We start from the raw sequence: 144,179 nt of genomic DNA on the forward strand, positions 1-144,179 counted from the left end.
ACCTTTGTTTTAAAAGAGTTTACGAAATCCAAAGATGGTCGGTCCCCATGGAGTCTTCTTGCCCACGTGTTTTGAAAAATAGGTGTAGAAAAAGGTAAGTTCGTTTCATCAAAACAAGAAATTTGGGAGTTTTTGTGAATACGTTGATACTTGGAAAAGGGATTTATCAAAGGTCTTAGTGTTCATTTTAAAGGGTTTTGACAAATGGTTCGTTGATGTTGGAAATATTCTTTGGTAAAACGATCTCATAATATCTATAAGATCCTATAGGTAATTGAGAAAGGTTGGTTTGGTTTCAATTAAGAATGGAAGTCTCTAGTATGATGATATAATGTGAGCAAGTTTTAGTGATTAAGTCGAATACGAAGTTCATGGGCAAGAGTTTCATTGGGCCGATTAAATTGATAGGTAGCATTTCGTAAGGTTTTGAAGTTTGCGTAATAAAATGTTTTAAGACATGATTAAGAATCTCGTGTATATGAATTGAGTACGTTTTGACAAATCAATGTATTTTGAAATTGGTATGAGTGGGTATTTTGAATAATGATAAACAATTTGGGTATAAAATATGATCGAGTTTGCATAATAAGATATTTTGAAGAGACGTTTGGTAACGATCACCTAGGTAAGGGAATCACCCCTAACTCGTTGGTGAGGTCGTTTTTAAGAAAAGGGGAGTGGAGTTAATCGTCAAGGTAAGGAAATCACTCCAATCTCGATGATACCTCTCCACTAGTTGTTACAAGGAATATGAATTTAAATTATATGAAAATCATGCATATATAAATGTATCGAAAAGGTTCGATATGTTGTGCGTGTGAAAAGAGAAATCAAAGGTAAACTCGAGGTTGAAAGATTGCATCGTATAAAATGAACAATAGAAACACATGTTTGACCAAAGTTTGGAGTGTTCCAAAACGGAACTTTGACTAACCAAAGTGGTCGAAAAGTCTTTTGAATTTGAGGAGCATGCTTTGGCCTAATAGGTAAAATACTCTCGCCGACAAGTCGGTTAACGGTATTTACCCTTCCGGTTACTACATGTCCCAAATCAATCGAAATTTCGAGACTTGGCGGGATTTATGAAAAAAAAAATGCCAAGGAGTGGAACTAGTCGACAAGGTGCGGGTTTCACCCCTAACTTGACGATTTCGTATCCTAAGTGTGGTTGGTACTCGTCGGGTCAAAATTTAATTTCGACGTGTTGACGAGGGTCCACTAGAATTTGAAATTCGAATTTCTCCATCAAGGTGAGGATTTGACTCCTAACTTGGTGGTGAATTCCGTGTAAAAAGAAAGGTAGAAGGATTGAGAGTCATTCACCAAATTGTGGGTTTCACGCCTATTTTGGTGGACTCGTCTCGTTTATGCAATATGTGTGTTGTCGGATTTAGAATAGTCGAGTAAAACGCATGAGGAAAAGTGTATATTAAAGATTAAACAAACAAGTATAACATGTCAAGAATATCACAATAAAAGTGAAATGATGAAACGAATATTAATGCATAAAAAGTATGTCAAGAACACACATAAAGGATAAGACGATGAAACATGTATTAACACATAATAAAAATAAGTATAGCATGTTAAGTGTTAACGCATAAGTGACACATATGCTTACAAGATCAAGAGAATAAATAAAAGCAAATAAGATAGCATGCAAGTAGTTTTTAGTAAAACGTACGAATAAGGCTCTAGAACTATAGACTAGGTTAAAGCATTCCTACTTTTCCTAATTCCCTATAGTTATGGCTCTGATACCAATCTGTCACACCCCAACCAATGGCGGAAACATCGGGATGAGACGAAGTGTGAAGATTGCTAGAGACATCATAACGCTATTTGTGACAATATTTAATAAACCGATTTCATTTCATAATTCATTTGTCAACGTTACAAAGAAATCAAATAACGTCAAGTTCAAAGGAATTAGAATACAACATAATCAAAATTGATACAACGATTAAACCTAAACGTCTATATGTGTATCTAGGCATCAACGCTACTTCATTTCATAGCATCATCATCCTCAACCTGTAACATGTTTAAAATAAAGTTCAATGCAAAAGCAAAGGCGAGTATACAAGTTTAAGCATAAGTATAAGTATAAGTATAAAAGTTTAAAACGAATCCACATGGCAACTTAGTTTATACGAGATCAACCTATCGTGGCATGCAATATTTCTAGCCAACCTCTGTTTACGCAAGTAAGTTTAATTAATTCAACATAACCCAAGTTTAAGGGGGACGGTGCGTTACTCCTATAGCGCTATACATGTCGAAGGGAGGCTCGTGAGAGCTAATGACTAAAACATATCACATAAGTATGGTCCACGTAAGCATCAAGTATCATAACATAGTATTCATGTATAAGGATTGTTTTGTGCATTGCATAAAGAATAAGTTTAAGTGTAGTTTAATAGTAAAACATGTTACACCCCAAAAAGTGGTAAACATAAAAAAGGGGGTTGCGAGTATACTCACAAATTTGCATATGCTTTCCGATTATCCAATGTGACGAAGTTGATGGGGTTAGAAAGTTGAATGTGTAGGGTTAAAGTTCTAGTATGCTTAGAGTCGAGATTCGGTATTTAAAACAACATAAAAGTAAGATATGAGAATAGCATGTGAAAATAATCATCTTCAACACTTAACCCTTGTATGACACTTGGTAACCACAAGGGTTATGATAATGTTTTCATGAGTTGAACACCCATAAGAATCACAACAAGGTTTAGGTCTTAGGTGATGTTCTACTACTTTAACATATAAACACAAGTTCAACATCAAAGGTTCGAATGAGTGTATATATATACTTAGGTTAGGTACTACATATTATTTAGTCCAATAATTCAAGTAGGAGGTAGAATATTAGGATCTTCATTTAGGCACCTCGTATTATCATAGATGTCATGTATGGGGTAGGAAGGACATGCTTCCATTTAGGAACCCCTTGAATGTTCACCACTTCACTTGGTGTAACAACAACCAAGGAGGGTCACGAACTAGGATTTGCACAATAACATAAACAACCTAACTATAGAGAAATCATCAAATCATGTGAGGATTGTATGTAGGACAACCCAAGTCGTTCCATAATCACTCATGTATCAAAGGCTATGTTTGACATGATTTGTGGGTTGAAACCCTAAACAAAACACCAAGTTTATGAGGTTTAATCCTCTGATTTTAAATGTCTCAACCTTGTTTTTAAGCTTAACCAACCATGGGATAAGTTGTAAGCATTAGGACATAGGTATGAGATGTGTTGAACACAAGTTACATAGGTTTAAACAAGTTTTTGATGAACATAAAAACAAACAGAAAGTTTATGGACGATTTCGGGGCATTTCCAGGTCTGATTTCTCCAAGGAGAAGTCTAGGAATCGAACCCCATGATTATCCAAGTAAGTAGGAAAAAGAATCAAGTGATTTCGTTAAGAAATGAGTGAGTTATGCTCATTTTCGTGAAGGGGTGTCAATCTGCTCTAACCCTTGCTTTCAGCTACGGTTTGGAGGATGTTTTGAGAGTTTTTAGTGTTGCAAAAGTGGTAGGGAGGCTGGTTATAAGTGGTATTTATAGGGGGAAGGATTAGGGTTTCAATGGGTTGGGCTTTGAAAGTGTTTAGAAGGGGTTACACCTTGAAACTAGCCCACAAAGCCCAACTATATGGGGCTGAATTTTGCTGAATTGGGGCTGCCATATTTCTTTATTTTTTTATTCTTTTAAAACATTATAATGAGTAATTTTGTTAATTAAGTTGTGTAATAATATGCAACAATGTTTCCCCTAACTTGTAACAAGGTGAAATATGAAATAAAACATGATTTAACTAGGTAAAAAGTGTAATGTACAAGTATGTAACATGTTTGTAAGTGACAAGTATATGTCACATATTAGATGATTAACCGTTGTATAAATAAGCATATTATTAGGGGTTTTTAGGTAACAATTTGAGGACAAGCATGGACATGCATCGTGAATAAGTATCGTATAAGTATGAATTACAAATAAGGATTCGATGTACAATGAATTCCAACGTATGAACATGTATGAATATGTAGATGGCGAATTTAAAGAAATACGAATTTTATTTATGATCCAAGTCTCGGATTTTACAACGAAAAGACGACTACAATAATACAAGATTTCCAAAAATAGCATTACAAGGCGAGCTTTCTAATTATGGAAAGTATGAAAAAGCAGGGCGTTACATTTACAAAATCATATTCATGTTTCACATAATCAAATTGCAAGCAAACTGATGAAACTAAGTCAGATTTACAAACTCATATTCATGTTCACATAATCAAATTGCAAGCAAACTAATGAAATTAGGTCACATTTCGAACATTCAAATTCACGTAATGGGATCTCAATCAAACAACACTGATGAACACTTCAAATTCATGCTAACATAATCAAAATTCATAGTATATATGTACAGTTAAGAGAAGAAACTAATGTGTATATATAGAAATTGCAGACAAGTTAATGTGTATAGATAAAAATTGCACAAAGTGAGAGAGAGAAAGCTTACTGTGAGTTTTGGAGATAACAAGTTCCTTATTTCCTGCTCATACTAAATATATATGGAATGAGTAAACTTCGGTTTTAGTCCCTCCATTTTGCTCAAAATAGCATTTATATCACAATAGTTTAAACTTAATGGCATGTGAGCCCCATATCCAAAAATCCAGCTTAATACAGGGGACGGAGTTGGTGAAAAACATCTAGCCTGTTGGATCTGTGTTGACGCAATGGTTCGGGTAAGGGAGTGGATATGTAATGGAACGTGTTTGGGCAATGGCGGATCCATGAATCTTTTTCCACCGGGTTCCTTTTGGTAGATTCTCACCAATTCTTTTCAAATCATACAAGTTTTCCACTAATTTTTTCCAAAGCGAAAGGGGTTCTCAGGAACCCCAAATAAACCCCTGGATCTGCCCCTGGCAAATCGGGTATCCTGAAACGCACATGACACCTTCGAAATCGAATGCAAACCAATATATACATTCGAAAACAAAGATGTCGGTTCCTAATCCAAGGCATCTTACGGTAAAAGTTTGAAGATTTTTGTTAGTAACTCTAGTTTAGCACAAGGAGTTAAGATCCCATACAAGCCTTATTTAATCTAAAAACAGTAAGAACAGATCCTGAGCGTTGATAAATTGAATTAAAGGCTAAGATCGATTACAAATCATTATTAATAATAGGGTAAATTACTTTTTGAGTCCCTATGTTTTAGGGGTTTTAACCAATTGAGTCTAAAATCAAAATGTTTAACGTCTTGAGTCCCTATAACCACTTTTCTTAGCCATTTGAGTCCAAATTTTTAACACTGTTAAATGACCAAAATATTATAAAACACAGGGACTCAAAAAGTAATTAATCATTAATAGCGTTAAATATAAAAAACGGTCCAACCCCTTTAAAAACTGGTTCGACCAGCCAGTTTCCCGGTCCAACCGCTGGGTCACCAGTTCAACCTCCGGTTCAATGTTATTCCGGCCTGATACCTTGACCCGGACCGTACAAAGCTCCGGTTCCCGGTCCGACTGGTTGGTTCGATCCTAGTCTGAAAACACTGATAATAACTGATATTTTAGTTAGTTTTCTTACAATACTCATTTCAAAATAATAATTCCGTCTTTGTGTGCAAATGTGTGTCGTATATATAGGACGAAAAACTTAATTTATCCTATTTAATAATAACTAGTATTATGCCCACGCGTGTTCAACACTTCAACCACGTAAGAGATTAACGTTCTCGAAAGTTTATAAAATAAGGCCAGAACCTCATGTCTTGAAGCGCGTCAAGATGAAAAAAAATTGTGAAATATCCAAAATAGTTACGTCTTCAAAACGTTATATATATAAAAAAACCTTTGCGCAAACCTACATGTTGCACCGAAAGCGTTGGTAATACTCAAAACCTTGCATACGTAAACGAAATGGAAAAATGTTAACGTCTAAAACATTTGAAACTTTATCTAAATTAATGAAACCGTAGCATACTTGTTAAAAACGTAAACCATACAATATAGACTATTAACTAAACAATAAATGCATAAAAATTCTAACGAAAAAGGCTATCCGGTGGAGGTGACACACTACGATCACTATCACGGTCGTCCGACCTATAATCTTGAGGTATGTGTCTCCAATCAACATTTGGAGGGGATGGTTCATCCAGCACCACCGCTGATAGGTATTCATCACCCGGGTCAGTTTCGTACCCTTCACTCGAGGCCGGTACGACTTGCGTAGGACAATAGTTTGATTGACTCCCCCAATTCGAAGATGATCAAATTCGATTTGTGCCATGGTGCAGTCGTACACGAAGTTTGCTTGATCATTTATAAGACTCGGAGTTACAAAACTAAGAATATATAAAACTTTTGCATTTATATAAAAGTAACGCAAATAAATGTCCAAGCAAAATTTCGAGTTTGATAAAACTTCTTAAGTATCTAAAACATTTCAACACGTTAACGTTGTTCGGTTTATTAAAACAACTAAACAAAAGCGGAAGCTTGAACTTCGGCTGTGTTTGATTCTTCGTTATGCTTGATCTTCATCCGTAACATCATATGCAACCACCTAAATTACAAAAATTCATCACAAACGTTTGTTATATGATGCTTAAAACTTAAATAAATGGGTCAAGTACCCCAAAACGACAACATAAAAATTTCAAGACCAAACCCGCTGTAGGCTACGGCTGAATGGCCGTAGCTTACGGCCAACAAGCAAAAACGAAATCAGAAGGGGCCTGCCGTAGCCTACGGGTGGCAGCCGTAGGTTACGACACACTGCTGCTGCCCTTTTTCCAGTTTTGCTATTTTTACGAAAACTTCCGTAACTTCTTGTAAACTCATCCGTTTTAGAGAAACTTGTTCCTATTCGATCGTAAAACATTTGCCCACATTCTTAACTTGTAAACCCATAACCCGGATTTATAACTTTATGTTTTACGCTGTCGGTTCTAAGTTTATATATTCAATTATTCGACCCGTTTGCATATTTAAGCAATTGAGCTTATGAAATTTACATCTTTTTCGCAAGAACATTATTTTTACGACTTTACCCTATTACTTGGGTTATTAACTTTGCGTTTCACGTATCCGTTACCCGGATTGCGTTTACGCTTATTCGACCTGTTCAACCTTTTAATGGTCGAACTTAATTAGTCCAAATTCTTTTCAAGAATTCAAAATCTTCTGATTATGACCCATTACCGGGTCCATCGATTTATAGTTTGTGTTTCTGTTACTCGGCTTACGATTGCCTTCGTAATTTAACCCATCACCCGGGTTTATGCCGAAGTCATTACTCACGCACCCATTTTGGTACGCGTTATAACTTTATTTTGACCCGTTTGGTTGTTCGTGTGAAATCCATCACTTGGAACAAACACAACTTATTATTAATTCGTTATTTGACCCGTTTGGTTGTTCATGTGAAATCCATCACTTTGAACTAACGAAACTTTATGAATATTACGCCATTATTAAATCTAAAACGAATAGCACAATATTTAGTGAAATACTACGAAGCATAAAGCCACGTACCTTAGAGCTTTCCTTTAAGCCACGTATCGCTCCCGGCCTTATCACCCACCTCATCACTTGAGTCGCCTATAGAGTACAACCCGACAATTGTTAATTCGTCACCACCATGACTATTTCGTCACACTTTCTAATAATCAATTGGTATGGCTCATATCAAGATTTTCCATACATTAATAGTAAACAAATTTCACTTAGGCATTATATCAAACACCTTGTAGGCATGGATTTTTACACTAAATCTATTAGGTTTCTATTCCATCAATTTGCCATGTTTTATACCCATACAAAGTCAATATGACTAGTATGTTCAAACAACATCTAAAGCTCACTATACTAACATCCCATACTTTAGTTTCACTACCAAAATCCATGTGTTCAACCCATTTGCCAAAACCCACAAACACAACCATAGCTAAATTATCCAAACACTTAAATCATAGTGTTTGATTACAATCTTCACCAAGATTTTGTTCTTAGACCGTGGGGTATGGTGGGGCAGGGGTTTGGGGCATGGGTTGACACGTGGCTTGGGGGGCTTCGCTTGGCTGACCCACATTAAAGACGATATGATGGGGCGGGGGTTTGGGGCGTGGCCAGCCCAAACCACTATTTGAATATTTTTTAAAACAACAAATTTAATTTTTTTAATATTTTTAAATAAAGAAAATTACATAAAAAAAATTCCTAACGCTTATATTTTTTCTTTATCTCTTCTCTTATCTCCAAGATTAGTTCCAACTCCTCACCCTCTAGGTGATCAATGGGCTGGGATAGAAATTTCAAATCATCTCGTTTTTGTTTCAGGGCATCTCTAGCTTCTTTGCTCTTTCGAATTTCGGCCCTTTGTTGTTGGAATACGTTGAATGTATCTAACTTGCATGCAATGTCATCCAACTGATCGCTGTATATTCCCCTACGCGAGCCCGAACTCCCAACTGAAGGCGATGCCGTACCCGATCTTGATTTTTGAGCGCGCCTTTTTGCGGCATCTCTTTCATATTCAGGCCAGTTTGGCGAATCATCGAAAAAGTCCTCAAACTCTTGATCTCGTGCATCAGATTGGGCTTGGGACGAGGCCCTTGACCTTTTGGAAGACGTGTTCGTTTTGCTACCACTGGGATATTCGCCCACTTTGGATGGAACTTACAAATCTCCCAACAATGCATGAAACGGAAGTCGCCCCCCACATTTGTTTTGAATGCAACCAATGCATTTGTCACAATGTCGACTTCGGTTTCACCACTTTTTGGGTTTTGCTTTGCTTTATTTAAAAAAGCACTAAATTTTGTAAGTTGGCCGCTTATCTCGCTCCACTTCGAGGATAAGGTATCGTTTTCACGATAAGCCTCATTTCCCATTTCTTCATGGAATGCTTTACTAATTGCTTCCCATAAATGGCTTTGATGTTGAGAATTTCCTATTTTAATAAAAACAAAATTTAATATATTACAAAGTCATATAAAAAATAACCATAAATATTAAAATAAGGGCTACAAAATTTTTAAAAATACCTAAAGTTGGATGTTGATATTGTTGAAGCCAAGCCCTCGCCAATACAAGTTCTTCATTAACGACCCATCGTTGTTGTTTTCGTTTGGCGGTTTCAAGTGCTTTCTCCGCCTCGGTTTTTTTCTTATGACTTCTCTTTTTTATGGGTTGGGATGCGGAAGGACCATCGTTGGGTGGTTGAGTTTCGGGGATGGTTTCGGTTTGAGAAAGGTTGATGGAGGTTGGTGAAAGGTTGATGGGCGTTTGTGAAAGGTTGATGGGCGTTTGTGAAAGGTTCATCGGGCTAGGTATTGAATCGTCGGTGTGTGGGAAGTTAGTAAACAAACGATTCCCGAGATACGATGCATAACTCGCCATATCGGGCATAGGGGAGTGTATTAAAAATGGACGAGGCATTGGACGATTGGGTGGTGGGCTAGGATTATTTTCTTGGAATGCAAACGGGTTGGTCGGGTCATAACCACGATTATGAGGATGCATTTTTCGTTTTGTAGAATGAGAATAGAGATGATTATAGAAGATGTGGAGTGTATTGTGGTTGAATGTGGTAAAAAATATGAATAAAAGTGTGAGTTTTATAGTGAAAAAATATATATATTTTTTTAACATAGCCGTTGGCTAACGGCTAGTTTGGTTTGGCCATTGAGAGCCCGCCATGTCACCTTGCTAGACCCGTCCCACGCCCGGCTTTAAACTCCCGCCCCTTGGGCCACACCCCAACCCAAACCCACCCGGGTAATGGCTTGAGCGTTTTCAGCCAACCCACGTCTCAACCCAAACCCAATACCCCACAATCTTAAGCATGTACACTACCTTTATTTCACTTTAATTTCTACAATTTATGCAAGAATTGGAATATCAATAACTACACCAATCTTCATAACATCATCAAATATTAAATTTTTACACCTTCAATTTGATGATTAAGGGTTTTGGGTGTTCTTCCGTTCTCTCTGGTGACCGTCGTGGTGACCGTCGTGGTCTTGCTACCGGTGCATGGTAGGTGGAGGGTTCAGGGGTGGAACGGGTGGGTAACTACAGCATGTGCACCAGTTTCAGGGGTAGAGCGTCAATGAGAAATCAAGATCCCCCAAATTCTGAAGTCAAATTCAAATTCAAATTCAAATTCAAACTCATTCATGGTGGTTGCTCCAACATTGTAAGTCATCCAACTGTTTTCATTGGGTATCTGAATATTAACACAAATATGAATGTGATTGTCATATTGATACAGATCAAAATCCACAAACCCTAAAACACAATTTGGAATGAATCAATCAATAGAGCTTCATCCTCCATGGTAACTATTCTCCTTCAATTCAAAGCTTGTATCTTTTTCAGTTTTTTATTTTCTGTTAATTAATATATTGGGACAAAGATGCATAAATTGAATCAAACTGTAGGGGGGGGGGGGGGGGGGGGGGATATTCCACGGTCCTCCCAACCGCCGAGGTGATCCCACCTCGCAGACCGCCACCCAGCAAGCCTGAGTCTGGGGGTAAATCCGCTACCGTAGGGAACGAGCAAGACTCGAACCCGCCACCTCCGGGTTAGAATGCGGGCTGGTGGCCATTGGGCTGACACCCAATGGTTGAATTGAATCAAACTGTATCCATGCTTTAGGACGTAAAATTCATCCCAAGTTTTTTTTTATTTAATCGATATATCAAATGAAGAATACTTGTGACGTTGATCGTTTTACACACGAAAAAATTAGGGCTCAAAGGCAGGAGATGCTGGAGAGCTCCATTTCCTAGTGATCCAAGATAAATATATAAGTAACTTAATTTCAGTTAAATGACTATTAAGGAGAGAGTTTGAGCCAGAAAAAGTGTTCAAATGTGAAATTTATTTATATTTGCCAAATTTTCATACGATAATCATTTACCTTTTACAAAAAAAAATAAATAAATAAATAAAATAAATAACAATCTAGTAAATAATTTATATTTGCCAAAGATAATCATTTAGCTTTTACAAAAAATAAAATAAATAAATAACAATGTAGTAAATATACATGCGAAAAATGTTATTAACTTCTACATAGAGTATCAGTGTACTAATTTTATCAAATAAAACAGTTTATTAAAATTTTACAAGAGTAATAAAATTGATACTACTTGTTCTGTTAGTAACATATGATAACCATGCCAAAAACATTTAGCGAAACATCATATAAACTCGGTTTGTGACAAATGAGAACTCATAATGGTATAAAACAAACGTTTGTTTATCCCCTAGAAACACGACATCATATACACTCGGAATCCCGTTTTTCAAGCGTTGACGAAATGATTCTAATCCCTTTCTTGCTACGTAACTAAACCGATGAATATCCAGGTCAATTTCAAAGTAATTCGATCCCTGCAAACATAAAAAAAAAAACATTATATTTATGGTGGCTGATATCGGTACACATTGATGTGTTAATTGGACAGCAGCCCTCATACAGGTCGTATAACAAGGCGATTTGTGTCATACGGGCCATAGGAGAGTGCTAATCTGGCAAGAAATCTTCATTTAACACTTCATCCTTCTAAAAGTCACACGTAACCTTTAGATCATCTAAAAGTTTGAGTGGATAGCCATTAATACTAAGGAGACATTTGACATATTCGTTATTTATCTCCATGGTTGAGAACTTAAAATTAAAGTCCCTATCAATATATCAGTTAACGTGTTAAAGGTCACACAAAAAAACATGAGACGAAGCGGTTACCTTTTGTACGTACCTAGAAAGCCATAAAGTTCAAATCTTTGTTGCTAGCAAATCCATGAACAATAAGCGGTTACCTTTCATTGGATATAATGAAAATCTTACATCCTTTTTTATTAGAGGAACTCTGTTACTTCCAGAAGAGATAATCGGTTGGCTGGTCCAAGTGCTGGAGAGGGAGAATTGATCGGATTTATGGGATTGAAATCGTAGGGTTTTGGTGTGATATTAGTAATTGAATTGATTTCAATCTTGATTGTATTAGTAATTGCACCGACGTTTGCATCTCCCCTGTTCAGTTGGTTGATTTCTTTGTAGTGATTATACATGTAATTCCTTGGCGAGTGACAATGAATTGGGGGCAAATTTGGGAGAAGGAGATGAAGATTAGGGTAAGACTAATGATCTTTCGTCTGCCGTTTTAAAATTTATGGTGGAAATTACTATTATGTCCAATGAAATGCTTTATATAGATGTATAGATATGTTGCAATGTGTACATATAATGTATATATGTGTGGGCGCTCGGGGGGGCAAAAGTGAAATGGTACAAACTTTAACGTTATTTTACTAATTTCGTGAAAATAACGTTAAGAGCGGCGGATGGTTAATCATGCATCATGTGGTGGTGTTGATAGCTGAGAGACACGTGGGTACATGCACTAATCGGTCTCGATGGTTTGAGTGTTATGTGCCTTAGGTCCAAGGCTTGATACAAAACTACAATCGAGTCGGTGGTCTCACTAGAAGCAACCTCTCTATTCCTATGGGGTAGAGGTAAGGCTGTCTATATCTACCCTCCTCAGACCCTGCCTTAGCTTTGCTATTTGTGGGATTTACTGAGTATGATGATGATGATTATGATCTTTAATCTATAAGGTAAAAATATATGTTATTACTAATAAGAGTGCTTGTGAATCGGGTTGTTGTTCGGGTCAGAATTCGGGGTTTGGATGTAGTGAATGTGTTTTGTGGATTTTCGGGTCACGATATAAAGTTCCATTCCTCTTTAGATTGTCTAAAGAACGCCCAATTTATCAAACCTAGAGTTGCGGTTAGCGGAACGTTTTCTAAGTAGATCGGGTAAGATCAAGAACTTTGATTCGGTGAGCTTTAGCAGAGCATCAAAAAGATTGATTCGCGAATTAGTTTCTTTCCCGGTAAGATCAGTCATCATAGATTTTCAATTCATATCCTATTTGGTAATTGGTTTATGTAAATCTTCCTTGATTGATTATGTTGTATTCCGGTAGCGTATCTATAGTGATTTATTCATGCGTGATTCTATATCTTTTTCACTTGAGTAAGCAACACACACAGAAAATGCAAATTCATTGTCGTATTTGATCGTGCTAGTTGTATACGGTGTTGTTTGTTTTTTAAGAGGTAAAATGTCTGCAATCTGCAGACCACATTTGCAGACATCTGTAGAAGAAGAGGTGCACCAAACCTCTGCAGTCTGCGCAGATCTTTTTTAGAAAAACAAACACCACCTATGGTTCTTGGTAATCTACATTGGTTTGTGAACTTGAAAGTTCGATAAACGAATTTGTGCATTATTTAGGTGAAAACATGATAAAGCATATAGTCAATTGACAATCGTGCCGCTAGTGAATTTGGTGAAGGATTCGAGTGAGCAATTTTAGCATTATCTTCTACTATTGAAGTATTTTAATTCTAGTAACCACGAGAGCCCGTTAGGGAAACCTCACGGGCCCCACCAATACTTTGCTAACCCGCGGGCCCAGCCACGGGGCAGGTGGTATATAACTGCTTATGCATCTTTCTTTATGTACAGGCGATATTCAACCTTTGTAATCATACACCCTTCTGCAAGGTATCTCGATGAGGCGAAATGCGAGAAACGCTTCTTGGGAAAGATTCTTGGAGAGCAAACATGAGATACTTGATCCGCAAGACACGCTCTCCAGATTGCCGGAAAACGTACTTCAACGTATGATGTCGTTTCTTCCACCATTAGATAAAGACAATGTTTGTTTATTATCAAGAAAATGGCGCCGACTAACCGCACAAAACCAAACCGTACTCTGGCTGACTAAGCACAAGTTAAACGAGCTGGAATTTCCGAAGAATTTGAACGACGAGTTCCACTCGGTAGAGTTTCTTTCTCTAACTAAATGCCCGGGGATGAGAAACTTGAAGCTCGTGAATTATAAGTTAGTAATTATTCACTTAAAATACTGCGGAAGCTTAAAGAATTTGTACCTCAACACACCAAACCTTAAAACTTTATACTTCCGTGGACCGCGTGTCAAACCATGCACAATCGAGTTTATTAATTGCAAAAAGTTATCGATTTTGGATTTACTCGGGGCTGCTATGAACACTACGATGTTCATAAACTGCGACCAAAGTTTTCCGCTTCTTCAGACGTTGACACTTACCAGGTGTGATATGAGTGGATGTATTAACATCTCAAGTAAGTCTCTTCATGACTTATCGTTTGTCGGATTCAGTAAGCCCGTGGGTCTCACCGTTGACGCCCCGAACCTATCTTCTTTCATGTACAATGGCACTACAATTGCTCCCTGTCAAAACATTAACTTACCTAGTCTTACTATAGCTTACGTTGAGCTATATCCTAATCTGAACCAAAAGCGCGATCAGATTTGGTTCACGAGATTAACCGAAATGCTGCATTGTCTAAAACATGCTAAACGGTTGGAGTTTTATACTAATTCAGACCAGGTATGTTTTCGAAAACATAACATGCTTTTTTTGTTTATATATTCTTATGTTTTGTGCTACGGATTTACGGTATAATTTGCATGCTGGAATGCAGAATGTTATAATACCAAAATATCTTAGAGAAACACTTATGCCACCGCTTGATGAAATCTCGTGGATAGTAGTAAGGACAACGTCACGATTCACCGATATCGTGAATCTTGCTGATTCCATGCTTTGGGTCTCTCCTCGGGTTAATAATCTTTTTTGCAGCTCGAATTTCTGGGAGTTTATTCTAAAGGTATAAAATATATATATATATTTTTTTTTTATAATTCTACTCTCCTTCGTGGACTTGGTAATAACCGTCATAATCATAATCGTTTCTGGTGGCAGTTGTCCCATGAGGAATCAACGTCTGATAGTTCGTGTCGTTTCTGCGCGTCACATTCTTCAAGATGTTGGCGTCATACAGTGACAGGGTACGTGGTTGATCATACTTATGGTGCGCAAAAGGAGGAAATGAAGTTATATCTTCAGGCAAATCTGAAAAGCGTTGGACGCAGTGGTATTGATTTGAGTAAGGTGGAAAGGATATGATATGATATGAATTTGAAGTTTTAAGAATAATTAAAGATGTTAAGACGGTTTGAATGGTTTTTAGTGGTGTTGTTTTCTTTAATATGGCACATTAAGTTTGGACAAAGGTTGCGAAAAGTTTCTTGTTTTGACCCGATACGTGGCGCGTAGGGGCCTTTTGACTGTCTTTAACCGGACTGAGGTTTAGTGGGAATGTGTTGATAATGCTTATAGTCACCAAATAAAGACCACTAATCACATCATGGTTAACCAAGGGGCCCGGGGGGGGCATAACTTTTCGCTTAGTAGTTTTATGTATGTGCGTTTCGTATAGAATTTTTAGGTATATACGTTTTCGACCCCCCGGTTTTATAAAAGAAATTACTTATATAGAATTTTTAGGTCCGGTGACTTTCGCCCCCCCAGTGGAAATTTTCAAGCTTCGCCACTGACCATGTATGTAGCTAATTAAACCATATGGTATAATGTTATAAAGCATGATGCAGGAAGCAGTTTTTTTTTTTTTTTTTTTTTGTTATCAAAGCAAAACTGAGACTTTGTTATGTTGTACAGGAGTTGTTTTAGGGGATGGTGTTCTATTAAAGGTGTACCTTAGTCTAAAACCGGATCAAACCACACAATATAGTATTAGTTTGGTGTCGGTTTGATACTGGTTTAGCGCTTAGAACCGACTCAAACTTTTAATCGAGTGATTCTTATACTTTAGGTTGACTCAAACAATATGGTTTTATATATCAAAAGAATAAAAATCTAGTTTTGCACTAGACACATATTAAACAAAAATAAAAACCAGGTGATAGCCAAAATCGTCCTTAGATGGTACATAAGCTCTCAAACTGACCTAAATCCGTTATTGTCATTGTGGGGGGTGTTAATATATTGTCATTGTGGAGGGTGTTAATATTCACAACCCCCTCCCCTCTGTCTCTCTCTATATATACATAAATATATAGAGAGATAGAATGAAAAGGGTGTAGGAATAAGATTTAGGGGGTGTGTGAATAAGACGATCATTAGAAAAAAAATGTTTTAAGATTGAAATTTGTGATGTCATAAAATAATATGCAACTTTATGCTTTATCTCTTACACGTTTAACCGAATTTTAACATTATTTACGAGATCATGAAGATGAACGTTATTGAAGATTATAGTTCTCTTTTGTACTATTTTTCTTCTAAATGTATCGTCTATACACACAATACATTCATATGTTCCTTTTGTTCTTATCATGGTAAATTCATCTCACATACATACTCCCTTTTTTTCACTTATAACATGATAGTTGATACTTAATCCGCTTCATGGCTAGCGATATATGAAAAGTTGAAAACAACTCCAACCAGACAGTAAAACTTGAAACCTGAAAAATTCAGACTGATGACGGGACAATATTATAAGATGGGGGTGGGTAAGATTAGTTTTAAAAATTATCGGGTTTGGGTTGACTTGATATTGGGTGATACACGTTAGATTACCCGAACTCGTTTACACACACAAAAAACGACTATAGTATATAAATGATAACCTTAAAAAGTCAATAGATCGTATGTCGAAATTGTTATAGATGTGATAATTTTAATTTTAAAAACTACGCTAAAAGTGTAGTTGAACACTTTATATGTCAAGTCGGTTTTGGAAGTGGGGATACTAATGAGTAATGAGCGATCTTTAACAACATAAAATCATAGACATAGACGGGTATACCCGCGAACTCAATGGGTGATCACTTGATGAGTTATGGCACATGAAAGGTATATGATCGAATACGAGCCACAGTATTACAATCAAATACGAGACTAAGATTACCAAAACCCATCTTATTGTTATCCAAATTTAAGGCGCAAATTCTCTTTTTCGATCTTATATTTTACTTTCACTAAAGTGCTTAAACAATGTAGTAGTTAGCTTGGAAAGTTTAGAAACACCTAGAATTAACCCAAGACATACATATAGCATTATACCATTAATTTTAACATCTCTACTTAATGTTCGTATCAAATCTATAGACTATAGATACATTTGACCCGACAAATATGTTCTAAAATTTAAAGGTTTGGTAATACGTATAGTTTCAATATATAAAACCGTGGCTTAATCTAAACCAAATTTACCTATATATTAAAAAGAGTTAAATGCCATTTTAGTCCCTGTGGTTTGGGCAATTTTGCCAGTTTAGTCCAAATGTTTCATTTTTAACCTGTGGGTCCAAAAAGGTTTCACAGTTGCCCATTTTAGTCCACTGGGTTAACTTCATCCATTTTTTCTGTTAACGAGAAGGCCAATTTGGTCATTTTTCTGTTAACCTGTGGGTCCAAAAAAGTTTCACAATTTCATCAATCTCAAAATCAACAGCAGCCTTATACTCATCCATGTCGACATTATAATCGTCAACTAAGTTATCTTTGTCGACTATGTAGTCTGAATCTTCATCATCATCCTCTTCCTCACCCACATTATCAGCTCTGTCTTCCTGACCAACCTTCTTAGTTCTGTCTTTCCTAGGTGTAGTTTTAATGGCTACTGACTTTACACGTTTCCTAGGGGTAGTATCCACACATTCATCCTTTTCACTTTCACTTTCACTTGTTGTCCCTTCATAAGCCCCTACATAACTACTATCACTTTTATCCTCATCATCAGTTTTATCTTCATCATGCTTACCACTGTCCATGTAACTTTCTTGTTCACTCAAGTCAACATATTCAGGTTCTGTAACATCATTTTCTACATCCTGTTTAGGATTTTTCTTAATATGTTGAATATAAAGATCAAGCACATTGTTTGTTTTAACATATTCAAGCAGTCTATTGAAGTCAGTGTTACTGCCTAAGGGCCTTAAACCTAACATTAAATCTTCTCCTGGAACCCTAAAATGGTATACCACAACATCCTCTTCAGAATAGCCTAACTCTAAAAGCATATCATTCAACATTGTCACAGATAAAAAGTCAGAATCCACCTTGTCAATGTGGTCAACCTGACCCCCACTGTAGTCAAAATCATCCTCATCAGTGAAATTACCTCCATGATGAAATCTCAGCGTGATAAATCCAGGTCGATTAGCTGTATATTCACAAAAAATACTTTTCAGAGATCGATTCAACTGACTTTGCCCTAACAATTTTGAAAGAAAAACCATGAAATACGTACCATATTTTGCTTCAGGATCAAACATTGTGCCTTCTCTTCGAACGCACCAGTTCCAGTCTTCGTCATCCATAGTTAGGGTTTGAGTAGGAGGTTTGAAGCAGGTTGAAGGTTGAGTAAGGAAGAAGATGATTGGGTTTGGTTAGGTTTTGATCGACATACATGGCTTTTAAAGGGGGTTTTTATTTTTTTATTTTCTTTAACATAAATTGTTTACTAAAAATAAAGAATGACAACTTTGCCCTTGGCTGAAATAAGGAAAAAGACAAATTTCAGTAAAAAAATGATAAAATTTGACTTTTTTGAAATTTGGACTAAAATGGCAAAAAAATGCAAACCTCAGGGACCCAGATTTAAAAAATTTGGGATTTGGACTAAAGTGGCAAAAGTGATCAAACCTCAGGGACCATTTTTGGCTATTAACTCTAATTTTTTGTCTTATTTTGCTTTATTTTTTGTTTTATTTTTTGGGATTTGGACTAAAGTGGCAAAAATGATAAACTTATTTTGCTTTATTTTTTGTCTTCTTCTGTAATGAATGCATTGTAACATATAAAATTAACTTGGATATTTAGATTATTGATGAGCAATCGTATCAAATCCTGTAATCAAATCGGTATCGTATCGGTACCAAATTTACTATACCAAATCATTTCTGGTACCAATTAGGTACCCACCTTTTGGCGTTTTCAGAATCATTACTTTCAGTTCGACACCGGTCTAGCACCATACCTGTATTTATTGATTTTTACCTTCAAATACCATACCGTATTGTACCGAGCATTTTCGGTGCCGGTACCTAATTTCGATGATTTTCTGGATCGGTACTTTCGTTGCCGTTATCGGTACCGAGCTCATCCATATTTTAACGTGTTAGCACCGTAATAACTGAACTGAAAACAACCGAATTTCCAACGTGTAGGACGTGTGGGTCCTATTATTATATATTAGGTTATTTAAAATCACTTTTTTTATAACGGAGTGACTATCCTTTTTACGACATTTTTATTTATATTTTGATATTCGGTATCTGCTTGCCGTTACTGACACGCGTTTTACAGTCATTGGGTCCCCGCCGCAACGCGCGGACGGAAAATCAACTAGTATGTTTAAAAAATCGATTGGGAGTTGATTTCTTTAGAGTTATATAGGGTGTTATCGTCATTTTATAACTATTTTATAACTTTGAATGTGATAAAAGCCTTTATTTTTAAAACAAGTTTGAGGGGTTGGGACAATGCATGTCTGCAATAGAATACAGAGTCATTCTCAAATACCGGTTGATGATCCCTATGTACCCCGAAGATGAAACCTGCTTGATATGTCGTAAAGCTTGTATGGATAAATACAGGGAGCATGCAGTCCACTGTAAAGAGCTCCTTGGGTTCAAGTACCGGCATGACTAGGTGCGGGACGTTTTGTGGGGCATCCTGAGAAGAGCTGGGATTTCTGCTAAGAAAGAGACCCCTGTGAATTTCCTCACTTACCCTATGGAAGGGAGATCTACCCTGCGACCAGCGGACCTGCTTGTCTTCGGTTGGGCTAGGGGGAAACATGCTTGTGTGGACCTCACGGGGGTTTCCCCTTTGGTTGGTTTAAGGAAAAACGGGTTTGTAGCTGGACAAACAGTAAGAAAGGCAGAATCAAAGAAAGTGGATAAGCACGCTAAAGCTTGCGTAGAGAACCAGCCATGTCTTTGTCTCTTTTGCCTTTGATACATTTGGTTCCTAGCGTCGGAAGCTATCAACTTTTTGACGAGGGTCCAAAGGGTTATCCACAGTAATTGTTCAGCCCCAAGAGGACAAGGGTTTGTATTTGGAGGGTTTACAATTCAGAAAGGGATAGTGGCACAGCTTGTTGCCCACTTACCTTCTGTTTTGATGTAAAAAAAATAATAAAACTAGTACACAATTAAATTAAAAAAAAAAAAACAAGTTATAAAAACTTTATAATGTTCTAGTATATTTCTTGTTGGAGCCGATACATACAAAGTTAGTTGATACTTAAATTATCATATAACTTAAAGTACAAAGTCGGTTGCTTTTACGCCACCGACACTCTAACTTTCCCATTTTGTTACAATGACCCCCTTTACTTTGAATTTTCTCACCCACACCCTCATCTTTCAACTTTGCCAACATCACCCTTATACTTTGCTTTTCCACCATCACCCTCAGCTTTTATACATTAATGTTACAACCCCTCTACTTTTACATTTCCACCATCACTCTCATCTTTTACACATTTTCGCCACCACCCCTCTACTTTTACACTTTGTCTCTTTTAACTTTGCCTTTTTAGACTTTGCGTTTTTACCCCTTGCATTATTACTCCATTTTTACACGTATACCCACTCAACTTTAAAAATTGCAATTCTAACCCCTAGACTACTACACATACTTTTGCAAATGTCGTTGCATTGTGTTTTACGAAATGTCTTAGACCTTGTGTTTTACACTTTTTTGTAATTGCCTTTTACGCATTGTGTTTTACATTTTTTGTAATTGTCTTTTACACATTGCGTTTTACGAATCATGGGGTTGTCTTACTACACGTTTCCACCTGCCGCGCGCGGCGCAACGCGGCAGGCAAAATACTAGTTGATACTTAAATGACATTTAGGGGCTGTTTGTTTACCTCTTAATGGTTCAGACCTCTTACTGGTTCAGCACTTAATAGTTCAGACTGTTTGTTTCACGAGCAGACGTCTGAATGGTTCAGACATTTGCCTCTGAATGGTTAAGCATTATACAAAGTCAATGGTTAAGACCTCTAATCTGAATTGGTCAGACATTTGCCTCTGAACGGTTAAACATTATACAGGCTCTTAATGGTTCAGACCTCTTACTGATTCAGCACTTAATGATTCAGACTTCTTACTAGTTCAGCACTTAACCATCTAGATATTGTCAAACAGCCCCTAAAAGTCATTTTACTAGTCGGGTAACTTTAGTCAAAACTTTTAAATACGTGACACATTATTATTATTATTATTTTACTAAAATAAAATAAAAAGACTAGTATGTAGCCAAAAAGTTTTCAAAATTCAATTATTGTAACAGCCTAAAAGCCAACTGTACAGCTGGCTGCTATCCATCCACGTCATCTGGCCAGTTGTTCTCGTGGCAAAAAAAGTCAAAAAAACAGCCCAAAAAGAAAAACTTATTTACCGACTACGGCTAACAAAGACAACACCCACCATGCTTTTCTTATAAAAATGGTCGGTTTATTCGGGCCCATTTATCTTCAATTATCTCCGGGATGGGCCCATTAAAAAATCATGATGTAATTATAATGTTTTTCCTCACCTTTTTTTTTAATTTTGATTGACCGTTTTATTGAAAATATGTTGGAGAGTTATATTATAATCTATACTATATAATAAAAAAACATTTTATAATTACAATACAAGCCTTGGATTCATCAGAAACTATGTACTAAAACCATTAAAAATACTCTCTAAATTCACATATTATATTGATGATGACTCACCATCTCATAGGTAATAACGAATACTTTGAATATTATCACTCATCTATACTATATAATAAAAGAAATCAATTTAAGGACACTTGTCATCATATTAGGCCATTTCTTATGGATAATTATAATTTAATTTAAAATCTTCTAATTAATTATAGATAATCCTCCTACTAAATATTATTTAGTTTAATTATTACTTTTATATTTATCTATTTACTTCAAATTCAAACTTAGTTAACTAATTTGATATTAGATTAAATTACAATTTTGGCCCCTGTGGTTATATCACTTTTACCCTTTTAGCCCCAAAAGGAATTTTTTAACATCTGAGCCCCCAACGTCTTTTTTTCTAACCCTTTTGGACACCAACGTCTTTTTTTCTAACCCTTTTGGCCCCTAAAAGTAAATGGATGGGGTTAGTGTTAATTAGGGGCCAAAAGGGTTAGAAAAAAAGACGTTGAGGGCTCAGATGTTAAAAGATTCGTTTTTTAGCTAAAAGGGTAAAAGTGATATCACCACAGGGGCCAAAATCGTAATTTACTCTTGATATTAACTATACATTTGAACGTTTTGTTTAGTTTGGTATCAAATAGATTTTACGAAACTTAAAATAAAATTAACTAATATTATTTATCATTTTACATTTACAAGTTTTAAATAAATGGTTAAATTTATTGAGACTTCGTTACATTTACAAGTTATAAATAAAGGGTCAAATTTATTGAGACTTTGTTAATAAATTTACAAGTTTTAAATAAATGGTTAAATTTATTGAGACTTTGTTACATTTACAAGTTATAAATAAAGGATTAAATTTATTGAGACTTTGTTAACAAATTTTACTACAATATAATAATCTATTTATATCAATATAAATATATATTTACACTATACTATATAATAAAACATTAATGTGTGACACCTGTCATTCAATGTAAGCATTTTTTTTTATGATTTTCTCGCCTCACTTCGAAACTTATCTTATATTAATTAAATAAATAAATGAATAATGAGCTAATATTAAATTTCATCCTACTTTAAATTTTTGAATACCATTCTTCTATTTTAAATTTTGAATACCATCCTACTTTATTATTTAGTATAGGAAATTATATTTATTCAACCTGTGTAATACACATATTTTTTAAGATGTAACTTATTTATTATTTGGTATATAAAATTACATTTATTCAACCCGTGTAATAAATGAGGTTTCTTAAAGATGTATTATTTTTTTATTTGGTAAACAATATTACATTTATTCAACTTGTGTAATATACATGGTTTTAAAAATATAACTTTTTTATTTGGTATATAAAATTATATTTATTCAATTCGTACAATATGGTTCTTATAGATATAATTTTTTTATTATTTAATATATAAAATTATATTTATTCAACCCGTGCAATAAAAGAGGTTTTTAAAGATATATTGTTTTATTGTTTAGTATATAAAATTCATTTATTCAACCCGTGTAATACACGGGGTTATAACCTAGTATACCATATGGTAATCTATGTTCTCAAATATAAGATATATATATTTTTTTTTCTAAAAAAAGGTGTAAACCAATTTTGGACCCTTGGTGATAGATTTGTAATTATTTGGTGTAGTTAGTTTAGGATTGAAAGGGTGACTTTTTTTCATTGTAAACAAGTTCCACCCAAAAAAAAAAAAAAAAAAATTCAAGCACACACGTTATAAAAAAATATATTTTTTAATTATAACACAGTGCGAGTGCGTGTGTGAATAAGTATATCTTATACCATTTTACACAGTGTTGTTTAGTTTCCAGCTTTGGAATGCTTTTTTTGTTACAAAAAGTCATGTGTTATTATCCCATGTTACATGGTGTTATGCTGGCGGATCTAGAAAATCTACATAGGGGTAACGTTTCAATACACAAGGGGTTACGAAATCGAAAAAACGCCAATTTTTTCCCAAAATTTACACTACCGTCGAAGCGTCACCAGAGCGTCAAGGGGCAACGGAGGTTACCCCTTCTATCACTCTAGGTCCGCCCCTGCGTAGAGACATGCTTTTGTAAACGGACACAAATACCCTCGCCCATAAAACCCTCACGCATAAACGTGTTGCCTCCTAATTGCGTCCTGTGCTTTTTTACAATGCGTACAAGAAGGAGACCCATGTATGGGGGGTGATAACACGGTAGATAGACGGGATAAGAGTCAAGGTTGACATACTGAAAGTAATGAACTCAACACAACTCATATATTTATTTATGTTAAAGACGTCAACCTTAGTCAGACATGCCTAAAATTACCTAACAGAACACAATCCATGTAACTTATTTATCTAAACGTGATGACAACCCAATACAACCCAAACCGAACCATTAAGGATTTCTATTGATATGGTAGATGAAGCTCGTGAACTAAGTCAAATAATAAAACAAATGCCAACAAAGCCTGTGATTCTTGGTGATGCAATAATTAAAATTACTATTACTATACATTATTGAGCCGGGGGTCTCACTAGAAGCAACCTCTCTATTCCTACGGTGAAGAGGTAAGGTCAGTGGCGAAGCTTGAAAATTTCCACCGGGGGGTCGGAAGTCACCGGACCTAAAAGTATATACCTAATTTTTTTTTTATAAAACCGGGGGGTAAAAAACGTATATACCTAAAAAATTCTATACGAAACGTACATACATAACACTACTGAGCGAAAAGTTCGGGGGGTCAGGCGCCCCGGCCCCTTCAATGCTTCGCCCCTGGGTAAGGCTGTCTACATCTTACCCTCCTCATAACCTACTTTAGTTTTGCTATTGGTGGGATTTACCAAGTATGATGATGATGACGACGACTATTACTATACATTACTATGTATTATATCATTATTATTTGAAAACTTTTGTATATATAAAGCCACTTTAGTGTTATCTACACACACAGCCAATTCTCACCTTCTGCAGCCTCACTTCTTCTAGAAAAATGCCTGGAATTGCCTTTGGTAGTTTTGATGATTCCTTCAGCTCCAGCTCCATCAAAGCCTACATTGCTGAATTCATCTCCACTTTGCTCTTCGTCTTCGCGGGTGTCGGTTCTGCTATCGCTTATGGTACACTCATACTTCACATACTTAATATTATTTATATATGTTACATATGTTACATTATATATTTATATGGCCAAACTAATGTTGTAACTTGTTTTTGTTGATTTGTGACAGCGAAACTAACGGCGGATGCTGACTTAGACCCATCTGGTCTAGTAGCTATCGCGGTTTGCCATGGGCTTGCTCTCTTTGTGGCGGTTTCTATCGCGGCTAACATCTCTGGCGGTCATGTGAACCCAGCTGTCACCTTTGGATTGGCCGTTGGCGGCCAGATCACCATCCTTACGGGCTTGTTTTACTGGATTGCTCAACTCCTTGGCTCCGTTGCCGCATGCTTCCTCCTCAGTTTCGTCACTGGAGGCCTGGTAAGACTGTTGTAACACCTTAGGCAAATCTCACATCGTTATGTTTTGTTATGTCCACATAAGAGATACTGGGTCATTAACAGTGGCATTTTTGAAATTATATGAAACTCTAAGTGGTGTTATCGTATTTTACTTTCAGGCCGTCCCTACACACGGTGTTGCGGCAGGCGTTGGAGCGCTACAAGGGGTAGTTTTTGAAATCATCATCACATTTGCTTTGGTGTACACTGTTTACGCCACCGCATGTGACCCAAAGAAGGGCGCACTAGGCACGATTGCCCCAATTGCAATCGGGTTCATCGTGGGTGCCAATATCTTGGCTGCTGGCCCATTCTCAGGTGGATCAATGAACCCAGCCCGATCTTTCGGGCCAGCCGTGGCTGCCTTTGACTTCTCCGGACACTGGATCTACTGGGTCGGACCTCTCATTGGCGGGGGCTTAGCCGGTGCTATTTACCCGAATGTATTCATTTCCAATGAACATATTCCCCTCACCAATGACTACTAAATTTCAAGTGATTTTGTTATTGTGTTGAATATGATTCCGGGTTGTTTTAATTGTAAAAATAAAAAGAAATGCAAATTATTTGTTTTTCTTTGTTTATGAGGAATTGTTTTCTTTTGTCTTGTTTTGTTAATGGATCATGTATTCATGTATCAAATAATTGTATGGTTTGAGCTTGTAGAAAATAGAAATAGGGCCCACACTAAGGTATGGTGTACTTTACTTTACTTTGGTATGTTTTGGCCTTTTCGATTGGGTTAAAGAAAACAGAATATAATGGGTGGATGGGCCATCAATGCATGTGATCCCATGATTATTGGCCCATTATTTTTCTCCATTTAAAGGTTTTGATTGGTCATCGTTAAGTCGTAATATACGTAACATCCGGCTTCTCATACCATCCTCATAAACAAGCTCACAACTTTGTTATTTATCGTTCAAATGAAATATATAGACAACCAGAGGCGCGCAATCGGTTGTGCCCACACCAAAAAAGCCCACTCATAGCCTTGTTGAGAAGCCTGATTATAACTGATCGTTTCAAACATGACTATAATGAGACCCATCGCCACCTTTATCTAAAACTATACTTTTTAATATTCATTAGTAACATCATTCCTTTTGTATGTTTCTATTCTTTATCACATTTATCAAATGGGATTCCAATTCTTAATGGTCATGACCCGTTTTTAAAAGAAACGAGTTGATTTGGGTAACAGAATATTTACATGCTAGTTCACTTGGGCCAACTCGAATTATATAACGGGTCAAAGTGATCACTCTTTATGAAATGAGTTCATCTGTTTGGTTATAGTGCTATCTTATCTTATCACTCTTTAGAAATTGAGTTGATTTGGGTAAAATAAATTGCACGCGAGTTCATTTGGGTTAACTTAAATATACAACGGGTCAAAATGATTTCATTAACATATGAGTTGATTTAGGCAAAAAAGATTTGCATGCCACATAGTAAGGGGTCGATATGGTCACTCTTTAAGTAATGGGTTGACGGTTGACCTAGGTTGACATGGGAAAAAAAGGATTTGCATGCGGGTTCATTCGCGTTTCAATTGGGCTAACTCAAATTACAAAAGGGGTCAATATGGTCACTCTTAAAATGATGGGTTGATCTGGGTAAAAGAGATTTGCATGTGGATTCTTTCGGGCTAACTAGAGTTACAAATGGGTTCGATATGGTAACTCTTTAAATAATGAGTTGATCCGGGTAAAAAGATTTGCATGTGGGTTCATTTGGGCTAACTCAAATTATACAACGGGTCAAAGTAACCACTAATGATAAAAATCTAGAATGGGTCAGAGTAACCAGAGTAATCACTGATGATAAAAAATTAAAATGGGTCAGAGTTACGATAAAAAACTAAAACAAAAGTAACCACTAATGATAAAAAAATAGAACAGGTCAAACCAACCACTAAATGATAAAAAAAATTAAAATAGATCGAAGCAACGATTAATGAAAAAAAAAATTAAAATAGGTCAAAGTAAATCACAAATGATAAAAATAAAAAAGACAACTAGAAGGAGTTGATTTGGGTAAAAAGATTTGCATGCGGGTTCATTTGGGCTAACTCAAATTATATAACGGGTCAAAGTAGCCACTAAAGATAAAAAAGCTAGAACGGATCAGAGTAAGCACTAGTGATAAAAAAAATCAAACGGGCCAGAATAATGATAAAAAAAATTAAAACAGGCCAAAGTAACCACTAATGATATTTTTTTTGGAAAGAATTAATTTCAATTCTTTGTAAAATGCCAAAACAACTATTACAAACAAACGACAGGTAAATGAGCAAGAATCTGCACCGCAACCCCCTTTGAATTGCAAAACCAATCCTACTAAAGACAAAACGACTCTTAAGGGTCGAGAAATTACTATTAACGACCCGCTGGACCCTGTTGAGGAATTCCACTGCCTCTGATGCTAGAGAACCAGATGATCAAAAGCAAATGAGATAAATACGCGTTGATTCTCTAAACAAGTTTTCTCGTGTTTAGCGACTTTACTAGATTCAATTTTCAACGCTGCCTAGCCAGCAACCAAACCACAAAATGATAAAAAAGTTAAAACAGGTCAAACCAATCACTAAATGAAAAAAAAAAAAAATTAAACGGGTCAAACCAACCGCTAAATAATGAAAAATTAAAACAGGTCAAACCACAAATGATAAAAAGTAAAAAAGACGCTAGAAGGAGGGCTTGAACCTCCGACCTTGTGGTTAACAGCCACACGCTCTAACCAACTGAGCTATTCCAGCTTCTTAATCTAAAGAAGTTTAAACATATATAATCTTTTTCATCAAAAGACAAAATTTCTCAAAAAGCCCATGAATTGTTTAATCAGGCGGTTGCTAAAACCCTTTTCTAGGGTTCCAGCAATGAACACAATCTTCAGCAAAATCCCCATAAAAAAATCCGTTCTTTCTTCTTACCCTTTATTCACTTGCCTTTCATCAAACAAACCGCACAGTTACAATTCAAAATCTTTCAGTTCTTTGAAGCAAAGTGACACAAAGGAGTCATCTTTGATGAAGATGAAGGATGAAAGCAAGAAAAGGGCTGAGTGTAAAGATAAGAGTGGGCCCAAAGACCAAAAGTCAAAATCTAGAAGACTTAATCCTGTTAATACCACTTCTTATGTTCAGGTATATGTTGATCATAATTTTATGATTGTGCCTAGGGGTTGTCATCGAACCGAACGAACATGAACGAGGCCATGTTCGTGTTCGTTAAGGAAATTAACATGTTCGTGAACTGTTCACGAATGCATACCGAACATTAGTTGAAGTTCGTGTTTGTTCGTTAAGGAAATTCAGTTGTTCGCGAACAGTTTGTGAACACTGGTCACGAACACAAACGAACGTAAATGAACATTTAACTTGAAAATAAAAAATAAAAACTTTGTTAACCTTAAACGTTGGACTTGGGTAGTTAGTTACATACAACCATCAAATGATAAATCAAAACACAAGAAGTCTACTACAGCCACCAAACGATGAATCAAGTTTGACTAACTTAGACATAATTATTCTCAGAGTTTAACTAACTTAGACATAATTCCCAAAAAAATGCCTTGAACATCCAAATATTAGCTAACTTAGAAAAAAATAGGGTTTCAAGTTTTCAATATGTTTAACTAAAAGGTTTATTATTTATTATTGTTTTAATATAACCGAACGGACACGAATGAACATAAAGGAACGAACATGAGAACGTAACCGGACATGTTACCGAACATTCACGAATGCAGTCGAACGAACGAGACCTTTGTTCATGTTCATTCGCTAAGCTAACCGAACAAAGATTTTTTGTTCGTGTTCATTCATTAAGCTAATCGAACGAACATAAACGAACTTCCCGCCGAACGGTTCACAAATTGTTCGCTGAATGTTCGGTTCGTTTATAGCCCTAATTGTGCCAATTCTAATTTTATTTTATTGCCAATTGTTAATTGAAAAAAAGGCTTTTTTTTTTTTTTTTTTTTTTTTTGTAGATTTTAGGAACAGGAATGGATACTCAAGACACATCACCATCAGTTTTGCTCTTCTTTGATAATATGAGAATTGTATTCAATGCAGGAGAAGTAAGCATTTTGATGTACTTTTATAAGCTTTTGTGTTAAATGCCATTTTAGTCCCTGTGGTTTGGTCCATTTTGCCAGTTTAGTCCAAAGGTTTCATTTTCTGCCTGTGGGTCCAAAAAGGTTTCACCGTTGCCATTTTAGTCCACTAGGTTAACTTCATCCATTATTTCTGTTAACGAGAAGGGCAATTTGGTCATTTTATATGGCCGAATTGCCCTTCTAGTTAACAGAATTACATATAAAATGACCGAATTGCCCTTCTCGTTAACAAAAAAATGGATGAAGTTAACCAGTGGACTAAAATGGCAACGGTGAAACCTTTTTGGACCCATAGGTAAAAAAATGAAACCTTTGGACTAAACTGGCAAAATGGCCCAAACCACAGTGACTAACATGGCATTTAACTCTAAAACTTTTTAATTCAGTTAATATGGTTGAATGTTTAGCTGAATAGGAGATTTAAGTAAATTATATCGATCATGATTACGATTAGGAGTTAACGATGAAAATACTTATGATTTGTTCAGGGACTACAACGATTTTGTACAGAACATAAGATTAAGATGTCAAAGGTAAAATTGTTGTCATAAAGATTCACACAAAATCTACATTTATAAGTTTATATAGTAATGAAAACGACCAGCTTTTACGTTTTAGATCGATCACATATTTCTTTCACGCGTTTGCTCTGAAACGGCTGGTGGATTACCAGGTTGGTGCATTATTCGTAAGCCTGCGTATTTATTTCAATTTCGATATGAAGTTTCTGAAATATATTTTTCAGGTCTTTTATTGACATTAGCTGGCACTGGTGAAAAAGGGTTATATGTAAGTATCCATAGGATGATAGCGTGGATTATTATTATTATTATTATTATTATTATTATTATTATTATTATTATTATTATTATTATTATTATTATTATTATTATTATTATTATTATTATTATTATCGTAATGTTGTGTTTGATTAACAAACAATGCAGTAAAAAATCGGATATCGGTCAACGACCGATATTTCAGGTATCGGTAATCGCGGTGGGATATCGGTAATTTTAATATCATGCTGAATTTATATATATATATATAGCAATTTAACACTTAACAATTCAGTATACTCTCCTACCGTTAACAAATTAACGTTTTGCAACATGCAAAACAATTGTAGCAAGTAGGAACTGATCAAGACTTAAAACACTAACAATTAACAATTAAGACTTAAAACACTAGTGTGAGGTTCATTGGGGTACACTAAAAAGGTGGGGAACAGTGGGGAACCGACTCAAACGAACTCCGATTGGACTCATTCCAGCGGCGTTGGAACCGGCTCGTCGAACCCTAACTAGGATCTCTTAACCCTAAACCCTAAATCATAACCCCTAAACCTTAAATATATTAGGGTTTGGCTTTTAGGGTTTAGCTTTAGGGTTTAGCTTTAGGGTTTAGCCTTAGGGTTTAGCCTTAGGGTTTAGCTTTAGGGTTTAGGGTTTAGCTTTAGTGTTTAGGGTTTAGCTTTAGGTTTAGCCTTTAGGGTTTAGCTTTTAGGGTTTATAGTTTAGATTTTACGGTTTAGCTTAGGATTTAGCCTTATTTTTTAGCTTTAGGGTTTAGAGTTTAGGAGTTAGAATTTAGGGTTTAGGGTTAAGAGATCTTAGTTAGGGTTCGACGAGCCGGTTCCAACGCCGCTGGAATGAGTCCAATCGGAGTTCGTTTGAGTCGGTTCCCCGCTATTCCCCACTTTTTTAGTGTTCCCCAATGAACCTTCCCCTAAAACACTAATAGCAACAATAAGAAGAAAGTCGAATGGTAGAACTAAGAAGAAAGATACTGATATCGGGAAAATCGGTGATATATGGTCAAATATCGGTCAATATCGCCGATAATATCGGTACCGATATTCTGACCGGTATTTTGCACCGATATCTCACAAGGGGACCGATAACCGATATATCGGTGATATTAACTGCATAGTTAACGGAAGGATTTTTCATTTGCTAATATAGATTTTGGCTGGTGTTTGAAGGTAAATGTATGGGGACCGTCGGATCTTAAATATTTCGTTGACGCAATGAAATCTTTCGTTCCAAATGCAGCCACTGTTCACACACGATGCTTTGATGCATCATTCAAATCTGATATGGTTTTAGTGGATACAGATACCGAAAACGTAAGTGATCAAATTAAACTTATTCATGATAAAGTTGTCAAAATATCGGCTGTGTTGTTGCAACCTGAAACCCGCACGCGTAAAGAAGATGAGTTTGCAATAAAGTGTAGTGATGTTTCTGTTCTATATGTTTGTGAGTTGCCGGAGATCAGGGGTAAATTTGACCCGGATAAGGCCAAAGCACTTGGATTAAAGCCCGGGCCCAAATACCGTGAACTACAAGAAGGAATATCTGTGAAATCCGATTTACAAGATATCATGGTACATTTATCACTTTACATTTTTTTTCTTTATTCATAGAGAGATGGCAAATTCGACCCGTTTACCTATGAGTCAGTTAATTTGGGTTATATTTTATCTCAACGGGTCAAATCAGAAAATATAGTTAAAAGTGAATTGGGTCAAACAGGTCAAGAGTCCTCAAAGTCTATTTTTATGCATACAACCTTCCAAATCGTTTATTTAATTATCTATATTATTGTTATTTTTTTTTCGGCAATCATATTAACAGATTAATAATTAATTATTAATAATTCACTTCGTTTTGTACAAAAACGACTCATTTGGACCCATCACTTAGCCCGTAACTTGAACTAATATGCATTTTTGGTACTTTCTAGGTTCATCCCGACGATGTACTTGGACCTTCGATTCCCGGGCCCATTGTTCTCCTTGTAGATTGCCCAACACTCTCTCATTTTCAAAAAATATTATCCACGCATTATCTCGAGAATTATTACGCCGATAAAGCGGAAGGAAAACACAAAATTGTCAATTGTGTAATTCACTTAAGTCCATCATCGGTTGTAAACTCTAGTGATTATCAAAAGTGGATGTCAAGATTTTGTGGTGCCGAACATATTCTGGCAGGGCATCAAAAGTAAGTCTTTATGTATGTACCTAGGGTTGTAAATGAACCAAACGTTCAGACTTCAGCGAACAGTTTGTGAACCGTTCGGCGGGAAGTTCGTTTCTGTTTGTTCATTTAATGAATGAACAAACATGAACAAGAAATTTTGTTCGATAAGTTAAACAAACGAACATGAACAGAGGTTGCGTTCGTTCGTTTATGTTCGTGAATGTTCGGTAAGGTGTTCATTTATGTTCACTCGTTTATGTTCATTTGTGTTCTCGTTCATTTAAAGGTTTTTTGTGTTATATTTTTATTTTGTTAGTTTTAGTTTTTAAAATTTTGATACCATAGTTATGCTATACGGCATACACGTCCGTCGACATCCCTCATTTGACTATTTCAATTTCAGTTTGTGTTAAAGCTTGACAAACTTCTTAATTTTTGTGTTAATTATGTTTATGACAATTATGTCAACTATGTTCGGATAGTTATATTAAGTACTCATTTATTTTTGGTGGATTCTTCGTAATCGTAATCTTTTTGATGAAAAATGCAGATTTTATTTTATAATGACTATATAATGTTCATGTGTGTCCATCTAAGTTCATGAATATTTTTTTTGTATTCGTTTGTTTTCGTTTACGTTCCATAAGTGTTCATTAACATGTTCATTTTTTTAATGAACGAACACGAACAAGAAATCTCGTTCAATAAGCGTTTGTGATCCGTTCATGAGCATTTTCATTCCTTAATGAACGAAACGAACACGTCCCGTTCATGAACATTTTCATTCCTTAATGAACGAAATGAACACGTCGGTTCGTTTACAGCCCTATTAATGTGTCATGTGGCGTCTGATGTGACATTTATCGATAATTTTAAAGATATTTTTTCAAAATATGATCACTTCTTCAACTAATAAATATTTTTTTTTTCACAACAATCATTTTTTGCGTATGTGGCATTAGTTGGTTGCTAAAATCGGTAATAAATTTCAACTTTTCTTTTTACGCCTAACACAAAGTTGGCTGCTAAGTCCGGGAATAAATGTAAAGTCCATTTCGGTTTCGTGTAATATGCCTTCCATTTTTTAGCAAATTTGATAGTGAATTAATTTGTACGAACATTGAATTATGATTTTATAAAATTTCTTCTTATCACTTCTTCAGGAAGAATATCGAGATATCAGTTTTGCAATCTAGTGCAAGAGTTGCAGCTCGGCTGAATTATTTATGCCCTCAGTTTTTCCCAGCTCCAGGTTTTTGGTCTCCTGAACAACCGAATCGTTCAAATGATGTAATTTCGAGTCCGTAAAATCCTTAAAAAATAACTAATAATTGATTATAATATATTTACTTAGAATCTACCGTTTTACGCCTGCAGGTTTCTGATCTAAATTTTTGCAAGACTGTTTCTGCCGAAAATCTTCTCAAGGTGCATATATAATTATTTACATTCAAATACGGGAATAAAAAAGCATAAACTTGAAACAAACTTTACATTCTTTTTTCTGATTTTAGCAATAAATTAAAAACAGAAGCCAACCTACAGTTTAGTAATGATTTTTGGAACCACGTTACATATTTTCGATATTTAAAAAATTGATGTATCTATACGGTTTTTTTTTTTTTTTTTTTGTAGCGTTCTTGGCCACTTGTCTAAACAATCATTTAACGTTTTATTTGTTAAAACAGTTTCATTTGCGTCCTTATGCACAACTTGGATTAGACCGATCTTGTATACCGATTAAAGCAGGCCCCGAAGAAATCATTAACGACCTAATTTCGGAAATTCCAGAAATTTCGGATGCTGCTAAGCACGTTTCTCAGCTTTGGGAAGGTGATGAAGAACTTTGGGTGAATCAAAACGTTGTTTCTAGATGTTTGAAAAATATAACAAGAGAAAATGTCGAAATTGTCCTTCTCGGAACCGGTTCATCTCAACCGTCTAAGTATCGAAACGTTAGTTCTATCTTCATCAATCTTTTCTCTAAAGGTAGTTTACTACTAGATTGCGGTGAAGGAACACTCGGTCAGCTAAAAAGAAGGTAATATAATAATATGTTTATTTACTAAAACTTAAGCTCTTGTGCGTTTCTTTGAGGTGAAGTTTCGTGTATATGTTTCGAGTGAAGTACATGGATGGTCCCTGTGGTTTGCACTTTGTAACGCATTTAGTCCCCAGCTTTTTCCAAAAGTACATGGATGGTCCCTGTAGTTTGCACTTTGTACGTATTTAGTCCCTAACTTCGACATGCTAAAACCTTTAGATTTGTTTGCTGGGGACTAAATGTGTTACAAAGTGCAAACCACAGGGACCATCCGTGTACTTTTGGAAAGCTGGGGGACCAAATCCAAAGTTTTGGTAAACCACAGGGACCATCCGTGTACTTTACTCATATGTTTCTAGAGTTAATTACTGTTTTCTTCCCCATGGTTTGTCAAAAATCACTATTTTAGTCCATTAGTTTAAAAATTGCGATTTCAGTCCCTGTAGTTTCACTCTCGTAACCATTTCAGTCCACCTCGTAACCATTTCAATCCCTGTACTAACCGAATAAATGGATTGAAATGGTTACGAAAGTGAAACCACAGGGACTGAAATGGTTACGAAAGTAAAACCACAGGGACTGAAATCGCAATTTTTAAACTAATGGACTGAAATAGTGATTTTTGACAAACCACAGGGACGAAAACAGTAATTAACTCTATGTTTCTATTAGTTCAAAATTTTGTATTTCCACGTTTGATATCTGGTTTTACCATCGTTTTCATGAAACAGATTTGGTATTCAAGGCGCAGATAATGCCGTCAAACGTTTAAAGTGCATTTGGATTTCACATATTCACGCAGATCACCACACGGGTTTAGCAAGAATACTTATTCTGAGACGTGACTTGCTAAAGGGGTTACCTCACGAACCTTTAATCGTTATTGGGCCTGAACAACTTAAAGGATTCCTAGATGCATACGAAAAACTCGAAGATTTAGATATGCAGTTTCTTGATTGTAGCCTTACGACACAAACGTCTTTAGCTTCTTTTGAATCAAACTATAATAACCGACTAAATAGTTATCCGATTCTCAAGAATTTGAAAAATGTGATTGGTGATGCGGGCTTAGAAAACGTGATTAGTTTTCGTGTTGAACATTGCAAGGAAGCGTTTGGGGTGGTTTTGAAGGGTACGGATAGAATTGATAGTGACGGGGGAGTTATACCCGGGTGGAAGATTGTATATTCGGGTGACACTCGACCGTGTTCTGCGTTAGTGGAAGCTTCTAGAGGAGCAACTGTTTTGATACACGAGGTAAACAAATTTATTTACGTGTATTGAATAACTAGAATAAGATAAATACAAAATAGTGTTTGGGCATGTTTACGCTATTAAAAGTTCTAATATTGGATAATTAGATGTTTGAATGGTTGACAAGCTCTTATTAGATGTTTGAATAGTCCTTGTGGTTTACCAAAATTTTGGATTTGGTCCCTAGCTTTTCAAAAGTACATGGATGGTCCCTGTGGTTTGCACTTTGTAACGTATTTAGTCCCTAACTTGCACCTGCTAAAACCTTTAGATTTGTTGGTTGGCGGCTACATGCGTTACAAAGTGCAAACCACAGGGACCATCCGTGTACTTTTAGAAAGCTAGGGACCAAATCCAAAATTTAGGTAAACCACAGGGACCACCCGTGTGGAGTTCGTCTTAGAACTTTACGATTTATGCTTCTATCCCGTCACTTTTAAAGTTCAAGAAAAGGTCTCTCTAGTCTTTACTTTTAACAAAATGGTCTTTTATTTTGCAATATTATATTATTTAGCTTTTTTAAAATTTTTACGTGAAGTGAAGTCTTTCTTTGTTGCATGATTTAGTACCTAAACTTCATAAAATGACCTTTTCATAAGAATTTGAGTAAATTACCAAAATCGTCCATTATGTATGTCAGTTATTGCAAACTGTGTCCTTTGTCTTTAATAATTACAGAAAACGTACTCGATGTTTGCAAACTCTTGCAATTTATGTCCTTTAGCCCTAACTCAGTTAATTTTTGTGGTTAAATCTGAACAAATGGACCTCACATGAGACTAAATGACCAAAATACCCCCATGTGGGGTCTATCTGGTCAGAATTAACTACAAAAAATTAACTGAGTTAGGGCTAAAGGACATAACTTGCAAGGGTTTGCAAACATTGAGTACGTTTACTGTAATTATTGAAGACAAAGGACACAGTTTGCAATAAGTGACATAAATAAAGGACGATTTTTGTAATTTATTCTTTGAATTTAAGACTGATGTATAAATTCAGCGAGAGATCATAGGTTTGTTTTTGACATTTTTCGGTGATTAACAACCAAAAAAATTAACATTTTTGTAAAAATAGGTTATTTTCTGTTACATTTAGATAATCACTTTTGTTGCAGTTGATACGAAACTAATTTATCTCATGTTTATCCTGCACTAACAAGTGATTATTGTGATTTGATTAAATTGGTATTTTAGGCGACTTTTGAGGATGCTTTAGAGAAAGAAGCAACAGCAAAAAACCACAGTACAACATCAGAAGCAATTGAAACGGGGAACGCTGCAGGAGCGTATCGAATCATTCTTACACATTTCAGTCAAAGATACCCAAAGATTCCGGTATTTGACGAAAGTCACATGCATAAAACATGCATAGCTTTTGATATGATGAGCGTTAACTTTGCGGATTTACATGTGCTTCCAAGAGTACTTCCGTACCTTAAACTGCTGTTTAAAAATGAAACGAACGTGGATGAATGCGAGGATGTTGAGGATGCTGTTACTCTGGCTGCTTGAACACCGTTCGTTTATGATGTAATCGAGTTTTCTACCGATTCTTTTGAGGCCGTCGTTTTCTTAATTACATTCTTAAGAATGATTTATGTACAGATAAGATAATCAGTTTAAACTTTGCTGCAACTGGAAACATATGATGGCATAGCTATTAATAGCGCGCTCGCTATGGCGTTTAGTGTGGCAAAGCGATTGCAAGTCGCAATCTGATTATGACGCCCTCATAGCGTGGAAATAGCGGGATTTAAGGGTTTTCTTTTTGTTTTAATATAAATAGCGATAATATATGTCTATAAAATAGCAGGATTTTCGTTTTTTTAACTACACATCTCATTGAGCAATCATCCCCCCTAACTAAGTTTTTAAATGAATTTGTATTTATTGTTGACTTTTCTATTTTCTATATATTACTGCAAGATACTTGTATACATTAAATCTTTTATAATACACACATGATTTATTGTTTATATGGCATAAAAATAACAAAAACACATATTTTGATTATACATATTTTCTTTTTTTTAGGGTAACGAGTAATATTTCTTTTTATTTCAAATTTATCTATAACATAATCTGGTTTTTCTAACTGGTACAATCATTGTACCAATGCGATTCAAGTACAAGTCCTGTTACGAGAACACTGTATATACCTGTAGTGGGTTAAAGGTTGATCTAAACGCAACCATCTCTTTACTAATTATATCCCCCTTAGAAGTAAAAAAAAAAGTGCGGGTCTCACACGGGCCTCACCCGTAAGTATGTGAGAGAAGGGTGTGTATTTATTTGAAGCGGAGTTAAAAACCTTCACTCAAGCTGGTTCGTTCACCAGATCTACTTTCTCGACTTAGTTTTTATCCTTAAAGATTTTTGTTCTATCATTCTTTCCAAATTGAGTTAAATCCGATTTTAGTCTATGTGGTTTTGGGTCATTTTGCCAGTTTAGTCCAAAGGTTTGAAATGTTGTCATTTTAGTCCAAATAGTTTTAAGCATTGCCATTTTAGTCCACTGGGTTAACTCCGTCCATTTTTTCTGTTAGCTAGAAGGGTAATTCGATCATTTTATATGGTCGAATTGTCATTCTAGTTAACAAAATTACATATAAAATGACCAAAATGCCCTGACAGTTAACAGAATAAAGGGATGGAGTTAACCCAGTGAACTAAAATGGTATCGTTTGAAACTATTTGGACTAAAATGACAACGTTTCAAACCTTAAACTAAACTGGCAAAATGACCCAAACCATAGAGACTAAAATGACATTTAACTCTTCCAAATTCATATTTTTGACTGTTATTATTAGTAGTGGTTGATAAATTGAATAGTGCAGTATATGTTTGGTAGGAGGATCTACTATAGTCACTTTTATATTAAACACAGGGTACAACATTTAATTAAAATTTGGTTTTTGGTATACTAAAAATGTTGTCGTTTAACAAAAATATTGTTAGACATTTGTACTTGTGATGGAAATCAATCAATACAATATCTCCAGACATTAAAAATGTTGGTTGACATGTTTCTAACTTGTTTTATCCTATATTGGCTTGGTTGACAAAATGACTTGTTTACCCCTCGTTGTTTTCAATTTCAAAGGCAATAGCCATTTATTATAATCTTAAAGCTTCAACTAATCAATTTACTAAGATTAAATTGGTAGAAAATTTCATTTTTATATGTTTATACTTTTATCTAGATCTCATTAAAGTGTGTGAATTAAACCACCCGTGACATCAACAACATTTTCTTTCGTACTGTTCAATTCTGTAGGGTTGTAAACGAGTCGAGTCATGCCGAGCTAGATTGGTCTTGGGCTCAACTTGTTTACGAACAAAGTTGAGCTGGCTCTGCTAATTTATCTTAACGAGCTAAATTCTTGAACCATCTTGTTTAATTTTTTTAAATAACTTCATAGTTTTACACATGTTGATATGTATAAAAACAAATAATAAAATATTTTTAATACACATACTAAAATTTATAAGCAAAAGAACTTGTAATTTATATTGTAACATTTGTGTTTTAATATATCAAAACTATGTTTTACATGTGGGTTATAAGGGGACTGGGGGCCGTGCCCAGTTCTCCGTGATAGACCATTTATAACGCGTGGAATTCAACAAACTTCCACCGCCACATACAAGTTCAACGAGTGATAGTATAGATTCCATGATAATTTCAACGTGTTATGGGGTGTGAGTGATAAATGGATGTGAGGGGGTGTGGGGGTTTATTGTTGGGTGTTGTGAGTGATGACCATTGCCACCAAAAAAGGTTGTGAGTGATGGAAAAATGGTTGATGACATGGCGGAACTTGATTGGGTGCTTGTGAGTGATGAAATTCTATCACTAGTGACCACCCCCATTCCCCTAATAATTTATATATATCAAAATTTGGGCTTTATCTAAACTAGGCAACGAGAGGCAAGCCCCAAGCCGAATTTACCTTGGCTCAAGTTTAGGCTCGGTTCGTTGTATAAACCGAGTGAGTTCAGCTATGCTCATTTACAAACGAGCTAGTCTCGAACTTCAAACCAACTGCTAGCTTTTTGAACAACCATGAATTTTAGATGCGTAAAAAACAAATGCAAAAAAACAAATATGACTAAAATACCCTTTTAACTGCTAAAAACTTATTTTTTTAGCTGATATATATCATTCCACACAAAAAGGACAATTACAAAGCAATGGCAGGTAGTCGGGCAAAATAATTTCTATATGTATCAAAACATAATCAAATTATCCGGCATATGGCCGGTGGCTAGCCAACCCCAAGCCGAATTTACCTTGGCTCAAGTTTAGGCTCGGTTCGTTGTATAAACCGAGTGAGTTCAGCTATGCTCATTTACAAACGAGCTAGTCTCGAACTTCAAACCAACTGCTAGCTTTTTGAACAACCATGAATTTTAGATGCGTAAAAAACAAATGCAAAAAAACAAATATGACTAAAATACCCTTTTAACTGCTAAAAACTTATTTTTTAGCTGATATATATCATTCCACACAAAAAGGACAATTACAAAGCAATGGCAGGTAGTCGGGCAAAATAATTTCTATATGTATCAAAACATAATCAAATTATCCGGCATATGGCCGGTGGCTAGCCAGTTCCAGTTAAACCATCACTGTCAGCCACCGCCCAGGCCGGATACATCCACCCATCCATCGTCTCCACCACCACCTCCATCTCCGACGACTCAAACCACCCGTCCAAATTCGGCAACTCAACAATCTCACCCAACTCATCATTACAAACAACATCATCATCATCATCATTCAACAACAACGATGGCGGTTTCGCATGCACCGGTGACAAACTCACGTGCATGGAGGCTGCTTTAGCAGCTGCTACTTGAACATCACGTGGAGAACGAGAAGCAGGCCTTGGTAACGTGTCTTTGAGTTGTGGGAAGTTAAGAATAGCCGCATTACCTTTTATGGATAAGGCGGCTACGTCGTGAGCTCTAGCGGCCATCTCTGGTGTCGGAAAACTGCCGAGCCAAATGCGGGTTTTTTGACGAGGTTGTCGGATTTCGGATACCCATTTGCCCCATCTTCGGAGTCGGACACCCCGGTAGACTGGATGCTTGTTGTTGTTGTTTTTGGTTTTGGTGCTGGACCGCGGTTGTTGTGAAGGCGATGAGTTGTTCGGTCGAGTAGATGCAGTGGAGGAGGAAGAGGAAGAGAAAGAGGAAGGAGAAGATAAGTTGGTGGTTTTGGTGTGAGCCATTGATGTTTTTGAGAGTTTAGGTGACTTGTGACAATGTTATATTGTGTTGGCTCATAGCATAATTGTACTTGCTTAATAATATTTAGACTGGTTTTTTAACTTTTATTTTTTTAGAGTAAAGTCGTTTTTGAGTCCTTGTGGTTTGTGCATTTTAACTATTTGAATTTAAAAACCAAACTTGTCTTGATTTGAGTCCCTATGGTTTGTATTTTTAACCATTTGAATCCAAAATGAAACCTCATCCACCCCTTTGAGTCCATGTGGTTTGCATTTTTAACCCTTTGAATCCAACCCTTTTAGTCCATGATTTGGATGAGGTTTGCATTTTGGATTCAAATGGTTAAAAATATAAACCATAGGGACTCAAATCAAAACATGTTTAGTTTTTGGATTCAAATAGTTAAAATGCACAAACCAGACTCAAAAAGGACTTTACTCATTTTTTTATATATATACATGAGTATTTGTTTTTTAAAGGCTATCGATATTCCCATACCCCTAAAATCTTATTTTAACATTCCTACAACTATACGACCCGTATAGAGTTATACGGGTCGTATAGGTGAATCTTGCAAAAAAATGTCAAAGAATGTTTTTATCTCCATGTATACAAGTATAACATTTTACGACCTGTATACAATATTTCCTGATCGATTTCAAAGTTAAAAAATCAATATAGTTTTTGGAATTTGGAGTGGTTTTCTGATGTTGTGGGTAAAAAATCAATAGGTTGCTAGTTGTTAGGTTGAAGAAACACTGATCTAATTAGGGATTTAATTAAGATTGGTTTATGTTCCTTTCATAATGGTTAATCTTCTTATGGATATTTGAGCTCCGACTTGATAATCAGATCCTGCAAAACAGAACACCGTTACTCGTTAAGAGGGGAATGTGGGGGTTTCCCTCTTAACCAGGCTCCGGCGTGAGAATAAGCGACTGTTTTGAGAGTAATTAAGTGCTAAGAGTGAGAGTAGAGAGGATAGAATGTTTAACCTGTGGAATGAGGTCTCTATTTATAGCCGGAGAGGTGTAAGGGGTTATGGGCTGATGGGCCTTGGGCCGGAAGCGGACAACAAAACGGATATGCTCTTTGTCTCACTGGCGTCGACCGCTTAGTGGCTTCTAGACGTTCGTCGGTGCTGGCGCACCTTGATTGGAGCCACGTGTCATTGTTGTCGGTCTTGTTGTCCTTCTGTCATCAGCAGACAAGTGGAGATCGTGGGACAGTTGTCTCCGTCCTCTGATTGGTGCCACGTAGGCGTCCTTGTGTACTTCTCGTCAGGCGATCGTGGCGCACGATTGACCAGAGCCTGCTAGACGCTCATTGGCTCCTTTTACTGCCACTTGTACCTTATGTACCACTGTAGGTAGCCGTGCGCTTCCCTACTGTGTGGCTCTTGTTGGACAGCAAACTAACCCGCGCGGGGTTAGTATGCTCATTTGTTCCACTGTTTTTATGCTAAGTGCTGATATCCGAGCCTCTTGTGGGCCCTGCCTCGCGCGGGATAGACCATGACGTGTTGTAGGTTGCGCGTGGATCTTATTAATAACTTTTCTGAAATAAGGAGTATGGTCTCGTGCGCAACCTGGGCGGAGGTTTGCGCGACTTTTTGGGACCATACCCCTTCAAGTCCCCCTAGTCCAGTGCTGCACCATGCGCAACGCAAGTGGTTGGAGCTCTGGACTTAATAAAAATAAGAGAAATAAGGGTATAGGGGAAATGTCCTTTTGATCCTGATTGGTGTGGCGCATGTGGAAATTGTTGTTTTCAACTGCGCTGGTACCCAGGCAGGTCTTGAAGGATTTATTGTTTGTCTGAACAGGCGCGCAAGGTTATTGGAGGTGACGTTTAGCTTGCGCGGCTCATGTAACTTTTTCATGAAGTTACTTGTAATTTTTATGGCGGGAAACTTCGAAATTTGAACTTCTGACAGGTTGGTGGGATAAGTCGTTGAGTGCGACATTTGAGTTGACCCCTGGCACGGATGTTATCATGCCGACTGCGGCGGTTGCACTTCGTGTCAGGAGAGTGAGGCCCACGCGCGCGTGGTAACCGTCACCCCTGGTTTTCCGCTTGACGTGGCAGCCTCTCGTTGGTTAGCCTAGAAGCGAAAGCGGCACGGTTACCCATCGCATTAAATGCGATGGGTATATATAATCGAAGAGAGGTGAGAGGTTCTCACTTCTCTTCGTTGCTTTGTTACTTTCTCTCAAACATCTTCTTTGAATCTTCAAACTTGTTCTTCACATCTTCAAGATTTCTTCAAATCTTCCAAGTTTTTTCCAGAATTTTTTCCGATATGAGTGAAGAACATCAAGAGGTTGCTGTTACTGAGGAAGGACCAGTTCCTGTCCTCAGATGGGACCTAGGGCTTTTCGAACAAATCGTTCGGAGCTTCCGATTCCCACCAGAGTGGGATGCCCGGTATCCCGCTCAGGGCCAGACCGCGGCTGATGCACCACCTGGATACATTACCCTATATGAAGATTTCTTTCTTCAGGGTAATTTCAGATTGCCGGCTACAAACTTCATGGGCCACATTCTTCATCATTACAACTTTCATCTATCGCAGATGAGCCCACCTGGGATGGTTAAGGTTCGTCACTTCGAGTTCTTGTGTCATTCTCATGGCATTGAGCCATCTGTGGATAAGTTTCGGGCCTTCTACCAATTGCAGAGGACGATGGGTTTCTTCTCCTTTGCAAGCCGTGGTGCGGCGAAGAAGATTCTGCTAAACCCCCCGAAGAGTTTCCATGACTGGAAACCTAAGTTCTTCTTCATCCGTGAAGAGGTGTTGCCGATTGCCATGCCCTTCAGGGATTGGACTGAAGCAATACCGAAGGAAGACCTTCCCATTCCGAAGAATGCCCGGTGGTATCAGCAGTTGAACCCAACCCCAAATCGGGTGTTTGGGGAAAACGTTTTAGTGGCGGCTAAGATGAGTGACCAGTGGTCACCCAACAGCAGGGAGGTTCCGGTGTTGAAGATCGGCGATCAAGGTCAGTTATCACCCCTTTTCTTTTTTCAAGTACTTTGCTTTAATTGTTACTTACTTACATTCACGTTTAGAGGCGCAACTGTATCAAGCTGCCTTCTCCACATTTGGTGGTTCCATGGGCGTGCGCCCATTGCACGATGATGAAGAAAGCTGGTATGACCAGATTAAGGGCAACTTCATGTTTCCGGTTGAAGGTGCCTTTGCTTCGCTGCCAACCGCTACTGAAGGTGCGCAATATCCTAAACCTCGTCCTTTGCGCTCTGTGACTTCTGCTGGGAAAGAGAATCTCTATCTTTCCAGCGAGGAGTCAGTAGGGTCTTCCAACGGCGAGCTAAGTTCGTGGTCTAAAATCTTTGCAGGTGTGTTGCGCGACCTGGGGATTGACCCAGAAGAGAAAAAGAAGAAACCCTCGAAGAAGAAGAAGACGAAGGTAGATTCTGAAGTGACCAGCAAGGGGGCTGGCCCTAGTCGCGCAACCGCTGCTGCTGATAAAGGTACTCTTCGCCTTCGACAAAGTGACTTAGACGATTTTGTTATAGTCAGTGACTCACTTGAAGGCTTATCGCGCACAGCTAAAACAAAAACTGGAGCGGGCAGCTCAAAAAGCTCTGGGAGCGCGGGTTCTCGTAACCCTGATGCTGGCGCGACCCCATCTATGCATGAAGACGATGAGGCTGAAGAAGAAGAAGATGCTGCTGCCCAGCTGATTGGCAGGAAGAGAGGTAGGAGCGAAACCACGGCTGGTGTGGCTTCCGCGCCTACTGCTGTTGTGTTTCCCGTGGTTGGGAAAACGAGCAACTTGCGCTCGTTGTATAAATTTTCTCCGGGTATGTTCTTTGCTTCTCTTCTTAATACTTCTCTTTGCTTAAATGTACTTGCATTATTTTTGCAGAGATCAAGAAGAAGACCCCTGAGAAGGGTGTCACGTTCAGTGAGGCTGGGTCGAAGAGGCCGGAGATTACCATCAAGTCCACTGACACTGCTGCTCAGGATGCCGCGAAGGCTGCTGAGGCGCAGCGAAAGGCTGAGGAGGATCAGAGGAGAGAAGAAGAAAAGAAGAAGAAAATTGCGGAGGAGAAGAGGAGGAAGGATGAAGAAGAGAGAAAGAGGAAGGAGGAGGAGGAGAGAAAAAGGAAGGCGGAGGAGGAGAGGGTGGCCGTAGCGGCGAAGAAGAGGGCCCTGGAGAAGGAGTTAGAAAAGAAGAAGGCTGTGGATCAGCCTGTTAATGTTCAAGGGCCTGAGGTCGCAAAACCTACCCACTCCGCGCATGTCATTACTTCTAAGGGGTCAGGTCGTTTCACCTCTAGCGGCGCGAGCTCTGGTGGAGCTGGGGGTTATAACCCAAATGTGATTGGGGCGAAGGACACCGTAGGTGATATCTATTATAAAACTTATAATGAAGAAGAACGCGGTGATGCTCCTCATCAAGCCCCCTGGAACTTAAAACAGAAAGATACCTTCCATGAGTTCGGCCCTTGCCGCGAGTGGTTCTTGAACTCGTTTACTCCTGCAGAGGTCAATCGGCAAAGGGCGAAGCCCCATGAATTGTTATATCGCACCTTTATACTTGGAGAGGCCAACGCTCGTGCTGCCAATCACCAGATAGTTCGCGAATGGCGAACAATGGTTAGAGAGCGCGCCGACTGGGAGGGTTATCGTGAGCGCACGTTAAAACGCATTGCTGAGTTTGAAAAGTCCAAGGCTGCTTTTGATGAGGAGAGAGCCAAATTTGAAGCCGATAAGAAGGCCGAAGAATGGGGCCGCGAGGGCCTGCAAAAGAAACTCCACAATGTTGAGGAGCAACTGGCCAAGGAGAAGGCCGAGTTCAAACGTATCTGCGCCCAGGACAACGAGCGCGCCTACGCGGCTCGACAGAAGATTGTTGATCTTGAGGCTAAAGTTGCGGATTTGACATCGAAGGTAGAGGAGGCGCATGGAGAGAAAGCTGCCAAGCAGCATATGGAGGTTAGTTTATTTGTTTTCATTTATTCTTGCTATGTTGTTAACAAACTGGCCTAAGTTGTTTTGCCGGCTTCCAGGTTGAGTTATCTGAGGCCAAGGTGCAGCTGTCCAGCAAGGACAGAGATCTCCACGCCAAGGACGCTGAGATTGCGGAGCTCAAACGTCGCTTGAACGAGCAAATCGACAGATGTGAGTCGTTGGAGATCGACCTGGAAGCCGAGAGGGTTAAGGCTGCTACAGCTGAGGAGGCGCGTGCTGTTAGCACTGCCGCGCTTAACGTGGCTCAGACCAACTACTCCGAGGCCCAAGGCATCGTTGATACGCTTGTCTCGGAGGCTGAATGGATGCGCACTCGTGGAGTAGTGCTGGTAAGTTTGTACTTCTGTCTTTTATGTTTCCATCTTGCTAAGGGTTGTCCTTAACGCTTTTCTTTTGTTGAAGGTTGCCAACTCCATCTTAAATGCTGGCGAGCTAGATCGCGCCGTTGCTGCTCTCACGGATGCGGCGCGTGCGGTGGGTCATCGAGGAGGTTACTTGGAATGTGCCAGTCACGTTGAGCAGATGCTAGGGCAAGAATTTGATGTAAGCCATTGCTCGGTGACTGAACATGCTGATGCTGCGCTTGCACATGCTGAAAACTCGTATGACAACCTTACCTTGCCTATCATGGATCTGGTTGTGGAATCTTTGAAGAAAGACGACTGGTGTCAGCGTCTTAAAGCAGTCCTCGATCCACCAGTTACCGTCGAATTATCCGATGAAGAACCAGCTGGTGATGACGGTGGAGATGGTGATGATGATGGCAACGATGACGACGGTGAGGATGACGGAGATGATGATGGTGATCGACGCGATGAATAGAATAGGTTGTTGAATAGGTTGTTGATAGGCGTTTGTGCCTTGTAATTGTCTTTTGGAACTTGATTGTAAAAAGCTGCGCTGTTGCGCATGTTTACATTATATGAATCGCTTTCGTTTTTTCCGTTGCAATTATTGCATTGCTGTCAAAACTTAGGTTAAATTAGCTCGAATAAATGGAAGTGTTGTTTAAGTAAAAGGTGGCCGCCCGGCCTCGCGCTTAGTTCGCGGAGGACCTTGAAGGCGGCTTTGTTTAACAAACTCTGAAATGCTGGAGTGTTTTCGCGCTAATCAAAAGTTTAGCATGCATTTGTAACGAAAAAATGTAATAGAGAACATGTCGTATGCTTTCATTAAATCAGTAATTGGCGCTTAGGCCTTCATACATTGATTGCTAATGGCGTATAGCCGACGTAGGAAAGTAAAGGGGGGTGCAAGGCCGAAGTTGATTACATATAACATTTGCGCAGTTGTTGCGCGTTCCATGTTCGCGGTAAGATGTGGCCATCTAAGGTACGTAGCTTGTAGGCCCCTTTGCCCAGGACCTCGTGGATCAGATATGGGCCTTCCCATTTAGGTGCCAACTTTCCTGAACGTTCCGCATTTGAAGCTTCATTGTCGCGGAAGACATATTCCCCTGGGGTGAAGGTACAGATGCGGACCCTTGTGTTGTAGTACCTTTCTAGCTGGGTCTTGTACTTGGCCTCTTTGATTCGCGGGATTTCGCGCCTTTCTTCTAACAAGTCCAAGTCAAGGCGTCTTTCCGCTTCATTGTCAATTGTGTTGACCGTTGTCATGCGTGGTGAGGGTAGGCCAATCTCCGCCGGGATAACCGCCTCTGAGCCATAAACCAAGCTAAAAGGGGTCTCGCCGGTACTCGTTTTAGGCATGGTTCGATGAGCCCATAGGATGCTAGGGAGCTCATCTACCCAGCCTCGTCGCTTTGTGCCCAGTCTGGCCTTTATTCCGTCGACAATGCATTTGTTCACGCTTTCTACTTGTCCGTTGCCTTGGGGGTGCGCAACAGATGTGAACGTATGTTCAATTTTCATCTCCTTCATCCATTTCTTGAGGTCTTCTGAGGCAAAGTTGGTGCCATTGTCTGTTACAATCTTGAGCGGGAGGCCAAATCTGCATATGATGTGCTCCCAGATGAACTTGCGCACAATCATAGCTGTGGTGGATGCAAGGGCTTTGGCCTCCACCCACTTTGTGAAGTAATCGACAGCCACTATGATGAATTTTACGGCGCCGGGAGCATCCGGGAAGGGTCCCACCATGTCAATTCCCCACTGCTGGAAGGGCCATGCAGTGGATACAGGGATAAGATCGTTCTTGGGGCGCAGTGTTTTTGGAGAATGCCTCTGACAAGAGTCACATTTGCGGATCTCCTTCAGTGCGTCGACATGCATACCAGGCCAGTAGTAACCGGCGCTCATGATCTTCGCGACAACCATCCGTGGTCCGGAGTGAATGCCGCAGATCCCCTCATGGATCTCCCTTATCAGGTAGTTCGCATCCTGGGGATCCACACAGCGCAGTAGTGGCCCCAGGAAGGACTTTCGGTACAAAATACCGCCGTTCATTTCATAGTGAAGGGCTTTGTTTTGGATCTTCCTCGCTTCCGCTTTGTTTTCAGAGAGTACCCCTTCTTGCAAGTACTGGATTATCGGGGTCATCCATGAAGGTTGGCCCGTTTCGATCACGTTCACTTGTCGCAGCAGCACCGATGGATTCTTGAGTACCTCTATCCTTACATCTTTGGCAAGATGTTGAAAGGAAGTCGAGGCAAGCTTGCTCAAGGCATCAGCTGGCTTGTTTTCGGAGCGATTGATGTGTATAACCTTGTGAGATTTGAATTGTTGGAGCAATTCTTTCGCTTGTTCCAGATACAAAGCCATGACTTCTCCCTTCGCGTCGTATATGCCATTTACTTGACTGGCTATCAGGAGTGAGTCAACATGTGCGCGCAAGCTTTTGGCTCCCATTTTGATGGCGAGGCGTAAGCCTGCCAGAAATGCTTCGTACTCAGCCTCGTTGTTGGTGTTTTTGAAGTCCAACTTAATGGCGTAAGTAAACTCGTGATTCTCTGGGCTCACTAGGCGCAATCCTGCTCCCGCGCCATCTTCATTTGATGCCCCGTCGGTGTAAAGCATCCAAGTTTCATCTGTTGCGTCTTTCTCGGGAGTTTCTATCAGCTCGCACTCCTTGATTTTATCGGCCGGCACTTCTGTGATGAAGTCGGCTAGGACCTGACCCTTTATGGCTGGTCGTGGCCTGTACAAGATGTTATGGCCTCCCAGTTCAATGGCCCATTTTGCCAACCTGCCTGATGTCTCAGGCTTTTGCAGTATAGTGCCGATGTGGAAGTTTGTAAGCACAGTTATCACATGGCCTGTGAAGTATCGGCGCAGCCTTCGAGAGGCGTGTAGTAGCGCAAGAACCAGCTTTTCCATTGTGGAGTACCTTGTTTCTGGGTCTGTGAGTACCCTGCTGACATAATAGATCGGAGTTTGCACTCCGTTTCTGTCGACCAACAATACTGACCCTACTGCCTTATCCGAGGAGGACAAGTACAGTACGAGGGGCTCTTTTTCAAATGGTGCAGTCAGGGTAGGGAGTTCGATCAGACACGCTTTCATTTGTTAAAAAGCTGTTTCGGCCTCCGGGGTCCATTTGAACTCTTGTTTCTTCACACAATTTCGCAACGTGCTAATGAAGGGATACGACTTTGCGGCGTGATTGGAGAGAAAACGATTAAGCGCGGCCAGTCGGCCGGCCAGTCGTTGCATTTCTTTGATGTTTCGCGGTGAGGGCATTCGTTCTATAGCTTGTACTTTCTCTGGATTCACCTTGAAACCGCCGTTTGTGACAATGAAGCCTAGAAACTTCCCTTCTTCCATGCCAAAAGAACACTTGGCTGGATTTAGCTTCATATTTACGCTGCGCAATGAGTTGAACGTTTTTTCGATGTCTTTCAACATTTGGTCCTCCTCGGGACTTTTAACCACTAGATCATCGATGTAAAGCTCAATATGCTTTCCGATGTCACCTGCGAAGGTCTTGTCCATCAAGCGTTGATATGTCGCGCATGCATTCTTCAGGCCGAAAGGCATCTTTGTTTAGCAGAAGATTCCAAGATCAGTTCTGAACGCTGTCTTGTCTTCATCCTCTAGCTTCATCTGAACTTGATGGTATCCTTTGTAGCAATCCAAAAAGCACTTCCATCGGTATGGCGCGAGAGAATCTATTTTTTTATCGATCTCAGGCAAGGAATAGCAATCCTTTGGGCACGCCTTGTTGAGATCAGTGTAATCTACGCACATGCGCCATCCGCTGTTTGACTTTTCGACCATCACTGGGTTCGCAACCCAACTCTGATATCTTACCTCTCGCAAGATCCCGGCTTTGAGCAGCTCACATACTTGCTCGTTCATTGCTTTCGTCTTGTCTGCTCCTAGGCTGCGCCTTCTTTGGACCTTTGGCTCGACAGAGGGGTACGTGTTTAAGCAATGCTCGGTTATGTTGCGCGGGACGCCGGTCATGTCTGCCGGGGTCCAGGCAAATATGTCCATGTTTCGAAACAGCAGTTGCTTTAGACATGTTCTGATGTCTGACGAAATGGCGTGGCCAATTGTCACAGTCTGCTCTGGGTATTTGCGGTTTAGGACCCATTTTTCTGGCTCGGTCGTGGAGACCTTCGCCGCCTTTGTTGGGCGCAGCTCTTCTGTTGACATTACTTCTTTCTTGGCATATATGATTGCTACTCCTGTCTTGGTTGGGAAACCTATCGCAGAATGGGGCGTTGAAGTCACCATGTTTAGCTCGCCTTGTGTTTCCCTCCCAATAAGCACATCATGCCTCGATTTCACTGGCATTACCATGAAGTTCACATTTGTTGTTCTTGAGTGTTTCCCGTCAGAGAGCGTGACGGGGAAACTGATCTGTCCGAGTGGAAAAACCATCTCGTTGCAAAATCCAGACAAAGGATAATCGACTGGCTCGAGTCTCGCTTTATCCTCCTCATCCAACTGATTGAAACACTGTTCGTAAATAATGTCGGCTGTACTTCCCGGGTCGATGAATATGTAGTCAGTTTCATAATGCCCGATTATACCGGTAATGACGACGGGACGTGTGGCGCGAGGTCCGCCGCGCACTACCGGAAATATAACCTGCTGCTCTTGCCATGAAGGTTCATAGGGGCGTTTGCCTTTCTCTTTCGCGCTATACCTGGGTCCGTTGACCATGTGAGTCTCTAGTCGTCGGACCTTTTTGTGGTTTCCTTCGTCGTGGCGCTGGAGTTGACGGGTTTCCTTGCGTACATTCTTCACTAAATGGCTTAGCTTACCGCTTTTGAGCGCTCTCTCGATTTCTTGGCGCAAGCTATAACAGTCGTCGGTCAGGTGCCCTGAATCTTTGTGAAAATCGCAGTAAAAGTTGGGGTCTTGCCCTTTCTTGTTTGTCATTGGCCTGGGAGCCTTGAAATCGTGATTCTCCGTCATCAATACCTCCTTTGGCGTTTTTGTGAGCGGAGTCCAGTGTTTGTCACGATTGTCGTCTCTGACTGCCTTCTTGTAACCAATTCGGTCAATCGTTTCTCGCGCATCTTCTCTGTAGCGCGGCCTGTCGTCGCGGCCTCTTGGTCTCTCAGACTTCCAGTCATTACTCTTGTATTTGTTACGCTTGTTGTTGTTGTCGCGCGTACTTCCTCTTGAGAATCGATCTTCAGGGTAGTAGCCCTTTCCACCAGCAAGGGACTCCTCAGTTTGCGCGACGATTTTTGCGGCTTCCATTAGTTTATCCCACTCCTTTGGTATTCCATCTTTGCCTGTGATGGTTCTAATGAGACTATCGCAGCGTATGGCCTTCTTGAAGTGACAGCGCATGAGTTGCTCACTGACGCCGCCTATTTCCAGACATTCTTTGTTAAAACGCGTGATGAAGTCCTCCAGACCTTCACCATCTCTTCGCCAAATATCTTCTACTTCGGCTGTGTCGCGTTGGTAGCGACGTTGTTGGCTAAAGTAGCTCAAGAATTGCGTCTTGAAATCTGTCCATGATTTAATCTTCCCAGGCGGAAGGCTGTCAAACCAGGCGCGAGCCGCCCCGGTAAGAGTTTGAATGAACAGGTGGCACCACATGGGCATGTTCCAACCTCCCATGCAGCCCATACTCGTGAATGTTCTGACGTGATCGTCTGGATCAGTCAATCCATTGAATTTCCCGACAGTCGGGGGTAGCTTCTCTCGTGAAAGCGGCGCGAGTGCAATTTTCGGGATAAACTTGGAGTGCTTCGCAGCTTCCGCTGGTCGGTATGCCAGGCGGAAATCTCTTTCAGCTTCTTCTGTGTAGCCAATGTGTTGTCTTGGCTTGTAGTACTCATGGTTTTTTGGTAAACGATTAAAGACTGACGATTCCTCGTCACCTTCCCATGTGGGATCATACGGGTCCGTTTCTTCCCATTCGTTGTTCATGTTGCGCGGCGTGAGCCGGCTGTGAACAGGGCCTCGTTGAAGGTTCGACGGATAGTCGTAGTAACTATCCGTTTCCCCTCTTGTATCGCACGTGTCTTGTACGCTTAAACGTCTTGTAGGGGGAGGCCTGTTGATTCTGCCTTGTAGATTGGCTGGCGGGGGCATTTGGCGCACCCCCTGACTCTGAGGGGTGACCAAGGACGGTTCTGCCGTCAAAACTGCTTGCTGCGCGATCAGCGATTGGTATGCTGCATTGATGGTGGCGATGTTCTTGGCATACCACGAGGCTGGGGTTTCGCCTTCTGGTAAGCCTAGTAATGCAGATACATTTTGAGCTGGCGCTGTGTGCGAAGGTCCTTCTCCGTTGTTCCCTGGGGTGACCACTTGGGAGATGCGGGTGATGCTCCCGCGCGGACCCCCAGTATTGGTGATTTCAACTTCGCCGATTTCTTCGATTTGTTGGGCTTGGAAGTTTTGGATTCCTTCACCCAACACCGCGTTAGAGTTGGTTCCGAAACCGAACTCTGGAATGGTTCCTTGACCAGCCATAGTCGAAGGATGAAAGAGATGTCAAAGGCTCAAATAAAAGAAGATGAGGGTGGTTATAGAAAAAAAAAATCGGTGGGCGCTAATGAAGAAACACTGATCTAATTAGGGATTTAATTAAGATTGGTTTATGTTCCTTTCATAATGGTTAATCTTCTTATGGATATTTGAGCTCCGACTTGATAATCAGATCCTGCAAAACAGAACACCGTTACTCGTTAAGAGGGGAATGTGGGGGTTTCCCTCTTAACCAGGCTCCGGCGTGAGAATAAGCGACTGTTTTGAGAGTAATTAAGTGCTAAGAGTGAGAGTAGAGAGGATAGAATGTTTAACCTGTGGAATGAGGTCTCTATTTATAGCCGGAGAGGTGTAAGGGGTTATGGGCTGATGGGCCTTGGGCCGGAAGCGGACAACAAAACGGATATGCTCTTTGTCTCACTGGCGTCGACCGCTTAGTGGCTTCTAGACGTTCGTCGGTGCTGGCGCACCTTGATTGGAGCCACGTGTCATTGTTGTCGGCCTTGTTGTCCTTCTGTCATCAGCAGACAAGTGGAGATCGTGGGACAGTTGTCTCCGTCCTCTGATTGGTGCCACGTAGGCGTCCTTGTGTACTTCTCGTCAGGCGATCGTGGCGCACGATTGACCAGAGCCTGCTAGACGCTCATTGGCTCCTTTTACTGCCACTTGTACCTTATGTACCACTGTAGGTAGCCGTGCGCTTCCCTACTGTGTGGCTCTTGTTGGACAGCAAACTAACCCGCGCGGGGTTAGTATGCTCATTTGTTCCACTGTTTTTATGCTAAGTGCTGATATCCGAGCCTCTTGTGGGCCCTGCCTCGCGCGGGATAAACCATGACGTGTTGTAGGTTGCGCGTGGATGTTATTAATAAGTTTTCTGAAATAAGGAGTATGGTCTCGTGCGCAACCTGGGCGGAGGTTTGCGCGACTTTTTTGGACCATACCCCTTCATAGGTATTAATGGTTTCTTATTGGTTTCTTAAAACGTTAGACGTATGCCGTACATGTTAACAACAAGAATAAAAAAAAAGTAAATACGCTTGTGGTGCACATGTCTTTAAACACGTTAGTTTTCCTTGTTGTTTAATACTTTTCAACAACGTAAATACACTTTACAATGGTCTAATCAACTTTTATAGTGGTATGTTCCTTTTGTGTTTAGATGCTACTTGTGTGGTTGATTTGTTGTTTAGATATTGGCTGTTTTGTGTTTTAAATCTGGGTTTTAATATTCAGTAGGTTTACATGGGGTTTTCTTAGGTTACATGGGGATTTTGTTAGGTTTACATGTTGTTCAAAAAGTTTTTTGTTAGGTTTACATGTTGGGTTTTGATGCTAGTCGTGTGGTGATTTGTTTTTTCAGTAAGTTTAGATGTAGTTTTGTTAGGTTTACATTTGAGATGTTAAATCTTGGTTGTTTTACATTTGTTTTTGTTAAAGCCCTTGACTACGTGCGTGCCTCGTATGCTGCCCAAGGTGAACAATTTCCAGAAAGGATGCAGATAAAGGGACAGTGTTACTAGGGGGGTGTTTGTTTTTTAGAAAAAGCACTTCAGAACATCTTTTCTCTTCTCCACGCAGACCACGCGCAGACATAAAGGTCTGCAGCTTGTTTGTTTTTTAGAAGAGTTTTCAAATAAAAAGATCTGCCCCACCTCTTTGTCGGGCAGATGTGGGCTTATCTCTTCTCCCCTCTTCAAAACACTTCTCCCCATCAAAACACCTCCAAACCCTAGATTTCTCCCACAGCCCGCACCTGGCTCCTCCCCCACCATCTGAACCGCCGCCCTGCTCCTCCCCCACTATCTCAACCGCCGACTGCTCCTTCTCCTCCGCCGCCGCCGAGACCTGCTCCTTCTCCTCCGCCGCCAAGCACATAGTTATTGACAGGAAATCCCAAACAATGCATTGAACTTCTACGTATGTCTCGTGAATCATTTTTCCGACTATGTGCACATTTTAGAGTAAATTATTCGTTAGAGGATAGTAAACATGTATCGGTTGAGGAGAAGATGGCTATGTTTTTTATGATAATCGGTCATAATCAACGATATGTAGTTATCAAGCGTAGATTTTGTCACGACCCCCGACCCACCCTGGACGGAATCGGGTGCCGTGAGCAGTCCCGTGGTACCGGTGATTATTTTTATTTTGAAAAACATTGCAGCGGAAATTTCATCAGGACCGTGAGTTAGGAAAAATATCAGAGTTTAGAAACACCGGATTTTATTTATTAAATAGATGGGATAAACCCATGTTTTACAAAGGTAGCTTTTAATATAAAAACGATATTTCTTAATTTGATTTAATTAATGAAATAAGCCACTTCTTGAAGTCCTTCAGTGATGGATCTAATCCTTACTCCAATCTACTGTAATTACCTGAAACGCGTTTTAAAAAGGTTTTGTCAGCGGGAAATACTGAGTGAGTTCATTCAGGTTTTATAAAAACAGATTTGTTATAATTCACAGTATTAAGAGCGATTACAATGTTTTTATCAACCAATTATCAAGAATGGGTATTTGTCACTCGACCGGATCTGTGACTGTGGTCATACCACTATTGGGTCCCGTCGCCCTAATAATGACGGTTTACTCACACAGAGTAATAATCACTCACATAGAGTAATACTCACTCACATAGAGTGATAAAAATAGTAATGTGCACAATACCCCACATACCAGCTGTAATTTGGTGATTACAAAGACTTAATCCCTGTAATTATAACCTTTGAAAATAAACATGATTTTGAAAGTAATTTGATAAAAAGAGAATGACTCACATTATAAACATGCAGATTCATACGGCCAAAGTTTAGTCTACAGATAAGCCTTGATATATTGCAGATTTATACTGGCAAAGCTTAGCCTATTGTCACACCCCGATTTCCACGTGTCTCACCGGTGGGCCCGGTGGGGGATTACCGTGACGATGTTGGCAACAATATAGTCAAACCACACAATTATATAATGCACAGCGGAAGCATAAGATAAATATATAAATTTCAACCTCTGATTGTAATATCAAAATGTATTACAGGGGTTGGATATATCCACAGTGGATCGTAAATAGTCATAAATTATTGTTCCATCAGATACTGCAATCAAGCTTGCGAGGCTTATCCCGACGCTAGGGAGCTAATACCAGCCAATTACGTTTAGGTACCTGCACTTAATCTTTTTGGGGAAAATACGTCAGTTTACACTGGTAAATACATTCAACTGACACATTTGAAAATGCTTATTAAAATTGATTTGAATGCACAAGGCACAAACTCTTTTATAACTTGGGAAAATTCATAATGATCTTGTGAACGTTTTACATGTTCTTTTATGCGTTCAGTAGCCCGGGTCGTGCCGGGTTAAAGATTTATAGACACACCACGTTTGCGTAAAACCGTAGTATAAAAACCAACGGCTACGTCTTTTAATTTTAATGTCGACACTTTATACCGGGTGTACGCCTACACCGGGATGTCGATGGTCGTGGCCATTTCGTAAAATGATGCCAAGGATATCCGGGACAACGGTCATTAAACCCCCCAAATGCTTATAAGCAACAAAACTGTTTAAATGAGCCAATCATATCTAATCAATTAACCACCTAAGCGATGGAATTATATAATGCTCAATCAAGCGGTATTAATATACCGTAACCCAAGCCCATATAGGGGAAATAAGTCAAAAGTATTTACCTTTGCAAGTATAAATCCTTAATTAAGATCAAGTCACCGATAGCTTTTACTGGGGCTCCTAATCTGGAACGAAGGTTTTAATTAACCTCTTAGAATCCTAACGGTCCTTATATTAGCCGTAGCTTAAACCGGTTGATTCCGATACATAGATATGGTTAATTCGCACGAAAAAGGCGAAAACCGAGAATGGAGTATGATTTGGACCCAACAAGTTCAGTGACTTGTTTTATATGGGTTTATAGTTCATACTCTGGATTTTGGGGTTCAAAGAATATAATTTGACCCATATCGGCTATTGCACGAAAACTAGTTCCATGAGCCGTACCGTGTGCGCAAATAGGCGAAACGGTTAACCATAAGTGTCCTACGCTTATTTCCTAAGTCAATATGCCTTAAAAGTATTTTGGTATCAGTAGGATACCTTCCGTAATGCCCGTAACGAGTTTAAGTTGGTAATATGCCCCGTAGGGGCTTTTCGGTCATTTTAAAGACTTTAAAAAGGCTTTTCGAGTTCTACAGGAAATCTGAGTTTCCCGAACAGCTTATAGAGCTTAAAATACTTTATTTATTATTTAAAACCAGTGGCAACTGGAATCGAGTCAAAAGACCTTGTAGAACTCCTGTTTTGGCCAAAAAGGGCATATTCGGTATTTACCGAACCGTAGCCATAACCGCAGGTTATGAGCAAGGTAAAAATTATTAAAAATCTTTAAAATTCCCAAAATATTATTTTACCACAGTGGGTAAAAGTTTTGGTGACGAAAACTTGGGCTAGATGGGCGTTATGCTAATTGCGCCGTTAATTACAAAACTTTCTTAAAAGTGCGCCTTTTAGCATAACTCTCATTCTAGACCTCGGATTGACGTGAAATTTTAAGGACATGCTTATAATTTAATAAGCAAGGTTTTGGTCCGTTCACGTGTCCGAAATACTCGTTTTAATTTTTAAAAGGTCGTTACGGTCAACTTTTAGGCGAATGACGGAATTGCGCAAAAGACTCGGATAACTCATGAACCGACCACAGAGGTTTATACCAATATGTGACCTGGTCCTAAGAGAGTCCTAAGGTATATTTATACCTCGCTAAAACGGGTCAGAACTGAAGTCAAAGCAAAAGTCAAACTTTTGCGACTTTCGGCTCCGAACCGGTTCGATATAGTAAATGATCGATTCAAACGAGCGCAAACAGGTTTATATACTTATTATCATGTTTTATGATTGTCAAAACAGGTTCCATAACATATACATTACAGATTATGCATAAATCGCTAAAATAGCTTTCTGTTGACTTTTTAACCGCACGTTTGACTCGACATTTGACATAGTTAGAGTGGTGATCAGGGGGAACCATTTTAGAGGTTTAATACCCACATAAATACCAACTCATAACCATTTTTGATTCGTCATAAGACTGAACCATTTGCAAGTTATTGTAATGACAACCGTTAGTTACGACGGTTGTGTTTATAAGCTATAACTATGGAAATGCAAGACCAAATTGATTGTGAACGACTTACAGAAGTGTGTTCTTGCTTATAGAGCAGAAGAGAATGCTTGGGAGCACTTAGAATGATCAGATGGGTGAGTTTTGAGTGTGATGAAGGTTGTGAGCACAATGGTGCTATTTATAGCCAAGAACAAGGCCTAAAATCATTACACAACATGCTACTACTGATCATGATGATGGGTAGGTGTCCCCTGAGTGATATGGGTCAATTGTAGGGTGCCAATGCCTCATTGATTGAGGTTTGATCGTTCAAATGGTCCAAAGGCCAAGTAGTTACAACAATTCTGCATCTGGGCACTTTACGCGACCCGCATGGGAGTTCCCATGCACTTTAACGCGGGTCGCCTAAAGTTTAAATATTAGGCGTGTTATTTAGGAGGCTCGCGGCCCGCTTACACTTAAGCCTAACCTTCACGCGGGTCGCGAGAAGTCTGTTTTTCAGATTTTTAAAATCTTTTGTCATGATTATCAGAATCCGGTAATTAATAACGAAATCTTTCGTAATGATTTACCTGACCTTTCGGTTTTGAAGGGGTAACTTTGCGGTTTGGCCCTCGGTTATTTACCGATAGGGGCCTCGTGTTATTTACCCGCATTATTAAGTCCCCGGTTTATTTATTAATTATATTGGAAAGCCTTAACTTTCACTGTTGACGCTTTTAACCCTTCTTCTACGAATTCGATCGTAACTTTCTCGTTTCATATCGAAACTTCGCGAAATTCATATATATTATTTTAGTGAGGGTATAATACCGTTACAAAGTCTTTGGAACGTTAAAGGGTCACTCAGAGGTATTATTAAACATGTTGACACAGTTAACCCCTGTAGTTTGTAATCTCTCACTTTCTTCCGTGTTTTGTTTTTGTACGATCTATAATTTATTCGTTTGAAGGTTTAAGCATTATTTAGGGATACTATACAGTATATTTACCCTTGTTGATATTTATAACCCTCGAATTTATATACTTTCAAGGTTTGTCAAAATTAGTCCTTTATTTATTATAGATGCCACGTGTAAACAAATGACACGTGTTAACACATCATTGGACACAAAAATTCGAGGTGTTACATCCTCACCCCCTTAAAATAAATCTCGACCCGAGATTTACTCAAATAAATAGGGGTATTTTTCTTTCATTGTAGCTTCGACTTCCCACGTATATTCAGGACCTCTACGAGCATCCCATTTGACTTTTACAATCGGTACGTGCTTTCTGCGAAGCTTCTTCACCTGTCGATCTTCAATCGACAAAGGTTTTTCTATGAACTTTAAGCTCTCATCTATATGCACATCTGTGTGTGGAATCACCAACGACTCGTCGGCGAAGCACTTTTTGAGATTGCAGATGTGGAACACATTGTGAATTCCATTGAGCTCTTCAGGCAAGTTCAGTTTATAGGCAACTGATCCGACTCGTTCAATGACCTCAAAAGGCCCTATGTATCTCGGACTCAGCTTGCCCTTCTTGCCGAAACGCATCACCCCCTTCCAGGGCGATACCTTAAGTAATACCTTTTCACCTACTTCGAAGTGAAAATCCTTACGCTTTGGATCAGCGTAGCTCTTCTGCCTATCGCGGGCAGCCTTGAGACGTTCCCGGATCTGGACAATCTTGTCCGTTGTCTGGAAAACAATCTCTGGTCCCGACAATTGGACCTCTCCTACTTCCGCCCAACAAACAGGCGATCTACATTTCCTACCATATAATGCCTCAAAAGGCGCAGCCTTTATGCTGGTGTGGTAGCTATTATTGTAGGAGAATTCGATCAGGGGTAGATTTTTATCCCAGTTACCACCTAAATCGATCGCACATGCACGAAGCATGTCTTCTAGCGTTTGGATAGTACGCTCACTTTGACCGTCCGTCTGTGGATGGTAAGCCGTACTAAAGTTTAAACGCGTGCCCAAAGATTGCTGGAAGCTCTTCCAGAAGTGAGACGTGTATCTAGTATCCCTGTCGGAGATAATAGACACAGGTATGCCGTGTAAGGCTACAATCTTATCAACATAAAGTTGGGCTAACATATCGGAGCTATACGTCTCCTTGATGGGTAGAAAATGAGCTGATTTAGTCAGCCTATCGACTATGACCCATATTGTATCGTTTCCTTTCCTGGTTTTGGGTAACTTGGTTATGAAGTCCATAGTTACGCATTCCCACTTCCACTCGGGAAGTTCAGGCTGTTGTAGCAAGCCAGACGGCTTTTGGTGCTCGGCTTTGACTTGAGCACAAGTCAAGCACTTTGCTACATGGGTGGCAACAGACTTTTTCAAGCCTATCCACCAATAATTTGCCTTTAAGTCTTGGTACATCTTATCAGCACCAGGATGGACTGAGTATTTGGAACTATGGGCTTCCTGGAGAACAACATCTCGTAGTCCCCCATAAATCGGAACCCATATACGTCCATTCAGCCTAAGAATTCCATCCTTGCTAAGAGTCAACTGCTCCTCAGTTACTCCTAGCTTTTCATTTGGATAATTAGCTTACAACACAGCCTCACGCTGCGCAGCTAATATCCTTTCCATCAAATTATTTTTAACTTCAATGCTCTTGGCATTGATTCGAATGGGTTTTATCCCTTCCTTCCTGCTCAAGGCATCGGCGACTACATTCGCCTTGCCGGGATGGTACCTGATTTCACAGTCATAATCATTCAGGGTTTCCATCCAGCGGCGTTGCCTCATGTTCAGCTCTTTCTGGTTGAACAGGTGCTGGAGGCTTTTGTGATCAGAATAAATCACAAATTTAATACCATACAGGTAGTGCCTCCATAACTTCAGTGCAAATACAACAGCACCCAACTCCAAATCATGGGTGGTGTAATTCTTTTCATGCACCTTTAATTGCCTCGAAGCATAGGCAATCACCTTGCCCTTCTGCATAAGCACACATCCCATGCCCGTGTGTGATGCATCGCAGTAAACCACGAATTCATCTGTACCTTCCGGTAGTGTCAACACAGGTGCGTTGCTTAGCTTTTGCTTCAGTATTTCAAAGGACTCTTGCTGCTTCGGGCCCCAAATGTACTTTTCTTTCTTCTTGGTCAAGGAAGTCAAAGGCGCAGCAATCCTTGAAAAATTTTCAATAAATCTCCGGTAGTATCCTGCTAACCCCAGGAAGCTACGAATTTCGGTAGGCGTCTTCGGCTCCTGCCAGTTCATGACCGCCTCTACCTTAGCGGGATCCACTTGGATACCACGCTCGCTCACAACGTGTCCTAAAAACTGGACTTCTCGTAGCCAGAATTCACATTTCGAGAATTTGGCGTAGAGTTTCTCACGTTGTAGTAATTCGAGAATGCAACGGAGGTGCTTCTCGTGGTCAGCTTGATTCTTGGAATAGATAAGGATATCGTCGATGAAGACTATGACGAATTTATCTAGATACGGCTTGCAAACGCGATTCATGAGATCCATGAACGCAGCTGGTGCATTTGTGAGCCCAAAAGGCATCACTAGGAACTCGTAATGACCATAGCGAGTCCTAAATGCAGTCTTGTGTACATCTTCATCTCTGACCCTTAGTTGATGATAACCCGACCTTAAGTCGATCTTGGAGAAGTAACTTGCTCCTTGCAGCTGATCGAATAGATCATCGATCCTTGGTAAAGGATATCTATTCTTTATGGTAACTTTATTCAGCTCTCTATAGTCGATGCACAACCGCATCGATCCGTCCTTCTTCTTTACAAATAGGACAGGAGCTCCCCAGGGAGATGAACTAGGTCTGATAAAACCTTTCGCCAGCAGTTCATCCAACTGGGTCCTCAGTTCTTTCATTTCCGTTGGAGCTAGCCTGTAAGGTGCTCTTGCTGTCGGAGCTGCTCCAGGAATGATGTCGATTCTGAACTCCACTTGTCTATCTGGTGGCAAACCAGGTAGTTCTTCAGGAAAAACCTCGGGGTATTCAGAGATGACAGGAAGATCCTCGATCTTCGGCTTTGGTTCTTCAATTATCACCTGAGCCATGTAAATTACACAGCCTCTGTTCAAACACCTTGAAGCTTTCAGCATAGATACGTCTTTGGGAAATCCGTAATGCGTATCCCCTCGAATGGTAAGAGATTCACCACTCGGAGTCTTTAAGACTATTTGCCTCTTGCCGCAAATGATTTGGGCCTGGTTATGGGATAACCAGTCCATGCCTAGCACGATGTCAAAACCCGCTAGTTTGAAAGGAAGTAGAGATAAAGGAAAAGAATGGTTCCTAATGGATATTTCACATCCTTCTAGAATGGTAGAGACGGTTTCTATCGTGCCGTCTGCTAACTCTACTTCGTATTTCACGTCAAGGGTTTTGATTGGCATATTTAGTAGTTGGCAAAATTTCTGGTCTACAAAGGACTTATCAGCGCCAGAATCGAATAGTACTCTTGCAAATATATTATTTACGAGAAAAGTACCTGTAAGCACATTGTCGTCCTTAACCGCTTCCTTTGCATCCAAGCGAAAAATTCTCGCATTTGATTTCTTAGTCTCCTCCGCCTTCTTGGCATACTTCGGGCAATTACTCTTTATATGCCCCTTCTCATTACAATTATAGCAGGTTGCGTCCTTTATCTTTTTGCACTCCACCGTCTTATGATCCTTGGACTTGCATAGCCCACAGGATGGAGTCTTTTGTTGCGACTGTGAACCAGACGCAAACCTACACTTCCCGGAGTGAGGTTTCTTGCAGACCTTGCAGTGAGGTCTTCCATCAGCTTGCCCCTCCTTCTTTGCCTCCGACCCTCTCTTGCCCTCACCGTTTCCACGGTGCTTTTTCCCAGACTTTCGTGAGGTATCATCCTCACGTTTTCGCTTTTCAGCCTCCTTGCTCCTTTGTGCCCTCAGACGGACAGCATCAAGTGTAAGAGACAAGGAGAGGTCAGTAACTGACCTGAAGGTCGTCGGCCTAGAAGCCTTCACACTGGCCTTGATTGCCGGCTCTAAGCCCCCAATGAAACGGGCAATCCTTCTTGGTTCTGGTGTCACAAGATATGGCACCAGGCGTGACATAGTGTTAAAACTTGTCAGATATGCTTGACAATCCAGGTTTGTCATCACTAGTGAGACAAAATCTGCCTCAATCTTCTCAACCTCGTGCTGAGGGCAGTAGTTTTCTTTTATGAGGGTAATAAACTCCCCCCATGACATTTTGTATAAGGCAGACTTACCTGAAGCCTGCACCAGAGCTCTCCACCACGCCAGGGCCTCGCCCTTGAATGACTGGGACACAAACTTAACCACGTCCCTCTCAGCGCACCCGCTGATGTCCACTATCGTGTCCATCTCGTCCAGCCAGGTGATACAATCAACCGCGCCTTTCTCCCCTGTAAATTCACGGGGCTTACATGATACAAAGTATTTGTAGGTGCAACCCTTAGCACTGGACGCATCAGTATATTCTCTATCGCGATGAACGCTGTGCTCAGTAGACGAATGTTTGTCGTCATCTTTCTTGGGTTCATAGGGTGGTTTGGAGTGTGTCTTCGGTTTAGAGGGTGGTTTTGACACAGTTCTGCCTTGAGACTCAGTATGTTGACGATCAATAGCTGCCTGGACAGCATTGTTGATCAGAGCCTTTAGCTGTGCGCCTGTCAAATGTACTGACGCATTGTCATAGTCATCTTCATTTGTGTGGCTGTTCTCTCCATTGGGATCCGCCATTGTAACTTGAATCTGTTACAGAAGATAACAAAATTTTAATTTAGGAGATTATTATATGATTGTCTTTTATGACAATTTGTCAACCATGGTACAGAGACCATATTTGGTTAACTTTTTATTTCATTAAATATTAGGATTTGAATATATCCTATTTCAACTATATAAATAGTATTGGCGGCATAAAGCCTAATCATGATGATGTTTTATAATATTAGCCGAGATTTCAGAGAATCAAAGGCATAGAGAGTTGAACCGTAGTTCTTTTATCTCTTTCTGACAGAGAGTCATAGACTACCACTGCCTTTTGTCTTTATAAGACAATTATTATGGCCCATAGGCACTACACCTCTAATGGATGTCTTAATATGGTCGGCCCGTAGGCACTACATCACTAATGGATGTTTTAATAATATTGGCCCGTAGGCACTACATCACTAATGGATGTTTTAATAATTCTGGCCCGTAGGCACTGCATCACTAATGGATGTTTTAATAATACTGGCCCGTAGGCACTACATCACTAATGGATGTTTTAATAATTCTGGCCCGTAGGCACTGCATCACAAATGGATGTTTTAATAATTCTGGCCCGTAGGCACTGCATCACTAATGGATGTTTTAATAATACTGGCCCGTAGGCACTACATCACTAATGGATGTTTTAATAATTCTGGCCCGTAGGCACTGCATCACAAATGGATGTTTTAATAATTCTGGCCCGTAGGCACTGCATCACTAATGGATGTTTTAATAATACTGGCCCGTAGGCATTGCATCACTAATGGATGTCTTTATAATACTGGCCCGTAGGCATTGCATCACTAATGGATGTCTTTATAATACTGATCACCTTCATTGGTGATTTAACCCACGATTTATATATCATTTAGTTGGGTTTTGAAATCCTTAAAGGATTATTGTATAAGAATGACGTGCGTGATTTTAACGAATCACATCTGCCATGAATGTTAACATGCGTACAGAGGTTAACAGGGAATCAGAATCTTTTCAGTTAGGTCGTACCATCTTGACTAGATCTTAACAGACCCCAAGCTAGGTTTCACCTTTTAAGATTCTTTATTTAGGCAGATCAATATAAAAGGAATGGTTTTGATTTATTTTTATATACATTAAAACAAAACTCATAACATACATTCCAAAATCTCAAATACAATTACATATTGCCCTAAACGGGTCTTTCAAATAGTACATACCTCCAGAGAGGTTTTAAAATAAGTGACAAGTCCACGCAGGGACTAATACAAGATAGGTGTCCATGCAAGGACTAAAGACAAGTCCACGTAGGGACTGAAATACGATAAGTTGTCCGCGCAGGGACTTATTTCAAAGTAGAAATTACAGTAGTACAACTATTAAGGGCTAGTGGTCACGTTTCTTCTTTTTGCCCTTAAGTAGGTTCGCCAAGCCTTTGAGAAATCCTCGGTGGCTTTTCTTCTCTTCCTCGAACTCTCTCTCCACTCGATCTAGTCGATGGAGTATTTCTTCCTGTTCAGGAGGAGAGAAACGTGGTTGTGGCGCTTGATGCGGAGCTGGAGGTCTGGGAGGTATTGGATACCCATGAGCTGAGTAGTCCGGTGGTCCCATGTTTCCATGTGCTCCGTCAGGGTAGCGCGCGTTATATCTAGCCGACACCACATATGGGTCGCGCTCATAGCCGTAGTTGTATTGTGCTTGTGACGGTTCGAACGGGTTATAAGCCGTCGGACCTGTATAAGCAGGTATGGGTTGGTCATACCCAAATGGTGGCGAATTTCGTGCAGTTGGTGCGGAGTTCGCCTCCTGTATAGGACTTGAAGGTCCTTCTTCTTGTAGTGGCGGATAGTGGCTACTACTAGAATGTCGAGGAGTGCTGAAGTGGATACCCCCTCCTCCTCGTGTAGACATACGAGCATTTGTCCTCCTACGCCTCGGCGGATCAGGTATCACTGGTTGTGCCGGTGGCGGAGGTGGTGGCGTAACTGCCTCAAAGCGTGAATCCTCAGAGGGATCCTGTGGATGTCTCGGTTGTTGAGATGTCTGTTGAGGTGGTGTGTAGTACCACTCATGTCGGTCAAACATTGCTTGGAAACTGTCAGGTCCTTGATAGGGCGTTCCATGGAAGGATGACCCATCAGAAACTTCTATCGGATGCGTGGGCGTACCACGAGCTGGTTCAGTTGGATCCTCATCCTCCTCCATGGGATCTTCAGAAAAGTGGTCTTGTGGCCCTAGTGGAACGAAACCTGAAGGTTCCTGTATGTAGTCAGCCGGATTAAACTGAGCTACGTAGTATGGAGTAGGGTCGTCGTAATTCCAGTGCGAAACCGAACGTTGTAGAGGTATGAAGGAAGGTTGTGGGTTGTTAGGATTATTTTCTGAATCTGGCCCAAAGGAGTGCCGGTAGGATGGCGTCGAGCTGTGCGAAGTGGAATGCCTCGCGGGTTCGTAAAGATCTCTTCGTCGTTGTGGCTCTTCGCTCCGTGTCATCGAAGGATGTCTTGTACCAGATGGTCCAGCTTCGTTATCGTGATGTGTCACGACTTCTCCTCTGCCTCTTCTTCCCCTTCCTCTTCCTCGGAATATAATAGGTGGCATTTTCCTGCTCCAAAACTTATTAAAAATCAAATCGAAAATAAAGACAATAAGGAGTATTAATCCGAATTTGTCCTAAGTTATTGTCTAGACTCAAGTATGTGCAATTGTGTCATTGAGATTAAACACAATAGGGTAGTGTTTAATTCACTCAATGTTGGCTCTGATACCAACCTGTCACACCCCGATTTCCACGTGTCTCACCGGTGGGCCCGGTGGGGGATTATCGTGACGATGTTGGCAACAATATAGTCAAACCACACAATTATATAATGCACAGCGGAAGCATAAGATAAATATATAAATTTCAACCTCTGATTGTAATATCAAAATGTATTACAGGGGTTGGATATATCCACAGTGGATCGTAAATAGTCATAAATTATTGTTCCATCAGATACTGCAATCAAGCTTGCGAGGCTTATCCCGACGCTAGGGAGCTAATACCAGCCAATTACGTTTAGGTACCTGCACTTAATCTTTTTGGGGAAAATACGTCAGTTTACACTGGTAAATACATTCAACTGACACATTTGAAAATGCTTATTAAAATTGATTTGAATGCACAAGGCACAAACTCTTTTATAACTTGGGAAAATTCATAATGATCTTGTGAACGTTTTACATGTTCTTTTATGCGTTCAGTAGCCCGGGTCGTGCCGGGTTAAAGATTTATAGACACACCACGTTTGCGTAAAACCGTAGTATAAAAACCAACGGCTACGTCTTTTAATTTTAATGTCGACACTTTATACCGGGTGTACGCCTACACCGGGATGTCGATGGTCGTGGCCATTTCGTAAAATGATGCCAAGGATATCCGGGACAACGGTCATTAAACCCCCCAAAGGCTTATAAGCAACAAAACTGTTTAAATGAGCCAATCATATCTAATCAATTAACCACCTAAGCGATGGAATTATATAATGCTCAATCAAGCGGTATTAATATACCGTAACCCAAGCCCATATAGGGGAAATAAGTCAAAAGTATTTACCTTTGCAAGTATAAATCCTTAATTAAGATCAAGTCACCGATAGCTTTTACTGGGGCTCCTAATCTGGAACGAAGGTTTTAATTAACCTCTTAGAATCCTAACGGTCCTTATATTAGCCGTAGCTTAAACCGGTTGATTCCGATACATAGATATGGTTAATTCGCACGAAAAAGGCGAAAACCGAGAATGGAGTATGATTTGGACCCAACAAGTTCAGTGACTTGTTTTATATGGGTTTATAGTTCATACTCTGGATTTTGGGGTTCAAAGAATATAATTTGACCCATATCGGCTATTGCACGAAAACTAGTTCCATGAGCCGTACCGTGTGCGCAAATAGGCGAAACGGTTAACCATAAGTGTCCTACGCTTATTTCCTAAGTCAATATGCCTTAAAAGTATTTTGGTATCAGTAGGATACCTTCCGTAATGCCCGTAACGAGTTTAAGTTGGTAATATGCCCCGTAGGGGCTTTTCGGTCATTTTAAAGACTTTAAAAAGGCTTTTCGAGTTCTACAGGAAATCTGAGTTTCCCGAACAGCTTATAGAGCTTAAAATACTTTATTTATTATTTAAAACCAGTGGCAACTGGAATCGAGTCAAAAGACCTTGTAGAACTCCTGTTTTGGCCAAAAAGGGCATATTCGGTATTTACCGAACCGTAGCCATAACCGCAGGTTATGAGCAAGGTAAAAATTATTAAAAATCTTTAAAATTCCCAAAATATTATTTTACCACAGTGGGTAAAAGTTTTGGTGACGAAAACTTGGGCTAGATGGGCGTTATGCTAATTGCGCCGTTAATTACAAAACTTTCTTAAAAGTGCGCCTTTTAGCATAACTCTCATTCTAGACCTCGGATTGACGTGAAATTTTAAGGACATGCTTATAATTTAATAAGCAAGGTTTTGGTCCGTTCACGTGTCCGAAATACTCGTTTTAATTTTTAAAAGGTCGTTACGGTCAACTTTTAGGCGAATGACGGAATTGCGCAAAAGACTCGGATAACTCATGAACCGACCACAGAGGTTTATACCAATATGTGACCTGGTCCTAAGAGAGTCCTAAGGTATATTTATACCTCGCTAAAACGGGTCAGAACTGAAGTCAAAGCAAAAGTCAAACTTTTGCGACTTTCGGCTCCGAACCGGTTCGATATAGTAAATGATCGATTCAAACGAGCGCAAACAGGTTTATATACTTATTATCATGTTTTATGATTGTCAAAACAGGTTCCATAACATATACATTACAGATTATGCATAAATCGCTAAAATAGCTTTCTGTTGACTTTTTAACCGCACGTTTGACTCGACATTTGACATAGTTAGAGTGGTGATCAGGGGGAACCATTTTAGAGGTTTAATACCCACATAAATACCAACTCATAACCATTTTTGATTCGTCATAAGACTGAACCATTTGCAAGTTATTGTAATGACAACCGTTAGTTACGACGGTTGTGTTTATAAGCTATAACTATGGAAATGCAAGACCAAATTGATTGTGAACGACTTACAGAAGTGTGTTCTTGCTTATAGAGCAGAAGAGAATGCTTGGGAGCACTTAGAATGATCAGATGGGTGAGTTTTGAGTGTGATGAAGGTTGTGAGCACAATGGTGCTATTTATAGCCAAGAACAAGGCCTAAAATCATTACACAACATGCTACTACTGATCATGATGATGGGTAGGTGTCCCCTGAGTGATATGGGTCAATTGTAGGGTGCCCATGCCTCATTGATTGAGGTTTGATCGTTCAAATGGTCCAAAGGCCAAGTAGTTACAACAATTCTGCATCTGGGCACTTTACGCGACCCGCATGGGAGTTCCCATGCACTTTAACGCGGGTCGCCTAAAGTTTAAATATTAGGCGTGTTATTTAGGAGGCTCGCGGCCCGCTTACACTTAAGCCTAACCTTCACGCGGGTCGCGAGAAGTCTGTTTTTCAGATTTTTAAAATCTTTTGTCATGATTATCAGAATCCGGTAATTAATAACGAAATCTTTCGTAATGATTTACCTGACCTTTCGGTTTTGAAGGGGTAACTTTGCGGTTTGGCCCTCGGTTATTTACCGATAGGGGCCTCGTGTTATTTACCCGCATTATTAAGTCCCCGGTTTATTTATTAATTATATTGGAAAGCCTTAACTTTCACTGTTGACGCTTTTAACCCTTCTTCTACGAATTCGATCGTAACTTTCTCGTTTCATATCGAAACTTCGCGAAATTCATATATATTATTTTAGTGAGGGTATAATACCGTTACAAAGTCTTTGGAACGTTAAAGGGTCACTCAGAGGTATTATTAAACATGTTGACACAGTTAACCCCTGTAGTTTGTAATCTCTCACTTTCTTCCGCGTTTTGTTTTTGTACGATCTATAATTTATTCGTTTGAAGGTTTAAGCATTATTTAGGGATACTATACAGTATATTTACCCTTGTTGATATTTATAACCCTCGAATTTATATACTTTCAAGGTTTGTCAAAGTTAGTCCTTTATTTATTATAGATGCCACGTGTAAACAAATGACACGTGTTAACACATCATTGGACACAAAAATTCGAGGTGTTACACCTATTGATTTAGCCTTGTAACCGAGTGCACACGAACTAGGTAGGTAACTTAATACAACAATTACGATAACTCACGAGATCAAATTCTCACAACAAACGACAAAGTGCGATACTTAAACATCCATCAATTTAACGACGAACGACAAAGTATAACCCTAATGTGGGTGGCACTTAAACATCCATTGGATATATTGATCGGTCGGAAAATGAATCGTAATAGCGATCGAGTTAATACCCTGTATCGTAGCAGCACCCTGCTATACTAATTAGTGATTCGCATGTGTGTGTGGTGGGGAGTATTTTCGGTAGTTAAACATATAGCTTAACAGAATGGAATACGTATTTGTGTAAAACCCAAATCAAACCTCAACGATAGTTACGAGATTCGAACCTTAACGAACTACACAAAGTGTAGTCTTATTCAGACAGTACTTTGGATTCCGTTTAACGAACTCACAAAGTATAGTACTTTGGATTCCGTTTAACGAAATTCACAAAGTATAATACTTTGGCATCCGTTAGTTGGTTCCTGAATCGACCGAACAGAATATCGTATCGGTGATTATTGGTTATGTAACACCCTAATTTTGTAATTGACTAAAGTCGCAGCGGAAACACGTACCATAAAATTTCTTTCCTTATAATTACCTTGACTTACTTAAAACTTCATTTTAATACAACCTTTTCACATGAAGTCATCAATTGACTCATTTACAATTAAATGCATGACATGGGTTTTCTAAATTTCAACACCAACGTTTCCGTACAATCTGTCTTGTGACTCGATCCTCGATCTCTAATCCTTGAAGATCCTCGTGACTCGTACAACCTGCACTCACCACATTCATTCATACATTAGCACACATTATATAAACAAGATTCATTCACAAACACTTCACTGTTCGTCATTTTTCAAACTTTAAGCATTACATCTGCGTATCCATTCCCTGGTGAGGCTTCAGTAATGTACCTGCATTACCTTTCATTCTCAAGGTACACCATTAAAACGTTAACACTCAACGTGTCTAAATCATGCTTATATACATACTTACATACAAACATACATTCACATCTACATACATACATATCTTTCCTCCAACTTTACATACATGCATACACTCATACATGTCTTTACACATACATACATACACAATTACATACATACATACATACCTTTCCTACATCTCTACATTCATGCATACACTCATACATATCTTTATACATACGTACGTTCACATCTACATACGTACATACCTTTCTTACATCTTTACATACATGCATACACTCATACATATCTTTATACATACATACATACACATCTATATACGTAAAGGAAATTCTTAACTTAGAATCCCACAATTAGGTACCATATTACTACTTATTCTTTAGGATCCCACATTTGGGTACCATATTACTACATATTCTTTAGAATCCCACATTTGGGTACCATATTACTACTTATTCTTTAGGATCCCACCTTTGGGTACCATATTACTACATATTCTTTAGGATCCCACCTTTGGGTACCATATTACTACATATTCTTTAGGATCCCACCTTTGGGTACCATATTACTACATATTCTTTAGGATCCCACCTTTGGGTACCATATTACTACATATTCTTTAGGATCCCACCTTTGGGTACCATATTACTACATATTCTTTAGGATCCCACCTTTGGGTACCATACCCGTCGGCGACGCCCTCTAGTTTTTGCAGTTTTCTGCAGGTTCGTTTCGTCGTCCGTACGTACTAAAACGCACGTAACTTTTGAACCGTTTACCCGTTTGACCTCCCGTTTCTTCCTACATGCTTGTAAATTCACATTATATCATATGAACTTAAAATCTTACCTCCGGATTACGGAAATCCTTAACTTACATACATTCGACTTAACTATTTTCTAACTATTTGACCCGTTAAGGGTATTCGCGCATTAATTGGTCTATGACTGACCAAACCATCATCCCCACTTCCATACTTGTCCAAAACATTACTCTAATCGAATAACTTGCTTCTAAACCACTTTTAAGTTCGTTTACCCCAAAATACCCATCATGGGCATTTTGGTCAACCTTAAACCCATCATTTACGACGAAAGACTTTAACACATATTTGACCTCAAACATCATATTTAATTCATTACAACGCTTTATTACTTACTTGTACTACGAAGTGATTACGGAAATCACTTACCTCGTGCATCCATGTTCGTAACCGCTTCCTTGCCCCATTTCGACCCGTTAGCCTTTCATGCTTGGTCCATGCTAGTGTGGTTCCTATCCTTTCATGTCGTCATGCCGTAATAATGTTAGTACTTATGCTTATTCATATTAATACACATTTTCCAGCTCTTATCTACATTGACTTTCACTAACACGCATACAACATAAATTGTCAACCACATTGTTCAGTTAGACAACCTAACGTAATTCATAACATCATCCTTTACTAGCATGGTCATATATTATATATTTAGTACACATTCACTTCTTGATTGAAATTAAGTGATTAATAAAAACACATGGGGAGCATCGCCCGTTCAAGCACAATGTACAAGCTTCTAATGCATAGTCTTGACCAACACATACATTCAACCCGAATTCTTGTATGAGTTCCATCTAAAGCACATTCCTCAAGTTAGTATACTACTAATTACATCATTATCATGTTTCATTCATATATGTCAAGCCATTTCATACAATCTCACATCCTAACTTCACCTAGACATTTCATCAAACACTTGGCGTGCGTACTACTAGCTATGCACAATGTACAACTAATTTATGCATGATCCTCCAAGTTCATACATAATTCATCAATTTCTTCCTTCTAATCAACATGAATCATACATGCATAAACATCAAACATACTAGTATCACATTTCTTTCAATTCCCCTCATAAGAATCCATCTTACAAATCAAAATACATCAATTTTAAGCAAGAATTTAGACATAGATGATTTATCCATGTCATCATCTTCACCATAACAAACGGGTTTCACATCTAAACTTCAAATTAACACAAACCTTACATAACCCATGTTCTATATGATGTTTCTAACCCTTATACATGATCAATTTCATATTATCTCACGGATTAGAGCATAACCCACTTCACCCATGATCACAAATCTTAGATTTAAGACATACCTTATGATCCCCTAGTGTTGGTGATCATTAATCCATGCTCGGTTATGAGTTTAAGCATCATTTAGCCTTCCAATTTGATGAAAATGATGAAGTTAGGGTTCTTGACTCCATGGGAGTCTCCTGCTCGATCAAGAACACACGCAAAGTGTGTGTTTGTGTGTGTGTCTTGTTATTTAGTAACCCAACTTTCATTATATACCATTTAACCCCTCCATGTTTGCCATTAAAACATAATTGGCACAACTTTCATCTTTTAAATAGTTTTTATCATACAATTTACTAGGTTAAATAACCTAGTCATTTATTTCATGATATGTCATATAGGAACATACGACAATTATAAGCATTCGGGTTTTGGGGTGTTACAAGTCTACCCCCCTTAAATGAGGTTTCGTCCCCGAAACCTTTCTCATTTCCTCTTACACACACACATCTATTTTTTTTTTTGACTTAATAGTCACATTATAATTATAAGTAATCGTCCTATCTCATTTCATAATTATTCATACACTTGACTTCTTCTTAACAAGTCTATACTTTCCATGGCATACTTTCACATAACATTCTCATTTCCTCGACCCGTTAGTAGCAGGTCAAAATACATGTTCATTTAAACTTATAATAATGCTTACCTTCATATGATCTGTTTAAAATAGATTTAATACTTTTGCCTCATCCTTTAAGATTCCATTCCATGCACACGTTGTATAACATTTAACTATTGTTTTGTTATCACCACAAAACTACTACTTCATAGTTACACCTACATGCTTAACTCCATAGTTAGCTCATTCTACTTTTCTATAGTCATTTGTAACATACATATCCTTACGTTACCTTCAACTTGCCTCATTCGTTCCACATTACTAACCTCTCATTTCGTGTCTTACTTATTTTGAATAAGCATACGTGTCGTGCAATTCATTTCATGAGAGTTTAACCAATACTCGAGCTTTTCACTCAAAACCTTTGAGATTCGCTTCTTGATGACATAGCTTTCTTCTTATGTCAACTAAAAAAAAACATCAAACTTCCCATATTATACCATACCCATTCCATCATTCACTTCATAGGTCGTACCCAATTAAGCAATTCTTGGAATAAATCAAACTTCCCATAATACCCATTCCATATTGTGCCAATTAACCAATTCATACTTATCTAACATAAGTTAAACTTTTACTGACCTTATCTCATATCATCAATCGACGATCCGCAACCCAGATCGATCCGCATTCTTCACGAGTACTAGCCATACTAGGCTAGATTTCATTCATCCGCGTAATGCGATTTCGCCCGTGCACATCCTTCCACCAATTCGTTTGGTTTCATCACATCAAGAGTTCCTAACATTATAATCTATATTTCCTTTTTCAACGTCCTCTCGACATAACCACGAGCTCATCACCATGACTATCATCCAATTTCAAGAATCCATCCTAGAATTCTTATTAATGTTTCTTTCATGTTTATTTCATTATTCATATCATTGTCCGGCTATTAGCCCGTCATTCATTTTGAGTCCTAGTAGTCGATTACTAGCACTATTAACACATAACTTATTCGAAACTTCTTTCTTTCATTTTAAAATTTAAAATTTAGGCTTGCGTGCCAATCCTGATCATTCTTTCATCCAGTTACTTTACATTTACTCACATGATTCGTTTGACACAACCATGGTCAAACCATTGACACATCGCGATGTGGGCTATTTTCATCATTTCTATATTTTAACTCGTCCTTCGGACGCAATCATAGCATCCATACCTTTCATTATTTCTATGTTTTGAATCCGTCTAGCGGTTTCGAACATTCTCTTCATGCATTTCATACCTTGAATCCGTCTCACGGATTCAAACATATCATTCATGCCTTTCATCCTTGAATCCGTCTCACAGATTCAAACATTGCATTCATAACTTTCATTCCTTGAATCCATCTCCCGGATTCAGACATATTATTCATATCTTTCCTTCCTTGAATCCGTCTCATGGATTCAAATCATTTCATTCATACATTGCATTCCTTGAATCCATCTCGTGGATTCAAACATTTCATTCATACATATCATTCATATCTTGTTGATCCGTACCTTCTTACAGATTCAACATTCTTCATTTTTTTTTTATCACTCATACTTTTCATTCCTACATAGTACTCTCAACTTCCCGAGAGTCTTAATTCCCATTTCCCCCACACGCCCGCCTGCTACCCAACTCTACCGGACATACCTGTAACAATTATCATAATCTCACGAACGTCATACGTTTCTCGTGTACTGGCCAGGTACACAATCCACATAGTAGTTTCGTGCCTTCATGTAATTGTCACCTTATGTCCGTAGACTTAGGTTTCGGCGCGTGTATCACTTTCAGTACCTCATTACATACAATCCTTATCTTTCATTTAAAACTTTTCCTTCCTTTAATGGACTTTACCATTGCTTACATCCTTACATTAAATTCACATACCTGGGCTCATTTGCCTACTTGTCTCATTACCTCTTTGCCTACCTTAGTATTCATTCTAGGCTGCATTCACGGATCATCCTCTTCCAACACTTATGCTTACCTTGCACATACAAAACCGTCAGTTTTGTTATACGTATACATAAATGCATACTTTCATCAACCCTTTACCTTTGGATCTTGATCGAGTCTTGGATTGTACGGATTTCTTATCTCAAGAGCACACAAGTTTGAGTTCAAGTACTTACCTTCTCGTACTTGATTCCCTCAAACCAGGGCTCTGATACCAACTTGTAACACCCTAATTTTGTAATTGACTAAAGTCGCAGCGGAAACACGTACCATAAAATTTCTTTCCTTATAATTACCTTGACTTACTTAAAACTTCATTTTAATACAACCTTTTCACATGAAGTCATCAATTGACTCATTTACAATTAAATGCATGACATGGGTTTTCTAAATTTCAACACCAACGTTTCCGTACAATCTGTCTTGTGACTCGATCCTCGATCTCTAATCCTTGAAGATCCTCGTGACTCGTACAACCTGCACTCACCACATTCATTCATACATTAGCACACATTATATAAACAAGATTCATTCACAAACACTTCACTGTTCGTCATTTTTCAAACTTTAAGCATTACATCTGCGTATCCATTCCCTGGTGAGGCTTCAGTAATGTACCTGCATTACCTTTCATTCTCAAGGTACACCATTAAAACGTTAACACTCAACGTGTCTAAATCATGCTTATATACATACTTACATACAAACATACATTCACATCTACATACATACATATCTTTCCTCCAACTTTACATACATGCATACACTCATACATGTCTTTACACATACATACATACACAATTACATACATACATACATACCTTTCCTACATCTCTACATTCATGCATACACTCATACATATCTTTATACATACGTACGTTCACATCTACATACGTACATACCTTTCTTACATCTTTACATACATGCATACACTCATACATATCTTTATACATACATACATACACATCTATATACGTAAAGGAAATTCTTAACTTAGAATCCCACAATTAGGTACCATATTACTACTTATTCTTTAGGATCCCACATTTGGGTACCATATTACTACATATTCTTTAGAATCCCACATTTGGGTACCATATTACTACTTATTCTTTAGGATCCCACCTTTGGGTACCATATTACTACATATTCTTTAGGATCCCACCTTTGGGTACCATATTACTACATATTCTTTAGGATCCCACCTTTGGGTACCATATTACTACATATTCTTTAGGATCCCACCTTTGGGTACCATATTACTACATATTCTTTAGGATCCCACCTTTGGGTACCATATTACTACATATTCTTTAGGATCCCACCTTTGGGTACCATACCCGTCGGCGACGCCCTCTAGTTTTTGCAGTTTTCTGCAGGTTCGTTTCGTCGTCCGTACGTACTAAAACGCACGTAACTTTTGAACCGTTTACCCGTTTGACCTCCCGTTTCTTCCTACATGCTTGTAAATTCACATTATATCATATGAACTTAAAATCTTACCTCCGGATTACGGAAATCCTTAACTTACATACATTCGACTTAACTATTTTCTAACTATTTGACCCGTTAAGGGTATTCGCGCATTAATTGGTCTATGACTGACCAAACCATCATCCCCACTTCCATACTTGTCCAAAACATTACTCTAATCGAATAACTTGCTTCTAAACCACTTTTAAGTTCGTTTACCCCAAAATACCCATCATGGGCATTTTGGTCAACCTTAAACCCATCATTTACGACGAAAGACTTTAACACATATTTGACCTCAAACATCATATTTAATTCATTACAACGCTTTATTACTTACTTGTACTACGAAGTGATTACGGAAATCACTTACCTCGTGCATCCATGTTCGTAACCGCTTCCTTGCCCCATTTCGACCCGTTAGCCTTTCATGCTTGGTCCATGCTAGTGTGGTTCCTATCCTTTCATGTCGTCATGCCGTAATAATGTTAGTACTTATGCTTATTCATATTAATACACATTTTCCAGCTCTTATCTACATTGACTTTCACTAACACGCATACAACATAAATTGTCAACCACATTGTTCAGTTAGACAACCTAACGTAATTCATAACATCATCCTTTACTAGCATGGTCATATATTATATATTTAGTACACATTCACTTCTTGATTGAAATTAAGTGATTAATAAAAACACATGGGGAGCATCGCCCGTTCAAGCACAATGTACAAGCTTCTAATGCATAGTCTTGACCAACACATACATTCAACCCGAATTCTTGTATGAGTTCCATCTAAAGCACATTCCTCAAGTTAGTATACTACTAATTACATCATTATCATGTTTCATTCATATATGTTAAGCCATTTCATACAATCTCACATCCTAACTTCACCTAGACATTTCATCAAACACTTGGCGTGCGTACTACTAGCTATGCACAATGTACAACTAATTTATGCATGATCCTCCAAGTTCATACATAATTCATCAATTTCTTCCTTCTAATCAACATGAATCATACATGCATAAACATCAAACATACTAGTATCACATTTCTTTCAATTCCCCTCATAAGAATCCATCTTACAAATCAAAATACATCAATTTTAAGCAAGAATTTAGACATAGATGATTTATCCATGTCATCATCTTCACCATAACAAACGGGTTTCACATCTAAACTTCAAATTAACACAAACCTTACATAACCCATGTTCTATATGATGTTTCTAACCCTTATACATGATCAATTTCATATTATCTCACGGATTAGAGCATAACCCACTTCACCCATGATCACAAATCTTAGATTTAAGACATACCTTATGATCCCCTAGTGTTGGTGATCATTAATCCATGCTCGGTTATGAGTTTAAGCATCATTTAGCCTTCCAATTTGATGAAAATGATGAAGTTAGGGTTCTTGACTCCATGGGAGTCTCCTGCTCGATCAAGAACACACGCAAAGTGTGTGTTTGTGTGTGTGTCTTGTTATTTAGTAACCCAACTTTCATTATATACCATTTAACCCCTCCATGTTTGCCATTAAAACATAATTGGCACAACTTTCATCTTTTAAATAGTTTTTATCATACAATTTACTAGGTTAAATAACCTAGTCATTTATTTCATGATATGTCATATAGGAACATACGACAATTATAAGCATTCGGGTTTTGGGGTGTTACAGGTTAGAACACCAACGTATAGAGAGAAGAAGAAAAGAAATGAGCAAAGAAAAATGAATCCAAAGCTTCTTATTTATAGCAAGCAAGCAAGCACCTCAATTCATATTCGGGGATGTGGGATAAGTTGACGTGCCTACCTACCTGCTTGACGTGCTAGCTAGCTTGCTTATATATATTAATTCAGCTGCTTCACTCGTTTTTCTCGTATAACTTTTAAAATATAACGTTTTATAAAACGACGAATATGTCTTTAGAACGAGCATATTTTTATCTACGTTTTAACCTAAGTTTCATTAAAAACGGAGTAAGGGAAAAAAAATAATATATTTAATTATTAATATTAAACGTTCTTATACGACCCCATATATATCTATTTTTAATAAACCTTACTTAACTTAATTAATCTTGTTAGCTTAATTAATATTGATTAACTGATTAATTAATCATACTAAGTATTAATTTTAGCGAGAGTTGTTACATCCTCCCCACCTTAATAAAATCTCGTCCTCGAGATTTGGACTATGATATTTTCTTGGGTTATGTTTCTTCTTCTAATTAAGAGAAACAATGTATCGCGGAATGGAATCAAAAGATATTTGAGGGGTATGAATTTTAAAAATAGAAATGATTTATAGAAACAATTGGATTCAATATCCGAAATGAACTTACTTTGATCAATTAGGGGAGATTCTGAATTGATAAATATCTATTTGTGAATGGAAGTATGGAAAATGATTTGTCAATGATTATCCGAAAGTCAATATCGTTTACTTAAATGGTACTGGACAATAGAATTTAGTGTATCGTAATCTGAGTACATAATTGTACCAAGAATATGACAATTCAAACGAATGGCGTATGAATAGGGTTTAGCACAGGCTACAAATCTATTCGGACGCTGCAAAGGGTTTGTAAAGAATTCAATGATGACCGAATAAATTTATTGTTTTCGAATTTGAGAGTTTCAAGGAGGCTTTCTGGATATTTCAAAAGATGAAATGTTCAAACGAATAAGATGAAATGGTATATATATATATTTTTTTTTCAAGGTGATTGGGTTCAAGCCAAAAGATATATGATCTATAGATTCTTAAAATGAATGTGAAGAACTTTTTGGAATTAGTAAAATTCTTTGTCAGAAGAAAACTTACCTTGATTGGTACCTAAGGAAGACTTAAGATTGACCGGGTCAAAATAAAATGAAAACATGAAAATGTTTTGTCAGATATTAAATTATGATATGAGAAAATTAATGTGTTGAGATGGGTGATTTGTAAGAATACATGAAAAGACAATAAAGTTAGTGTATTTTTGTCTTATAATTGTATTCAGATGATTTTAATCAAAATGTTTGATTAAAGATAGGTGATATTTTGATTTATTAAAATCCTTTTTCCTTTTTATGTTATCATAAGGTAGAATAATAAATAAATATAGATAGGTTTAAATATTAAAACCCGTGGTAACTTTGACAAAATAATGATATAGGTTTACCCAATATTCTAGAACTTATGATTATTATTTTTAAAATCAAGTGTGTTTAACTATAAGATTTTATAACAGGATATTTTAAATTATAGAAGTAAAATAATAAAGGTTTATTTTAATACCAAATATACTTTAAATATTGACTTGAGTAAATAACATTTGATATTTTAATATATTAAAATACATATATTATAAAATAATATTTCTATAAGTATTTAATAGTTGTAGAATATTAATCAAGATGAACAATTGTTTATAAAATGTCTTGTCCATGACTACTTGGATAGTTATTTAAATAATTTTATTCGTTCATCTAATTCTTGTATTTGTTTTATGAAAATATGTCTTCTCCTTAACTGGTTATTATCATGGTTGGGTATTGGTTAGTGCTGCCTTGTTTAAGCATAGGTGGCCAGTCCATGCCTAATTAAGGCTAGGCTATTCAATACATGCCCCTGATAATAACTCTAGTATCTGAAAATAATACTAACACTATTACTATTAATATATTATTACTAATAATAAAACTAATATTAATTGCCAATAACAAATGCATAAACTTAAATGAGAATATACTGCAAACAAAATTTTATACGTAAAAATATAAATTCTTTACCTTAATGGTTAAAAAATTTTAAATATAGGAATACTATATTGTAAGTTTCTATATATAATCAATTAAGTTTATATAATGTTTTTCGATCAATGATGATAAGGTAAGAAATATCACGAAAGGCTCGATTGAGGTTGTAAGGACTACGGAATTAGGACATGAAATGGTGGATCATTATCTTAGCACATAATTGGGTTAAGATTGCTTTCATAAAATAAATCAACAAAGCGGATTCAATATAAATAAATAAATAATTAAATCCTAGATTAGCGCAATCTTCAAATTTGTGAAAATGTCATCACAAAGTGATCGTGATCAAAGAAATGATTTGATGAATTTGAAGACTAAACAAGCATGTTATGGTTCAAGAGAATTGAAGTGCTTGTTGGGACTATTTTGAATATGATGGTTTCAATCCATCATATGGGACTTCGAATTGATTACGTATTGAGAGCAAGTTAACTGGGTTTGGATAAAACGAGTTTTAATAAGGAAGTTCGGACATGATCACAACAGAAACCATGTATAACCTTCAAAAAGAAAATCGAGTTTTTCAAAAAAAAAAATTTTATTGATCAAATATCAAAGAGTAATCATTTTTCAAAACGCGGTTTACAATGCAAAGATCAAGTATAGCGAAATGATATTTGAGGTTGGATAAAACAATAATTTGAAATGAAGCCTTCCTAGGGTCTTATAACTCAAATGAACCACATGCGCAACAAATAGTGCATGTGTATTGTATGGATTTACCAAGAAACGAAATGGATCAATATTTGCTATTATGAAAGAATTCTTTATGGTATGATGACCATTAAAAGAACACGAAAGTCAACTTATTATAGGCAGAAGTCAGAATTGCTACGAAAGGAATATAAGAACTTTTATCTGGAATTTTGTGTCATAACCGTTGTTAAGTGCCATTATCAAGGAATGTCGAATGAACTGAAATGGAATAGGGGATTTGCAAAGGTATGTGACTCCTTTTTCAGTGATAATAATTATGACTTAGTTTAGACTGTGCACCGATGATTGTGAAATCTTGTTCCAACGTACCTCAGCGAAATGTAGATCGTTTGTAGGATCACGTGGCAAAGTGCTTCTTTTTTATTAGTAGTTTTCTACTGACAGAATTAGTATTGGTGTCATCGTGCCCAATTTATACTTTTCAAAGTTCTTGCCTTGAAAAGTCGTGTGTGATATATTTCAACGTCTGTGGACGTATATTTTAAGTTTCATGTGTTTTCTTGTGCATTAGCACAACTTTATATGTTTCTTACTTGTGCATTGTAAATTTTTATACTTTCGATGATATCCCATCTTTAAAGGGTTCTCATTGTATGAGTTACGAGGTAAATGATCACACAAAATAATGTTTGATATTGGAAAAGAGATTCCTGATAAAGAATTCTAGACACGGATGCTTGTGCTTTATTTCAATTTGTCAATCCTTATGGTTTTTTTGGAATTTCCTTATAGATATACCTATCTATATAATCATATATTTCACATGCTGAAATAAACATACCATTTATCAGGTCAATGTATTTAAAAGATTCATATTTCTAAGAACCAGTCAGGTATTTGGTCATGATTTTATTTAGGGAAATCTTGTCACTGATTTGACATATCATTTACCCCGTCTTATCCGGTTCGCGCCGGAGCGGTAATCTCAATATGTCCGGACAAGCTGGAGAGTCTGCTACTCTATACCCAGTTTTGCCGGAGAAAATTTTCTATTTCCCATAAATAGTATCTTTTCAAAAAGTGCCTCTTTTATTAGGGCTTTTATCCAGAATCAAGAAAATTTGTATTCCCATAACATATCTTATTCTAGACCAAATAATATCAATAAGCAAGAATAAATAGCAATTAAGTGCTATTGCCTGCTAACCGTCATACCAGTATCCATTATATTATACTTATATAAGTAATTTACTTTAAAGTTTATTTTAAGACAAAATTCTTAAGTTCAAGTCTAAATACCATCCGGAGTGCTATCAGATAATATTAAGTTTCTAATTCTCCGTTTCACTTAGGTATTATTATAACACCTAATTGTGTAAACCAGTGGCTTAGCTTATACTAAGGCATCTTTTCTTATGTTCAAGTCTAACTGCTATCAGCTGTGCTACCATTTAATAGAAATCTCCTAACTCTTTTTATTTAAGCTTAAGTATTATTATCACAACACTTATAGGCTTAAAGTAGTGGCTCTAATACCACCTTCTGTCACGACCCCCGACCCACCCTGGACGGAATCGGGTGCCGTGAGCAGTCCCGTAGTACCGGTGATTATTTTTATTTTGAAAAACATTGCAGCGGAAATTTCATCAGGACCGTGAGTTAGGAAAAATATCAGAGTTTAGAAACACCGGATTTTATTTATTAAATAGATGGGATAAACCCATGTTTTACAAAGGTAGCTTTTAATATAAAAACGATATTTCTTAATTTGATTTAATTAATGAAATAAGCCACTTCTTGAAGTCCTTCAGTGCTGGATCTAATCCTTACTCCAATCTACTGTAATTACCTGAAACGCGTTTTAAAAAGGTTTTGTCAGCGGGAAATACTGAGTGAGTTCATTCAGGTTTTATAAAAACAGATTTGTTATAATTCACAGTATTAAGAGCGATTACAATGTTTTTATCAACCAATTATCAAGAATGGGTATTTGTCACTCGACCGGATCTGTGACTGTGGTCATACCACTATTGGGTCCCGTCGCCCTAATAATGACGGTTTACTCACACAGAGTAATAATCACTCACATAGAGTAATACTCACTCACATAGAGTGATAAAAATAGTAATGTGCACAATACCCCACATACCAGCTGTAATTTGGTGATTACAAAGACTTAATCCCTGTAATTATAACCTTTGAAAATAAACATGATTTTGAAAGTAATTTGATAAAAAGAGAATGACTCACATTATAAACATGCAGATTCATACGGCCAAAGTTTAGTCTACAGATAAGCCTTGATATATTGCAGATTTATACTGGCAAAGCTTAGCCTATTGATTTAGCCTTGTAACCGAGTGCACACGAACTAGGTAGGTAACTTAATACAACAATTACGATAACTCACGAGATCAAATTCTCACAACAAACGACAAAGTGCGATACTTAAACATCCATCGATTTAACGACGAACGACAAAGTATAACCCTAATGTGGGTGGCACTTAAACATCCATTGGATATATTGATCGGTCGGAAAATGAATCGTAATAGCGATCGAGTTAATACCCTGTATCGTAGCAGCACCCTGCTATACTAATTAGTGATTCGCATGTGTGTGTGGTGGGGAGTATTTTCGGTAGTTAAACATATAGCTTAACAGAATGGAATACGTATTTGTGTAAAACCCAAATCAAACCTCAACGATAGTTACGAGATTCGAACCTTAACGAACTTCACAAAGTGTAGTCTTATTCAGACAGTACTTTGGCATCCGTTTAACGAACTCACAAAGTATAGTACTTTGGATTCCGTTTAACGAACTCACAAAGTATAGTACTTTGGATTCCGTTTAACGAAATTCACAAAGTATAATACTTTGGCATCCGTTAGTTGGTTCCTGAATCGACCGAACAGAATATCGTATCGGTGATTATTGGTTAGAACACCAACGTATAGAGAGAAGAAGAAAAGAAATGAGCAAAGAAAAATGAATCCTAAGCTTCTTATTTATAGCAAGCAAGCAAGCACCTCAATTCATATTCTGGTCGTTGTGGGATAAGTTGACGTGCCTACCTACCTGCTTGACGTGCTAGCTAGCTTGCTTATATATATTAATTCAGCTGCTTCACTCGTTTTTCTCGTATAACTTTTAAAATATAACGTTTTATAAAACGACGAATATGTCTTTAGAACGAGCATATTTTTATCTACGTTTTAACCTAAGTTTCATTAAAAACGGAGTAAGGGAAAAAAAATAATATATTTAATTATTAATATTAAACGTTCTTATACGACCCCATATATATCTATTTTTAATAAACCTTACTTAACTTAATTAATCTTGTTAGCTTAATTAATATTGATTAACTGATTAATTAATCATACTAAGTATTAATTTTAGCGAGAGTTGTTACAGATTTCAACACTCAAAGCAAACAATTCATAAATATTTTTATGAAGTCTTGGATAAAATGATGCTTTTTGCCAAAGAAATGATAGTACCAACTTCTTTCAATCCTAATCCAAACATACCGGGACATAACAAGAGACTACGGCGGGTTTTTAAAGGAGCGGTTGGTGCACTAGATGGAACTTTAATACATGTTGCTGTCCCTCCTAGTAAACAAGATTTATATAGAGGAAGAGGAAAATGAGATTGTTATCAAAACGTATTAGCAATTTGTGACTTCAACATGATTTTTACGTTCGTCGTGGCCGGCTGGGAAGGTGTAGCACATGATGCAAGAATATTATCAGAGGCATTATCAGATCCAGATGCACCATTCCCGTTTCCACCACAAGGTATGTTTATGTTTTGTTAAAATATTTATCACTTGGTTTACTTTTCTAAATAATTGTATATCTTTACAGACAAGTATTATCTTTGTGATGCCGCGTATGCACACATACGGGAATTTATGGCTCCATATCGTAATGTGAGGTATTGGCTAGGAGATTTTCGCCGAAGACGTGCATTGACTAATAAAGAGAAATTTAACCATGCTCATGTAAGACTTCGGAACGTAATTGAGCGTGCTTTTGGTGTTTTGAAAGCAAGATTCCCTATTTTGAAGAGGATGGCACCATTTCCATTGGTTACACAAAGGAACATTACCATTGCATGTTTCGCGCTACATAATTTTATAAGGAAAAAGGGTTTGAGCGATGAATTGTTTACAGAATACGATCAACCCAATGTTTCGGTACATAATAGTCAAGTGCAAGTTGATGCCGATGAAGACGAGGTTGAAGCATATGGTACTGCATCGGATCGGGAATATATGACTCAGTTACGAGATGAGATTGCTGAGCAGTTAATGCAAAACATGGATACAATGATTTAAAAAAAATGTTATTGTCTTTTTTATGTATATTATTTCACTATTGTATAACTATTATTTAAGTTTGAATGTTGAAAAACTCTTTTAAGTTTAATAAATCAGTTTATTTATATTTCAGTTTATTTCAGCAATTTGCAGAAGTAAAAAAAACAAACAGTCTTCTTCTTGCAGACTGCAGACATTTGGTCAAGCACTTCTACTACAGATGTCTGCAGATGTGGTCCGCAGACTGCAAACGTTTTCCCTTAGAAAAAACAAACAACACCTAGGTCTGTTGTGAGAAACCATGGAAAACGAAATTAAGGGTATGAGGTGTGGGGTTTCATTCTTCAAAGATGATATGAAGATGATTAATAAATCATCATCATCATACTTAGTAAATCTCACCAATAGCAAAGCTAAGGTAGAGTCTGAGGAGGGTAAGATGTAGACAGCCTTACCCCTACCCCGTAGGAATAGAGAGGTTGCTTTCAATGAGACCCACGACTCGATATTAGTTTTGCATCAAGCTTTAGACATAAGGCACATAACACTTAGCAACAATCAGGTTAAAGGCCGATCAATGCATGTATCCCTTGTCTTTCGGATATCAACGCCATCACATGATGCATGATTAACCGTCCGCCACTTTTAACGTTATTTTCACGAAATTAGTAGAGTAACGTTAAAATTAGTGCAATTTCACCTTTGCCCCCGAGAGCCCACACATATATACATCATATGTACACACCACAAGCAGTGCGAAGGATGATTAATAAATGTAGAATATAAATCGTGATTTTGACTGTGAATTTGTATTTATCTATAACATAAATTGATGTTTTACTCACATGTAACAACTGGTTTGCATTGTATTGATATAAGTTTTTTTGGTTCTTACATTTGTGCACGTTGTGTTTGCCCTTTCTGGCACAATATAATCATTGTTTAAATAAATAACCGATAAAGTCCAAATTCAACCTAACTTTTAATCTCTACCTTTAAAATTAGTGTAGATCAATGGCTAGGATTGGTGAATAGAAACTCATATAAGTTGAGAGAACCTAGAGAACTCGGTCAAAACGAAGGTTTTTTCAAAAATAAAATACTAATAATCCTAAAAAAATCAACTTTTCCAAAACATTGTTTTTGTTGATATACACCACCGTAAAAAAAACCCTTACAATAGGTGTAAGTGCTGATGTCAACGACTTTTTACACTGCTGTAAAAAGGCTGAAACGCCTGTTGGAAAAAAAAATTACAGCTGTGTTTGTAACATTTTCATCTACATGTGAGCAAAAAATGGTGGTAAAACTCGCACAAAAAGTCAGAGTTTCTAAGTTCTCACAACTTGAGGGAGTCTTCTCTTAATTCGAAGCTCAACTTAGGGTTATTGTATGAGGGTCATTGTATTTGGTTTTTTAATTATTTTCTACATATAAAATATGTGAGATTCATTCACAAATATTTTGTGTTTTTGTTACCGATTTTTGGTAAGATTGTGGTAGTTAACTTGAGTTTTGTAACCTAAAAACATAAGATCATGGGGTATGGTTTGGATAGTCCTCAAAGAGACTACCTGTCACGTAGGCGCCACCTCACCAAGGGTGAAGGACCATTCCCTTGGGGACTATCCAAGGGTGTGGAAGACTACGCAAGACTACCCAACCCATAATATAATATTAATATATTAATAAAAGGAGAGAGAGAAGTCAGATGGGGGGCCCACAATTTTTGCTCGTCTCCAACGTCTTGGAGGAGCCGTGAGAGACGCGATGACCCGCCGGGGGGCGGTGTGCAACGCCGGGGACGGAGCGGGACGGGTTGGGGACGGACCCCATACCCTTACTTTTAACTTTTTAACAATTTAAACAAGAATATTAGGACCTATATGTCATGGTAGCTTCCGTCCCCTAAATTTAGGATCCAATGGTAGTGGGACATAGTATACAAGAATAACTGGTGGTGTTTCTGTTGGTTTATGCATGCAAAATGCCTAGTAACTTATCAAAATATTTAAGAAATAATAATTGCGAGTGCTATATTTTCTATACATGTATATCATCATGATCCACATCATAATACGGTCACATATTAATAAATTTAGGATATTTACATGAGTATCCGTCACATGTTAATAATTTTTTACTTGCATTAATGTTTTATGTTACTGAACATAATTATTGAAGTAGGATATAGCTCTTTAGGTGTCAACGTCCATGTCAACAACACATGATTTATCTTTATACATGTCCATACATAAAAATTTGAACTTTAGCATTTTATGTGCCAATTTTTAAAAAATAAATAAAAATAAAGTTTCTCACATTATTTAGGATAACTCGTGCTTAGAAATAAGAAAAGTGCCTAAAAAGGCATCAACATAATCCTTGGCTGAATTACCATCGTTTTACGAAACAAACAACTTGATCTTATAAGGCCATATGCTATCGAGCCACGCCCTTGCCACATGGCAGGGCCACAACATGAGGAGGGCGCGGCACACCGCCGGAGCCGGCGTGAGTGAGGGGCGGGAAGTGGCCAGCCTGGGTGTGGTCACGGCTTGGAGAGTGTTGTTGCTTTTGTGTGAGGCCTGACGTCCAACGGTCATGTGACCGTTTCTTTAAAAAAAAGTCAAATGCACTTTATTTAAATAAAACCTATATATACTTAACTAGTTTCCCAAATTTAGAATCTACATGACTTAGAAGTTATTTATCAACTTCTGAATGGTTAAGTACTTAATCAGTAAGAAGTCCGAACCATTAAGTGTTGAACCAGTAAGAGGTAGTATAATTTTTAATCATTCAGAGGCAAATGTCTGAACAATTCAGATAAGAGGTCTTAATTCAGAGGAAAATGTCTGAACCATTCAGACATCTGCTCGCGAAATGAAACAGTCTGAACTATTAAGTGTTGAACCAGTATGAGATCTGAACCATTAAGAACTCATTAAGAGTGAAACAAACAGTCCCTTAGTCATGTAGATTACACATTTCGAAGAGGCTACTCGCGCAAACATGATTATATGCGACTATGGTCCGCTAACATGTCCTGTCGGGGCCAATATCTTATCTAAACCCGCACTCAAAACCCATATTCAAACTCCGGACAAGCAACAACATTATCCATTTACCTAGGTTGTAACTTATATCAATTCATTAATCAAACAAATATTCACGTGTATGTTCTTCTATATTGGTCCCTTGGTGCGTACCAACAAAATTGATATACTACTCCCTTGTTTGTATTGGTGTTTGTCATTATTCAATAGGACACATGTCCTTTTAAACCAACTCAATTTTGATCGTCCATTTTCATGTTTTTGTGCAACATATTATTCGTCCTTCTACAGTCAAGACATAAGGTTTAAATACAATTAAAAGACATCATCATCGTCATCGAATCAATCATTTGTTGAAACGTAGAAAACAAAATCATTTATGAGGGACCGATGATGATTTGAGTGACTAAATCGTCGCATATGGTTGAAACAACATCATCATCGTCGTGGGAGGGTATTGACGAGGATATATTTGTTACATGATATATCGATGAGTTATTATAGAGCATGCACGCAGTGGCGGATTCAGGGTCGGATTCCACTGGGTTCCTTTTGGTAGTTTTTCACTAATTTTCATTATTTTTTCCCAAATCATACAAGGTTTACACTAAATTTTTCCATTTTCTTCGAATCGAATGGGTTCCTGGGAACCCATGGAACCATGCTAAATCCGCCCCTGCATGCACGTTTTAATCTAAACAGCAGGAAAAATAAGCAATTAACAGGGTTAAGTAAACGTGTCTAGAATTAAAAGTTCGCTTTAATCTAAACGACGATTAAAATAAGTAAACAACAATTAAGTTAAATAAATAATAAGTAAAATAAAAAAGATAAAAGAACAAATATTTGTTAAAAAATTAACTTTATTAAACTTTAAGAGACGTATGATAAATCTATTAAAGTTTGGGATTCAAACATAAATCGTTTATAAAAAAATATTATTAAACTTTTGTATGACAAATATATTAAAAATCACGAGTATACATAAATCGTTTATAAAATAATATTAGAGCTTTTATTAAAGTTTATGGTTATAAATGTAAATTAATTAAAAAACAATAATATTCTAGCTCTATAATTATAAATTATAAATTAAAGTAAAACTATCTATTTACTACTATTCACAAATTGTTTTGTTAGTATATAGAATTGACACATGGTTTATCATTATGTCTTTATTATCATTGTGTCTTTTATTTATTATTGTGTCTTTTCTATATTTGTGTCATTGTATCTTTGTTGCAACTTATTTTGTCTTTTTTCTCGACATTGTGTTATATTTTCTGACATTGTGTTATATTTTGCTCGACATTGTGTCAGTTGTGTCTTTGTACACTTCTTATTTCTAGAAGCTTTTGTAGAATAACTTAACCCATGGATACATACTCTTCAAATATATTATTAAAGCTTTTTATATAATTTTATTTCTAGTTTAGAATGTTAGTTTCTTTTTACTTATGTGTTTTCTAACATCACTTTCTTATTCAAATTCTCTGAAATAAGATAAGAGAGATGTACTTGCGAAACTTTAATTCATGATAGTAAATTTTCATTCATCTAGGTTTTATATAAACTTTTGTAGAATGAATCTAGCTAGCTTTTTCCACTCTCATCTAAAGTGTTACATGAGGATAATCATCCTATATTCGCACCAGGGCGGTGTCATTTTTGGGTACGAGAATAGGACAACGTTGTTTCACGTCAGGCTGGATGGTATGGAATGGAGCCCTAGGGGCTCCATTCTGACACCTCAGCTCTACCTCATCAATAGCGCCCCCTCCTTCACACACATACAACTCGCCATTGCATTAACAACCCACCATCAGCGCCCCCCATGATGGCGCGTCTGTTGTATGGTCATGGGGAGCTATTGCTTTTTTCCAACTAAGGTGGCATGGGGGTGACGCCCCATACTGCATAGCCTCGTAATTTGCTTTTTGATCATTTTCGCATAACCGTCCAACTAGGGGTGCAAACGAGCCGAGCTACTCGCGAGCTACTCGAGCTCGGCTCGAAAAAAAGCTCGAACGAGCCGAGCTAAAAACAAGCTCGTTTAGTAAACGAGCCCGAGCTTTGCTTATCGAGCTCGAGCCGGCTCGCGAGCCTAATCGAGCTTTCTATTTATATATTTTTTATTAATGTATTAAACATATGTTTATATAATAATAATTACCATTTATATAAATATAAAAAAATAACTAAATTGTATGTATAATAATAATTATAATTAATATAAATTAATTAAAAAAATACTAAACAAGTCGAGCCCTAGCCGAGCTCGAACTTGAAAAATTACATTCGAGCCGATCTCAAGCTTCAGAAATAAAGCTCGAATCGAGCCGAGCTCGAGCTCGGGCTCGGCTCGTTTGCACCCCTACGTCCAACTTTATGAGCCAGAGAATCTGTGTACGGTTGATTTGTCTCGACCAGGACAATAACACGGCCATCTTTCAGATTCCATATGCAAAAAGTATTTTAATTGCTTTCCATGAGTAATAATACATGATAGCAACATAACAATTTCATGGATCAAATTATATACATTTTTTAAATGAAGTTATTTAATTACAGGAAATACCAATTATATCTTTTACCATTATAATTAACCATTACAATTCTAGAAAATAACTTTTTTTTTTTAATTAACAATATATCTAAATCTAATCATATAAAGTTAATTATTTAACTAGAAAATAACTATTTTTAATTAACAATAAATCTAAATCTAATCATATAAAGTTAATTATTTTAACTACCTATCACCTAAAAAGCACATAAAAAGGTTGAATTTAATCATATCCTAAAAGATTAGGGTTAACATTTGATTAGTTTTTAAACCCGGACTGGTTTGATGAGAACTAACCCCTTATGGTTAGGTTTGCATGGTTCGAACGACAAGTGCTTGAAGCAATCGATTTTTTTTTTTTTAGGTTGAACTGACAAATTGTCGAGCTAAGTTAAACATGATTTTACGCATAGGTCAAGTCAACTCGGATTTACAAGTCGGGCCATACATAATTTGGTTCATGTTATTTAATAACTCCTCCATTTATAAAGAAATGCATGATACTTCTTACCCCACCAATGTGGGCAAGAGATTGTTGATTTTTGAAATTAAACTTGAAATTTATAGTGAGTCCCAAGTTTTAAACTTTGGTCCTTTAATAGGAACTAAACTATTACCAATTTATTAAACATGATAATTTTGCTTTATATGTTCGGATTTTTATATTTAGGTGAATCAAACTAGTTGGTTCCATAATGATAACAACATATATATTTATTATTACGTCATTCGGTTATTGAGACTGTCTGACCGGGAACCACTAAGACGACTGGTTCAATTACCGGTTTAGTTTCAAAACATTGTTCTTTTCACTAAACAACAATCTCTAAAGGTCAAAGTTCCAATATTACATATACCTATATATGTATGTACGCGTTTATGTGTTTGTATTGAAGTACTTGTGTTTGTATGTGTGTATGTGCACAGGTATGGATACATATGACTAAAGGTGCACAAAAAAACCAGTTCCGGTTTCTAGGAATCGGTTTTCTACTAGACACCACCTGCTGGTTATTTATTGTTTCCATATCCTATGATTAGAAATCAGTTCCAACCCCGATTACGCCTAACTTGAACCGGTCATAATTTAAAAAAAAAAATCTCAGGAACCAAACCGATCACTTCCCCCTCTAAAAGTGCACCCATACCCAAACCAGTTCCAACCAATAACCGATTATTGACTTGTTAACTCAAACTAGTTTCAAAAACAAAAAACAAAAACCAGTTTTGTGCACCTTTACGGCTCTACATACGGCAAACACTTCACCTAGAGGTGCACAACCCGGTTAATTTCAAAAACCGGTTCGGTTAACCGGTTGATTTGACTTTTTGACTTTAACCGGTTAATGTTTTAACCGGTTATCTTTTTAACTAGTCAGGTTAATTACTTTAACCGGTTATTTGCAGTTAATAACCCGTTTTCTTTGCCTTTTTTTGTTGAATTTTTCAGGGTTTTTTTTCGATTAAAAAACCGGTTACTATACTAAATATTTATAACCAGTTACTACCATACGTTTAAAAATAACCACTAACCCGTTATTCCTCGAGCAATTATTAACCATTTACGGTTTCAGTTAATAACCGGTTATTTTGTACACCTCTAATTCACCCCTCTGTGCTTGGAAGTTGAGGCCTAGAGTAGACATTCATATAAAGCCTAGTTATAAGCCCATTAATAACATATCCAGCCCAATATTTTGGCCCAAATTGAAATCATCGTCTCCGTAAACATCCTCTACCGTGAAGTCTCCTGAAATCACCATAAACAGGACTCCAGTTTTGATCAACTAATACATTAATCTCCTCGAATGAGTGCAGGTATATCTATATATATACATATATATATATCTCTGTTTTAAGTATATAGAACTAACCTAGGGTTTCTGGTATTCATATCTCACTAAAAATTAGGGCTTTTTGTTGTATTCATTTCATTTAAGTCCAAAACTTTTGATTATTTTGTGTTTGAAGTTATAGCTTAATTTGAGATTGCATTGATAATTGATCTCAAAAGGGGATGCAATTGATTCAAGATTTCACTATGAATCAAGATTAATGTTGATAACACAAAATTTTGTAACTTGAACTTGAAACACTTCAAATAGGCTTTGAATTTGAAAACTTGATCTTGGACACTTGAAATATTGCAACAGTGGTTTTAGTTTATATATAAAGTTTCCATTTTTTTTGACTCACTACTGCACAAATTTCCCAGGTTTTTTTTTTTTTTTTTTTTTTTTTTTTTTTTTTTTTTTTGTGGGCATGAAGCATTGTTTCAATATCTTTCAGGTGGAGCATTTGGAGGGAACCGAGGTGCACGACCAGTGCCACCAGAAAAAGGAGTATTTCCGTTGGACCATATGCATTTATGTGACCAGGTATCATCGCATTTAAAACGTCTTTGAAGCTAGAATATCGTTTGCCTTTTCGTCATTGTATGTAAGTAAGAAAACAATGTTTTTTTTGTTACTTGTAACTTTCTATAGCACGTAAATTGGTGACTTGTAGCTATTTTAGCTGAATGTTACTCATACATCATGATAAAATGTTGAAAGTATGTTGCATACAATGACAAAAAGGTGAAAGTAAGCTACGTTTTCGTGTAATGAATAGCGAGCATAGCGATCACTATAGCACGCTACGTAGCGTATAGGTCTAGGCTCGCTATTAGGGTTGTAGCGATAAATAGCGATAGCAGCGACAGTTTATTTTTTATTTTTTGTTTTTTTTAACATAAATAGCAATTTAATATAGTTATAAAATAGCTGGATTTTAGGTTTTTGTTAAATATACATGTAAAATAGCATATATACCAGGGTATTTTGACATAATATACATATAAAAAATTTTAAATTTTTTTCTAGTGTATCGCTATTTATAAAATAGCCGCCCGCTATTTATCGCTATTCGCTATGTAGCATATAGGTACCTTATCGCTATTTGTCGCTATTCGCCATTAACAACTATGAATGAATCCTTATTTGGAAGCACATCACATAGTGAACTGAACTGAAGATACTTAAATTTGGGTTTTCTGGGAATGTGCAGGAGAAGAAAGAATATATAAGCTGTCTTAAAACATCGGGGCATAAATCTGAGATTTGCAGACATCTTTCTAAGAAGTACCTCGAATGCCGTATGGAAAAGTTAGTCTCTTTAACTCTTTATTAATTCCCTTTCAAATATTATTTGCAATCATCAACTTGTTTTCACAACCATTTTGAAACGCTGGTGATACGGGTAAAACTAAAAATTAGCTCATAAGGAAACGGGTCTACCCATAGTTGTCAATAGCGATCGCTACAGCGCACTACGTAGCGTATAGGTATAGTGTCGCTATTAGGGTTGTAGCGATGGATAGCGACACTTCATTTTTTTTAGTATAAATAGCAATTAAATATAGCTATAAAATAGCTGGATTTTAGGTTTTTCTTAAATATACATGTAATATAGCATATATACCACGGTATTGTAATATAATATACATATAAAATTTAAAAAAATATATTTCTGGTGTAGCGCTATTTATAAAATAGTCGCCCGCTATTTATCGCTACTCGCTATGTAGCATATAGGTACCTTATCGCTTTGTGTCGCTATTCGCCATTAACATCTATGGGTCTACCTTCACTCAAATTTACCAACTGATATAGTGTCAAAAATATGTGTTTAAATTTTATAAGTTCATTTTATAAGTTTTCCGAAGAACTGCGTTTTGACTTTTCATTAATCATAACTTTGACCCATCATTTGACCAACTTAACGTGATCTTCAGGAGGTGCCCTCTTAGGGGATTAACACCTACCATATTACGATCGCGTAGCCATGTTCAATTCGAACAATGGCTGGACCATAAAGGTCATAACCGAAAGTCAAAGCAAAAGTCAATTTGCTTGACTTTCGGCTAATTACTTAGCCTACAAAATAAAAGAACTGAGAAGGAACACTTACAAGTGTTCTAGGATAGAAATAACATCCTAAATCGCCAACTTATGTTAAATATCGAACCAATATACTTTTCTAATTATATTCAAAATAACTTTGGTATAAGCAACTTCAAACTTTGACTTATTCAAAATAACTTATTTAACTAATAACTAATCAGATAAGCCATTCAAACACTCTAAAACCTTATGATGTATCCAAACACACCCTAGTTAATTATTTATAAAAGTTACTTTTTTATATAAGACGTTTGGGTCCTAAGTTTTATCGAAAAGAAAATCAAGTGTTGTTATTTTACTACACTAATGACGTGTAGGCTACAACGGCATTCTGTTTCCTAATCTTTATCGAAAAGAAAATCAAGTGTCGTTATTTTACTATATTAATTGTGTGATGTGGAGGTTTATCTGTTGTTTAAAAGAGAGTTTGAGTGTGACATTCTTGTTGGCACACAATGTAATACAAAACAATTTTTTTGTTTGTTTATCTACGGTTTGTGAATCACGTCTAATTGTCCTATTATTTGGAATGTTTTTCAGGAATTTGATGGCGAAACAGGATATGTCAGAATTAGGTTTTCGGACGGACGACAAGTCACAAGAGTCGAATATGAAAATCCAAGATGAAATGGAGGGATGAATGAGAATATTTGGGTATCATATCTTTGTGAAACTTATTTGCATATAGCCATGGCCATGATAAGCTTTGAGAGTTTTTCCTTTTGTTTCTTCTTTAAAAAAAATTATTTTTGGATAATTGAACATACGAAACGATCCTTTTTAGCAAATAAATTGATTGCATAGAAACGTTAGAAACATTACATAACAATGCCAGGCAGTGGCGAAGCTTGAGATTTTCGACAGGGGGTCGAAAACGTATATACCTAAAAATTTCTATACGAAAACTACATACTCTCCACTATTGAGCGAAAAGTTTGGGGGGTCGGCCGCCCCCTCCCGCCCCCACTATCCTTCGCCCATGATGGCAGGTAAACGGGCAACAAGCTGCGCCACAACCCCTTTTGAATAGCAAATCCAATTCTACACTCTATCCAGGAAACCGATAACTTCAGGGGTAAGGAACCCAAAAGTATCAAAGGCAAAAGGAAACTGTCAGGCGCCTAAATTAGCACGCGGTTGGGCCCACCGCTAGAGTTTATCTTTTCGACATGCGTTATCGTAATTAAGGGAGTTATGAGATGGTAGCAGGGTAGGTTGAAAAAAAAAACAAGAAACAGAATATGCCACTTTGATTGTATCAGTCTAATGCATATCTTGACTTCAAATAATATAAGAATAAACTTTACTACTTAGTTACTAGTAACCATCCTTGGGTTTGACAATAGGTAACATAATGGGTCAATTTCTACTATTTTGAAATGATCAAACAAGAAATCACTGAATTTGCTACATGAATTAGATTCTAAGTTGGAATCAAAGCATATCTAAGTTTATGTTATTTGTCTCCTCTCCCTCTCTCCTTTTCGCGACTTCTCTATCGTAACGTTTTCGCAAATATAAATTTCCTGACCAATAATCACATATGTGTATACAAACATAAAACCTTACATCAAGGTTATGTATATGCCCATGTAAAAAAACTAAAACATATAGATATTCTGCTTACATAATAGATCTATAAACAAAAACATTATATCTATGAATATGCGCATGAAAACTTGTATGTACCGGAATAGGGGTATATACATTCTCATTGTGAGAAGGGGTCATTTGAGTGTATCTAAATAGATACTATGTGGATCCCTACGTCGTTACATTCTATTTAGGATTAGGAATAGGCGTAATCGGACCTGCTATTTACATATCTCTCGTTATTTGGGACCCTATTCACATGCGCCTTGACTGTCCAAAATATTATGGGGTGGGTTGGTTTATTCTTCTTTAGGGTAACTCTTATGGGGGCAATCGGGCATATAACAAGGCGACGGCAAAAATGGTGGTCAAGAAACTGCAAAGAAATGGTGACAAATAGAATCATGGATAGAGACAATGACGAGAAACCAGAGGAGTTGTTACAACGGTGGAGAATGAGAAAGTCAATACAACAATGAGTTAAAACATGTAAAACAGTAAACGCCAATACACCGATGAGTTGTATATTTTAGATACGTAACATAGTAAAACATGTAAAGCAGTAAAAGCCAATACACCGATGAGTTATATATTATAGATATATGTAACATAGTAAAACAATCTGTGTAATAATTTATGTTTTCTATGGTTCTCAACTTATGGTTAATTAGATATTTTATATACTAAGTAATAATTAAAATAATAATAAAAAGCTTTGTTATCTGTATTTTGAAGACAACCTTACACTTGAATTGTTAATTCAGTTAATATTGTTCAAGTATTCATTGACTGGCTTCAATGGTCATATAATAATAGAACAAGACTAAAAGAGATAAAACATAGGAGAAACAAGCAAAGATTAAAGATATTATCAAAATAAAATAAAGAGAAAAACTCTTTAAACAAATAATAAAAAAAAACACAAAACCATTAAACATTAAACAAATAATAAAAAACACAAAACCATTAAACATTAAACAAATAATAAAAAGAGAAAATTACGAAAATAGCCAAGAAAAAGGTTGACTTACCAAAATAGCCACCTCATGTGTCCTTGGAACAGGGCATCACTGATTACGAGAGAGCTTATGCGTCTGCAGGGCTCATTCATGCGTCCGCCAATGTAGAAGTGACACGTGTCTCAATGACATCATGCGTCCCATGCGTCCTTGACTCATCCCATCATCCCATGTGTCCGTTTGAGGCATCCCATGCGTCCCTGACTCATCCCATCATCTCATGCGTCCGTGACTCATCCCATGCATTGCTGACTCATCCCATGCGACCCTGACTCATCGCATGCCTCCGTGACTCATCCCATGCGTCTGTGACTCATCCCACGCCTCCCATTTTCGTACTTGCTGCTTCATCCATACACGCATCCATATAAAGAATGGCAGACGCATAAGATGTGGGATGCCCCTCTCCAAAGACTCATGAGGTGGCTATTTTAGTAAGTCAACCTTTTTCTTGGCTATTTTCGTAATTTTCTCTAATAAAAAACACAAAACCATTAAACATAATTTAATGTAGTTTACACTTTACATTGTTTGCTTCGCTTCTCCTTGTATATATCATCCCTCTCTTTATCCACCAACTTCTTCTCTTTCCCTTGCATTTATCATGGCATTCCACTTCTTATTTCAGTCTTTATACCACTTGTAACCCCCCCCCCCTCTCTCTCTCTATATATATATATATGTGGATACACACACACATATATACTTTGGATTTTTTTTATATCTAGGTGGTCTTGGAATATCATAAGCGTTTCTATAACGTTTTTGAAACATGTTTGGCTTCTAGGGAGCGAACTCAACAATAACCTGACACCAAATATTTACGTGGCAAAAGAATTCAAAGGTTCTTTACATGTTTGGTGTCAGATTTGGTTCGCTCTGTCTAGAAACCAAACATGTTTCAAGAAAAAAAAATATTACTAGAAACGCTTATGATTAATTACTTCATTTCTATTATGTTACAGGAGTTCTACTGGATCAAAAAACACAGCCAACTATTCTATACCTCATTCATCTACTTCATTCAAGTTCATTACAAAACAGCGAGAAAATCGTATCACTTCTTCAACAAATAATCCATTTAAGCGTTGCATCGTTTCATCATCATTAAGATCAAAATATGTGTCCCCAATATGTTGTTCTAGTAGAGATGAGTTCATTACTCATGAAGATGAATCTTCAGCTTCATTCGGTGTAACACAACAATCAAACGAACATGAGTTTAATCGCGTTAACTGTCTTGTATGGGTACTGCATCAATCCGCTAGAAGCTTCTCTCTTGCAGTTCAGAATCTAGAACTATCTGCAAGTTTACCCGCGCTTTCAAATGCATGGAATGGAGTTGATGTAAACGCATGGCATAAACGCGCTGCATATCAGGTGCCTTGATCTCGCAAGTGTACATATATATATATATATATTTTCGCGATATTAATATCGCGAGATTGTTACAGACTACAAAATGTTTATATCTTTACAGGTGGCCGTTTATGGATTACTAAAAGCCGCGACTGAGGTTGAATTATTCCTATCTCACAAACGTTGCAACACTCCGGTATATGAAATGTATGTAACAAACGATCACAATACACAAATATATAAAGTTCAAATTATTTTTGTGAATTATGTAGGTTGGGTTCATTTCAGAGCTCTAAATAAATGCAGAACTTTCAGAACTCCAAATAAACAATTATTTTATATATATCTAGGGTATTTTTATCATTTATTATATGTATTTTTATGATTACATACATGTTAAGAGTAGTTTACATATATGTAATAGCCAAATTATATATATGTAAAAAAATTAGTTTACATATGTGTAATCATAAAATTAAATATAAAAAATGATAAAGTTGCTCTTAACATGCATGTAATGATAAATATACATATAATAAATGATAAAATTATCCTAAATATAAAAATATACAAATAAAAAGATTGTATATTAGAAGTTCTGTGAGTTCTGTAAATATTTAGGGCTCTGAAATGATCTTCACCCTTTTATCCTAATTCTACTTCAGTTTGTACTCGAAGACATTATTACTCGGGGAATTCTTAGAAAGACAACTGAAAGCGAAGAGCCCGAAATTGGTGCAGTGGTTCAGAAGGGTGGAACTTCCGCGTATTGCAGGATTATTCATTCCACTATTTCAAAAATGGTCTGTCGAATACGCCGGAAGGTATGCAATATTAGTAAGGTTGTAAACCAACCGAACGTTGAGTGAATAGTTTGTGAACTGTTTGGCGGGAAGTTCATTTATGTACGTTTGTTTAATAAATGACCAAACAAGAAATTTTGATCGATAAGTTAAACAAATGAACAATAATAGAGGTTGTGTTCGTTCGTTTACGCTCATGAACGTTTCGGTAATGTGTTCATTTATGTTCATTTGAGTTCGTTCATTTAAAGGTTTTTTAGTTATATTTTTATTTTATTGGCTTTTATTTTTAAAATTTGAACCATAGTTATACAATACACCTCCGCCAACATCACTCTTTTGACCGTTACAGTTTGTGTTAAAGCTTAACAAACTTCTTAATTTTTGTGTTAATTAATATTTATTTATTTTTGACGGATTCTTCACAATCTTTCTGATAATAAATGCATATTGTGTTTTCAAAAGGAATTTATAACGTTTTTTTGTGCTCATTTATGTTCATGAACATTTGTTTATGTTCGTTTGCATTCGTCTACGTTCATGAACATGTCCATTTCCTTAATGAACGAATACGAACAAGAAACATCGTTCGGTGAGCGTTCGTGAACCGTCCATGAACATGTTCGTTTACCGTTAAATTGCATAGTTTATCCAGCTTTTCGGAACTAAATATAAGGAATTATAACATAAAAATTTATAAATCAGTGGTGTTGCAGGGGTTATTCTTGCTATAAGTTGCGGTACCGCGGTGAGAAAGTTGGGCTCGACACGTATATCTTGTCCTGAATTTACTGCATCGGTTGATGATGCACTAGTCGAACTTAAGGACCTATCGCGCGATCTTGTATCCATTGATAAGTTGTATCACTTATCAACCGAAGCAGGTTTTGAACCCGATTTCTTGTCGTACTTTGGTAAAAAGATTCTACCGAGTAAAAATATAGAAGATCTTGAATTTTGGATTGGGCTTGTTCAAGAAAAACTTTGTGTAGCATTTCATAGAGAAAGTGTCATAACAACTGATGAAACCTTCATTAAAAAGGTCATGACAATTTTTTTTTAAATCTAGTTTTTGGTTGTTTAGGCAAATTGGAAAATAATAATCCCATCTTTCTGAAATTGGCCGATAATAATATCAAGTCAGTTATTAGCCAATAATAATCCGACCTCGTCCAATTTTTTTGTAAAATAGTCCACCGTTAAAATAGCTTAACGGAGTTAAGTTTTTTTCCGAATTAGAAACCGATGTTTTAGGGCTTTTGATCAGAACGAGGATATGAGTCGATTAATGTAAAACTTACCTCAAAATACTGCCCCCAACCCACGAAAACGGTGCTTCAATTCGGGTGTTTAACTTCCAATAAACAAAATTCAAGCCATTTCTAACACAATTTCGAGGTAAATTTTACATCAATCGACTCGTATCCTCGTTCCGATCAAAAGCCCTAAAACATCGGTTTGTAATTCGGAAAAACACTTAATTCCATTAAGCTTTTTTTAATGGCAGACTATTTTACAAAAAAAAATTGGACGAGGTCGGATTATTATTGGCTAATAACTGACTTGGGATTATTATCGGCCAATTTCAGAAAGATGGGATTATTATTTTCCAATTTGCCTTTTTTTTAAATAATTATTGTTTATTTCGCGTGACCATAAGTCGGTTTGATATGATTTTCTGTATAGGTCGAAGAGACTACGTTAGCGATTCTTGGAATTTTTGCGTATTTGGGAAGAGAGACAAGATTATATCTATCAGAAATGGATATAATGGACATGGATGACCAGATTAAGAATTTCCTTTGGTAAATTGCGAAATTGGTTTATCTAAGTTTTAATGTTTTTTCGGGCCAAAATAAGTTTGTTGCGTAAAACAGAAATAGTGGTGACAATCATGACGGGTTGACGGGTTGAAAATGATGAACTAAATATGAACTGTATACTTATACGTGTCAAAGATATCAACCGTAACCTGGACACACGTAAAACTATGTAACTAGCTAGCACACAACCCATTTTACCCGTTTATCTAAACGGATCAAATGGGTTGTAAATGGGTTATAATCTAGTTGTAAACAGGTTGACACACTGTAACATAGGTTGTGATAAAGTTGTAAACATGTTAATGAGATCGCAAATGGATTGGCGTCAGTGGCGGACTCAAGAATTATTTTCTGGGGGTGCGAACGAAGGGTTCAACCAAATTTTCAAGGGGTGCAGCCGGGATTTTTACCTCGAAAATACACTAAATTTTTTTTTCAAGGGGGGCGCCCGCCCACCAGTGGCGAAGCTTGAAAATTTTCACCGGGGGGGTCGGAAGTCACCGGACCTAAAAGTTCTATATAAGTAGAATTTTTTTTATAAAACCGAGGGGTCGAAAACGTATATACCTAAAAATTTCTATACGAAACGTACATACATGACACTACTGAGCGAAAAGTTCAGGGGGGGGGGGGGGGTCGCCCTGACAATTTCTATACGAAACGTACATACATGACACGACTTGTTTATTTATCGACTTCACGTTGTGTTAGGAATTTGCACCCTGACAAAAATACAACAAAAGTTCGTTATATGTTCTTATAGTTAGTTTTTCGAACGTTTTGCAGTTACTTAGAGTGCGGCAGCCTCTATATATATCGAGAATTCAACTCTCTACCAAAGTATCAACTCTTCAACGAGGTTCGTATATAAAATGGTTTGTTTGTTTATTTATTTATTCCTCATATACATACAGATACTGATGTTTATACATATCGTTTTGTTCAGGTAGTTATCGATGAAATTGGATGGGTCGACTTTTACGCTTCACTTAAATCCAAGTTCCAATATGATGGGAGAAGATCTAGACAACATGCTATACAAGCCGAAAAGGAGATCATCCTTTATACTGTTCTTACAGTTTGCTACGATGTTTTTAGCGGATTTGCACACTACACAAACTCTTCGCAACAACCCTTGGATTCTAATGTGCTTACATTTTTGTTTCAAAGGTAATATATATAAAAATTCACACAACATAAAATTATTTGTATTTTTCATATAACACAAACTTATTATATATGCTATGTAATTTGTAGTCAAACCCTGTTATCTAATTGCCTGGAGGGTTATTGGGCTGCTTATGATAAATCGGGGTAAGTTGGTATAATCGCTATTTTGCAAAAAAAAAAAAAAAAAAAAAAAAAAAAAAAAAAAAAAAAAAAAACAGGTTAATATTTTGCTACGTGTTGCAGCGTGACGATGAAGTTTACAGAAAATGTTGCTACTGATTCAACTTCATTCTCGGAAGTGCGATCAAAGCCAATTGAGTTCGTTAAAAGGGAAAGTGATCTTGATCAATCTAGAGTGACCAAGGTACTAATTTCTTGCTTCTTTTTTTAGTTAAAGAGTTTGATTTTTTATAAATATTTGTGACAAACTTGTTAAATAAATTTGGCAGGGGATAAATGCAGCGGAAATCAAACCTATAAAAGTCGTTGAGAAGGAATACGGGGCGGAAAAAAAACGTTTGCATGAACGTTTACTGAGGAAGTCCAAAGAACATCTGATTACCGCTACTAATGTAAGACGATAAGACCATGTGTAGTGGTTAAGAAAAATAATGCCCCCACCATGGGGCATTATCCGACACGTGGCAGTCCAGTCAGCATGGGGCGTTATTGCAAAAGTGGCGTAGTGGGAATAATGCCAATAATCCCTTTTAGGCGTTTAAAAAAAATTAAAAAAAAACGCCAAGTCAAACCCAGTCAACCCATCACAATCTCTTTTAGGCGTGGTTTTAAAAACGCCAAGCCAATTTTTTTTTCAAAAAAACTGCCCCATAACGCCCTATGTAATGGGGAGGGGGGCTTTTTTTTGGATTTTTTTCAAAAATAATGCCCCACTACGGGTGGTCTAATAAGGTTGTTTGGATAAATAGATTTGTTTATGACAAATATGAATAGTTTATTAAATAGGTTAAACAGGGTTGACCTTAAAAAATATATTTTCTGATTCTAGTTTAAAACGGGTCGATATGTTTAACTAAACTGTTAAATGGGTCAACTCGAACACGGCCCACTTAATTAAACAAGTTTTGTTTAATGAACATGTTTAAAAAAACATAACATACTACTTACTATCAAAATGCTTATGATACAGGTTTTTTTGACGGGTACTCGGTTACTATTCATAGATGTAGCAGATTTTATCGGTCTTCTTGCAAAGCGACTGCATGGCAAAAAGATTACGAGTAGAGAAAAAAGGAAAATAAAGCGAACACTACATGATATCATCAATCTTGTTCCGATTACAATCATAATGATAATTCCTGTAAGCATCATATTATACCTACTTCCAAAATGTGTTTCGATACATGTTAAAATGTTTCGGGTTGAAATTGTGTGTTTATGTGACCAGATGTCGGCGGTAGGGCATGCAGCAGTATTAGCGGCAATCAATAAATACGTCCCATCGATGGTACGTATGATTGACATCTTATGTTCTATAATATCTTGGTTTATTTCATATGTAGTAATCTTGTTCTGTTACGTATGTTCGTTAGATTCCTTCTCCATATTCGTCCGAACGGCTGAATCTGGTGAGACAATTTAAGAGAATAAAGAAGATGCAAGTTGAATCATGGGCCTTTGAAGATAAAAGCTTTACAGTGGCAATGCCGTAAATATGAAGGGAACTTAAGGAGAAAGATGGTATACCATATATGATAATAAGGCACTAATATATATATATATATATATATATATATATATATATATTGGCCAGTTTTGGATCTTCAACTAGAATGTGTATATAGTAAATGTTGGTGATGTAAATAAATTCATGTCAAGAGTTTTCTTCTACAAGTTGTCGCAAATATGCGGAATGTTCGATACGAATAAAAAGGCACATAATGTACATGCTTCAACTGATAGAAGTGATTCTAAAACAACTCCGAATTCTAAACATAATACATTAAATTTCTATGTGTTTAACCGCTTTACAAAACTTTGTGTCACCAGTCGGAACCTTGATCATAAAACACCAAAAACCAACATCAACCGACCTCTTAACCAAAGGGCGGTTCATCACCATTGAGCGCGCGCCTATTTGTTCACAAGGAGCATCGTCAACGCAAGAACAAGATTCGACTTTTTAAACCTACAGACAAATTAAACAAGTAAATTCGAAAACTTCAAAAATGGAAACGGGCCATATAAGTCGACTGCAAGTAAAATGTCATTTTCGTCCCCTGAGGTTTAACCACTTTTGCGACTTTCGTCCCCGATCTGCCATTTTCATCCAAAAAGTTAAAAATCTTGCCATTTTCACTCCTGATGGCAAATTTTGAAGGATGAAAGTCGCAATATATTGCCAAACTAAAAGATGAAAATGGCAATAAAACACAAACCTGAAGGACTCAAATGCAAAAAAAAAAAAAATCATTTTGGATGGAACAAGCAAAAATCACTAAACCTCGGGACGATTTTGCATTTTACTCTTAATTATTTAAACAATATAGTTTTCATAATGCTGTTACATGCAGTAGTTATTTATATAAGTTCGAAAATATATGGACAAAACACATTGACAGATCAGCAAGGCCTGGCCTGACCCGACCCGTTTGGACCAGTATTAAAAATTGTTCATTTTGACCCGTTCATAGCATGTCCATTGATAGGAGGAGACATATTGAACAAAAATAATAACAATAATAGAAGAAGACCTTCAATATAATTGTGAACTTAATGTGAGCGGTGTTATGTGACGACGCGATTAGCTTCTTCTTTGTGCTTCATGATCACTGATTGCATCTGGACCTGTTTTAAAGCCCGCATATCAAGTATACTTGGTGGGCCGGGTTGAATACATCCATGTAACTCAACTAGCTTAAGAAATTCTTGTTTGTTTAGACTTTTCTTCTCAATAAGAGCATCAACAATGGCATCCATTAGTTTCCTATTTTTGTCCAAGAGCTGAAATAAAAAATATATATATTATTATAAAAAAAGAATGTTGAACAACCATCAATTAGTGACTAAATATGTAGGGTTGCAAACGAATTGAAAGTTCAGCGTACAGTTCATGAACCATCTGACGGGAACTTCGTTTAGTTAAATGAACAAACATGTACAGAGGCCGCGTTCGTTCATTTATGTTCATGAACGTTCAGTAACGTGTTCGTTTATGTTTGTTTGTGTTTGATAGTTCACTAGTGTTTTTAGTTTTTATAATTTATTTAAATACTTCAAAATTCCAACAAATAAAATATTTAATAAGTATTAGTGTATTATATATTATGTTCATGAACACTTTCTTGTGTTCGTTTGTTTCAATTTGTGCTCATGAACATTAGTTTGTGTTCCTGAATGTTCGTTTTCGTTCACTACCTAAAATTAACAAACGAACACGAACACGTTCGTTACCTTAACGAACGAACACGAACATAAAATCTCGGTCGGTAAGTGTTCATAACAGCTCATGAACACATATATTTCTTTAACAAATGAACACGAACAAGGTCTTGTTCGTGTCCGTTCGGTTCGTTCGCAGCCCTATAAATATGTAACATGATGTTTACCTCTTTCGCACGTCCATAACATAAATCAAGGATCCTCGATGCCTCCAAATCAATATCCTAGATTTCAGATATTAATAATCAGATATACGAATGAAAACATAAGGTATTACTGTATTAGTAATTTGATATAGTTACAAGATGGAATACATTTATCCGATCTGCAGCCCAGAAATTAGATACGCCATAATACTTGTCCGAAAGACCACCAAGAACAAACGCGCGTGCCGCTGACCTGGCATTGTCTGCTGTTTCAGCCCATATTGTACTCAACTGACCCTCACCATGCCACATCTCATCAGCGGCCCGTGGTGCTAGTTGAACGGTAATGTGATCCAAAAGCGACTGTCGACTATACGAAAACAACGAAGGTGATAATAGTTATTAAACAAAACTTATGTAAAGAAAATTTAGAGTAAAATGCCATTTTCGTCTGTGAGGTTTGGCCAGTTTTGCGACTTTCGTCCAAAAGTTTGTTTTTTTCCACATCTGGATCCAAAAGGTTTGAAATCTCGCCATTTTCATCCAGCTCGTTAACTCCATTCATTTTACTCCGTTAAGTCAGGGGTATTTCTGTCTTTTTTGCTAACTTAAAAGGCATTTCGGTCTTTTTACATAAAGTAAAAAGACTAAATACCCTTGAAATAGACCGAACTGCCCTTTAAGTTAACAAAAAAGATGGAAATACCCCTAATTTAACGGAGAAAATGGATGGAGTTAACGAGCCGGATGAAAATTTTCAAGCCTTTTGGATCCAGATGCGGAAAAACAAACCTTTGGACGAAAGTCGAAAACTGGGCAAACCTCAGGGACGAAAATGGCATTTTACTCGAAAAATTAAAAAGAAATGTTAAAATCTGCACCTCAGCAACCCTTCTTTAAATTTGATGTGATCCATTTTCATCCTCACGTAACCCAATTCTCTACCAGCTCTTGGAGCGATATTAATCTGTTTAAAATAAATTCTCACTTAAACTAAGACTGTATAGCGAAAATTATATAAAGTGAAAGCGGAGAATCATACAAACTCTATATTGCTAAGATCGTGAAAGTTAATTGCTACGACGGCCATAGCGGCTTCATTGATAGCCACTTGCTTCCACATTTCGGGGCTCCTTTCTTTCTTATCAAGCATTCCTCTTTCTTCTATTTGTGCCGCTTGTAATAAGTCATCAGTCGTGATCTACATAATGTTAATATAAAGAAAAACTGACTTATAAAAAATTTATCATAAAAAATATTGAATTGAAGCTTTAAAATGGGTCCAATATAGAATTTGGTGTATATATATGTTTTTTATCATTCATATATAGTTAGGGTTGCAAACGAACCAAACGTTCAGCAAACAGTTCGTGAACCGTTCCGCAGGAAGTTCGTTTGTGTTCATTCGTTTGACAACGAACGAACACGAACAAGAAATTTCGTTCGTTTGGTTAGATGAACGAACATGAACAGAGGCCGCGTTCGTTCATTTATGTCTGTAAACGTTCGGTAACGTGTTCGTTTGTGTTCGATAGTTCATTAGTGTTTTTAAGTTTAATTTAAATACTTCAAAATTCCGATAAATAAAATATATAAGTACCAGTGTATTTATATATTCTATTCATGAACGCTTGTTTGTGTTCGTTTGTTTTCATATGTGTTCATGAACATTAGTTTGTGTTCATGAACGTTCTTTGCATTCGTTATCTAAAATTAACAAACGAACACGTTCATTTTCTTAACAAACAAACACGAGCAGAAAACCTCGTTCGGTAAGTGTTCACGAACAAAATCTCATTCAGTAAGTGTTCACGAACAATTCGTGAACACTTAAATTCTTAACAAACGAACACGAACAAGCTCTTGTTCGTGTTCATTCGGTTCGTTCGCAGCCCTACTACAGTTGTTATTAATAAATTAATGAAACTACTATTTTAAATGATTAAGCGAATACAAAATTAAGGCGATTGAAAATAAAATAAAATACAACAGTAATAAAAAACAAAATATCTTACATAATTCAAACTACATGTAAATCAGAAAATCGCATCGAAGTGATATGTTTTTTTATTTTTGTTGCAGTGATACTAATTAATTATGTATGTTAAATACCATTAATTTGTTATAACATGTGCAGATATATAAAATACCTCAGTCCTTCCATCACGCATCATGTTGATTGCAGCAACCTCAACGATATTCGCCAGCTCAGCACCAACCATTCCATCGGTCATAGCTGCAACAGCAGCATAATCTACATCTTCAGCCATTGGTTTCTTACGAGCATGCACCTATCCAAATTGTATTATTAAATTATAGTCTGTTTTTTGTAAAAGTAAAATGCCATTTTCGTCCCTGAGGTTTGCCACTTTCGTCCAAAGGTTTGTCAAAAGGTTTGAAATCTTGCCATTTTCATCCGGCTCGTTAACTCCATCCATTTTTATCTGTTAAGTCAGGGGTTTTTCCATCCTCAGTGTTAACTTAAAAGGCAATTCGGTCTTTTTTCACTTTATGTAAAAAAAACGAACACCCCTAAAAAAAGACCGAATTGCCCTTTAAGTTAACAAATAAGACAGAAATACCCCCGAGTTAGCAGAGAAAAACAGATGGAGTTAACGGGCCGGATGAAAATGGCAAGATTTCAAACCTTTTGGATACAGAGGCGGAAAAACTAACCTTTGGACGAATATGGCATTTTACTCTTTTCAAAATAAGATTAATGAGATTTAATGACTTTCTCTTTGACATAATAAAGAGAAAACATAAATTAGCCGAAATTGCCACATCTATCAATATCTCGTCAAATAAACCAAAAGTTCAAAAAAAAACTAGATCAAACCTTTAAAATCTCGACTCGTCCAATTAGGCCAGGTTTGGGTATAAATATTTTTCTATCGAACCGACCCGGTCTCACGAGTGCGGGATCAAGAATATCGGGTCGGTTTGTGGAAGCAATAGTGATCACGTTTCCTCTGCCTTCAAATCCATCTAAGCATACAAGGAGCTGAAATATACGCAAAAAAAAACCTTTAACAAATGCTCAAATCACTCATCTAACGGTACTTAACCCGTTCATATAATCAAAATCTTACCTGATTAAGAGTTGCATCACGTTCTTGTCCACCGGAACCTTTTATCAACCCACGTTCTCTTCCGACAGCATCCAGTTCATCAATAAACACAACAGATGGAGCCTGTGGAGATCCAGTAATAAACATAACATAAGGTTAAAAAAATGAAAATGTGTGGAGATCCAGTAATAAACATAATATAAGATTAAAAAAAATGAAAATGTAAAATTAGAAGAATTTAATAGAATCTCACACAGTCTCTCGCTTCTTGATAGAGCGCGCGCACACGTGATGCACCAACCCCAACGTATATTTCAACAAATTGGGATGCCGAAATAGAGAAAAAGTTTACACCTGCTTCACCAGCAACTGCTTTTGCTAACAACGTCTTTCCCACTCCTGGGGGCCCACAAAGAAGTATACCACCTGATAGAAAAATAAAATGTATCATCTCGAATATAAGTAAGAAGATGCAAAATAAACCCTTTATAAAGTGTTTGGAAATCTGTTTTGAACGATAAATAAAATGGCATTCTACTAATACGTTATGCAGCTAATGCAGTAAAATATCAAGGACCGATATTTGAGATATAGGTTATCGGGGTGGTGGGATATCGGTAATTTTAATATCATGCAGAATTTATATATATATAGAGAGAGAGAGAAAGCAATTTAACACTAACAATTCAGTATACTCTATTACCATTAACAAAACCTTTTGCAGCTTGCAAAACACTATTATAGGGGTGCAAACAAGCCGAGCCGAGCCCGAGCTCGACCAGGCTCGAGCTCGATTAACTTATGAGAGCTCGGGCTCGAGCTCGGCTCGTTAGTATTTTCTCAAGCTCGGCTCGGGTTCGGCTCGTTTATTATCTATTAATTAATATATTAAATAATATAAATAATAGACTTTTTAGGCTCGCGAGCTCGATAAGTGAAGCTCGGGCTCGGGCTCGTTTACTAAATAAGCTTATTTTTAGGTTCGAGGTCGGCTTGTAAACAAGTTTAAATAAGCACGGCTCGACTCGGCTCATTTACACTAAGGCTTGATAAGGCTCGACGAGCCTAACGAGTGTCACATGCGAGGCTCGAGCTCGGGTTCGATAAACAAACGAGCTTTATTTTAGGCTCAAGCTCGGCTCGGGCTCGATAAGGCTCGGCTCGTTTCGAGCTTTTTCTCGAGCCGGTCTCGAGTAGCTCGCGAGCTGCTCGGCTCGTTTGCACCCCTAAGTCTATCAATTGTAGCAAGTAGGAACTGATTAAGACTTAAAACACTAACAATTAACAAGTAACAACTAAGACTTAAAACACTAAAAGCAGCAATAAGAAGAAAGACGAATGGTAGAACTAAGAAGAAAGATACTGATATCGGGAAAATCAGTGATATATCGGTCAAATATCAGATATATATCGGTTATATCGGTGAAATACCGCTCTAGTGATATATCGGTCAAATATCAGAGATATATCGGTTAAATACCACTCAATATCGCCGATAATATCGGTACCGATATTTGACACCGATATTTTACATGGGGACCGATAACCGATATACCACCGATATTAACTGCATAGCTAATCGGCACATGTCATCGTTTAGTTACTCAAATGTACAAACAAAATATAATGACAATGACTAAAACAGACCAAACGTGAAGGTACATTGCTCTTTTATGCAAAACAAACCTATATACCTGGTATTTTGACTCCTCGCCTACGATAAATTTCCCCATGTGTGAAAAACTTGACAATCTCCTCAAGTTCAAGCCTTATTTTCCCGAGCCCAGCCACATCTGAAAACTTCACATCCACGCCTCGTTCCATATACTGTGAAAGCTTAACGTTTTTACTATTTTGCGCTCGGCGAACCCGCGCACCAGATTTCATAAACTGTTGAGCCATCTTCATGTACGGGTTTTCTTCACCCGATTTTCCTTCACCGTCATCGTCATCATCTTCTAATCCCGCCATCCCCCTCTCTAACTCCTTCATTTTCCTCTTTTCCTCCGCTTCTGCTTTCTCGATCTTTAACCGATCTTCGTAATCCTTTTTCTGTTTCTTATAACTTAAAACCACCGTCTGGTAGAATATAACGAAAAACAACAACCCAATACCCAACGTAACGTTGGAATCCCGAGCTAGTTCTTTCCACATGTTCGACATACGGTAGTACTTAAGACGCGCTTCGAGCATTGCTTGCTCGCTATTAAGCTTCTGTTCTTCCATTTTCTTCTTTCTTTCCTCCGTCTTCTTCTGCGCTCTAGCGGCTTTCTCCATCTGCGCCATTTTCTTCTTCACACTCATCGTCTCGTTAATCCTACTCTTCTTAAGCTCTTCCCTCTGCTTCCGCAACTCCAACACCTTTTTCGACACCGGTTTCGGCTTCACAAACGAATACATCCACAACGGAAACTTAGACAAAAACCCTAAAACCGGACGAGGAACATCCGGCGTCTTAACCGGCGGAGTATACGCCTGCACACTAATCAAATCAATCCCTAACTCATCCCATGCGTCCCAAAACTTGCGATCGCTATCCATCGACGGCACCACAAGCCTAACAACTTTCGAATCCTCTAAAACCGCTAACACAACCACAGGTCTTTCCCTTAACCCTTTACCCGACGGCTTAACTACGTGTTTAAGCTTCCCGTCCCGTTTCAACTCGATTAAATCGGTATACGCAATCCTATCGCCTACTACAGGGAGGCCCTGTGACCATGTTTTCCACTCTTGTGGTGTTAAGGTATCGATTTTTTTAACCGGACGCTTCTTTTTGTTAGCAACTTTAGCTGCTAATACAGGCTGGGGGAGTGTAGCTGATATTATAGTTAGGGTTACGGAAATCTGGAGCAAATTCAATGTGTTTATGTTATGTTTTGAGTGTTTTGATTGTTGTGAGTGTTGTGATTGTTGTGAAGACTCTGAGTTGTGTGAATTGCAGGTGATTGGTGAATTAGGGTTACGTGAGTATCGAATTGGTCGAGATTGTAACCGGGATAAGGGAATTGGGGGGAATAATGATGGGGAAATTGAGATATAATGAGATGACATGATGATAATGAGTATGAATAAGAGGTAAATAGAAAGAGTGAGTGAAGGTTTTACGTTACAGTGATTGTTGAAGAAGGTGGGAGATTAGGGTTTTGTGTGTGTCGTGGTGGCGTTATCTCCGGTGGATAGCGGTCATCGCATCAGTGCAGCAGAAGGAAGAGGATGAAGAAGTGAATGCTAGTTGTCGTCGGAGATGAAATGAGTGTGTGAATTTGGATGGCCGGAGGTCTGGCCGGCGTTAGTTGGAGGAGATAGGTTCTGTATGTGTTGAGGGTTTTTTTTTTCTTTTTGTTTTTTGAAAAAAAAAATCAAAAATCCATTTGACTTGCTAGGGCGATTAGTCTTTTGTTTTATAGTTCAAAAGATGGAAATACCCGTGTGTCATTAACTTAGTAACTCCGGCGATTAGACTATCCGCATCAGTGAAAGGCCATCCTTCCTACAAACAGCCTAATCAGCATGCCACATCAGCTTTTCATTTATTCTTCCCACAAACACTTTTTACCCACAACAATAACATATATATCCTTCTTACAAACAACCTTATAAAAAAAAAAGAAAGGACCCACCATTAGCCCATTCTTCACCATTCTTCCCCAAGAATTGTGAAGAATGAACACCCTCCATGTCATCCTCTACAACACCCACTAATCCATCCCTCTCACAAATACCCTCCACATAGGAATGAACACCCTCCATGTCACATACAAACATCCTTGATGTGGATAGTCTTAGTGTTTGTCTCCCTGTTTGGTTTAACAGGTGATTAGTCTTTTGTTTTATAGTTGAAAAGATGAAAATACCCCCTCCCCCCCCCCTCGTGTCATTAACTTAGTAACTCGACTTGCGCGATTAGTGTTTGTCTTCCTGTGTGGTTTGACAGGAGGATTAGTCTTTTGTTTTATAGTTGAAAAAATAAAAATATCCCTGTGTCATTAACTTAGTAACGAAATATGTTAGATGGAGTTAGAGGGAAGGGTTCATAGTGTAATTACAACACTGGGATTCAGAATGTGAGAATTTGGTCATGCATGAGCCCTAATCTGCCAAGGAACACCAGACGTCGCCATTAATGTGGACCAGGAACACCTAGGTTCACCCCTGACCTTACTCCTACCTCTGAAATTACTGTTGAGTGGTGAGTAGTGGGTGATTATAGTTTTGTGGTGATGGTGGTGGTGGCTGGCGGTTTATTTTTAACTAAAACTTAAAAAAAAAATATTTACCTTTTTTAACTAGCTTTTTTCACAGACAAAATTGGTTTTTTTTTCCCCTAAGGTTTGGTGGGTTTTGCTAGGTTCATTATAAAAAGGTCTTTTTGTTTTCTATCTTTTTTTAGAGTAAACTTCAATTTTCGTCCCTGTGGTTTGCTGATTTTAACACTTCCAGTCCAATAGTGTATAAATTACATTTATCATCCATTAGTTTTCTAATTTTAACAGTTTCAATCCATTAGTTTCCTGATTTTAACAGTTTCAGTCCATTAGTTTCCTGATTTTAATAGTTTCAGTCCACACCACTGACACTGGTGTGGACGGAAACTGTTAAAGTCAGGAAACTAATGGACTGAAACTGTTAAAATCAGGAAACTAATGGATGATAAATGTAAGAGTTAATTACTGTTTTCGTCCCCGTGGTTTGTCAAAAATCACTATTTCAGTCCATTAGTTTAAAAATTGTGATTTCAGTCCCTGTGGTTTCACTTTCGTAACCATTTCAGTTCCTGTTGTTTCACTTTCGTGACCATTTCAATCCATTTATTCTGTAAGTACAGGGACTGAAATGGTTACGTGGTGGACTGAAATAGTTACGAAAGTGAAACCACAGGGACTGAAATCGCAATTTTTAAACTAATGGACTGAAATAGTGATTTTTGACAAACCACAGGGACGAAAACAGTAAATATTAACTCTAAATGTAATTTATAAACTATTGGACTGAAAGTGTTAAAATCAGCAAACCACAAGGACGAAAATTGAAGTTTACTCTTTTTTTTATATTTGGATAATCCATTTCGCTAATCCCGTCCAAACTAAAACGTTAAGTCAATATATTTGGATAATTTACCTAGATTTTCATTTTATTCGTATTTTTATCCCCCCCCCCTCCCCCTCCTTCTTTTACACCCACCTCCCTCATACGAGTAATTAATTACCGTCAAAACCACACGATCACGGTCATCCGAGTAGTTAACTCTAATAAACAAGTTGGTGGTTAAACAAAACTGTGTAAAGAGCAAATCTATTAATCTAACCAAAATGTGCATTACTAAAAAATCAAACTTTCGTCTCCCATCTTCTTCTGTTTTTCATTTCCCTTGTTATGGTTTCAATGACAAAGCTTGTTGATCACAATGTGGTTGAGCAGATACTCGTTAGATTGGACGTGAAGGATCTGATCCGTTGCAAGAGTGTGTGTAAGTCATGGCATTCTTTAATCACAAGCCCTCGTTTCATTAGTTGTCTTCTGAACCGTAGTTACAACAAAGATTGCTACAACTATGAGATTGGACATAGGAAAATCACTTTAGTAGATTATCACTAGAGAGATAACAACTAAGACGTCCACCTTGGATCAGTTCATTCTATCTGGGCTTCGGTTATGATTCTGGATTCATCCAGAGATGATTTGTTCAAGTGTTGAATTTGAAATCAAATGTTTGGAAAGTTATTGGAGAAGTTAAGTACATATTTATTACTCATATTGGTATGTTATGCAATGGTGCACTTCATTGGATCGTACAAGATAAAAATGGGAATATATTAGTTATCTCTTATAAGTACACATTTATTACTCATATTTATGTTCCCGCGCCATCAACAACGTCGGACTAGGGATGGTATAGCGGCGTGGTTGAGGCCTCCACGCCACCACACCGCATGGTCTTAGCTAACAAGGAGGACCATCCATATATAATTTTTATACTTAGGAACCAAAGATGTAATACGAGTAAACCGCAATGATCATTAGTATAATTGACTCTTCCTAATATTCCTTTCACAAAATGGAATGGAATTTGGATGAAACTGAAATGTAGATCTCATTCCTTATATTGTTCGTTTCAACAAAAAAGGAACTAGAACGAACAACATAAATGAAATCCACATTCCAAAAGATTTCAAGGGATTTAGATTCAATTCTAATTCCGTCTTATGTTGAAACAAACAACATAAAGAAATAAAGAACAGAATCTACATTTCAATTCCATCCAAATTTCATTCCATTATGTGAAACGAACACTACCTTATTATGCAACCAAACTGTAGACAAGATAACAACTAACATCTATAGAAAGAGACAACTATTACAACAACGTTGGTACAACATTGTATTAATTGAAATGAAAGAGATCCATGTTCCACACGTAGGTGTGAAAATAGTGGAAGCCTAAACCTTCAGTACTCGGACAACCAAACCACATCAAGAGCCGAAGACATGGCAAGCAAGAAGCAACCAAAGAACGCAAACGCAATTGAAAGCGCAACACGATCACAAAAACTATGCAACGGCTTACAGAAATTGGGTAGAGACGAGTGTTTGATTCCTGTTCGGTTTAGACTTGTGACGCCTGAGGCAGCCGATCCACCACTCATCATCGCAAACGCAAAAACCTATATGTAAATTCAATCATCACAATCAATGGATCCATAAACCTCTAGAACTTTAAACAGTTTGATTATATATAGTTAGTTACCTGATCACTAGCAAAAAGAACCCATGCATGCTTCTTGGAAGAAATAATGGAAGACTTCCTTAGCAGCATTCTTGATGTCATGAGCAGCTGAAGTAGAGAGTGAAGTGCTACAGCCGCCGATACGCCAACCAAATAGCTGTTCATCGATCACCGTTTGTTGAAGGTAAGATTAAAGCAATAAACAAACAAATGTACCCAGTAAAATCTTACTCGTAAAGTAAGGTCTGAGACACGTGAGTAGGGCTGTTCATTTTTATCCGAAACCTGAAATTCGACCCGAAGTTGAAGCCACCCAAACCCGAATTAGAGACACCCGAATAACCCGAACCTTAAATGGGTCGGTTATCGAGTCACTTTATCCTAGCCAAAAACCTGAACACCCCGAAAAAAAACCCGAACATTTAATGTCTTTTTTTGATAGATGTGTTTTGGTTTAGAGTTTTTGGTATCTGAAATATTCTATTTTAGGACATTTGAACATTATCATATCGTATTGTCAAATATTGTTTTAATTTTAAAGATATTTTTTAAGTGGAATGATTAATTTTTAATTATATTTTGCGGGGAAAAACATTTTTTTAATATTACATCTAAATCCGAAAACTGAACAACCCAACCCGAACTAGCCCGAACCCGAACCCGACCAACCCGAGCTTTAAATGGTTCGGTTATTGGGTCACTTTTTGTCAACCAAAAACCCAAACAACCAGACCCGAAAAAACGAAACCCGAGAAGAAAAAAAACCGAAAAACACCCTTACACGTGAGATGAGACCAAACCTTTCCTCGAACTCTTTCAAGAGATAGCGAGGTTATAGAAATTTTTAATTGTTTATGCGATGTGGGAATATGAAGAGTGTTCGTAGTTGATTAATGGGAATACAAGTGTTTCTAGGTACGTAGTTTGCTAATAGTACAAGCAAACGTTAACTAAATCTGACAAAAGTCTACTCATGGTACAAGCAGACTTTGACAACGTTATTTTTAAGATATTCCCACGCTAGCTAAATTAGTCCACAAAGTCCGCTTGCACCAAAAGCAGACTTTGTCCTATTTAGTTAATGTACCAATAGCGTACTACCAAAAATTAAACACTTATATTTATATATTCCCATAAACCACCTACAAACACTCTTCAAAACCGTAAATCATCTAAACGAAACAAAATTTAAGCAATATTATACGTAAACTATATACCGCATGCATGCTATTAAATATTGGGCTTACTCGAAGGAATCGGAGAATGACCATTTGGAGTAAACCGGGAGGTTAAACCCATAGAGCGAGAGAGTTGATCTCTCTTTCGCAGTAGTCATTACGACAATAGAAGCCAAGGATGCGGATAAGCAAACAAGTCGTAAACCCGCATGCATTACATCATAGTTCCGGGGGTGCCTCTTGCCATTTTCGACATCAATGGGCTCCTGCATATCTTTTTCTCCAGGATTGATCATGGATGTAAGGAGAATGTGGAGGTTTTAAAAGGGTGGAATGGAATGGAATGGAGGTCCGTGATCAATGAAGTTTTGTTTGTGTTATAGGCTCGTGAATTGATATGGTGTTAGTGGCTATGTTATGCTAATGAAACGTGATATACTACATCTCGTAGTGGTTGGTCCAGTTGATTATCGAATGAGGTATGGTCTTTTACAAACACTAGCTAGGCTACTGATTTTTAAGTTTTATAATGAAAAATGATAGGAAAGTAATATTTTTTTTTTAAAGTTGGCGGTTTAGAAAGCCATTTATATATCTAGCCATCTAGGTGGTTTTGAAAAAAAAAAAAAAACAAATCTTAGGAAAATAGGTAGTTTGATGAAGAGGGAGCAAATGATACATGTTAAGGCTACTCGGTATGGGTGAGGCTCATTCTTAGAGGATGACCCTCCACGTCACGTAGGATGGGTGTGAGGATGGGGCATAGAAGATGGATCTAAGGAAATGGGGGATGAGCCTAAAATATATATGTATATGTTGTATGTATATGTGTGAGAAGATGCAACAATTTTGTCCTTTACCTCTCGTCTCCAACGTCGCACCCCTGTCGTTCAGGACGACGAAGAGCCTACCTAGGATGGTGTGGGGGAGCGTCGCCGGGCCTGGACGACCCCCACACCAAGTGGCCTAAGGTGTGCTTGTCCTATAAAATCTAATAATTGTTGTTCCAAGAAAATAGCGAATTCATGACTTTTCTTACAAACATTCAAGATTCCTTTACTTGTTAAACGAATTCATCAAATTCGTTTACATAGGGATTTTAATATTAACATTACTCAAACGTTTTGTTTTCATAAATGGTTCAAACTAGAACATGAATGTTGTTTAGTGATAATGATCTATGTATATTAATCACAACATTAGGATTAGGATGAATTTAGATATTTTTGTCTTTTTTTTTCTTTTTTGCAAATCTAAGGTTTTTTATTTTGTAATAAAATTTTGGTTTTTTATTATTTTGCCACAAAGTTATATAATTTTTTTGTTAGTTTTGTTTTATGCTTTTTTTTTTCGAATGTGTTCGTCGTTTGGTTGCTACTTAACACGGTGTTTAGTGGTCACATTTTGTTCTTCAAGTTTTTTACCCCCTCAACTTTCTAATACGTGTCAGTATAAATTCAACTCCGTATACGTTTTACGTCACGTGAGCCACTTGATGTTAGAAATTCGTGTTTTTATTTTACGCTTTTTCCCGGTGTTGGTCATCGTTCGATTGCTAATTAGTATAGTTTTACATCCTCCCTGCAATGTTGGTAGCATGGTTTTACGCCTCCTCATCGCAACGTGGGAGCGAAAGACTAGTTATTTTTCAATTTAACCTAAAGTAATATACAAACACAAACGTGAAGAAAAGAGGCTATACATGGTAAACGGGTTTCATAATTGTTCTATTTATTACTTATGTCATGATTGTCATCCCACTTAACCATTTATGAAATATTTCATAGGAATAATGAATCAACATTAAAACTCGAGTGATTTTGTAGTCAAAAAAGATTGAATGAATTTTATGAAACACTAAAGAAAATGGTTATACTATTAGATAATATATTCCTTGTTTTTGTACAAAATGAAAAAGTAATTGTTAACAATGACCATAAACATGATGATAATGATGCTTTCATACATTAATTTAGTTATTATAACATTGGATAAGTCAACATCAGGAACAATTTAATAGCAAAATATATCATGAACTTTTTTTTTGTGTGTGAACAAACGTATTCACGATACATCAAAGAGTTCCTAAACTACTTTCTTTTAATTTACTCTACTTGTAGCACGAGATTTAGGTGACATGCGGTTGCCTTTGTCTCTTTTTTGGTATATAATTAATTAATATATCCCAAATACAAACTGGCCCGTGAATAGTGTATACTATACAACCTCCCATCACCAAACTAGACCTATATATGATCTATGGCACCATAACCTTCTTAACCAAACCCATGGCTACCTTTTGTTGCCCCATTGAGACCGAGCCCAAGACCATGAACCAAGTCGAACTCAACCAAGTCCGGGTATGTTTGTCGAATTCCATATAAAATCCATTCTTTTTAACGGAGTGTTGAGTTGTTTTCTATTGTTATAACTTGTAGGAAGTAGCTGTTGGTGTTATAAAAGACAACAAACCATCGGAAGCCTCTCGTATACTAAATGAGGTACGTTGTGATTGTTTGTACAACTTTTAAAAAGATTGTCACAAGTCACAACTAGAGTTATGCTTAGGGTTTTGTTTTTGTATATATTCGAGGCAAGATATTGATTTTGGGTTTTGAATTTTGTAGGGAATGAAACCTGTGATAGGGATCGAAGAAATGGCTAAGGTTATCGAGAGAAAAGATACGATTGACAAGATTCAAGGAATGAGCACAATCAATGAGGCGGTTTGTCAATGCTCTACAAGCGGTGTTCTTTCTACTCCTGATCAATGTGGTCTGAAGGAGCCTCTTTCTGCTCCTTTTTAGTCATGTTTTTCAGTTAAAGCATTCTCGTGTATTTGAAACTTTCATTTGTTACATGCTAGTCATCATCATGTAACGAGATAAACAAACAATCTCTAATGAATACTACGTCTTGTGTCTTAATTCATTAAGTTCTCAAGTATCCGGGAATCGTTTTCAAATGAATATATGATTAGTTATAGACTTTCTTCAAGACTATTGTTATAAACAAGATCGAACAAAAAGGCGTAACTCCTTTACCGGACTCTTCCATATATGAATGCAATAACCCATTCAAAATATTCTTGTAAAAATTTGTGCTTTATGTTGTAGTTAACACCAGAGACGGATTTACTAAGGGAGTAGGATGGGCCTATACACACCATCCATCTAGCCCATTTGGAAGGATACTAAATAATTAGTAACTATCAAGTCATATTAAATATGTTTTTGTGATGATTATTCGTGTGTAAATATGAATATATGGACCAAAACTTTTTATAACCATGATAATAAATTAAAAAATTTGGTAATGTATTGAAGTAACATAACAAAAACTTCTTACTTGCTAAAAATTTTAAAGAAAAGAACCATCTTAAAATTTATCGTATTATTAAGGTGGTGTTTGTTTTTTAGGAAAAGTACTTCTGAACCTCTTTTGTCTTCCCCAATCAGACCACGTGCAGAAACAAGGGTATGCAGCTTGTTTGTTTTTTAGAAGAGCTTTCTCTAAAAAAACCTCCTCCCCACCTCTTTCTCGTACAGACATTGCCTTAAGTCTTCAAACCTCTTCAAAACATATCTCCTTCTCAAAACACACATCTCCAACCCAAATCCTCTATCCAGCCGATCTCCACCACAGCTGCACCCCCACCTCCACCTCCACCTCCGGCGCAGCCCCCACCCCACCTCGTCCACCACAGCCGCAGCCCCACCCCACCCTCCTCCTCCGTCTGCATCTTGACCCTGTAAGATCATCACCGATCAACATCAAGGACCCACAACATCATCACCGTCCACCTCCGGCGACCCCTTCATGACCGTCACATCATCACCGTCCACCTCCGACGACCCCCGTCACCTCTGGCCTCCTTCACATCAAATCTCAATTTTATCAAAAAAAAAATGGGAGTTGAAGCATCAGATGATTCCAGTATTGCTGCTCGTGGAAGATTAGTTATTCTATCTGCTCATCTTTCAGCCTGTGTCGAATCCGACAAAAATTAGGTTTGTTATTTGTAAAGTTTAATTAGGTTTTGTTTAGTATTATTTTTCTGAATTTTGATTTATCTGATGAAATTGTAGTGATATTATTCTGAATTATGATGTGTCTGATGCAATTGTAAAGTCTAATTAGGTTTTATTTGGTGATTTTTCTGAATTTTGATGAATCTGATCTAACTGTAAAGACTGATTTGTTGATGTTCATTATAGAGTGCAGAGGTTTTAAAAACAAACACTCTTCTTCTTGCAGACCGCAAAGGTTTGGTCCACCTCTTCTGCTACAGATGTCTGCAGATGTGGTCCGCAGACTACAGACATTTTTCCTTTGAAAAAACAAACAACACCTAAGTATATAAGTATGAATAGTGTCACACCCCAACCGATGGCGGAATCATCGGGGCATGGCACTGAGCGAAACACATTGTCCAGAAGTTTCCACAACAACTATTAATACTATTCAGTTGAATGATACGTCCCATACCGTATCCCAAATAATACAATATATTATTACAGATAACAACTAGGCAAATATTCTGTTCCGACAACTCAGATTTAAATTAATAACATAAATATTGTTCAAATGCTCCTAAAGACCCGGTCGGACAAGATCTACAGATAACTATGCTCTAGACACTTGATCCTGACAGACAACTATTTGTTGGGGGCCTCTAAAGCTTTATTCTAGCCTTGCTTTCCTAGCAAACAAACATCTTAAACACCTGTCACATACGTTAAAATAAAGTCAATACATAAATGTAAAGGTGAGCATACAAGTTTGATAATAACATATAGAGTTCGAAATAGTTTACGCATAACCAGCACGTACACAGAGAAAAACGAAGCATGTTAATTATCGACATGGATCTATCGATACCAATGTCCGAGACAGTTCGCAATACATGTTTACCACTGTAATCCATGCAAGTAATTGTCCTTAACAACCCCCGTGTGAACGGGTGCTGAGTCCAAACTATAGTACTACGTCGTTAAGGCAGGTAGACAGCATTCCACGTGTAAACACAATCAACAAGCATTCATTTAGTCACGTAATACATGCATAACGGTTAGCGTTCAAATAATTGAGTAGTGTGTTCGATTGTGATTTTGATAAGTAACGTATGTAACACCCAAAAGTGCTATAAGCAAAAAGGGATCGAGTATACTCACAACGATTGATTGATGGATTGAAGGGAGCGCTTGAGAGTAGGGTTAGCCTGAATAGTTCGATAGCATAACGATGAGCAACACGTAAAATGGAAACAAGTGATGAAGGGTCGAACAGCCTGGTCGATCGAACAGCAGGTTCGATCGGACGGGTTGTTCGTTCGGTTAGACAGTCCGTTCGGACAGTCTGTTCGATCGGCCGGTAGGCTCGATCGGCTGGACTGTTCGAGTGGATTGTTTCTTCCTTTGAGTAAGATGTGTTTGTGTATGACGGTTTGACCTTTTGAAGTTTTCGTTGTAGTATTTGAGAACACTGAAGTGTTCTTACCTTTCAGGTCGATCGATCGAACGGTCTGTTCGATCGGCCGGCTTAACCGATCGGTTAGACACTTCATTTGTGAGTCCTCAGCTGGATGTCACCTGATCGATCGAACAGCATGTTCGATCGGGTGGCACTTCGTACTACTACGAGTTGTAAATCGATTAAGTGTTTGTAACACCTCGAAATTTTGTGTCCAATAATGTATTGACACGTGTCTTGAGTTTACACGTGGCATTTAATATTAAATAAAGGACTAAAGTTGACAAACCTTGAAAGTATGTAAATTCGAGGGTTATAAATGTCAAACAAGGGTACGTATATTGTATAGTAACCCTAAACGATGCTCGTACCTTCAAACGAATAAATCATGGATTGTACGGAAGCGAAACGCGGAAGAAAGTGAGAGATTACAAGCTGCAGGGGTTAACTGTGTCAACATGTTTAATTATACCTCTGAGTGACCCTTTGACGTACCCGAGGCTTTGTAACAGTAAAATACGCTCACTAGAATGTACTATATAAATTCCGCGAAGTTCCGTTTTAAAACGAGAAAGTTATGATCAAATTCGTATGAGAGGGGTTAAAAGCGTCAACAATGAAAGTTAAGGCTTTCCAAATAATTAACAAACTAACCGGGGACTTAACAATGCGGGTAAATAACACGAGGCCCTTAGTTGTAAATAATCAAGGGTCAAATCGCAAAGTTACCCCTTCAAACCCGAAAGGTCAGGTTATTAATTACCAAAGATTTCCTTATTAATTACAAAGATTTAGGCAATGATTATAAAAGATTCAAAAATCTTGAAAAATAGACCTGACGCGGGCCGCGTAAAGGTTAAGGGTTAGTTAATGCGGGCCGCGAGCCACCTGTTAATCCGGTTTCTGACTTATGGGTTCAGGCGGCCCGCGACCAAGATGCATGAACTCTTAATGCGGGCCGCGTGGGACACACAGTAACAGAAAACATGGGCAGCTTCAATGATTTGGCTTGTAAACGAACTTGTGAGCAATCAATGAAGCATGGGCGCCCTCTACTTGACCCCTAGCACCTCAGGACACTTGTTGATCATCCATGAGCAATGTAGGATGTGTTGTGATGATCTTGTGCACCAAACTTTGCTATAAAAGGGCATACTTGGTTCACAAATGAAACACACCTCAAAACACATCTTCTGATCATTCCTGGAGCTCACAAGCTTTCTTCTAACATTCCTAAGTCGTGCACAAGCTTCTGTAAGTATGCCAAACCTTCTATGGCTTTGTTTTTGCTTAGTTTAGCCTAAAAGTCAATCCGTCGTAACTAACGATTGACTTTGCGATAAATCACGAATGGTCCAGTGAGTTGTCGAATCAAAAGTAGTTATGTGTTGGTATTTATGTGGGTAATAAACCCCTAAACGGGTTCCCCCTGATCACCACTCTAACTAGTTCAAATATCGAGTCAAACGTATACTTAAAAAGTCAACAAAAAGCCATTTTTGCGATTCTTGCATAATCTGTAATGTAGGTGATATGTAACCTGTTTGAACACTCATAAAACATGATATTAATTATATAAACTTGTCTAAGCTTGTTTGATTCGGCCATTTGCTATATTGACCCGGTTCGGAGCCGAATGTCGCAAAAGTTTGACTTTTGCTTTGACTTCAGTTCTGACCCGTTTTAGTGCAATGTAGATATGCCTTAGGACTCTCTTAGGACCAGGTCACGTGATGGTATCACCCTCTATGACCGGTTCGTTGTTTGTCCGAGTCTTTTACGCCTTTCCGTTAATTGCTTAAAAGTTGACCGTAACGCCCTTTTCAAAATAAAACGAGTATTTCGGACACGTGAAGGGACCATAACCTTGCTTACTAAATTTTAAGCATGTCCCTAAAGTTTCACGCCAATCCGAGGTCTAGAATAGGAGTTATGCTAAATAGCGCAATTAAAGGAAACTTTAGTAATAAACGGCGCGATTAGCATAACACCTACCTAAACCAAGATTCCAACACCAAACCTTTTACTAACTGTTGTAAAATAATATTTTGGGATTTTTAAAGATTTTTAATTAATTTTAACCTGCTCATAACCTGCGGTTATGGCTACGGTTCGGTAAATACCGAATATGCCCTTTTCGGCCAAAACTTGAGTTCTATAAGGTCTTTTGACCCGATTCCAGTTGCTACTGATTTTAAATAATAAATAAAGTAATTTAGACTTCATAGACTGTTCGGGAAACTCAGATTTCCTGTAGAACTCTAAAACCTCTTTTAAAAGTCTTTAAAATGACCGAAAAACCCCTATGGGGCGTATAATGAACTTAAACTCGTTACGGGCATCACGGAAGGTATCCTACTGATACCACAACCTCTTTAAGGCATATTGACTTAGGAAACAAGTGTAGGACTCTTACGGTTACCCGTTGCGCCTTTCGCGCGCACGGTTCGGCTTATGTAACTAGTTTACATAAATTAGCCGATACGGGTGAAACCATATTATTTTGACCCCAAAATCCAGAGTGTGAATATTAAACCCATATAAAACAAGCCTTCAAACTTGTTGGGTCAGAATCTCATTCCATTCCCGGTTTTCGCCTTTCACGCGATTAAACCGTATCTATCCTTCGAAACTGACCGGTCTAGGCTACGGCTGATATAAAAGACCCGTTAGGATTCTAATAGGTTATTTTAAAACCTTCGTTCCAGAATAGGAGCCCAGTAAAAGATATCTGTGATTTAATCAATTAAGGACTGTACTTGCAAAGGTAAATACTTTTAACTTATTTTCCGTTATACGGGCTTGGGTTACGGTATATATAAAATACCGCTTGATCGAGCATCAAATCTTCCATCGTTTGGTGGTTAATTGAATAATTTGATCGGCTCGTTTAAACAGTCTTGTTACTTAAAAGCCTTTGGGGGGTTAATGACCATGTCCCGGATATCCTTGGCATCATTTTACGAAATGGCCACGACCTCGACATCCGGGTGTAGGCGTACACCCGACATTAGGTCTATAATTAATAAAAGACGTAACCGTTGGTTTACCCACCTCGGTTTTACGCAATGTGGTGTGTCTATTAAACTTTAACCCGGACTAGATCCGGGCTACCAAACGCAAAAAGGAACATGTAATTCGTTCACAAGATTATAATATTAAATAATTCTCCCAAGTTATAAAAGAGTTTGTGCCTTGTGCATTCAAATCAATTTTTAATAAAACATTTTACAAAAGTGTCGGTTGAATGTATTTACCAGTGTAAACTGACGTATTTTCCCAAAAAGATTAACTGCAGGTACTAAACGTAATCGGCTGGCTATAGCTCCTTAGCATCTTAAGAAGTCTCGCAAGCTTTGATGCCTTGTCTGTTGAACAATACTTTTTATTATTTTTGATCCTCCTGTGGATACCGTTCAACTACTTGTGATACATTCGATATTACAATCAATGGTTGGATTATATTTATCTTTATGCTTCCGCTGTGCATTCATATAATTGTGTGGTTGACTATATTGTTGTCAACTACGTCACGGTAATCCCCCACCGGGCCCACCGGTGAGACACGTGGAAATCGGGGTGTGACAGGTTGGTATCAGAGCCAACATTGAGTGAATTAAACACTATCCTAATGTGTTTAATCTCAGTGACACAATTGCACATACTTGAGTCTAGACAAGAACATAGGACAAATTCGAATTGTTATTCCAAGTTTGTCTTTTTCTTTTATTATTGTTATTTAAAGTTTTAAAAGCAGGAAATATGGCACCTGTAATTTTCCGAGGAAGAGGAAGGGGAAGAAGAGGCAGAGGAGAGATCGTTACTCACCACGATCACGAAGCTGGACCTTCAAATACGCGAGCTCCTTCGACCACAAGGAGTGAAGAACCGCAAAGACGGAGAAACCTTTTCGAACCTGCGAGGCATTCCACCCCGCACAGCTCGACGCCATCGTACCGTCACTCGTTTGGGCCAGATTCCGAAAATGATCCCAACAACCCTCAACCCTCCTACATACCTCTACAGCGTTCGGTATCGCACCGTGCTTTTGACGATCCCACTCCTTACTTCAGAGGCCAGTTTAACCCAGCAGATTACATTCAGGAACCTGCAGGCTTTGTCCCGTTAGGACCACAGGATCACTTCTCAGAAGACCATATGGATGAGGACACTGATCCAATCGAACCTGCTCGTGGTACGCCCACACATCCTATCGAGATCTCAGATGGATCTTCTTTTCATGGCACACCTTATCAAGGGCCAGATAGCTTTCAAGCGCTGTTCAACCAGCACGAGTGGTACTTCACACCCTCCCATCAGACATCGCAACACGAGCAGCAACAACAACAAGATCCCTCTGAGGATCCACGCTTCGTGGCAGTTACGCCACCACCACCGCCACTGGTTCAACCAGTAATGCCTGATCCGCCGAGGCGTAGAAGATCGGGTGCTCGTATGTCCACCCGAGGAGGGGAATTCCACTTCAGCACCCCTCGACACTCTAGTAGTAGCCACTACCCGCCACTACAAGAAGAAGGACCTTCAAGTCCAGTACAGGAGGCGAACTCCGCACCAGTTGCACCATCTTCGCCACCATTTGGGTATGACCACCCAATACCTGTATACACGGGTCCAACGGCATACAACCCGTTCGAACCGTCGTCGCACGCACATTACAACTAAAACTATGAGCGCGACCCATATGTGGTAGCAGCTAGGTATAATGCCCGCTATCTCGACGGAGCTTTTGGAAACATGGGAATACCGGACTACTCAGCTCATGGGTATCCAACACCTCCTAGACCTTCAGTTCCGCAACCGGCGCCACAACCACGTTTTTCTCCGCCCGAACAAGAAGAAATCCTCCACCGCTTAACTCGTGTGGAAAGGGATTTCGAGGAAGAACGAAAGAACAACAGGGGATTCCTTAAGGGTCTAGTGAACCTGTTGAAAGGCAAGAAGAAGAAACGTGACCATTAGTCCTTATATATGTTCTAATGTAATGTCTATTTTAAATAAGTCCCTGCGTGGACATTTATCGTATTTCAGTCCCTACGTGGACTTATCCTTTAGTCCCTGCGCGGACATCTATCTTGTATTAGTCCCTGCGTGGACTTGTCTCTTATTTTAACCTCTATGTAGGTATGTACTTGTTTAAAAGTCCCGTTTAGGGCAGCGTGTAATCGTATTTGAAGTTTTGGAATGTTATGTTATGAATTTCATTTTGTTATTACTATATATGAAATAAATCAAAATCATTCCTTTTAAATTGATCTGCCTAAATAAAGAATCTTAAGAGTGAAACCTAGCCAGGTGTCTTCTAAGATCCGGCCGAAATGGTAAGACCTAATTAAAAGATTCAGATTCCCTGTTAACCTCTGTAAGCATGTTAACAATCATGGCAGATGTGATTCGTTAAAATCGCACACGTCATTCTTATACAAGAATCCTTTAAGGGATTCCAAAGCCCAAATTAATGATATAATAAATCATGGGTTAAATCATCAATGAAGATGATCACTTGTTAAACATCCATTAGCGATGTAGTGCCTACGGGCCGAATTATCAAACATCCATTAGTGACGTAATGCCTATGGGCCATAATCATTGTCATAATAAGACAAAAGACAGTGGTGGTCTATGACTCCCTGTCAGAAAAGGGAAAAGAACTACGGTTCAAACCTTCATACCTTGATTCTCTGTAATCTCGGCTAATATTATAATAACGTCCTCGTGACTAGGCTTTTATGCCACTAGCAATATTAATTGTGATTAGGATAAGTATGTTCAAATCCTAAATAAAAAGTGAGTAACAAATTAACCGGATATGATCTTCGTTACCATGGTTAATGAATTGCCATAAAAGACAATTCTACAATAAACTCCTAAATAAAATTTTCATTATCTTCTGCAGCAGATACAAGCTACTATGGCGAATCCTAATGGAGAAAACAGTCATACGAGTGAAGATGAGTATGATAATGCCCAAGTACATTTAACGGGCGCTCAATTAAAAGCTCTCGTCGACAACGCTGTTCAGGCAGCTCTAGATCGACAATATACTGAATCTCGAAGCAGAACCGTTTCCAAACCACCCTCCAAGCCGAAAACACACTCAAAATCCCACAGCAAACCCCTGTCAAAGCCCAAGAAGGACGACGATAACCACTCGTCCAATGAAAACAGTGTTCGTCGTGAAAGGGAGTATACTGATGCTTCCCGTGCCAGGGGCTGCACCTACAAGTACTTTGTGTCTTGTAAACTGTGACAACTCGTACTTTAGACTTATCTTGTGTAACGCTACGTGCTTATGTGAAATATATTATTTAATTGAATGTTATGACGTATGTGAACTTTATGGTTAATGAATTATGTGAATGTGTGTTATACATGGTTGGTTGAAACCCGGATCGCACAACACTACACACACTCGATCGCACAAGGCAATTTGGGCCGTATTTCTTTGTTTCTGGATCAAGGGCAGCCCAAGTAAGGGCCGGCCCATTTCTCTTTCTCTTATGCGTACAACACACAATGGGGGGTGGTTCCTCATTTGTTTTACTAAGCACCTTCACACACAAAAACCCTAGTTCTCTCATCCTCTCAAACCCGACGGCCATCATCTTCACCTCTCGAAGACATTCCCTTAATCGGATCAAGCTTTCTTGTAATCGGACGTGGTTGACCAACCCTAGTTCAAGAACTCTTTCCTTTGTGTATCTGCCGAGCAACCCAAGGTGAGTTCACACAGCCAAGGCATGGGGTTCCCAGGGTGGGAATGGGATTGGATGATTATTTCGTGCGTACTTAGTTAATGGAACCTAATGATATAGTCCTCAGGGTGAGGATGGTAATGATAAGATACGGCTAGACTAGTATACATACTTGAACTGATCTTCGCACACACGCCAAGGGTTGGCTGCGATAATATGACTAATCATTCGCACACATGCCTCGGGGAGGCTGCGAACTATAGAGAATAAATCTTCGCAAGTAATGCCAGGGTGGCCGCGATACAAATATACATAGTCTAGTATATTTGGGAGTATTAACCCAAATCTTCGCATACATGCCGAAAGGGCCCGCGATGGAAACCAATACTATACATGAACAATGAACGAACATAATACGACTCATACAATTACTATTACTGAACTTACTTTCTGTGAACTCGCTCAACTAGTTGTTGACTCTCTGATGCATGCCTTGCAGGACCTTAGGTACATTATGGAGCTTGCACAGGGAGGAGCAGGTCGTTGTGGGATACGGATCGTGAACGATATTTGAACTTATAACTTATTTTGGGTTTTCATTATTATGCTTCCGCTACTTAAATAATGTTTGGTTACGAACATCAGTCATGTCACGATGAAATACATTTTCTACTTTTACACTTAAATGCTATGTTTGATATGATTGATGGCTTGATCCTGGTCAGTCACGCTCCCAAGCGGTGATACTCCGCAGGTGGATTTTGGGGGGTGTGACAGATTGGTATCAGAGCCATTGGTTATAGAGAACTAGGTTTTAATATGGGAAAAACGTTTTTATTAAAACTAGACTATAACCAGTACAGTGCTCTCAACGATCCACAACGACGCTTCGCTCCACGTGCAAGACTCGACATTCTAGGTAATATGGTTTATGTTTATTACCCGCTTGCTAGAACTATATAGAACTTTGCTCGTATTACGCTTAGATACACATGACTTTATTACATGAGAATACCTACGTGCTTACACTTTTCTGTCATCGCCTTACTCGCGAACCATTCTCACTTACGCTACTTTTACAATGAAGATCATGTCTGGACGAATTAACATGACTCAAGCCCAGCTAGAGGCTCTAGTTCAAGCTCAAGTTGCTGCGGCACTTGCAGCTGCTCAAGCAGGTAGTATATCATGTAGTCATAACTCACACTAGGATCTTTAGATCCTACACTCCTAAACTAGCCCTTGTATTTAAACCTTGTCCTATTCGTACACAATAGGTCAACACACTCAGTCACCTGCTTGCACCTTCAAAAATCTCAAGGATTGCCAACCCGGTACCTTCAGTGGAGCTGAGGGAGTTGAAGGCCTCCTCCATTGGTTCGAAAGGCTCGAAACTGACTTCGAGGTGCATGATTGCCCTGAGTCTCGTAGAGTAAAGTTTGCTACTAGAACACTCGAAGGTGCTGCATTAACCTGGTGGGAAGCACAGGTTCAAATGTTAGGGCTGGCAGCTGCTAATGCCACTCCCTGGAACGAGTTTAAGGATTTAATTAAGGAAGAGTTTTGCAGTCGAGAAGACATCCACAAACTAGAGGTAGAGTTCCTCAACCTACAGATGGTGGGGTCTGAAATTGAAGTCTATACGAGGAGATCAAACGAGTTAGCCACATTTTGTCCTACTATGGTAAACCCTCCCACCAAACGCATCGAACTGTATCTCAAGGGTCTAGTGCCCGAAATTCAGAGTCATATGACCGCAGCTAACCTTGGCACTATCCAGCAAGTCACTCGACTGGCTCATCGTCTCACAGACCAGGCTGTAGAACAGAACAAACTACCGAAACGTGCTAAGACTGATACTGCATGTGCTTCTAGAGATAACAAACGCAAGTGGGATGAAAACCTGAGCATGGGATTAATTTTGGTCCAGCCTCTGATGCAGAAGCAAGAGATAGATGACTACCAAAGGGCCAGACATCAGTTTTCTAGTAGTCATGGGCAGAAAAGATATCGAGGAATTCACCCATGGTGCAACAATTGTAATAGACACCACAGTGGACGGTGTCGCAAGGAACGATGTCAGAGATGTCTCAAGATTGGTCATGAAGCTAAGGATTGTCGAAACTCACGTCCTGTAACTCAAGAACAACAACGACCGCCTCAACCTTCACAGAACCAGCAACTGCAACTACCAGCTCCACAGAACACACAGCAGCAGCCACAGCGTGGGAACGGGGGATGTTTCCAGTATGGGGCTGAAGGTCATTTTAAACGTGATTGCCCTCAATTAAACCAGGACCAGACTCAGAACCACGACCATGGAAACAGGGACGACAGCGGGGATAACGCTGGGGAAACAATGGAAACAATGACGCCGGGGCAGCGTGTACATGATTGGTCAGGGTGACGCAAGGAACGATCTTAACGCAATAATGGGTAAGTTTCTTCTTGTCGACTTCTATGTTACTATATTGTTTGATTCGGGTGTGAATACCAATTATATGTCGACTTCTATGTTACTATATTGTTTGTCGTAGTGTTAGTTAACGGTAAAGGTCTAGAAGCTGTACTTAGTTCAGGGTTGTAATCTTATCCTCGCTGGTCAGACGTTCCCTACCGACCTCATTCCTATAGTTCTGGACAGCACCTATAGCTCACGCGCCGTATCGCTTAGCTCCAACTGAACTGGAAGAACTGTCAAAGCAGCTACAAGAGCTCTTGGAAAAGGACTACATTCGTCCAAGCTCTTCGCCTTGGGGAGCTCCAGTATTATTCGTGAGAAAGAAAGACGGTACGTTCAGAATGTGCATCGACTACCGTGAACTGAACAAGGTAACGGTGAAGAACCGTTATCCTCTTCCACGCATAGATGACTTATTCGACCAGTTGCAAGGGTCGTGTTACTACTCCAAGATAGACTTGAGGTCAGGGTATCATCAGCTGAGAGTCCGGGATGAGGACGTCTCCAAAACCGCATTCAGAACTCGCTACGGTCACTACGAGTTTCTTGTCATGCCGTTCGGGTTAACGAACGCACCTGCCGTATTTATGGACCTTATGAACAGGGTGTGCAAACCCTATCTTGACAAGTTCGTCATTGTTTTCATCGACGACATCCTGATCTACTCCAAGAGTCAGGAAGAGCACGAGCAGCATCTACGCCTTATTTTGGAACTCCTACGGAAGGAACAGCTGTACGCTAAGTTTTCGAAATGCGACTTCTGGCTTCATGAAGTTCACTTTCTAGGCCACGTAGTGAACAAGGATGGGATCCATGTCGATCCATCCAAGGTAGACTCGATCAGAAACTGGCCTGCACCACGTACGCCAACGGAAATACGCCAATTCTTGGGTTTGGCGGGTTACTACAGACGGTTTATCAAGGATTTCTCAAAGATTGCTCAGCCGCTTACACTACTGACACCGAAGGGTGTCACCTACCGTTGGTTCAGGCCTCGGGAAAGACTGTGCTATACATCATGAAGTGGGAGGAATTCGTTTCTCTCATCAAAGAAAATTACTGCCCTCAACATGAGGTGGAAAAGATAGAGTCCGATTTTGTATCATTGGTGATGACAAACCTGGACTGCCAAGCCTACTTAACGAGCTTCAACACGATGTCTCGATTGGTTCCATATCTGGTGACCCCGGAGCCAAGGAGAATCGCTCGTTTTATCGGGAGGTTGGAACCCGCAATAAAGGCAAGTGTGAAGGCCTCTCGGCCAACGACCTTCAGGTCTGTAACTGACCTCTCTTTGTCCCTCACAATGGACACGGTCCGACTGAGATCGCTGAGGAATAAAGAGGCCGAGAAGAGGAAGCGTGAGGACGATACCTCACGAAGGTCGGGTAAGAAGCACCGTGGGAACGGTGATGGCAAGAGAGGGACAGAGTCGAGGAAAGATGGGCAACAATCTGGAGAGAAGCCCAAGTGCAAAAACTGCCAGAAGTATCACTTTGGGAAATGTAGGCTTGGGTCGAACTCACAGTCCCAGTCGAGGTCGCATACTTGTGGACTGTGCAAGTCCAAGGACCACAAGACTGTGGACTGTAAGAAGATTAAAGATGCGACCTGCTATAACTGCAGTGAGAAGGGGCACATTAAAAGCAACTGCCCCAAGCTCGCCAAGAAGACTGAAGAAACCAAGAAGAACAATGCTAGAGTCTTCAAGATGGATGTGAAGGAAGCCTTGCAAGACGACAACGTAATCACAGGTACTTTTCTCGTGAATAATATCTTTGCAAGAGTACTTTTCGATTCAGGCGCTGATAAGTCCTTCGTAGACCAAAAATTTTGCAAATTGCTAAACATGCCTGTCAAAACCTTAACTGTGAAACACAAGGTAGAGCTAGCAGACGGCACAGTAGAAACCGTCTCCACTATACTAGATGGATGTGTAATATCCATTAAGAACCACTCTTTTCCACTATCTCTACTTCCCTTCAAACTGGCTGGTTTTGACATAGTTCTGGGTATGGACTGGTTATCCCACAACCAGGCCCAGATCGTCTGCAACAGAAAACAAATAGTGCTAAAGACTCCGACTGGTGAATCGCTCACCATTCGAGGAGATACGCAGTATGGATTGCCCGAGAACGTAACAATGCTCAAGGCTTCAAGATGTTTAAAAAGAGGCTGTGTCATTTACATGGCACAGGTGATTATTGAAGAGCCCAAACCAAAGATGGAAGACATTCCTGTCATTTCGGAGTATCCAGAAGTTTTCCCCGAAGATCTACCTGGGTTGCCACCAGATAGGCAAGTGGAATTCAGAATAGATATTATTCCTGGAGCGGCTCCCATTGCTAGAGCACCCTACAGGCTAGCACCAACTGAAATGAAGGAATTGAGGACCCAGCTGGAAGAACTGTTAGCGAAAGGTTTCATCAAGCCTAGTTCATCTCCTTGGGGAGCACCTGTCCTGTTTGTTAAGAAGAAGGACGGATCGATGCGTCCGTGCATCGATTATCGTGAACTTAATAAGGTCACGATAAAGAATAGATATCCGTTGCCAAGGATCGACGATTTTTTTTGATCAATTACAAGGGGCTAGCTATTTCTCAAAGATCGACTTGAGGTCGGGCTACCATCAGCTGAAGGTCAGAGATGAAGACGTACAAAAAACAGCATTTAGGACTCGATACGGTCACTACGAGTTCCTAGTGATGCCTTTTGGGCTCACAAATGCACCGGCTGCGTTCATGGATCTCATGAATCGCGTCTGCAAGCCGTACTTAGACAAATTCTTCATCGTATTCATCGACGACATTCTTATCTATTCAAAGAACAAAGCTGACCATGAGAAACACCTACGATGTATTCTCAAATTGCTGCATCGCGAGAAACTCTATGCCAAATTCTCTAAATGCGAATTCTGGCTACGAGAAGTCCAATTTCTTGGACATGTCGTAAGCGAGCGTGGTATCCAGGTGGATCCCGCTAAGGTAGAGGCGGTCATGAATTGGCAAGAGCCAAAGACGCCTACTGAAATTCGTAGTTTCCTGGGGTTGGCAGGATACTACAGGAGATTCATTGAAAATTTTTCAAGGATTGCTGCGCCCTTAACCTCCTTGACCAAGAAGAAGGAAAAATTTGTTTGGGGCCCTAAGCAGTAAGAATCCTTTGATATTTTAAAGCAAAAGCTAAGCAACGCCCATGTGTTGACGCTACCGGAAGGTACCGAAGAGTTCGTAGTTTACTGCGACGCGTCACACACTGGCATGGGGTGTGTGCTCATGCAAAAAGGCAAAGTGATTGCCTATGCTTCGAGACAGTTGAAGGTGCACGAAAAGAATTACACCACCCATGACTTGGAGTTGGGTGCCGTTGTGTTCGCACTAAAACTGTGGAGGCATTATCTGTACGGAATCAAGTTTGTGATCTATTCAGATCACAAGAGCCTTCAACATCTGTTCAATCAGAAGGAGCTAAACATGAGGCAACGCCGTTGGATGGAGACCTTAAATGATTATGATTGTGAGATCAGATACCATCCCGGCAAGGCGAATGTAGTCGCTGATGCCCTGAGCTGGAAAGAAAGGATGAAACCCATCCGAATCAATGCTAAGAGCATTGAAGTCAAGAATAACTTGATTGAAAGGATATTAGCTGCACAGCGAGAGGCTGTGTTGGAAGCTAATTATCCTAAGGAAAAGTTAGGAGTAACTGAGGAGCAGTTAACTCTTAGCAAGGATGGAATTTTGCGATTGAATGGGTGAATATGGGTTCCAATTTATGGAGGACTACGAGATGTTATCCTCCAGGAAGCCCATAGTTCCAAATATTCTGTCCATCCTGGAGCAGACAAAATGTATCAGGATTTAAAAGCAAATTATTGGTGGATAGGCTTGAAAAAGTCTGTAGCCGCTTATGTAGCCAAATGCTTAACTTGTGCGCAAGTCAAGGCTGAGCATCAAAAGCCATCTGGCTTGCTACAACAGCCTGAACTTCCTGAATGGAAATGGGAATGTGTAACTATGGATTTTATCACCAAGTTACCCAAGACGAGCAAAGGAAATGACACGATATGGGTTATAGTCGATAGACTGACTAAGTCAGCTTATTTCTTACCCATCAAGGAGACTTATAGCTCCGACACATTAGCCCAGTTATATGTTGATAAGATTGTAGCCTTACATGGCATACCTGTGTCTATTATCTCCGATCGAGATACTAGATACACGTCTCATTTCTGGAAAAGTTTCCAGCAATCTTTGGGCACACGTTTGAACTTTAGTACGGCTTACCATCCCCAGACAGACGGTCAGAGTGAGCGTACTATTCAAACGTTAGAAGACATGCTACGGGCATGTGCTATCGATTTAGGTGGTAGTTGGGATAAGAACCTACCACTAATCGAATTCTCCTACAACAATAGCTACCATACCGGCATAAAGGCTGCGCCTTTCGAGGCATTATACGGTAGAAAGTGTAGATCGCCTGTTTGTTGGGCGGAAGTTGGAGAGGTCCAATTATCAGGACCAGAGATAGTTTTCGAAACAACGGACAAGATTGTCCAGATTCGAGAATGTCTCAAGGCTGCCAGTGATAGGCAGAAAAGTTACGTCGATCCAAAGCGTAAGGATTTTCACTTCGAAGTGGGTGAAAAGGTATTACTTAAAGTATCACCCTGGAGGGGGGTGATGTGTTTCGGTAAGAAGGGTAAACTGAGCCCGAGATACATAGGACCTTTTGAGGTTATCGAACGTGTCGGGTCAGTTGCCTATAAGTTGAACTTACCAGAAGAGCTCAATGGAATTCACAACGTGTTCCACATCTGCAATCTAAAGAAGTGCTTCGCTGATGAATCATTGGTGATCCCACACACAGATGTGCATATAGATGAGAGCTTGAAGTTTGTGGAGAAGCCTTTGTCGATTGAAGACCAACAAGTAAAGAAGCTTCGAAGGAAACATGTACCGATAGTTAAGGTTAAATGGGATGCCACGAGAGGTCCCGAATTCACGTGGGAAGTTGAATCCACGATGAAAGAGAAATATCCCTATTTGTTTGAGTAAATCTCAGGTCGAGATTTATTTTAAGGGGGTGAGGATGTAACACCTCGAAATTTTGTGTCCAATAATGTATTGACACGTGTCTTGAGTTTACACGTGGCATTTAATATTAAATAAAGGACTAAAGTTGACAAACCTTGAAAGTATGTAAATTCGAGGGTTATAAATGTCAAACAAGGGTACGTATACTGTATAGTAACCCTAAACGATGCTCGTACCTTCAAACGAATAAATCATGGATTGTACGGAAGCGAAACGCGGAAGAAAGTGAGAGATTACAAGCTGTAGGGGTTAACTGTGTCAACATGTTTAATTATACCTCTGAGTGACCCTTTGACGTACCCGAGGCTTTGTAACAGTAAAATACGCTCACTAGAATGTACTATATAAATTCCGCGAAGTTCCGTTTTAAAACGAGAAAGTTATGATCAAATTCGTATGAGAGGGGTTAAAAGCGTCAACAATGAAAGTTAAGGCTTTCCAAATATTAACAAACTAACCGGGGACTTAACAATGCGGGTAAATAACACGAGGCCCTTAGTTGTAAATAATCAAGGGCCAAATCGCAAAGTTACCCCTTCAAACCCGAAAGGTCAGGTTATTAATTACCAAAGATTTCGTTATTAATTACAAAGATTTAGGCAATGATTATAAAAGATTCAAAAATCTTGAAAAATAGACCTGACGCGGCCGCGTAAAGGTTAAGGGTTAGTTAATGCGGGCCGCGAGCCACCTGTCAATCCGGTTTCTGACTTATGGGTTCAGGCGGCCCGCGACCAAGATGCATGAACTCTTAATGCGGGCCGCGTGGGACACACAGTAACAGAAAACATGGGCAGCTTCAATGATTTGGCTTGTAAACGAACTTGTGAGCAATCAATGAAGCATGGGCGCCCTCTACTTGACCCCTAGCACCTCAGGACACTTGTTGATCATCCATGAGCAATGTAGGATGTGTTGTGATGATCTTGTGCACCAAATTTTGCTATAAAAGGGAATACTTGGTTCACAAATGAAACACACCTCAAAACACATCTTCTGATCATTCCTGGAGCTCACAAGCTTTCTTCTAACATTTCTAAGTCGTGCACAAGCTTCTGTAAGTATGCCAAACCTTCTATGGCTTTGTTTTTGCTTAGTTTAGCCTAAAAGTCAATCCGTCGTAACTAACGATTGACTTTGCGATAAATCACGAATGGTCCAGTGAATTGTCGAATCAAAAGTAGTTATGTGTTGGTATTTATGTGGGTAGTAAACCCCTAAAAGGGTTCCCCCTGATCACCATTCTAACTAGTTCAAATATCGAGTCAAACGAATACTTAAAAAGTCAACAGAAAGCCATTTTTGCGATTCTTGCATAATCTGTAATGTAGGTGATATGTAACCTGTTTGAACACTCATAAAACATGATATTAATTATATAAACTTGTCTAAGCTTGTTTGATTCGGCCATTTGCTATATTGACCCGGTTCGGAGCCGAATGTCGTAAAAGTTTGACTTTTGCTTTGACTTCAGTTCTGACCCGTTTTAGTGCAATGTAGATATACCTTAGGACTCTCTTAGGACCAGGTCACGTGATGGTATCACCCTCTATGACCGGTTCGTTGTTTATCCGAGTCTTTTACGCCTTTCCGTTAATTGCTTAAAAGTTGACCGTAACGCCCTTTTCAAAATAAAACGAGTATTTCGGACATGTGAAGGGACCATAACCTTGCTTACTAAATTTTAAGCATGTCCCTAAAGTTTCACGCTAATCCGAGGTCTAGAATAGGAGTTATGCTAAATAGCGCAATTAAAGGAAACTTTAGTAATAAATGGCGCGATTAGTATAACGCCTACCTAAACCAAGATTCCGACACCAAACCTTTTACTCACTGTTGTAAAATAATATTTTGGGATTTTTAAAGATTTTTAATTAATTTTAACCTGCTCATAACCTGCGGTTATGGCTACGGTTCGGTAAATACCGAATATGCCCTTTTCGGCCAAAACTTGAGTTCTATAAGGTCTTTTGACCCGATTCCAGTTGCTACTGATTTTAAATAATAAATAAAGTATTTTAGACTTCATAAACTGTTCGGGAAACTCAGATTTCCTGTAGAACTCTAAAACCTCTTTTAAAACTCTTTAAAATGACCGAAAACCCCCTACGGGGCGTATAATGAACTTAAACTCGTTACGGGCATCACGGAAGGTATCCTACTGATATCACAACCTCTTTAAGGCATATTGACTTAGGAAACAAGTGTAGGACTCTTACGGTTACCCGTTGCGCCTTTCGCGCGCACGGTTCGGCTTATGTAACTAGTTTACATAAATTAGCCGATACGGGTGAAACCATATTATTTTGACCCCAAAATCCAGAGTGTGAATATTAAACCCATATAAAACAAGCCTTCAAACTTGTTGGGTCAGAATCACATTCCATTCCCGGTTTTCGCCTTTCACGCGATTAAACCGTATCTATCCTTCGAAACTGACCGGTCTAGGCTACGGCTGATATAAAAGACCCGTTAGGATTCTAATAGGTTATTTTAAAACCTTCGTTCCAGAATAGGAGCCCAGTAAAAGATATCTGTGATTTAATCAATTAAGGACTGTACTTGCAAAGGTAAATACTTTTAACTTATTTTCCGTTATACGAGCTTGGGTTACGGTATATATAAAATACCGCTTGATCGAGCATCAAATCTTCCATCGTTTGGTGGTTAATTGAATAATTTGATCGGCTCGTTTAAACAGTCTTGTTACTTAAAAGCCTTTGGGGGGTTAATGACCATGTCCCGGATATCCTTGGCATCATTTTACGAAATGGCCATGACCTCGACATCCGGGTGTAGGCGTAGACCCGGCATTAGGTCTATAATTAATAAAAGACGTAACCGTTGGTTTACCCATCTCGGTTTTACGCAATGTGGTGTGTCTATTAAACTTTAACCCGGACTAGATCCGGGCTACCAAACGCAAAAAGGAACATGTAATTCGTTCACAAGATTATAATATTAAATAATTCTCCCAAGTTATAAAAGAGTTTGTGCCTTGTGCATTCAAATCAATTTTTAATAAAACATTTTACAAAAGTGTCGGCTGAATGTATTTACCAGTGTAAACTGACGTATTTTCCCAAAAAGATTAACTGCAGGTACTAAACGTAATCGGCTGGCTATAGCTCCTTAGCATCTTAAGAAGTCTCGCAAGCTTTGATGCCTTGTCTGTTGAACAATACTTTTTATTATTTTTGATCCTCCTGTGGATACCGTTCAACTACTTGTGATACATTCGATATTACAATCAATGGTTGGATTATATTTATCTTTATGCTTCCGCTGTGCATTCATATAATTGTGTGGTTGACTATATTGTTGCCAACTACGTCACGGTAATCCCCCACCGGGCCCACCGGTGAGACACGTGGAAATCGGGGTGTGACAGTGTTGAAGCATAGTATCTCATGATCCGATGAGTAATGTTACCAAACCGCTCGTTCGATCGAACATCACCTCGTTCAATACCATACTTCATGAAATTGTCAAAGTGTGGGGCCATATGCTAGCCGATCGGCTGGCCTGGTCGATCAGCTGACATGTTCGATCGGTTGGGTTGTCCGTTCGGACAGCCTAACCATTCGGCCAGCATCCTGACCTGGTCGGCCTGTTCGTCTAACACTTGGCTGTTCTGATTATTTGACGTTATATTGAGGTAGTTTGACAACGAGTTGAATCATAACACTTCCGTTCTTACTTGTTTCCCCCGCTCGGACAGGCATCACCCAATTCCGGCCGGTGAACTGTTCGGAACGATAGTTTGATGTTTAACCCGAAGTCGGTGATCCTCGTAGATAGAATCCGAGCCTTGAACCACTCATCCACTAGAATGATTGGTGAGTCGACTTAAGCTCCGTTTCTACCAGTTTGAAGGCATTGAGTGTAAAAGAGTTGAAAGAAAGTTGGAATTCCTTCTTTCAATCCTTCACATCAAGTAAATGTTTAGATCTTTGATAGATCTCAAATTGTTTTTGTGGAAATCGGTTAGATCCGAGCCATTCATGGTGGATTGAGGCCAAAACATGATATTCTTGAAGAACACCATGATGACATTATCCTAGAATGCTTAGATCTTGATGATTTCACGGTTAGAAATCAAGATTTGAAAGATAGAAAGGTGTAGGAGTGGGTATTGATCAAGAAAGTACAAGATTTAGGATGAAAACTTACCGGAATCAGAAGAAATCTGAGAAAAGATGAGGAGCACGAGCTGGTCGGTCAGATAGTTTCCAAAATTGGAAAGAATGACAATGACAGCCCTATTTATAGGCTCCAAAAGAGGAAAGGGCTGGCCGATCGGCCAGGCATCCCGATCGGACAGCCTGATCGATCAACAGCCTGGTTTGAGTGTTCGGTGCGATGATTTTCAATATTTCGATTTCGATTGAAGATGATACGAATACGATAGAGTTTCCTGTTCAAATTACTTTTAACCCCAACCACTATATCTAACATACAATCATCTATATTTCACACTATCCTTACATTACCATTCGACATAATTCGATTTCGTTTGCATTCGATTTGAGATTCGAGTTTCGATTCGGGTTTCGATTGATTCGATTGAATACCACACAAAACATAAAGTAAGCACGCACAGGTAACACATAAGGCACACACACAAGTATAATAACAACCAAAGTTCGCGTAATTTGAGATTCGAGTTAGATTGATGATTGGATTAGCTTGATTATTGATTGATTAACTTTATCGCATTGTTACTTCCTACTATTCACAGTCGTAAGTCGGTTCGCGTCGATTAAACATTCGATTACTTCGATTTATTCTGATTAACAATACTTACTCCACATAATACAAATAAAACATAAAATCGACTAATTACAGTCAAAGAAGTCAAAGTTGACTTGGACTTTGACTTTGACTTGACATTCAAAAACACGGGGTGTTACAGCCTCCCCTTGTTTAGGGAATTTCGTCCCGAAATTAGGCTCGAAGCTGCACTTCACCGTGTATGATTTTACCAATTTCTCGCTTCAGATCTTCATTCAAACAATTGCGGGTACTTAGCCTTCATGTTGCTTTCGAGTTCCCAAGTGAACTCTGCGCCTCGTTTGCCTTCCCATCGGACTTTCACGATAGGGATGCGCGAATGTCTGAGTTGCTTGGTTTGGCGATCCATGATTTCGACAGGCTTTTCCACGAAGTGTAGCGTTTCGTTGACCTGAAGATCGTCGAGAGGTACAATCAGATCATGATCTAGGCATTTTCGGAGGTTTGACACATGGAAAGTCGGGTGGACGTTACTAAGTTCCTCCGGTAGTTCGAGTTTGTAGGCGACTTTGCCGATCCTTTCCAGAATCTTAAAAGGTCCAACATATCGAGGCGCTAGTTTCCCTTTCTTGCCGAATCTGACCACACCCTTCCAAGGTGATACCTTTAGGAGTACGTAGTCGCCAACGTCAAATTCAAGGGGCTTGCGTCTTCTATCGGCGTAACTTTTCTGTCTATCCCTGGCTTTCGACAAGTTGTCTAGAATCTGGAGAATTTTGTCAGTCGTTTCTTGTAGTAACTCAGGACCGGTTAATTGCAAGTGACCGATCTCGTGCCACACAATAAGCGAACGACATCTTCTTCCATATAAAGCCTCGAATGGTGCCATTTGTATGCTGGCATGATATCTGTTGTTGTACGAGAATTCGACTAACGGTAGGTATTTGCTCCAACTACCACCGAAGTCTCTGACACACGCGCGGAGCATGTCTTCAAGAGTACGGATCGTTCTTTCAGTCTGTCCATCAGTTTGAGGATGGAATGCAGTACTCAGGTTAAGCGACGTACCAAGCGCCGCTTGAAACGTTTCCCACAATCGCGAAGTAAACCGAGCATCACGGTCTGAAATAATGTCACGAGGCGTACCATGATTACAAATAATTTCGTCGGTGTAGATTCGGGCTAGTCGTTCTACCTTGTAGTCTTCCCGTATTGGTAAAAAGTGGGCTGATTTGGTCAGACGATCAACTATAACCCAAATGCTGTCGTGACCTGATGGCGTGGGCGGAAGTTTGGTTATGAAATCCATAGCTATACTCTCCCACTTCCATATGGGGATTGGAGGTTGTTCGAGTAAGCCAGAAGGTCGTTGATGTTCAGCCTTAACTCTCGCACAAGTCAGGCAACTTCCAACATAGAGGGCGATATCCCGTTTCATACCCGGCCACCAGTACTTGTAACGAAGATCCTGGTACATTTTATCGGAACCGGGATGAATGGAGTATCGGGATTTGTAGGCTTCGTTCATTATAATCTTTCGCAAATCGGTCCGCTTAGGGATCCAAATTCGGTCCAGATAATAGAAAATCCCATCTGCTTTGCTTACAAGCTGAGCTCCATCGTGATAGATTCTATCCTTCTTCAAAGTGCGTTCGTTAAAATAGGCATGCTAAGCTTCACGGATGAGAGTTTCGAGATCATGCTGGGCTTGGGTATTACGAATACTGAGCAAATAACTTCGTCTGCTGAGTGCGTCGGCTACAACATTTGCCTTGCCCGGGTGATAATGAATCTCACAGTCGTAATCGTTAAGAAGTTCTACCCATCGGCGTTGACGCATGTTAAGTTCTTTCTGATTAAAGATGTGTTGTAAACTCCTGTGATCGGTGAAGATCGTACACTTGGTACCATACAGGTAGTGTCGCCAAATCTTCAATGCAAAAACAACTGCGCCTAGCTCGAGATCGTGGATTGCATAGTTCTTCTCGTGGATTTTGAGCTGACGAGATGCGTAAGCTATAACCTTCTCTCGTTGCATGAGAACACAACCAAGACCAAGGTTGGAAGCATCACAGTAGACAATGAAATCGTTGTTTCCGTCTGGCAATGTGAGAATAGGAGCATTGCAGAGCTTGCGCTTAAG

At 38.3% G+C, this 144,179-nt stretch overlaps 10 protein-coding genes, 2 long non-coding RNA genes and 1 other non-coding gene across 14 annotated transcripts; 9 read left to right on the forward strand and 4 right to left on the reverse strand.

Annotated features, from left to right (window-relative positions):
• The first annotated feature begins 9,972 nt into the window (after nt 1-9,972).
• On the forward strand, nt 9,973-15,193 carry LOC118479272. 2 transcript variants are annotated; one of them, XM_035986013.1, is made up of 5 exons: nt 9,973-10,243; nt 10,319-10,384; nt 13,598-14,508; nt 14,603-14,788; nt 14,884-15,193. In XM_035986013.1, the coding sequence occupies exons 3-5, from the start codon at nt 13,645-13,647 to the stop codon at nt 15,085-15,087; spliced, it is 1,254 nt and encodes a 417-aa protein (XP_035841906.1). In that variant the 5' UTR covers nt 9,973-10,243; nt 10,319-10,384; nt 13,598-13,644; the 3' UTR covers nt 15,088-15,193. The 2 variants fall into 2 exon arrangements, with proteins under 2 accessions (XP_035841906.1, XP_035841907.1); XM_035986014.1 differs by lacking the exons at nt 9,973-10,243; nt 10,319-10,384 and having other exon boundaries at nt 13,277-14,508.
• A 9,412-nt stretch (nt 15,194-24,605) lies between these two features.
• On the forward strand, nt 24,606-25,834 carry LOC110880175 (aquaporin TIP2-1). The gene is made up of 3 exons (XM_022128755.2): nt 24,606-24,802; nt 24,914-25,164; nt 25,304-25,834. The coding sequence occupies exons 1-3, from the start codon at nt 24,676-24,678 to the stop codon at nt 25,670-25,672; spliced, it is 747 nt and encodes a 248-aa protein (XP_021984447.2). The 5' UTR covers nt 24,606-24,675; the 3' UTR covers nt 25,673-25,834.
• A 2,037-nt stretch (nt 25,835-27,871) lies between these two features.
• TRNAN-GUU lies at nt 27,872-27,945 on the reverse strand. The gene has a single exon. It is a non-coding gene; the product is annotated as a tRNA-Asn (tRNA).
• Nucleotides 27,946-28,060: 115 nt separating this feature from the next.
• On the forward strand, nt 28,061-37,403 carry LOC110916010 (tRNAse Z TRZ4, mitochondrial). The gene is made up of 12 exons (XM_035986015.1): nt 28,061-28,332; nt 29,181-29,270; nt 29,798-29,842; nt 29,928-29,982; nt 30,055-30,098; nt 31,294-31,698; nt 32,058-32,317; nt 33,460-33,586; nt 33,674-33,724; nt 33,985-34,337; nt 35,072-35,597; nt 36,791-37,403. The coding sequence occupies exons 1-12, from the start codon at nt 28,066-28,068 to the stop codon at nt 37,106-37,108; spliced, it is 2,541 nt and encodes an 846-aa protein (XP_035841908.1). The 5' UTR covers nt 28,061-28,065; the 3' UTR covers nt 37,109-37,403.
• Nucleotides 37,404-40,155: 2,752 nt separating this feature from the next.
• On the reverse strand, nt 40,156-40,834 carry LOC110916011 (dehydration-responsive element-binding protein 3). Its single transcript, XM_022160762.2, has one exon. It carries the CDS (start codon nt 40,832-40,834, stop codon nt 40,205-40,207), a length of 630 nt encoding a protein of 209 aa, XP_022016454.1. The 3' UTR covers nt 40,156-40,204.
• A 13,521-nt stretch (nt 40,835-54,355) lies between these two features.
• LOC118488431 lies at nt 54,356-84,977 on the forward strand. Its single transcript, XR_004884703.1, has 3 exons — nt 54,356-54,761; nt 65,898-65,901; nt 84,791-84,977. It is a non-coding gene; the product is annotated as an uncharacterized LOC118488431 (long non-coding RNA).
• A 55-nt stretch (nt 84,978-85,032) lies between these two features.
• LOC110917205 lies at nt 85,033-85,848 on the forward strand. The gene is made up of 2 exons (XM_022161797.2): nt 85,033-85,176; nt 85,246-85,848. Exons 1-2 carry the CDS (start codon nt 85,068-85,070, stop codon nt 85,716-85,718), a joined length of 582 nt encoding a protein of 193 aa, XP_022017489.1. The 5' UTR covers nt 85,033-85,067; the 3' UTR covers nt 85,719-85,848.
• Nucleotides 85,849-93,051: 7,203 nt separating this feature from the next.
• Nucleotides 93,052-96,070, forward strand: LOC110915723 (cytochrome c oxidase assembly protein COX19). Its single transcript, XM_022160458.2, has 4 exons — nt 93,052-93,143; nt 93,615-93,703; nt 94,374-94,471; nt 95,810-96,070. The coding sequence occupies exons 1-4, from the start codon at nt 93,134-93,136 to the stop codon at nt 95,907-95,909; spliced, it is 297 nt and encodes a 98-aa protein (XP_022016150.1). The 5' UTR covers nt 93,052-93,133; the 3' UTR covers nt 95,910-96,070.
• A 3,288-nt stretch (nt 96,071-99,358) lies between these two features.
• LOC118488432 lies at nt 99,359-101,049 on the forward strand. Its single transcript, XR_004884704.1, has 3 exons — nt 99,359-99,447; nt 99,906-100,064; nt 100,749-101,049. It is a non-coding gene; the product is annotated as an uncharacterized LOC118488432 (long non-coding RNA).
• Nucleotides 101,050-101,638: 589 nt separating this feature from the next.
• LOC118488161 lies at nt 101,639-104,709 on the forward strand. The gene is made up of 9 exons (XM_035985370.1): nt 101,639-101,848; nt 102,653-102,725; nt 102,813-103,036; nt 103,124-103,180; nt 103,280-103,400; nt 103,486-103,608; nt 104,187-104,357; nt 104,445-104,504; nt 104,590-104,709. The coding sequence occupies exons 1-9, from the start codon at nt 101,805-101,807 to the stop codon at nt 104,707-104,709; spliced, it is 993 nt and encodes a 330-aa protein (XP_035841263.1). The 5' UTR covers nt 101,639-101,804.
• Nucleotides 104,710-104,834: 125 nt separating this feature from the next.
• Nucleotides 104,835-113,024, reverse strand: LOC110917177 (probable inactive ATP-dependent zinc metalloprotease FTSHI 2, chloroplastic). The gene is made up of 11 exons (XM_022161773.2): nt 111,350-113,024; nt 109,909-110,081; nt 109,677-109,778; nt 109,424-109,588; nt 108,735-108,875; nt 107,627-107,785; nt 107,466-107,551; nt 106,753-106,954; nt 106,606-106,662; nt 105,751-106,000; nt 104,835-105,185 (listed from the first exon to the last, which is right to left on the reverse strand). Exons 1-10 carry the CDS (start codon nt 112,707-112,709, stop codon nt 105,785-105,787), a joined length of 2,661 nt encoding a protein of 886 aa, XP_022017465.1. The 5' UTR covers nt 112,710-113,024; the 3' UTR covers nt 104,835-105,185; nt 105,751-105,784.
• A 2,993-nt stretch (nt 113,025-116,017) lies between these two features.
• LOC110917202 (CASP-like protein 3A1) lies at nt 116,018-117,886 on the reverse strand. The gene is made up of 3 exons (XM_022161795.2): nt 117,630-117,886; nt 116,404-116,539; nt 116,018-116,320 (listed from the first exon to the last, which is right to left on the reverse strand). Exons 1-3 carry the CDS (start codon nt 117,854-117,856, stop codon nt 116,105-116,107), a joined length of 579 nt encoding a protein of 192 aa, XP_022017487.1. The 5' UTR covers nt 117,857-117,886; the 3' UTR covers nt 116,018-116,104.
• Nucleotides 117,887-119,750: 1,864 nt separating this feature from the next.
• Nucleotides 119,751-120,541, forward strand: LOC110915836. The gene is made up of 3 exons (XM_022160581.2): nt 119,751-119,920; nt 119,999-120,061; nt 120,188-120,541. The coding sequence occupies exons 1-3, from the start codon at nt 119,813-119,815 to the stop codon at nt 120,365-120,367; spliced, it is 351 nt and encodes a 116-aa protein (XP_022016273.1). The 5' UTR covers nt 119,751-119,812; the 3' UTR covers nt 120,368-120,541.
• The last annotated feature ends 23,638 nt before the right edge of the window (nt 120,542-144,179 follow it).

The sequence above is a fragment of the Helianthus annuus genome, chromosome 16 (genome assembly GCF_002127325.2).
Source record: "Helianthus annuus cultivar XRQ/B chromosome 16, HanXRQr2.0-SUNRISE, whole genome shotgun sequence".
Classification (NCBI taxonomy): Eukaryota; Viridiplantae; Streptophyta; class Magnoliopsida; order Asterales; family Asteraceae; genus Helianthus; species Helianthus annuus.

Coding starts and splice junctions, on each gene's coding strand:
- LOC118479272 (XM_035986013.1), top strand. CDS start 13,645: ATGAGGCGAAATGCGAGAAACGCTTCTTGGGAAAGATTCTTGGAGAGC. Junction 14,509..14,602: donor TTTATACTAATTCAGACCAG/GTATGTTTTCGA, acceptor GCTGGAATGCAG/AATGTTATAATACCAAAATA. Junction 14,789..14,883: donor TCTGGGAGTTTATTCTAAAG/GTATAAAATATA, acceptor TTCTGGTGGCAG/TTGTCCCATGAGGAATCAAC.
- LOC110880175 (XM_022128755.2), top strand. CDS start 24,676: ATGCCTGGAATTGCCTTTGGTAGTTTTGATGATTCCTTCAGCTCCAGC. Junction 24,803..24,913: donor CGGTTCTGCTATCGCTTATG/GTACACTCATAC, acceptor GATTTGTGACAG/CGAAACTAACGGCGGATGCT. Junction 25,165..25,303: donor GTTTCGTCACTGGAGGCCTG/GTAAGACTGTTG, acceptor TTTTACTTTCAG/GCCGTCCCTACACACGGTGT.
- LOC110916010 (XM_035986015.1), top strand. CDS start 28,066: ATGAACACAATCTTCAGCAAAATCCCCATAAAAAAATCCGTTCTTTCT. Junction 29,843..29,927: donor ATAAGATTAAGATGTCAAAG/GTAAAATTGTTG, acceptor TTTACGTTTTAG/ATCGATCACATATTTCTTTC. Junction 31,699..32,057: donor CCGATTTACAAGATATCATG/GTACATTTATCA, acceptor GGTACTTTCTAG/GTTCATCCCGACGATGTACT.
- LOC110916011 (XM_022160762.2), bottom strand. CDS start 40,834: ATGGCTCACACCAAAACCACCAACTTATCTTCTCCTTCCTCTTTCTCT.
- LOC110917205 (XM_022161797.2), top strand. CDS start 85,068: ATGATTTTTACGTTCGTCGTGGCCGGCTGGGAAGGTGTAGCACATGAT. Junction 85,177..85,245: donor ATTCCCGTTTCCACCACAAG/GTATGTTTATGT, acceptor ATATCTTTACAG/ACAAGTATTATCTTTGTGAT.
- LOC110915723 (XM_022160458.2), top strand. Junction 93,704..94,373: donor ATATGCATTTATGTGACCAG/GTATCATCGCAT, acceptor GGGAATGTGCAG/GAGAAGAAAGAATATATAAG. Junction 94,472..95,809: donor CTCGAATGCCGTATGGAAAA/GTTAGTCTCTTT, acceptor AATGTTTTTCAG/GAATTTGATGGCGAAACAGG.
- LOC118488161 (XM_035985370.1), top strand. CDS start 101,805: ATGGATATAATGGACATGGATGACCAGATTAAGAATTTCCTTTG. Junction 101,849..102,652: donor CAGATTAAGAATTTCCTTTG/GTAAATTGCGAA, acceptor AACGTTTTGCAG/TTACTTAGAGTGCGGCAGCC. Junction 103,609..104,186: donor ATCTGATTACCGCTACTAAT/GTAAGACGATAA, acceptor CTTATGATACAG/GTTTTTTTGACGGGTACTCG.
- LOC110917177 (XM_022161773.2), bottom strand. CDS start 112,709: ATGTCATCTCATTATATCTCAATTTCCCCATCATTATTCCCCCCAATT. Junction 108,876..109,423: donor GACGAGTCGAGATTTTAAAG/GTTTGATCTAGT, acceptor CAATTTGGATAG/GTGCATGCTCGTAAGAAACC. Junction 106,663..106,752: donor GGGCTGCAGATCGGATAAAT/GTATTCCATCTT, acceptor TCTGAAATCTAG/GATATTGATTTGGAGGCATC.
- LOC110917202 (XM_022161795.2), bottom strand. CDS start 117,856: ATGATCAATCCTGGAGAAAAAGATATGCAGGAGCCCATTGATGTCGAA. Junction 116,540..117,629: donor TCATTCTCCGATTCCTTCGA/GTAAGCCCAATA, acceptor ATCGATGAACAG/CTATTTGGTTGGCGTATCGG. Junction 116,321..116,403: donor TTCTTTTTGCTAGTGATCAG/GTAACTAACTAT, acceptor ATTTACATATAG/GTTTTTGCGTTTGCGATGAT.
- LOC110915836 (XM_022160581.2), top strand. CDS start 119,813: ATGATCTATGGCACCATAACCTTCTTAACCAAACCCATGGCTACCTTT. Junction 119,921..119,998: donor TCGAACTCAACCAAGTCCGG/GTATGTTTGTCG, acceptor TATAACTTGTAG/GAAGTAGCTGTTGGTGTTAT. Junction 120,062..120,187: donor CCTCTCGTATACTAAATGAG/GTACGTTGTGAT, acceptor TGAATTTTGTAG/GGAATGAAACCTGTGATAGG.